Source organism: Equus przewalskii, chromosome 11, assembly GCF_037783145.1.
Source record: "Equus przewalskii isolate Varuska chromosome 11, EquPr2, whole genome shotgun sequence".
Lineage (NCBI taxonomy): Eukaryota > Metazoa > Chordata > Mammalia > Perissodactyla > Equidae > Equus > Equus przewalskii.
In genome coordinates this window covers 29,839,021-29,966,155 of record NC_091841.1, presented here as the reverse complement: position 1 = coordinate 29,966,155, position 127,135 = coordinate 29,839,021, and the positions used below count along the sequence as shown (strand labels likewise).

General features: G+C 55.1%; 3 protein-coding genes across 6 annotated transcripts; 2 read left to right on the top strand and 1 right to left on the bottom strand.

Annotated features, from left to right (window-relative positions):
* Positions 1–6,074: 6,074 nt before the first annotated feature.
* Positions 6,075–11,374, top strand: FGF19 (fibroblast growth factor 19). Its single transcript, XM_008509805.2, has 3 exons — positions 6,075–6,764; positions 7,007–7,110; positions 9,953–11,374. Exons 1-3 carry the CDS (start codon positions 6,524–6,526, stop codon positions 10,265–10,267), a joined length of 660 nt encoding a protein of 219 aa, XP_008508027.2. The 5' UTR covers positions 6,075–6,523; the 3' UTR covers positions 10,268–11,374.
* Positions 11,375–27,305: 15,931 nt separating this feature from the next.
* LTO1 (LTO1 maturation factor of ABCE1) lies at positions 27,306–35,692 on the top strand. 4 transcript variants are annotated; one of them, XR_011523975.1, is made up of 6 exons: positions 27,316–27,497; positions 28,828–28,933; positions 30,524–30,594; positions 32,501–32,773; positions 33,556–33,673; positions 33,974–35,692. XR_011523975.1 is itself a non-coding variant. In XM_070564366.1 (6 exons), exons 1-6 carry the CDS (start codon positions 27,448–27,450, stop codon positions 34,040–34,042), a joined length of 507 nt encoding a protein of 168 aa, XP_070420467.1. In that variant the 5' UTR covers positions 27,321–27,447; the 3' UTR covers positions 34,043–35,692. The 4 variants fall into 4 exon arrangements, 2 of the variants coding, with proteins under 2 accessions (XP_070420468.1, XP_070420467.1); XR_011523976.1 differs by having other exon boundaries at positions 27,321–27,497; positions 32,501–32,685; XM_070564366.1 differs by having other exon boundaries at positions 27,321–27,497; positions 32,501–32,593.
* Positions 35,693–44,489: 8,797 nt separating this feature from the next.
* On the bottom strand, positions 44,490–57,539 carry CCND1 (cyclin D1). Its single transcript, XM_070564370.1, has 5 exons — positions 56,838–57,539; positions 55,042–55,257; positions 54,309–54,468; positions 50,414–50,562; positions 44,490–47,772 (listed from the first exon to the last, which is right to left on the bottom strand). The coding sequence occupies exons 1-5, from the start codon at positions 57,033–57,035 to the stop codon at positions 47,608–47,610; spliced, it is 888 nt and encodes a 295-aa protein (XP_070420471.1). The 5' UTR covers positions 57,036–57,539; the 3' UTR covers positions 44,490–47,607.
* Positions 57,540–127,135: the final 69,596 nt, after the last annotated feature.

The following is a 127,135-nucleotide window of genomic DNA, read 5'->3' as shown; positions in this document are numbered from 1 at the left end:
ACGGCTGGCTCCCCTACCCATCAGCGGGTCTTTACGGCCAGCCAGCTCTGTGCCTGGTCTCTCATCTGTCAAATGGGTCAACGGCCGGCTCCTGGTGCTGCTGCAGGAATTCTGTGACGTGACGGCCTTGTTGACTGCAGACCCCTCTCCAGAGCTGAGGTCCTACCCTGAGCCGAGGCGGATGGACGGGATCTGACTCAGCGGGGAAGTCGCAGCCTTTACTGGCCCAGCACTGGTATGGTTTCTCTCTCTCCCATCGACTTCTCTCCAAGAGGATCCCAAGATTCTCAGGGTCGTGGTGAAGATGAGAGTAGGGATGGTGGCACCCGGAACTGCTCCCAGAAGTGTCATTATGGTCCAGGGGGCAGTCCCCGGGGAGAGCGTACTGCTGCAGACTTCTGGAGAAACTTCTAGTTTATGCTACTACCCTGCCCCCAGCCCAAACCGTTCTGCAACAGAGATGACGACCTCAACCCATGTGGGGCCTCCCTGCCCGCATCGCTGGATTCCCCAAGCGCAGCCCTCCACCTGGGCTGGGAGCCCTGCCTCTGGGGTACCACAGGGCAGGAAGAGGGTCCGATTCATGAGATCCGACCCATTGCAACAGCTCAGAAAGGGTTGGCAGATGGATGAACAATCAATATGGTGATGGAAACCAGGCAAAGGTGGAAGGAAGGATGGACAGAACGAGCAAGGAAAGGACAGATGTTTACACAGATGAGGCCAGTGAATTCAAGGCCACACCAACACCTTCCAGCTCCTGTAAATGGTCCTTGCAATATTTCCTGACCACCGACCGAGGCTTCACTCGCACAGCTGCAAACGGCACAGATACACTCCCCTCTCTGTGGAGACGCATCTGGGGAGGGGACCGATGGCAGAGCAAGAACCGCACCCAGAAATAACGGCCAGGTGGGACAGGAGCGAAGCCAGCTGAAGCGGGGCCGCACTCAGAAGCGGGGCCCTCTCGCTGTCTTGCTGGAATCAACCCACAGGGGCTCCGACGACCGCTCTGGGCAAACACCTGGGCAGGTGACGGGGCTGAGAAATCGGAAGTCAGGTCCCGGTCCTCATCGAGGTTCTGAATATGGGCGGGCCTCTTCACTTCCTGAAAGAGTCTGTTTGGGTTTTTCCTTCTTTCTTTTTTTTAAATATAGTGTAACGATTTAGGGTTTGATGCTTTGAGTCTGGAAGTGGGTTCAGATCTGCTTATTATTAGCTTTGTGACCCTGGGCAAGGGACAGATTCTGGGCCTCAGTTTCCCCATCTTTAAAATGGGTGCTGTGAAAGCTAGATGTGATAACGAAGTGCCTAGCGCACTTCTTGGCACGTCCGAGGGCTTCGTAAGTGTCAGCTGTCCCCACCACCACCATCATCGTCATCATCATCATCGGCGTCTACTATATAGCAGGCGCTCTGCACGTTGTGCTGGCTGGGCCGGTCTCAGGATTTCCTACAACTCCCGAGGGCAGAGAGAGAAAATGCACTGTGCAAAGTTTGTTGTGCTTGTTGTTTTGGAGGGAAAAAAACCCTCACTTTGTGTATCAAGTTTGAAGGGGCTCTTCCACCCCCACGGCAGGTCTGGGACCAGAGGAGGTCAGCAATCACAGGCCAGGGTTCCAGTACTTTCCAGTTTCGATATTTCGATTTTACGACTTTTTGTGACATCGTCATTAGCACCATGAATGTTTTCTCATGACGCTACTTTTTTCTTTCTTTAACCAGGTGACATGGACGGCGTTGCCATTTTCTTACGTGATGTCGCTACACTGACGGGTCAAGGTATTTTCCACTGGACACATTTGTGTTTTGATGATGGAGATCAGAGAAAGCAGAATTCACAGACAGAAATCAGCTTGATGGCCGCCTTGGCAGGAATTCATGTGTTCCGGGAAAAACGGCCAGCTCCTGTCATCAGGTATGGCAAGGAGCACGGCCACACCCAGGCTTCACGTGACAGGCGGAGCTCAGCCAGCGAGCGGGTCTCAGGCCCTGGGTGGGGGGTGGGGGGGATCTGAATTGGCAGCAAGAGGCTTCCAATCCCAGCCCCCGTGCCACATGAGCAGCGCCACTCCGCTCTGCTGGCGCTGAAGGACGCCGTAGAAGGATATTTAATGCCACGGGAAATATTTACAGCTAAGTTGGGGGAGAGGAAGATACAATTCAAATGCTTTTTTTTTTTCTTTTAAGATACGTACATACTTTTTAAAAGTCTGAGGAAGAAATTCACCCAAATAGAAACAGCGCCTCATAATGCAGTCGTGATACTCGAGGTTTTCGAAAACTGCCTTCCTGTGCTTTTCTGTATTTTTCCAAATTTTCAACCCTGAAAAGTACTACTTTTGTGATGAAAATGTTCAAAATCAACTCTGTAGAGGCATACTTTAAAACGAAATCACCCTCATTTTAAGGGCACCATTCAATGAGTGTTGACAAATGTCGTTGCCTTTTACTCAGGACCACAAACAAGGAGAAGAGCATCTCTGTCCGCCCAGAAAGCCTCCTCACAGCCCTTTCCAGGCGATCCCCACCCTCATCTCCCGCCTCAGGCAACCACCACCCACCAGCTTTTTGTCACCATAGATTAGATTTGCCTTTTTCCGAGAGCTGCCGTTCCATTTTAAAATAAATAATAAATGTGGCGAAGAGAGCCCGAGAGTAGCCTTTAAATAAATAACAATTGCTGCCCCATCTATTACACACCTACTTACACCAGGCGGTCTCTATATGAATATTGATGTCTTCATCGATCGATAGACATATCTTTTTTAATTCTCGCATTAACCCTTTCGGAGGTTAAAGGTATTCCTTTTACTGTTTTACAAGTGTGAAAACAGGCTCAGCAAAGCCTTCCTTTTCTGCTCTGACGCGGCCCCTGCCAATTTCTGGCCTGGCAGAGTGCCCTCTTTTTAAAATGATGATTCTAATAGGAGGAAAAAAATGGGTTTTGGTTGAAGCAGAACGCTTTGGGGGAAATGATGCATGTTCTCGCAGATTCGGGCAAAAATATGGGGTTCAGACTCCAGCTGTGCGGCCTGCCCCCCCATCCGAGTCCTCGCAGGCCTTTCTGCCCCAAGCTCAAAATTGCAGTTTTTATTTTCTGATGAAGATTTTTACCAACACCCAGAAGCTTCTGTAATTACAGAGTACTTGGCGACCACGGGGTGGGGGCGGGGGATCTGGGAGGGGCACAGGGGAGAGCCCACAGACCTAAAAAGGCACATTTGACATCGTAACGTAAATTTCTAACCATCCAGCAAAAAAGAAAAACGATTATCTTCATAATGCAAAGACCGGAGGGGAAGCTGAACAAGATTTTCTTAGCTGTTGGGACGGGGGTTCAGAAACAATGACAATCTCTTTATTTGCCACCGTCCGAAGGAGCAACCCGGACAAGCTTGGGATGGAGGAGGGCCACCACAGGAAAAGGGTTTAGGGCAATCAAAAAGACCCCAGCTATCATGAAATCCAGAAGAAAGTCACCTAGCCACACCCTTATGGTCCTCTGGGCCTGAGACCCCAGGGGCCCTATGAGGGTGAGGGGGGCAGCCGGGGTGACCTGCACCCTGCTTGCCCTGCCCGCTCCACTCAGTGAATGAAACCTCACCGGGGCGCGTCAGCTGGCTCAGCCACCTGCGTTAAACCGAATGCGACCTCTAAAATCAAACTGAGTGCAGCCCAGCACAGTGGGGGCTGCAGGGGTGGGGGCTGCGCCGAACCACCGCCTCCGAGGAGCCATCGCCTGCGGCCCCGGGAGAGCCTCACCGCTGACCGCAGCGCCCCCTGCTGGCCAGCGCCGCCGGTCCTCTGTCCCTCGGCTCCCTCCAACCACAGACCAGGGTGACCAGCAAACTGCCCAGGCTGGGTGCCCAGCCCACCTGGGTGCAAACCCTTGCCGGCTGTCTGGCCAACTCTGTAAGTCTCATTTCCTACCACGGAGCACGGATTAATCACCTGAACTCTCGGAGCATGGCTGTGACTATGAAATGCCTGGTACCCAGCCGACTCAGTGGATGGCCATCATTCTTCATCAACTACCTCCTGGGCACTTTATGTCCACTGCCCCATATGACACCGGGACAAGGCTACAAGCAGGCATGAGGAGGCAACAGGTCCAGCAGGTTGGTGGCCTGCCCTGGGAGTGCCTGGGCGTGGATCTGTACGGCAGAGGGTCTGACCTTGGAGCCAGAGCCCCTGCTAGGAGGCCACATGACCTCCCAAGATGCAGCATGACCTTGAATGACAAGCCCGATGGCCTAGGGTTCAAATTCCAGGTCCACCACTTACAGGCTGGGTCCTGCTTTTCTGGAGCCCCGTTTCCCATCTGTTGACTGATGGGGGTACGGAATACCATGGGGGTTCTGGTGGGAGTTAAGTGGGGAACACTCATAATGAGCTAAGAACGTGGCCTGGGCATAGGGAGCCGTGCCATTGGCACAGTCTTCCTGAGCTGCCTGACCACAGCGGCCACTCTCTTTTCCCAATAAGGCCCTAGGAGGGGCAGCAGAGGGGTAGCATGGAGTCAGAAGCTGTCACGTCCCCCCGTCCTCCAGCCCAACTCAGGGCATCACCCCCCCGGTGCAGCTATCCTCCTCGGCTCCTGGCATTTATCGAGAATCTTTAAAGCAAAAGCTGGAGGGGAGGGTAATTAAGTTTAATAGGAGCCGCTGTCGATTTAAAACCACAGGGGATAAGTAATTAGATTTAACAGAAGCCAAGGCTTTCTGAACCAAGACGCGCAGCGTGGGGGTCCCTGGTCTATAAAGCCTTTGAGATGATGTCTTTTTGTAAAGGCTTTCCTGGTGACATTTTCTGCACGCTCCATCATTAACGCCAGTCACTGACTGTGGCATGAACGTGGCCTTTGCTCATTGAAATTCATTAGGGCTGGCACTGCTTTCTCTCCCTGTGTCCCCACTGTTTGCCCTCCCATCGCCTTTTCGCTGAGCCAGTATGGCTTGTCCCCAAAACCAGCCCTCCTGGGGCCCAAACCCAGGAACTGGGGGGCGGGGGGGAGCGGTTGGAGGAATAATGAGAAAGAATCAGTGTTGAGCCAAAGTCCCCTAGAAGGACCCTTCCCTTTTCCACCAGGGCATTCTCTGCACGCTATTTCCTTTTTCCGAGCATTGTAGAGAAGGTCTCTGGCTTGCACGAACCGCTTCACTGAACGGCCCCCATTTCCCCACCTGATGCCTGCCCCCGACTCCAGCCTCGCCCATCTCTGCTCCTCTGCCCCCTCTACACCAGGGACCACCTCTGGACCCCGCCGCTCCGCACGCCATCCCCCCACCCCACCGCAGACTGCGCGCCCCGGCACCGGACAGCGCTCAGGGACCCAAGGACGAGACCAACGACAAAAGGCACCTCAAAAACAGAGGGGCCTCCCTGCGCCGCGCGCCCGGGCCTGCGCTGGGAAGTCAGAGCTCCCCAAACCGCAGCTTGCATGCCCACCCTGCCCCCGAAAGGCGCCTTGACAACGGCCGCCCTTCCAGGCTGCATCTCCGGGGAGCGCGGCGGGCCGGGGCCGAGGCAGAACCGGGAGGAGGCGCGGCCGGAGCCGCCAAGAGGCCGAAACCCGGGCTGAAGCGCCACCTAGCGCCGGCCCGCGCGCGCCGCCCCATTGTTCTTCCGAGGGCGGAGATCGGGCCCGGCCCCCGTCGGGGGCCAATTTACGGGGGTAAAAGGGGCGGGGCGGGCGGGGGACAGGGATCGCGAGACCATAAAGCTGGGAGAACTTGAGAGGTCCCTGAACTGCACGGCCATTCTCGTGGGCGGCTTTATGTCTGGGGATCTGAGGGTTGGGACCTTCTCGGGAGGCAGTGGCTGTGGGCTTTTAAGGGGAGAGGGCCCCAAAGCCGAGGCGACGCTTTTCCGGACAGGGGGCGACCGACGCACAGCTCAGTGCCCTCCCCCCCCCCAATCTCTGGTCCCGGAGTTCCAGCCCCCGCCTCCTCCGCCCCCCGCCCCCCCACCCCCCGCTAGCGCCCCGCCACCAGCGCGTTCCCTGGGGAGCCGTGGCCTGGGGGCGGGGCTCCGGTTGTCTATTTTATTGCTTTATAAAATCAAACTCGCCTAGCCAAGAGCGACCGGGCCGCCGGCCCCGCTACCGAGCCGCGGGGAGGAGCTCCCCCGAACCCTCCCGCTAATCGGGGCCTCCTCCTCCTCCCCCAGATCCGGGCAGCCTGGGCGGGGTCACCCGGGCGGGGCCCGGGGAGGGGGCTGGGGCTGGAGGCGGGGTGTGAGTGGGTGTGTGCGGGGGGCGGAAGGCTGATGCAATCTTGATAAGAAATGCTCCGGTGTCGCGGGCACCCACCCGCCGGATAAGACGCGCTATATAAGGCCGCCAGCCTCGAGCCGCCGCGCCGTCGGAGAGGGAGCGCTGCGCGCCCAGAGCGCACGGCTGGCTCGAGCGCCGCGGCCAACTTATCTCGGCACACTCGGCCTCGCAGCCCGTCCCAGCTGCCGCCCAGCCTCCCGCACCCCCGCCGGCCGAACTACGCGTCCTGAGCCCGAGGGAAGTGCCATGCGGAGCGCACCGAGCCAGTGCGCCGTGGCCTGCGCCCTAGTCCTGGCCGGCCTCTGGCTGGCCGCGGCCGGGCGCCCCCTAGCCTTGTCCGACGCTGGGCCGCACGTGCACTACGGCTGGGGCGAGCCGATCCGCCTGCGGCACCTGTACACCGCCGGCCCCCACGGCCTCTCCAGCTGCTTCCTGCGCATCCGCGCCGATGGCGCCGTGGACTGCGCGCGGGGCCAGAGCGCGCACAGTGAGTGTCCGTCGGGCCCCCCACCCGTCCCAGAGCCCCTTCTTCCTTTTACCTCCTTCGGCTCCCGCGGCTCCCCACTCACGGGAACCCCAGGTCTTGGCACCGCGGCGTTTCACTCCCTCCCCGGGCCCCTAAACAGCGCGAGGAGTAGGGGAGGGGGCACAGGCCCGTGCACCGACCGCACCCACGTGTTGTGGGCCCCGAGGGTCCTGGCTGCAGCTTTTTGTTTCCCTTCCTCCCAGGTTTGGTGGAGATCAGAGCAGTCGCTCTGCGCACCGTGGCCATCAAGGGCGTGCACAGCGTCCGGTACCTCTGCATGGGCGCCGACGGCAGGATGCAAGGGCTGGTAGGTGCCAGCAGCGGGCTGAACGCGCTGGGGCGCGGGACCTACAGCTGTCCCGGGGGCGGGGGCCTGCCGGGGAGAGGGCGCGCTGGATGGGATCCAGGGTTTCCTCGCTTCCCCCGCCGGGGCCCGCATGGAGCTCTAAGGAAAGCCCTTCAAGGGCTGGATTGAGCCCACGTCCGACTTTTTCCTACGGAAGTTTGTGGCCCCGGCCAGTAGCGGAGAAGGGGTGAGAACCGGCTTTGCATTTCCAGTTGAGCCAAAGGCCGGCCCAGTCGGACGGAGGAAACCCATGACTCCACTCTCTTTGATATGAAACAGGAAAACCCACCTCGGGCCTTTGCAGCCTTCGCCTGCGCGTGTGTGGTCCTCGCCTCCGTTTCCCTCCCCGCGGTATTAAAAAAAAAAAGAAAGAAAGAAAGAAAAAGGGTATATTCACAACTTGGATTTTTTTTAAGTCAATATTCAAGTAAACCAGAAAAAAAAAATCACATTTGGGATTGGGGAGTTTTTAAATTAATTTTTATCTGCCAGAAAAGCATGCAGACGCGCTAGAATATTCCGGTGGTGGCTTGTCCTGCTGTCGGGCTCACCTCACCTGTAGTGTGCATGCTTTTTGTTGGTGGGCCGGGGCCGGGGCGGGCTGGGAAAGCCCAGGTAACCACCGAGGTCTTGGGGGCAGGAAGTGAGCGCAGGCTGGGTCGCCTGGAACAAAGGGCTGGGAGTTCAAAGGGAGCCCGCGCCCCCGGGCGGGCAGAGGAGCTGTGTGAGGTCCGGGCCAGGCTCTGGGCTTCAATGCAGCCCCGCTGGGCCTAGGGCCCCCATAGTGGTGGGGGGGCGTGTGCAGCTCGCGCCTCGCGGATGCTCCCCACCCCCCAGAAGCTGAAGATGCCCGGCCTTCCCCCGCAGCGCCAGTCTTTTTAGTGTCTCCAAATTGTTTTGCGGCTCTGACGCCCATTTATTCCATTTATCCAGAGGGCCTGTTTCAGATTTGAGGGCGGAGTCCTGCGTGAAAGAACAAGAATGGAGGGAAGGGGGGTGGGCGGCTGGCTGAAAGCTGCCACCCACCCACCGCTGCAAACCCGCAGTTGCAATTTTGTCATTGTGACATTTTGGGGTGGGGGGGGGCCGCACGCTAATGGAGAAGGGCCCCAGGGGCTGATGGCTCTAACCCACCATTGTCCCAGTACCATTGGGGCGGGGCATCTCTTCGCTTGAATCCTGTTCTGCTGCTTGATCTCCGCCGCATGGCTTTGCAAGAATTGAGACTGTTCTTTTTTTTAAGGTATGCTTTTTTGGTGAGGAAGATTGGCCCTGAGCTGACATCTGTTGCCAATCCTCTTTTTTTTTTCCCCCCAAAGCCCCCCAGTACATAGTTTATCCCAGTTGTAGGTCCTTCTTGTCCTAATACGTGGGATGCCGCCCCAGCATGGCTTGATGAGGCGTGTGTAGGTCCGCACCCAGGATCCCAACCGGGGAACCCAGAGCCCCTGAAGCAGAGCCCCGAACTTAACCACTATGCCACCCAGGTGGCCCCAAGAATTATTTTTTTCAAACAGAAATTCCACAAGAAGCTCGAAATCATTTCATTGTCTGTATGGAGACGAGAATGAGATGCTAATTTCTCCCGCAGAGCACCGTTTGGTCTTCCTTCCCTTGTTTGTTCTGCCTTCCCTTGTTTGTTTATCGCTTTGTACCCTGCAGCTCCCCGTCTGGTGGCTTCATCCCCGGGCAAGAGCCCGGTTGTTGCTTCACTGGAGGCGTGCCTTATCAGCGCCTTATCAGCAGAGCGCTCACCCACCTGCAGTTCAGCGACCTTTGTAGGCTGGGGCAGAGGCGAGACTCAGTCCTCCCTGGGCTGTTTACCTCCCAGCCCTTGCGGTGGCGTCCACCTTAGGCTGTCTGTGTCCTCAAGGTAATGACATTCTAGCCTGGGACAGGACTTGCCCACTGGCACCCTCTCAGGCAGGAATGTTCTGGGACCAGGACTGGCTTTCCTCCTTGAGCGTGCATTTCCGGCCCCCCGCTGGGTGCAGGCTCCCGGCCCGGCCAGGCGAGGGAGGGGGCTGCATTTATCTCCAAGGTCCTGGCCAGCTGCCTGGAAGGCGCCCAGCGACTGAGTGAGGGAGCAGACGGAAAGGCCTCGGAATCGCTCACAGTCATGTCTAAACGGGGAGTCGATGCCGCAGTCTGGACCCCAGACTGGATTACGCCTAATTCTTAATTAATTAAAAGAAGGATCGTAAAAGGATAACATAGTGTAGCAGTGTTTCCCAAAGTGCCCTCGGAGAGCTAAGGACTATGGAAGGTGGGCAGTGACTTCTGGACCTCGAAGCGGGGGTAGGCACGGATGGGCATTTTATGGCTGTTATCACTTCGAACAGGCCTAAGTTTAGAGTGACATGATTTAGTGAAAACTACTAAGGATCCATGTAAAGCCTTTATAGATGTTGAGAATGTGCATGAAATGTGCATGTGAAATACACGTATATACCTGGAGTATTTGTGTCTGTACAAGAGTATAAAGCCTGAAGGTGCATAAAGTACAGCTATTCATATATATAAATTTATATATAAACTATATCTAGCGAGTATACATGTTTAATGTTATATATTTATATTGTATGTTAATATATATGCTCAAGGTGTATATTAATATAACAATACATGCTTTATATATAACATACGTGTATCGAGTTGTACTGTCTATACAAAGTATCTAAATACACGGTGCTTGACACGCCTTCGCACTCTGTAACCGTGCACCGTGCCCTGCGCACCGGTGTGAGGCGCACAGACCCCGGGCACGGGCGCTCACGCTCACGGCTGCCGCTTGTCTCCGCAGCCCCAGTACTCGGCCGAGGACTGCGCCTTCGAGGAGGAGATGCGGCCCGACGGCTACACCGTGTACCACTCCCGGAAGCACCACCTCCCGGTCTCCCTGAGCAGCGCCAAGCAGAGGCAGCTGCTGAAGGGCAAGGGGCTCCTGCCGCTGTCCCACTTCCTGCCCATGCTGCCCAGGGGCCCAGCGGAGCCCAGGGAGCTCCAGGACCACGTGGAGCCCGATGTGTTTTCTTCACCCCTGGAGACAGACAGCATGGACCCTTTCGGGATCGCCACCAAAGTGGGACTGGTGAAGAGCCCCAGCTTTCAGAAATAGCTGAGGCTCCGGCCTCCCCTGCTCCCGGGGGCCATGACCCCAGGCCTGTGGGGTTTGCAGAGTATGCTCTGGCCATGCATCTACCAGGACGATCCTGGGTCCATCCGTGTTCTATTTAGTTTTAGGAAGACACATTTAGAACTTGTGCACCATATAGAGTTTTACCTTGGCTGTGCCAGCTTCTAGCAGGTAGATTTGTATGATCACAAAATAGTAAGTCCTCCGCTCACCCACTCACCCACCCCAGTCCCCGACCCCGCAACCTTTGCCGTTCATTGCTGGACAAGTCACTGCGCTGCCCCTGTTCTGCTTGAATACCTCCAGTGATGGGGAACTCACTACCTTTGGGAAAGTCCTTATGCCAAGCTGAAATTCTCTGCAGTTCTCTCCTGTCGTTTTCAGCAGGGGCAGCCGGAAGGAAAGTGGTCGTTTTAAACTTACGTACCAGCCATAAGGCAATGCACCTACATCCACCCACCCCCTTCTGGCAGCCGGTGCCCAGGCTCAGGCTGGCTGCCCGACGGTGACTGGCCATGCTGCCACCCACTCAGAGGAACACGACGTGAAGGCAGCCAGCCCCTCCTAGCCATGGTGACTCAGTTTCCAGGGCATCGGATCTGCCCCGGTCACGTGGATCTCACGTGAGGCCGTTGCGATGGAAGCCCACCGGCCTGCACCCCATCCTGGGTCTGCCTCTCACGCTGTGGCTCGGCTTCCCCTCTCTGAAGCGCTGTGGGTGTTGATCTGAAAAAGCAGACGCTCTCTTCCAGCAGCGGCCTCCCGTTTCCCCAGCCCTTTGCCCCTGGCACCAAGTCATTCTGTGCATGGGGACCTGGCCGCCTCCCTGCTTAGGGAAACCCGCACGTTACAGTCAAAGGCGGGGGGAAGGAAGCTTTGAGAGCCCCGAATCTTGCCAGTGGCTCGTGGGCAGAGCCCAGGAGACGAGGCCTCCCCCAGCGCTTCCATTCCAACGTGCTATTTATGCGTAATTTATTTTGTTTGATATGTACATCGCTTTATTTTCTTACTTTATTTATACCCCCGAATTGTATTTATGTATACATGAGTTTTGTTTTCTACATTAAAGCGGCATTGTTTGTATCAATAGTTGTGTTCTGTTATCTGGCTGGAAGGTCTGAGCGGGAGGGCCGGTGGCCCGGCGGGCCGGGAAGGGGACGGTGGCGCTGTGCACAGGACACCCTCTCTGTTTTTTCCACATCCCACACTCTGCATTTTCTACCATAAGCTCTGTCCCCTGCAACAGCCCTCCAGGCCGACTGGGTGGTTAAACAGTAGGTTTAGGTTCAGGGGCTGGTGGAGGGGACTGGTTTGGACCCGGCTGAGCTTCCTCGAGCCGCCTCTGCTGGCAGACTAACTGGTTAGGGCGGCCACCACCTCAGGACTGTTTTCATCGCAGGCAACAGAGACCCTAAGCAGCAGTGGCCTGAATCCAGGTGCCTCCCCTTCTGCCTCCTGAGCTTGGGGCCACATGATCCTTTGTTAGGGGCGGGTGTTCTGAGCATTCTGGGATGTTAGCATCCCTGGCCTCTAGCAGCAACCAAAAACGCCTCCAGAAGTTAATGCATGTCCCTGGAGGGCAAAATCCCGCCAATGACCAGACAGGGTTTCTTTTTGTCCAGTCACAAGCCCAGAGGTGGCACGTTTGTTCATAGCCCAGCAATGCCCAGGTTGTATTCTCTTGATCGTCTCGGCGTCTCCATCAAGCTGTGGCTTCGTGGTCTCAGTGTGGCTGCTGTGCTCCATCCAGAGAGAAGGAATCCTCGCCACCCTGGCCTCTCATCTGGAAAGCCGAAGTTTCCGTAGAAGCTGCCAGCAGATTCCAGTGACATTCTATGAGCCAGGACTGGGCAGAGAGCCATCCCCAGCTCAAGGCGGGCTGGGAAAGCAAGTGGGAAGTGGGGCACGTGGACCCTCTGATCGCGTGGGGGCTCTCTTAGCAAGGAGGAAGCAGGGGAGACTAACAATGTGGACCTGCGTCCTAAAAGCAAGTACACATCCGTGTAACCGCCTGTGGAAATGGGCTTTAAAAGTCGTATTTCTGACTTAGTGGCTGCCAGGGGTGGGGATGGGGAAGGAGGGGTGGGTGTGACCATATGGGGGGTGGGTAGCACAGGGATGCCTTTGTGGCAGTGGGTCCATTGTGCAGCTTAGCTGCGGTGGCAGATGCCTTGAACCCGACACATGTGATACAGGCACAGAGCCCCACACGCACATGGGACTGACATCAATCCTCTGGTTTTTGTTTTTTTTTAAAGATTGGCACCTGAGCTAACATCTGTTGCCAATCTTGGGTTTTTTTTTTTCTTCTCCCCAAAGCTCCCCCCAACCCGCCCCGGTACACAGTTGTGTATTTTCAGTTGTGGATCCTTCTAGTTGTGGCATGTGGGACGCCGCCTCAGCGTGGCCTGATGAGCGGTGCCATGTCCGTGCCCAGGATTTAAACCAGTGAAATCCCGGGCCCCCGAGGCCACGGGGCCGCCCCCGATCCTCTGGTTTCAATATCGTGTGCCAGTGACTTAAGACGTAACCATCGGGGGAAGCTGGGCGAAGCACAAGATGTCTCTGTCCTGTCTTTGCAACATCTTGTGAATCTATAATGGTTTCAAAATGAAAAATAGAAAAAAAACAAAAACCGTTCTCTGACAGCGTAAAAACCACAAATGTCGGCTCCTCAAGCCGTCCAGGCTGCCAGCGTGGTGTGGCTGAGTGCAAAGGCGACAGACCGCCCGGGGGGCTCGGCAGATCCCCTCTTATTAGCTGTTTGTTCTGGAGCAAATCAGACACTCAATCTGAGCCACGATCGGATCACCTCCTCTGTGAAATGGGATGAGGAGAGAGACAATGACCGGAGCACAGGATGGACGGCGCCCGGTGTTCACTCACTCAGCAGGGAGTCACTGGGCTCTTCTGTCGGCTGTTACTATGACTAAATGATTGTTGATGTCCACAAAGGCCATTTCACCAGGCGCCTCCCACCCCCAGGCAAGGGTCCCTGCTCCCTAAACCATCATTTACACTAATGACAGGCCCAGGACACCCAGAGTTGACCCCCCCACCATTTGCCAGTCAAGATGCCACCTCCCTCTTTGATGCCCCCACCGTGTGACAATGCTAATTTGGGACCTGGGAGGGCAGCACGGGATGTCGCATGCTGATACAGCATCTTCTATCCCTTTTTCTACAGGTGAAGGAGTACAGGACCAGAGAAGGGAAGGCACTCATCCAAAGTTGCACAGCCGGGAGGGAGCATGGCGCAGGGGCTGTGGGGTCGACCTGGCAATGAATCCTACTGTGTCACCTTGAGAAAGTCACGTCACCCCTCCGAGCCTGCATTGTGGTGCAGACGGTGAGACTGACAATGTCTGCATTGTGGGACTGTTGGAAGAATCGAATGGAATTAAGTCTGCAGATGCCCGGGACGGACTGGGCTGCCATTAGTGAGACTAGAAAGCAGTTTACATTGGACCCTTTGTGCTCTGGAGACAAACACTTCAGAGGAAAATGAAGCACTTCTCTCTGAGTCCCCTCCCTGCAGTACACCTGACAATGACGAGTAAATGCACAACTCTGTAGACTAATTCATACCAAAGTGTTGATGGTTAATATATTTTTTCTCTAGGTCCCATTTTCACTTGACTGGGCAGCCAAAAAGTCGTGATGACTGTGTCTGTGGATGATGTGGACACTCTGGGAGAAGATGGGGTAGATTATTTTTCGAGGCTGAATCTTAGCACCCACCCCCCCACCCTGTCTCTGCTCCTCATAGGAAGGTGGCCTTGCCCTTTTGCTGCCTCTCCCTTCCCTGGCTTGGATGGTGCTGTCAAATTTAGCAAATAAAAACACAGCATGCCCAGGTGAATGTGGATTTCAGAGAAGCAGTGAATTTTTTTAGTGTAAGTATGTCCCATGCAATATTTGAGACATACTTATACTCAAAAACGATTCCCTGTTCACCTGGGATTCAGATTTAACTGGATGTTCTATATTTAATCCAGCAGCCCTAGCTTTCAGATTCCCGCCCCTGACATGGGGTTAAATAATGAGGGAGGCCCAGGGGCAGAATGTGGCTCAGTTGCACAAGGCTGTCCAGGAGTCAGAGCCCAGAGGCAGAATTCGACAGATGCCAGGGGCGGGGCGGCCTTAGGAGAATCCCGCCTTTCTTTGGGCCCTTTCTGGGGCTGTGAGGGGAGACCGCTTACATTCCTTCAGGGCTCTCTCGCCTGGGGGGTGGGTCACTTTACCGAAAGGCCAGGTGAGGTCCGGCTTTGGGCACGCTGAGTCTGGGCTGGGACAGCATGGGGCATCGGTGTCCCTCTGGCTCTCAGTTTTTAGGCATCTTCTCCCTTCGTGAGGACAAGATGGTCCCCAGCAGCTCCAGGCTCCCCTCCTCTCCTCGCACACGGATGACAGACAGCTCTCTCTCCCATCGCCAGCTCCAGCGAGAGCCCCAGAATCGGGTTTCCTGAATGAAACCTTATCACTCGCATGTTCATTCCCCCACCAGACCCCGAGGCAGAGCCCGGAGGCTCTGGCTGGCCGGCCCTGGGTCACCTCCTCCAGCCCGGGAAGGAGGCAGCCCTGAGCCCTCAGAGACTGCGGGGAGCAGTGGCTCCCCAGAGGAAAACCCAGAGGGGCGGTACTCCCTCTAAATGCCCATATTCACCAATTCACCATCCAGTGCCGGAGTGGGTGAGCTTGCCTCTTCCGGATCAGGAAATGCCACCTAGAAATGACTCCAAAAGACCTGAAAATATGAGGGGTGGGTGGGTGTAAGGCCACCCTGGACCCAGAAATTGGTTCCATCCAGTCACAGAGGGCAGAACAGCGGCCGCCCTGGGCCGACTCCTCTCCCCAACTACCAAGGTCACCAGAAAGGGGTCTCCATCAGGGGAACGAGGAGAAGAGGTCTGTCTTCTGCACCTGGGGGGAGGGGGTGGGGGTAGAGAGAGAGGGAGAGACAGACAGATAGAGGGGGAGAGAGAGAGAAGAAAGGAGAGAGAGAGAAGAGAGGAAAAAGAGGGAGACGGTGACAGGGACAGAGAGAGAGGGATAGACGAGGAAAAGAGACCGATCGATCTCCACCTTTTTTGTTAAGAATGAAGAGTGGCTGAGAGAATTTTCCCGTCATCGCCCCCGGGTATTTCCTAGAACAGAGGCTCTGCGACACTGAGGCAGCCTTGAACACCCTGAACCTGCTGTACGCCCGCCTGGGACACCCAAGCCGACTCGCCCAGTGCTGGCGGCCGGAGCGTGCGCAGCAGCTCAGCATCCCCGCTCCACAGGACCGCGCGGTCCCCTGCCCGGAGCCCCTTGGCAGCAGGCCCAGGGCGGGGCTCAGTGTCCCTCCCCAGGAGCTGCTTACAGGCTCAGTGATGGAGGGGAACCCGAGGGGAGGAGGGCGCCTTTTGGCCAGACGAATAGGGTTAACTTCATCTGGAGGGCCATGGTGGGCCAGGCGAGGTTTCTGAGCACAGGGGCGCTGCAGGTCCCGGACAGCTCCATCTGCCTTGGGATGCAGAACAGAATGAGGGGGACGTCATCTGGCGTCCAGGCCAGTGATCCCCCCCACTCCGCCAGGCCACGTGGGTAGGGGTGCAGTCTTCATGGCGGTGGGGGGCTCGCGGAGAACCGGGGAAAGCGGGGAGCCTGGTGAGGAGTCCTCACCGGCAGCAGATGCCCCTGGCCCTTTCTGGGCCTCCACTTTCCCACCTGTAAAATGGGGGTCAGACTTGGGTCCTTGCAATCCACGTGAGATACACGACCTTTTCAAAGGGTGTGTGTTTAATTCCACTAACAATGATGCATGAGTTATTCTTGCGGAGAAGCAAATTCTGTGGGCAAAGACGAAGTCCGTCTCTCCGCCCCTCCTAGCCCCTCCCGCCCCCTTCCAGGGGGTGTGTGTGCGCGCCGCTACATACATCGGGGCGCACGCAGAGTCCCCTCCCACTCTCTGCTCTCCCTGCCCTCAGCTCCCACCTCTCTCCCCATCCGGTCTCCCTCCTTCTATGCCAGCGCCTCTGACCTCCAACCTGACCACTCACCCTTAGGGACTTTAGTCCCCTCTGCCTGGAGTGATTGCGCCCCAAACTCCCCATGGCTGGCTCCCCGGTTTCAATCCAGCCCTTCCTGCCCATCCCAACTCAACTGGCCGCCCCGTCCTGCACAGAGTCCCCCAGATGGACGAGCTCTCGGCGCACATGGCCTGTCCGAGGCACACGGGATGCTGTGACATGTTTCCTCTCACCAACCACACTTCAGAAACATCCTTGAACACGTCTCCGGGCACATCCACAAGCATTGTTCTAGGGCGCCATATTGGTTTCCTAGAGTTGGCATAACAAATTGCCAGAAATTGGGGGGCTGAAAACAAGAGAAATCGATTCTTTCCCAGTTCTGGAAGCCAGAAGTCCAAAATCAAGGTGTGGGTGGAAACCCACTTCCCCCGGAGGCTCCAGGGGAGGGTCCTTCCTGCCTCTGCCAGCTGCTGGGGCTCCAGGCGTCCTGGGCGTGTGGCCGCAGCCCTCCAGCCTCTGCCTCCTCCTCACACACCAGCCCCTCGATGTCTCGCCTCTTCCATCTGGACTATAACATACATAACATCTGTCACTGGATTTAGGGCCCATGTGGGTAATCCAGGATAATCTCATCTCAGAATCCTTATATCTGCAAAGACACTTTGTCCAAGTAAGGTCACATTCACACGTTCTGGGGGTTAGAACTGGGACATAACTTTTTGGGGCCATCATTCAACTCATGGATAGATGGACAGACATGAGGGGAATTGCTGTCGGAAAGGGGACGCACATTTAGAGCCCCCTGCTTCGGGAAGCCCTGCCTTCCTGGGACACGGCAGGCTGGGGGCTTGGTTGGGGGGGGAACCTCCTTCCTTGTCGGCTGTCCTGCCCTGTGGCCCCTGGGTGCCGGGGGAACTGACTGATGCCTGGGTGTCATGGCGGAGCCCAGGCTCCCACTGAAGCCTGGACCCCAACACCAGCCCTGCATGGGGAGTCTGGGAGCTCGGAGGGCAGCAGAGTCCAGACCCAAGCAGGCTGGCGGGCAGTGTCCACATCCTGAGGGCTCTCTCTGGGGGACCTGGGATGCAGGGCTCCCGAATCCTGCTTCTCCCTTCGGAACCGGGGAACCTGTCAGCTGGCACAGATTTCCATCTCCTCATGCCGGATGTGAAGGCTCTGAGGCAGAAGCCACCTCATCAGGCCCGGCTTGCTGGGGGCCGGGTGGACAGAGCAGGGGCCAGCTGTAACCAAGGGAGGCCGTGCAGCCTGGGGTGGCCAGCCCAGGACGGCTCTGACATCTGCCCCTCAGAAGCGGTGCGGCCCCCCCAAAGGCTCAGGGTCCTCCCCTGAGTGATGCTGACAATGTCCATCTTCAGGTTACAAGTGATAACCTAAGAAAAGAGTCCTTATCATCAACATTATGGTCTGGGTGGGAAGATGGAAGTTTGGGAGAAGAATGTTCTAGCAGCCGTGGAAAGGCAGCAAGGAGCGGGAGGCGGGGCCCTGGCTGCAGGGCGGCCCGAGTGGGGCGCGAGCCGGGCCGAAGCGCAATGATGCCTCCCGGTGGCGAGGGCGCGGAGGGCCCCGCGCGCGTCTGGGCGCCGTCCCCTCGCCGCAACTTGACCCCCGCGGGGACCGGCTTCGGGGGAGGCGGGTCCGCAGAGACCCCCGGGCAAGGGCTGATCCCCCCACCCGCTCACTTGCACAGACGAGCCCCCCAGGGGGCGAAGGAACCTCGGAGACCGGACCCTGGGAGAGCGCGAAGGGAGAGGACGACGCCATCGCTTCTGCAACCTGACATTAAAAAATCAAGAATTTATGATATTTATTAACATGTTTATTTACATTTTTTTCCTGCGTGCCAGGTAATCCTCCTCTTCTCAGCCCTGCGAGGTGGGTACCAGGATTCCTCCCATTTTACAGATGACCAAACCGAGGCATGGGGGTGGGAGATTCTGCGCATGCCCGGTTGGTGAGCCCGCCTTTCAGACGCAAAGAAAAAGCCAGTTTCCTGGACCAGCACCACCCACGGAGCAGAGGAGGAAATGGAAAGCCGCTGAGGGGACTGCCCACCCTTTACTGCACCGACTTTGGCGCCGCAGACCCCACGCTGGGCGCGGCTGCTGCAGCCCCAGGCCTGCCCTCCGGATGTGGCCGTCTGGGTGGGGAGGGGAGTATGCAGGGTAGGAGGAGGGGATGGCGAAGCCCGCCCACCGCGCCGCTGCCTCGGGGAAGGGGCCCAGGCTGGAGTTTGGAAGGAGGGAGCGCCCCCGGGCTGCGGAGGAAGTGGGGATGCGGGGATGGCGCAGCGCTGCGGGCAGAGGAGAGGGGTCCTGGGGCCAGCGGGGGCTACAGCCCTGGGAAGGCGGATGCTGGAGGCCCGGAGCTGAGGGCCCTCTGAAGAAAAAGGGGGGTCAGCCATGTGGGGACCCTGCGGAGGCTCCGCAAAGGGGATCCTGAGTCCTGCACGTCCCCCTTCCCTCCATGGAGGGAAAACATGTAGGGAGGGACCAGAGCTGGGTCCTGCCTTCAGCCGCCGTGTGGTCCCAGCAGCACCGGCCCCTCACTGCGCGTTTCCAGGGTGGAAGGGCGCCTGGGCCTGGATCAGTTGCTGCGCGCTCTGTGGCTCCCCTCCCTCCGCTACAGATGCAGGAAACCGCCCGGAGCTCCGGAGGGCTGCGTCCTATTTTGGTAAAAGGACTTCGAGCTCTGATTAGAAACCCTTTACTGGTCCCCTTTCTATGAGGATGACCTCGCAGGCTGTGGTCAAACACCCATGGTGGCCTCTGGTCCCTTCTCCCTCCCTCCCGTGGCCCTGTGTTCTTTCACTTATCATTCAACAACCATTTATTGCACATTTATTCTGCTAGAACCTGTGCGAAGTAAACTGCGATTTTGGTCATCTGCAAATAGTCAAACGTTCATATTTTCTTTTAAACCTTTATTGACTTGGAAAATCCCCATTCTGGAGACACCGCTGCCCCCACCCGTAGTGAACTCTGCATCAGTGGGAAACAGCCCTTCCTGGGTTAGGCCCCGAGAGGGCAGGTGTACTGTTAGCGCAGCACAGCCTGGCCCGAGCTGCCCAATAAGTGGGGGATGCAGTGGAAAGTCAGTCTCCCCTCGGCGGTCCGGGCCCCTCCGCGGAGGCACTGTGATCAGATCTGTGTGCCGCTTTCCCCAAATACTCTCTGCCTCTCTGGAAGCGTGTGTGCCTCTCCTGAGGCCAGCCGAGGGTTCGGGAATTCTGGGGGGTTGCCACCTTCTCTCCTTCGTGCATCTGGAAGCATGGGCTCTACCCCTGTGGACCCCAGAGCAGAGTCAGGAAGATGAGCGATTGGGAGCTGAGGGGCTGGGGCCACACGGTCTGACCCAAATTTCAGAGCGTGTCCCAGAGGACACGGGCCTATCCCATTCAGCCCGCCGCCGGGGCGCTGCTGCCCTGGTGGTGGGTAGGGCAGAGGCACACCCCTGCTGGCTGGGGCCCTTCTGTAGGGGCAGGTGCTCCCAGGAGTCCTGCTCTCGTCACTGGTCATGGCACCAGGCCCCCACTCCCACTCCAGGTCTCCTGTGCCTTGGTTGTGGGGAGCTCCTGAGGAGGCAGGTAGAAAAGCGCCCTCCCAGGCAGGCTCCCAGAGCACCTCCTTTAGGGGAAGGAGCAGAGGGGAATCAGCCCGAAGGCCGGGGTGGCTCTCAGCCCTGGGATGCTCTGCCCCGCGCCCCAGCGGGTCAAACTTGGATTCAAAGCCGAAAAAATGCCTCTTTTCCCAATTGCGGTTTCATTTATTTATGATGAATATAGAAGGAGAGGAAGGTTTATTTCCTGGAAGTGAGCTGCCCTTTAGTGACTTCCTTTTAAGAATTTGAAGTTGAGCTTTTATTTTCTTAATTGTGAAAAGCATCATGCTAGAAAAAAAAGTCACAAAACCCAGAAACGTATAAAGGAGAAAATAAAGATTACTCACAGCGGCATCCATACCATCCCTCCAGAGACGAGTGCTCTAACCATGGAGGCTTAGTTAATCCACATTCCGACAGGGACCCTATCCTTGCAGACCTTTTCTTTTTGGTGAGGAAGATTGGCCCTGAGCTAACTTTTGTTGCCAATCTTCCTCCTCTTCCCACTCCCACCTCCCCAAAGCCCCAGTACATAGTTGTATATTCTGGTGGTAGGTCCTTCTGGGACGCTGCCACAGCATGGCTTGATGAGCGGTGTGTGGGTCCGTGCCCGAGATCCGAACCGATGAACCCTGGGCCGCCAAAGCGGAGCGCTTGAACTTAACCACTTCGCCACTGGCGGCCCCCTTGCAGACTATTTTTAAACATATATCAGGGGGCTGGCCCTGTGGCCGAGTGGTTAAGTTCGCGCGCTCCGCTGCAGGCGGCCCAGTGTTTCGTTGGTTCGAATCCTGGGCGCGGACATGGCACTGCTCATCAGACCACGCTGAGGCAGCGTCCCGCATGCCACAACTAGAAGGACCCACAACGAAGAATATACAACTATGTACTGGGGGGCTTTGGGGAGAAAAAGGGAAAAAACAAAATCTTTAAAAAAAAAAAAACATATATCAGAACCCTTTGCTTTGTTTGCAGGTTGCTTCTCAACCACCGTAGGAACAAATGCCATAGTTTGTTTTCAACCTGCTTTTTCAATCCTCGTGCAATGGATGCGTTCCAGGTTAACAGCTATAGATCGACGTGTCGCGTTTGGTTTGGTTAGTTTTGGAGGCTGCCTGGTATTTTGCTGGAGATATATAAACAAATTTTAAGTCACTTCCAAGAAGCGAACACTTTTCAACCCACCTTCCTTCTTTGTTTTCTGCCTTGGCTATAGTGACCCGGTTCTCTCTGAAGTGGTGCGAGGACACGTGAAACGTTTCTATCCTTTAAAGTGTGCTGTGTTTCTTAATATGGTGGCTTCCTGGGAATTGACTATATCATCTCGTTTATAGCTTTTGTTATAAATTCAAAGTTTAATAATAGTATTTTGAAACCACTGAATAAATATCCTCAAGGCAGCTTTCAGAGAAACTAAAGATTGAAGCTTAGAAAGCTCTGTACCTTTGGAAACCTTTTTAGACAGTTTTCGTTGTGCCTGTAGAAATTTATCGTTTCGTATTCCATTCAATTAAGTGGAGAAATTTCAGTTCATAAGATGTACACAAACAAACAACGCAATTGTTTTATGAAAAACTGCCAAAACAGGGGCCAGAGCGGTGGCGCAGTGGTTAAGTTCGCACATTCCACTTTGGTGGCCCGGGGTTCGCCGGTTTGGATCCCGGGTGCAGACATGGCACCGCTTGGCAAGCCATGCTGTGGCAGGCATCCCACATATAAAGTAGAGGAAGATGGGCACGGATGTTAGCTCAGGGCTAATCCTCCTCAAAAAAACCCCACAAAGGGCCAGCCCGGTGGCGCAGCGGTTAAGTGCGCACGGTCCGCTTCGGCGGCCCTGGTTTTGCCAGTTTGGATCCCGGATTCGGACATGGCACTGCGTGGCACACCATGCCGTGGCAGGTGTCCCACATATAAAGTGGAGGAAGGGGCCTGCCCGGTGGCTCAGCGGTTTAGTGCCCACGGTCTGCTTCGGCGGCCCGGGTTTCGCCGGTTCAGATCCCGGATTCAGACACAGCACCGGGTGGCACCCCATGCTGTGGTAGGCGTCCCACATATAAAGTAGAGGAAGACGGGCACGGATGCTAGCTCAGGGCCAGGATTCCTCAGCAAAAAAGAGGAGGATTGGTGGCAGATGTTAGCTCAGGGCTAATCTTCCTCAAAAAAACCCCACAAGGGGTCTGCCCGGTGGTGCAGCGGTTGAGTGCGCACTTTCTGCTTCGGCGGCCCGGGGTTCACTGGTTTGGATCCCGGGTGCGGACATGGCACTGCTTGGTAAACCATGCTGTGGCAGGTGTCCCACATATAAAGTGGAGGAAGGGGCCTGCCCAGTGGCTCACCGGTTTAGCGCCCACGGTCCGCTTCGGCGGCCCGGGTTTCGCCGTTCAGATCCCGGATTCGGACACGGCACCGCATGGCACACCATGCTGTGGTAGGCGTCCCACATATAAAGTAGAGGAAGATGGGCACGGATGTTAGCTCAGGGCCAGACTTCCTCAGCAAAAAAGAGGAGGGTTGGTGGCAGATGTTAGCTCAGGGCTAATCTTCCTCAAAAAAAACCCCACAAGGGGTCTGCCTGGTGGCGCAGCGGTTAAGTACGCACTTTCTGCTTCGGCGGCCCGGGGTTCACTGGTTTGGATCCTGGGTGCGGACATGGCACTGCTTGGTAAACCTTGCTGTGGCAGGCGTCCCACGTATAAAGTGGAGGAAGGGGCCTGCCCGGTGGCTCCGCGGTTTAGCGCCCACGGTCCGCTTCGGTGGCCCGGGTTTCGCCAGTTCGGATCCTGGATTTGGACACGGCACCGTGTGGCACACCATGCTGTGGTAGGCGTCCCACGTAGAAAGTAGAGGAAGATGGGCACGGATGTGAGCTCAGGGCCAGGCTTCCTCAGCAAAAAGAGGAGGATTGGTGGCAGATGTTGGCTCAGGACTAATCTTCCTCAAAAAAAAGAAAACAAACCCCACAAAAAACCTGACATAACAAAGGGAACGGCCACGTGACTTAGTGGTTAATTTCTGTGCATTCTGCTTCAGCAGCCTGGGGGTTGCAGGTTTGGAACCCGGGCGCGGACTTACCTTACACCACTTGTCAGCCATGCTGTGGCAGGCATCGCACATACATAGCAGAGGAAGATTGGCACAGATGATAGCTCAGGGCCAAAAAAAAAAAAAAAAAAAGAGGATGATTGGCAATGGATATTAGCTCAGGGCAAATCTTCCTCATCAAAAAAAAACAAAAACAAAAAAAACCCCTGACATAAGAAGGAGACATATTAATTCAAATTTTTCCTACCTACTTTTTATGATTTCATTTGCTAAAATGGACACTAAATTTGAAACTTATATAAGGACTTTGAAATAAAAAATGTTTGCACTTCAAAACTCTGCCATGTCTACTTTCAAGGCCCTATTCTTAAAGTCTAGTCCTTATTTGAAAAAGAAGCAATTTGCAAATACAATATTGAAAATCCAAGATGTCATAATCAGAGTTTTACCCTTTAATGTTAAGACAATCTGGGTTCAAAACAGCCCTTATGGAACAAATGGGGGGAAATCTCCTCAAAGCTTTATTTTCAAACTAATAGTTGGAATCAAGTGTTGATTTTTTTTTTTTAAAGATTGGCACCTGAGCTAATAACTCTTGCCAATCTTCTTCTTCTTTTTTTAATTCTTCTCCCCAAAGCCCCCCAGTACAGACTTGTAGATTCTAGTTGTGGGTCTCTCTGGTTGTGCGAGAGTGTTGACTTTTGTCGCACATATAATCTTTCAGTGCTTTGCACAATGTTTTAAAGTTTGAAATTAAAGACTTGTGCTCTTCTGGACAAGTTTTTATGTTCGTGGGTTTTGTCCCGTAATTGGTCTTTTTTCCATGCCCAAAGGTATAGCTTATTTAGCCGATAAAGTTTCTGGTCAAAGAATGTATTTTATATATGTAATAATACGACAAGAGTTCCCTTATTTGGGACGTGTCTGTAATATAATGTCAAGTGGGTGGGGGGGGGTGAAGATTTAAAATTGTACATATATTAACTTTTTCTTTTTGAGGAAGACTGGCCCTGAGCTAACATCCGTGCCCATCTTCCTCCACTTTATATGTGGGACGCCTGCCACAGCATGGAGTGTCAAGCGGTGCCATGTCCGCACCCGCGATCTGAACCAGCAAAGCCCGGGCCGCAGAAGTGGAACGTGCGCGCATAACTGCTGTGCCGCCGGGCCGGCCCCACTATTAACATTACTTTTACGTGAAAACTCAAAGTAAAAAAATGTAACAAAGATTGGTGGCCACAGTGGTGGGAGAGCAAATTTCTTCGCTTGCTTGTTTTTTCCTTTTTCCTACATTTCAAATGTTTTGCGATATCGTTTGCTTATTAAAACAAAAAAAGCTAAAAATGAAAAGACGTTTTAAGCACAAAATAATACAAAGTCTACTATTTCATCTTCCAAAAAATGTATGTTATTGGGCTTCTTAATGCTTATGAGTAACTCACGCTCATTGTGCAAACATGGAAAACTCAGAAAAAATAGAAGAGAGGAAATTTAAAAACGACTGCAATTCTGAAATCTAGATATAGTCCCCGTTAGGATTTTGGTGTACTTACTTTCATTCTTTTTAAAAGAATAATTGTTTAGTGTAATAGGATTTGGAGTATATGTAGAGTTTTCTTCTTTTTCCTTAAACGTTTTCCGTGATGTTACTCTTGTCTCGAATATTATTTTTTGTGATTGCTTAAGAGTCTTCAGCGTGAATATCCTATGATATATGTGTCATCATTCTACCCTCTCTCGTTGTAAGCTGCTTTCTCCTTCGGGCTTTTACGGATGATCCTGCATTGACTATCATCGTACAAAAAACTGTCACTTTTCTCTGATTATTTCCTTGAGATGAAGTCCCAGAAGTGAAACGACTAGGTCAAAGTGTAAAAACATTTAAAATGCCCTTTCTGTCTCTCCAAACTGCCTGACCAAAAGGTAGCTTTAATTTATGCATCTGTGGGCCATCGTAGGATCTTTTCATTCTAAAAGAGAAGTTTTTGGTTTTTTTTTTTTTTACTATTTTAAGATAAAAAATGCATGTCGTTCTTTCAATTAGCATTCTTTTGATTACTAGGAAGGCTGCTGCTCTTTTCTGTGAATTATGTATTCAAGACCTTGGCCTATTATTTTTTCTGTTAGGGTGCATTTATTTCTTATCCATTTTAATAAGTTCCTAATAAACCAGAAATATTGTTCCTTTAGTTATAATATTTATGACAAATCTATCCTGAGATCGTTCTTTGGCTTTTCATTTTGTTTATTACCATTGTTGGCATGCACGAGTTTGCGTTTTCACCTAGTGAAATATATTGGTTTTCCCTTTGCGATTTCTTCCAGGGCTTTTCCTGTGTTAAAAATGCATCTCCAGGGCCGGCCGGGTGGTGCAGCGGTTAAGTGCGCACGTTCCACTTCGGCGGCCCAGAGTTCACCAGTTCCGATCCCGGGTGCGGACATGGCACCACTTGGCAAGCCATGCTGTGGCAGGCGTCCCACGTATAAAGTAGAGGAAGATGGGCACGGATGTTAGCTCAGGGCCAGTCTTCCTCAAAAAAAAAAAAATGCATCTCCATACTCACCTGAATGTTCCACCTACATTATTAAACGCCCTTTTATTATGTCTTTAATTTGTCTGGAACTATTTTAACGAATGGTGTGAAATATAAATGGAATTTGACTTTTCCCAAACAGCCAATTCTTTCTTTATACTGATTGACTGGTATTGCTTTTCCCCATTAATTTGGGGTTCTTCTTTTTATCATGTGAGAAGGTTTTACATTTAGCAGAGTCCCCTTCTGGGCCATTCTACTGTCATGCATCCGTCTATTCTTGAACCAACATTTCACTATATTTTTATTGAAACTTCATCTTTTCAGATCAGTATGGCAAGTTCTCCGTATCATCCTCTTTTTCAAAAACATCTTAGTTATTCTTATCAATTTAGTCATCTAGATGACATTTAGGATTTTGAGACATAACCCCAGATCGCGTGGAATTTTATTGGTATCACATTGGTCCCCACCCAGGGCCACGGCAGAGCTGTAGTTTACTCTAAGTAGATCCTCCTTCAATCTTATTATTTCTAAGAAGTTTATTGTGACTGTCGTGCTGTGGATTTCCCTAGTCATCCCTGCTCTCGGGCCACTACTATAACTATTGTTAGAATAACAGAAAGTAAGTGATTTTTTTTTTGCTCTTTATCTTGTATGTAGCTACTTGCTTAGCTTTACCACCAATTCTGAGAGTGTCTTAAATACTTATTTTGGGGTTTCTGGACGGGCCAGAAACCTACAAACATGGATGCCTTGCTCTCTTCTTTTTGACAGTTACACTTCTGGCTGCTGTTTCATGCTTTATTGCGTTGGTTAGGCGTTGCAGAGAATGCTCGATGAGCATGTGATAAAGGCATTCTTGTCTGACTCCTGATTTTAACGGGAACGCTTCTGGTACTTCCCATCTATGTCCCACTGTCGCTGATGGTTGAAGGACCTTTTGAAAAACCATATTCAGAAAGTGTCTCTCATGGAAATGACAAAAGGCAGGACCCAAACCGGATGCTGTTTTTAAAAAAGGGGGTGATGCCTCCAGCTGGGGTGGGAGCGCCAGTTGTTCCTCATTACACACCCCACCCTTCCGCAGTCGTGGATTCTTGACTCTGCACGAATTATGAATTACGCTGCTTTTGCTTTTAAAAGCAACAGCAAGAATAAAAACACAAAAACTTTTATTTCCAGTTTTCAAATAACTCTAAAGTGTCCAGAACGGATGCCAACGTTTTCTGCCGCCTTTCGGAGCAGGTGGGAAGGCGACCAGGCTGTCCCCGTCACCTGCTCCTCTTTGGGATTCCCAGGGGTCGGCTCAGCCTCCCGGTCCTGGAACAGGGGCCCGCGGTCCCGGGACCGCCGCTAACGTGGATTTGGGGGCATCTGGGGCTGGGTTCTGAAGCCCAAGGTCGTCCTTGGAGGGTGGCCCCTGCAGTGGATCGGGGTCAGCGAGCGCGGGGACGGCCAGCCTGCCTGTCCTGTCTCCACCGGGCAATTGCCCTTTCTGGAGGTTTCTCCCCCCAAAACCCCACGGGCAGAGCCTCCTGATGCGTCGATTCTCTGCTAACTTTTCCAGTCTCTTCCCCGGTTCCTTCCCAGCCGCTTTTGGCAATCCGGTTTCCCCTGCTTGAATTTTAAGAAATGTAAATATGGGTCGCCCCCCTCCTCCCCGCGACCTCCAGGAGGAGGACGTCACCGCGGGGGCCGCTCGGCCCATTGCCGAGCCGCGAGGGGGTTGGGGGACCAGCCCAGCTCCGCGCATGCGCCCTGGCCCCGCCCGTCGGCGCCGGCTGGACCCTCTCGCCTGCCGTCGTTTCCCGGCCTGCCCCGCGCGGCCGGCCCCGGAAGTGGGCCTCGCCTCCTCGGGAGCCGTGCGTCTGTGCCTGAGCCCAGCAGGTTGGCCACGGCGGCGCAGGGTGGCGGAGCCCTAGGGGTCGGGGCTGGCCCTGCTGCCGCCATGGCCGGGAGTCAGGACATGTTCGACGCCATCGTGATGGCGGATGAGAGGTGAGTGGCGGGGCTGGGCCGGGACCCGGACCTCCGCCGGGTCGGGTCCGCGCTCGGCGGCTGGGCCGGGGCGGCGTCCCGTGGGCGTGGGCGTTGGGGGAGCGCCCTGTGGCGGCGGGCGCGTGTGGCGCCGAGATGCTCCTGCGTCTCCTTCACTCCTCGGTCCCTCCGGACCCGCCTCCCCCGTCCGGGGCTGCTCCGAGCATCTGCTCGGCTCGATGACTGCCTTTCTCCAGGTCCGCCCCGTCCTCGGATGGGACAGACCCTTGCCATCTGGGCGCTGCCCCTTTTCCTTGTTCCTGAGCAGTGGGACATACGGCAGCATTCAGGGACACGCTGATAAATGTGTCAGACGTCCTCCCTCCCTCCGGAGCCCCTGGGGAGTCCCTGGGGCTGTAACGGGGACGGGGGAGGAGCAGGGAGTTGCTTTGTGGCTGTCCTCCAGCGCCCGGCCCACTTGAGACCTCAGTAGATGTCAGTTAAGAAAGAGCGAGCGCTTAACCATCAGTCGCTGACATGTGTCTGGAGTTTCCTGTGAATCTGACATTGTGCTGAGCGTTGTAACCCCATCATCTAGTTTAGCCCCTCATGTCAAGTGGATCCTGTTCTTCACCCGGGCTCACAGTGGAGGAGGAAGGAAGGTCGCTCTCCGGGGTCACAGGGCCAATAAGCGGGAGCTGTACACTCTGCCTCCTTGGGGGCTCCGCACACTCCTTTCGTCTTAGGTGACTGCGGGTTAAGGTGATGCCGCGTCCGCTGTTGAGCCCTCGAAGTCAGAGCCTCGGTTGTACCGCAGGAACCACAGTCATTGTGCATTTGTGGTCATCTGCTGGCGTTCCCCTCTGCTGGTCTCCTGAGATGTGATGGCAGCCTTGTGTATATCGCACTTTTTTGAAGCAGTTGACCAAGTCGTGTGGCTTTACAGACTCCCAGAACTCTGACTCGCTAACAGACTAGACTCACCTAGGAGATTTGGAAAACTAGATTCCTCGGCCTTACTCCACGGTTACTGCCGGGGGCCGAGGCTCTTGAATTTGTACCTTTGAAATTTCCCGTTGGGTTTCCGGTATTCTGCCAGGTGTAGGAGTTGCTATTTTAGCCCACACTCCTCACTGTGAAAGAGGCAAATGGGACTTCAACAGCTACAGCGACTGGCCAGAGGAGAGACGTAGGAAGGGGTAGGAACCTAGGTTTTCTGATTCAGGTGGTGTGCTTCCTCCACTGTGCTGTGCCTTGTCTTGCTCGGTCTGGGTAATATGAGAGAGAAAAGATTTTCCAGGAAACGTACTTGTTCTCTTGTGTATTTGATCCTGCTTCTTCTCTGGCACAGGTTCCATGGGGAAGGGTATCAGGAAGGCTATGAAGAAGGCAGTACTTTGGGTATAATTGAAGGAAGACAGCACGGCACGTTACACGGAGCTAAAATTGGATCTGAGGTAAGCGGGAACCCCCATTTAGAAATGAATCCTTTTCATTTATAATTTATAGTTTACTTTGATGATCAGTGTGATGGAACCAGAACTCCAGGCCTCTTAAAATGGCAGTAGACTAGAGAGGATGCTGGTGGGGAGACATTGTTAGCACGGGATGGCCAGAGCACATTGCTGTAGAGACAGTGAAGTTCTTCTGGCCGGAGAATGAGAAGACAGGTCCTCAGTCACCTTGGTTTACATTGGCGCGTCATGGTGCTGCCTCGTGTCCTAGGCCAGCTGAATCCTCCTGCAAAGAATGGGGGCCCCGTGTCATGGGAGGACCTTCCATTTCCATTTCCATTGAAATCCTACAAAATTTAGAATTTTCCTTCTCTTCTGCCCTTCGTCCTAGATGGGCTCTTGCCTAGGGATAATGGGCCCTAAGTGGCCGAGTCTGAGGCAGTCATGACTGTATGAGATGCCTGTGGTTGCAAAGTGAATCACCACAAAACAGATGGGCCGAAGACAGCAAACATGCGGCTGCGGAGGATCGAGAGTCCAGGAGCAGCTGAGCTGGGTGCTTCTGGCCGGGGCCTCACGATGTGGGGTCGGGCCGTCAGCCAGGGCTGCAGTCATTTGAAGGCTCAACTGGGGCTGGAGGACCTGCTTCTAAGGGGGCTCCCGCACACGACTGTTGTTCTTGCCGTGTGGGCCTGTCCGCACGACTGCTTGAGTGTCGTTGTGACACCGGAGCCTGTGAGCCAAGACAGCAAGGCTGCAGTGACGTTCGTTGTCTGTTATGCCTGCCTCAGAAGTGTGCGCTGCCTCATCCTCTGTGTTCTTCTGGTTACACAGGCCATCCCGACACAGTTGGAGGGGACCCACAAGGGCATGGCTATTGGGTGGGGGCAGTGGGACCATCTTGGAGGCTGGCTATGCCATTGATGACTTGACCTCCAAACTTTTTTTTAGTGCTTTTTTTTTTTTTTTAAGATTTTATTTTTCCTTTTTCTCCCCAAAGCCCCCTGGTACATAGTTGTGTGTTTTTAGTTGTGGGTCCTTCTAGTTGTGGCATGGGGGATGCCGCCTCAGCATGGCTTGATGAGCGGTGCCACATCTGCGCCCAGGATCTGAACCGGTGAAACCCCGGGCTGCGGAAGTGGAGGGCGCGAACTTAACCACTCGGCCATGGGGTCGGCCCCCACCAGTGCTTTTTGATGAGGAAGATTGGTCCCGAGCTAACATCTGTTGCCAATCTTCCTTTTTTTTTTTCCTTCCCCAAAGCCCCGGTACATAGTTGTATATTGTAGCTGTAAGTCCTTCCAGTTCTTCTATATGGGACACCGCCTCAGCATGGCCTCATGAGTGGTGCTAGGTCTCTGCCCAGGATCTGAACTGGGGGTCCCTGGGCTGCCGCAGCAGAGTGCACTTAACCACCATGCCACCGGGCCGACCCTTGACCTAACTTCTGTAGCCTGATGCGCAACAGCGTCTTCCAGAACAGCAATATGAGAAGCGCCACGGCCCTTCCTCTTGTGTTGAGAGCGGCATGGTTACATCAAGTATAGCGTGTTCCTTGTTAATCTCCCTCTCAAACGTTTTGTACGTTCACAGATCGGGTGCTACCAAGGTTTTGCGTTTGCTTGGAGATGTCTCCTGCACACTTGTGCCGCTGAGAAGGACAGGTAACGTTTGAGACGTCTTCCTCTTTCAGTGTGTGGGCCAGGAGTTCTGGTTCCCTAGCTTACTGTGACCGTGGCCGGTTAACGTCTCAGCCACCCCGTCTGTAAAATGAGAACATCATCAGGCCAGACTCACACGCCGTTCTGAGATATACAGAAAATAGCTCAAAAGCGTGGGCACGTGTTTGCTGTTTGATGAGCACCGGTTGCTATTCCTTCTTGGGTTCTCGGGTCCCACTGCCTTTTCCCTGGAGGCCTTAGAGCGCCGAGTGGCGCTTAGATGCCCTGGCAGCAAAATAGTGTTGCAATTGGCTATATCTTCTTGTTCATCTTTTCCGTAAGCTTCTGATAAGCATAGTGCAATGGTGTTGGTATGACTGGGGCTCAGGAATGGTGACTCGCTTGTTGCCAGTTTCGTTGTGTGTCCAGCCAGGTCTGTTAATGAGCTAGTGCGTTTAATGTGTTTCATGCCTGTCTGGTGCTTGGCTGTTTGTATTGTTTGTAGCCCTTAGAAACCGTTCTTACCGTGTGCCACCTGCTGAAGCCCCCGTGACCCCGGTGCCCCCGTCTTCGTTCTTAAGCTGGAAATGAACCCTTAAGTACAAGGCGCACGTGGTCTGGCCGTCCTGCTGCTCGGGGGAGCCAGACTCCGCTTCAGCTGGTACTCTGCGTCATTCTGGTGCCTGGTGGCTTTGCCCAGCCTGGGAGGGTGTGAGGAGACAGGGCAGGTGGCGTTCCCCTGTGCCTGGGGCTTATTTGAAGTATTTTGAATGTCTAGAATTCGGGCCACCCCTGTATTCTGAGGTCAGGAGCAGGATGCTTGCCGCTGAGCGCGGGTGCCTGGCGGTTCTCTGTGCCCCGCCTGGTCTGTGGTACTGGCCACGTCTGCGTGTTAGCTGGGAGCTGACCGGACTCGTGCGTTAGCCAGGGGCCCCAGGGCATTGTGCTCTGAGGACTCCGAGGGAGTGGCAGGGTGGGCCGTGATCTGGTTGGAACAGCAGTTGGCAGCCTGTGGTGCCACTGGGTGGCAGTCAAAGCTGAGCTTGCTCTCCACTCCCGTCCACAGAAGGGCGCGGAGAGGCACCTCCTCGGAGCCTCCCTCGTTCCCGACACCGAAGTGCGCTGGCTCCTGGAGGAGTGTCGTACTGTTCGCGGAGGGTCCCACCCCGGGGCTGCCGGCCTCGCCCCAGAGCAGAGTTCCCTGACTTCTTAGAGCCGTGCCCCGCTGTCAGGTGGAGGGGGCGCCGTGGTGGTGGGCCCGGGGCTGGCGGAAGGCCCACAGCGGTGCCCGAGGAGCTCTCAAACAGCCTGAGCGCCTTGGTCTGGGGGTGGTGGTTGCAGCTTTTTGGGCGTTGTAAGTCAATACGGTTTTTAGAAATGGTAGAAGGCTGATAGAGGATCTTATGCTTCGTGTTCCAACTGAGGATGCTAAGGGAGAAACGCCTGCCCTCTGCCCGTCAGTCAGTAAAGCACGGGGCTTTCCCACCCGAGGGGCCGCGAGAGCAGTGTCTCCGGCGAAGGGTGGGCTTCGTTTACATGGGGACGGAGCTTTCTGAGAAGCTCCGAGGCCTCCTGCCCCGTCAGCAGCCTGGTGACACCTCACGCAGACCAGCGTTTGGCCCGGGCTCCGCTCTGGGCTCTGCGTTGTCGTCTGCGTTCCGTGGGCCGTGAGCGGGTCGCACCCTCCTGACATGCACTGGCTTTGATGGGGTGGCGGGCTGGGTGTGTGGCTTCGCTAAGCAGCGGGGAGAAGTCACGACTTGCCGAGGTGACGAGGGCCGGTGTCTTGGTTTCCTGTTAGAAGACGGCCGTCTCCCACAAGCTGGCATCTGCCCGCCGTCCCTGGGAGCTGGGTGCTCTGTTGCGTTCCTGAGCGCGCTTCGACCTTCACCGTTCTGTATTTCCTCAGAGAGGCAGCCATCGCAGCTCCGATGAACCGATTTGCCCTTGGCAGACTTCCTCGTGTGACGGAGGGCAGCAGGGACTGGCAGGGGCTCAGGAGGTCCGCGTGCCTTGTTGCCGTTGAGTCCTTCTCGGGATGCGTTCTTCAGAAGTCCCCGTCATCCACCGTGCTCCCGACCCTCAGACGACCATGTGAGGGCTGGGGGAGGGTGCTCATCTGGCCACTTGTGGTCCATTGTCCAGATGTGCTCATGTAGGACTCGTTTTGCCCCCCGCCCAGGTGAGAGCCCCGGCCCCCAGGATCCGCTGGAAGCCAGGCGACTCACGTTTCTTGAGCGCCTAGTCCCTGAGAGGTTCTGGGCTTCCATGGCTTACTATCCTCTCGAGAGCCTGTGAGGTCCACGTTAACCCCCCTTTTCCAGACGAGGCCGCCAAGGCTCAGGGAGTGAAGTGACCCAGCGCCTCGGAGCGTCGCTCTGCAGGCTGCCTTCCCGCGGAGCCGCCTCGCCTCCCAGCAGGGCTCTGTGTCTTCCCGGGGCGGGGGGGGGGGGGTGGTGGTGGGGGAGCTGAACTCCACCACCAGACGCTGCTGTCTGCCCTTTGTGGGGGCAGCGGGGGCCTGGCTGGTTTAGCTGCTGCTGAATTCCCAAAGGCTGTGAGCGTGAAGTTTCTCGATCCTGGAAAATCCCTGGATCCACAGCAGGCTCGGTCGTGCCCGGTGCCGTCCTTCTTGTCTGGCTCTGTCTGTTCCCACGGCTGTGACTGTGAGCAGCGCGGTCGGCGAGCTCGTTGCGGGCTGCCTGGGTGGCGCGGTCCACGGCCGGCCTGGAGGCGTGTCTGCAAGCTCCATGCGTGCTGGATGGCGGGCGGGGGGGTGTGGCGACAGCACGGTGCTCGGAGCCTGAATATCATCTGGTGTCACGAGAAAGTGAGTCGTGCGGCTCCTGGCCCCAGGCCTGCCGGCTTGCCCAGCGCCCTTACGTTAGTGATCGGCAGAGCTGCCACACAAGCCACGCCTGTTGTGTCCGAAGCACTCAGAGTCTTTATTTCTCTGTTTTACAGCAAAAAGATGAAGGTCTTAGAGTCGCTGATTGGCCTGATTGAGAAATTCCCCTACGACGACCCCACTTACGATAAGCTGCACGAGGACCTAGACAGGATTCGAGGGAAGTTTAAACAGGTTTGTCCCCCTGTGGCTCCTTGTGACGGGGTGCCTTTCCCACTTAGCTGGCGCGGCCCCGGGGGCTCGCTTTGCGACTCGTCTTGGGGCTGTGGGTGCATGCGAGTGGTCCGTAGGAGCAACCGTTTCTGTGTCTCGATGTAAGAAAACGGAAGGCGCTCTCGAGAAAAGCGCTAGACCCTCTCTGGGGCTGGTGGTGTAGACAGGAGAAGCCGCAGCTAGAGTGAGAGTTACGTTTTAGTTTGTGAGTAAAAATACACGCGATTTTAAAAACCACCTTTTTTTCTTTTGTGTTTTCAGCTTTGTTCATTACTAAACGTTCAGCCGGACTTTAAAATTAGTGTGGAAGGTTCTGGACTTTCATTTTGAGGATGACAGATGAACAAAGACGAAACATCAAGGAACAGATGTCCATATGTTAAGCATTTAAAAATGCAATTAAAGGCAAAACAATGATGGGGTATTCATTGTCCTGTAGGGAGGGTTCAAGTCTGGCCGGTGAAAGGACATCTTTCCCCAAGTTCTGCCTGTGTCCCCTCGGTGCCCTCACGGGGCCCTCCATGCCAGCCGGGCCTTTGTCGGGCCCTGCCCGCTCTGCAGGCTGAAGGCGTCCCTGGCAGAGCCCTCACGAGGCTGCTCACTCCTGGCGCAGAGTCCGTTGGCCTCAGCGCTCCCCCGCGGGGCGGGCCTGGCCGCTTCCGGACTGGGGTCGGCTCTGGTAGGGTTACCCGCCACGCCTGGACTCAGCGCTCAGAGGAAGTCTTGTGAAAAATGAGAGTGGTGGGATGGACATGGAACAAGTTAACCGAAAGCAGCGACGAGCACGGTGACAGTCAGTGAAGCTTAAGACGTGCCAGCTCTGTGTGACGTGCCTCCCGGGTTTCATTTAACCCCTTCAGTAGCCGGGGAGGGAGGTGCTATTCCTATTTGACAGATGAGGGGACCGAGACCCCCAGGGACTGTCCAGTCCAGGGACAGCGGGTGGCAGAGCTGGGTGCTCCCCCAGCGCCCGTCTCCACCGCCATCTTGTGCGCCCACTCTGGGATCCCTGCCTTCCGGTCCAGGCGGCATAGGTCGCCACTGTGCTCCCTGGAGTCTGGGGAGTCCACTGGCCAGTGACATGGGCATGTGGCTGAGAGGACGGGAGGCCAGCTGGTCCCAAGGAAGCCTGGACATGCTCTTCGCACTGTCTCTGGATGGGCGTGGGGCTTCACGGCATTAGAAACGGTCAAGGGGGAGCGTCTTAGACCAGAGGCTGACGTTAGGCCACCGTCGCGTGGGCATGGTCTCGGGAGCCTCACTGAGGGCTCTGCGTTCTCCGTTTGCGCTGAGTTCTCTGCTCTCCTGCCCCTGCTTGAACGGCCTGCGACGTGCATGTGAGGTCATTGGTGGAGCGGGGGTCTGTCCGTCTGTCCCTGAGCTGCGCGCCGCTCCGCCGCTTCACTCGTGACCGCACGTGTCCACGGCCTCGCGAGCGGGGCCCCGGGTGGCTGGCAGTCGGCGCACGCTGCTCCGTCTGAGGGAGCACGTCTGGAAGCGGCGACTGAGATTAACAAAGCGCTAGCCGTGAATCCAGCCTGGTTTTTAAAGTCATTTGAAAATGTCAGCACAAACTGTGCTTTACTGCACCAGCTGGCGGTCCCGAGAGCCACTGAGGAGACCGGAGGCTGGAGTCCCCGCAGGAGCCCCCAGGTGTGCCGAGGGAGAGAGCTGTCTGTGGTTGAGAGACAGACGTGGGCTTCTCCTAGCACACTGTTTCAGGTGTGCGTCCCACCCTGGGTGTCCTCGTCTGCAGCCCCTCATTCTCAGGGGGCCGTGTGCTGGCGCTCTGCCACAGACAGTGCCTGCGCTGCGGTGGCTCCAGGGGACCCGGAGGCCAACAGCGGCTCCCTGGGCCGGGGCACTGAGGGGCTTTCGTTGTTTTCCTTGGGGGTTTTTGTGTTTTCTGAGTTACCTGTTTTGATTATGTATTATTTTTATAATTGGAGAAAAAAATAAATAGCATATTTTCAAGCAAAAGGCTGTCTGGGACCATTTGTACTGTGGCACCCGGCCAACCCCTCCCCTCCTCTGGCCTTTGGGGTCTAGGCGCATGGGCAGGCCTGCATTGGCCAGCGCACAGCTTTCCGTTGCCTTTCTGCCCGAGTTTCATTGACACGTGGAGAACCGGTTCCTGTGGGAGAACGGTTGCCCGTGGTGTTCAGGAAAGGGGCCGTTCCTGCTGACCCGGCCCGGCCACCTGTCGGCACTTACTGCGAATCTTTCCTGCCACAAATTCGCTGGCCCTCTCCCCATCTCCACCTCTCCAGGGCAGGTGGCATGAGCGGCAGGGAACCGCTCTTCCTCTCCCATCACACGGGCCAAGCTGCCTCACTGATCTTCTGCAGGGTGCCTGGACCCTGGACTTGACCTCTGCCCGCCCAGCTCCTTCTTGGAGGCCTTGACCCAGTTTCTGGGACTCCTCCGTCGCCCCCAACAGACCACTTGGCTTATCATAGCCGCACGGCCCACCTCCGCAGTCACCCCAGCCCTCACAAGCCATGCCATCGGCCGCAGTTGGTTCAGGAATGAGCACGGCTCCCCTCTGGCCAACAAGTGGGTAGCGGAAGCCTTCTGGGGGCCGCTGGGAAAGGGCACGTCACTCCTGAGAGAGAGGATCTGTTTGGGAAGTTGTGCCCTGGGGACGTGGCACCTGGAATTGCTACAGGCAGCTTGCAGCTCAGCTCCGATGGAGCCACACCTGGGTGCAGCCGGGCGGAGAGCTGGAGAGGACCAGCCCTGGGACGTCGTGGGCATCTGGGCCGGCTGGCCCCTGAGCCGCTGTGCTTGCGGCCTTCGTGTTGGGTGAGCTGACGAGTGTCCTGGTGCTGCAGGGCCCGTGGGGCTGGGCTTCCACTGTTTGTGGCGAAGGTCCCCTGCCTGCCCTCTCCCCCCGCCCATCTGATCGCATTGTGTCCCCCTTGTTCTCTCAGATAGTAACCCTTAGATGGCCCAGACTGGCCTTGAGTGCCAGAGCTCTTTGGGTGGGCTTTCCTCCCTTCCTGGTGGGCTCAGTCGGCTTACTCCTTGCTTCCTGTCGGAAACTCCCAGCGTATTTCATGCCGCATATGCTGCTGGGGCTGCCACGACCGGTACCAGGAGCCGGGCGCTGTAAACCACAGACGTTGATGGTCTCCCGGTCCTTGGACGGCCGAGATCCGGGGGTTGCAGGGCTGGTTCCTCCTGAGGCCTCTCTCCTTGGCGTGTAGATGCCGTGTCCTTCCTGTGTCCTCACACGGTCGTCCCTCTGCGTGTCTGTGTCCTCGTCTCCTCTTATAAGGGCCCCAGTCACAGTGGATCAGGCCCACCCCACCCTAGTGACCCCATTTTACCTTGATCACCTCTTTGAAGACCCCATCTCCAAGTACGGTCACATTCTGAGGAGCTGGGGGTCAGGACTCCAACGTAGGAATTTGGGGGACACACTTCAGCCCATACCGGCCACCCTGGCTGGCTGCCTGGACAGGCTGTGAACTGGGGACTGGGAGAGAAGACCGCCTTTTCACTTACAAGTCGAAGTCACGTCATTTTATTTGTCTAGAGTGTTGGCAGTGGGAATAAACAGACTCAGTCGTCCACTGAAACTTGCCACTTGGGAACTGCACGCCCCAAGGCGGCCAGCGAGAGATGCCCAGTCCCAGGCCACGTCGCCATCCTGGAGGAAGGCCGCGTTGTGCTTTGACTTATTTCACAGTCACCCATCGTCGTCTCCACCCGGTGGTGAGGAAAGAATGCAGAGATGTGAAGGAAGGGACAGGAAGTCTCACTGAGTGGCTGCCGGTGGCCGCCTCTACCTTCCTCGTGTCCCCAAGCTGTCCCCTAAGCCTCTGAGAGGGGCTGCCACCCCACTTCTCAGATGGAGGCCTGGGCGCCCAGTCGAGTCGAGTGACACGCCAATGGTTGTGATAAGTGCTGCCCTCGGGCCTGATGGGCGCCGCGGGCCTCCAGGGCTTTGCCTGTTACTGTCAGCCGGGACGGAGCCCAGCTCTTCCGATCTCCGGGGGACCTGCTTCCGTGACCAGTCTTGCTTCCAGTGGCCTGAGGCAAAGACAGATGGATTTATGGAAAAGGGCCCTCGCTGGGTGCTGGCGGGGAGGCAGCGGACAAGTGGGCCCCAGTCCCCCAGCCCGCATTAGCACGGCTCACTGAGGGATGTCCGTGGCACTTGGGGAGGCAGCGATGGGGTGGGGGTGTCCAGCTCTGCCTGGGGAATAAAGGAATGAGAAGGTGGGCAGGGATGCCTTCCCGGAGGAGGTGACCTTCGCACTACTGGCTTTGTGAGCTTTCATTTGACCTCACCATGGAGAATTTCTCTTCACCCTACCTGAGAACACAGTGTAATTAACAGGCAAGGCCACCCGAATTTGCACAGTTGTTCCAGTCCTTAACGAACGACGCGAGGAACGGGTCTGCAACTCAGGACACTGAGGTCACCAAGCTAGGGTGATCGATCAGAGGAAAGTGGGTGCTGCGTTCAGTTCTCACAGGACACGAGTCCTACAGTTGAGGGACCGGGCCCTGAAAGGCTCGGTGGCGAGTCCACGACGTGACTCAGTGGCTGAGCCGGGGCTCTGCGGATGAATTCTCCGAGAAGGTGGGTCCCTCGTTGCTCGCGAACTTGGCCATCTCTCTCTCTTGTGGCTGGAGTGCTCCTCTCGCCGGGCACCGACACCCTGCTGCTCTGTCCCCAGCCGTGGCCACGTCTCCCTGGCGCCCTTTACCACATCAGCTGGGTCTTGGGGCGCCGGGCCTGAGGTTCTGTCTCCAGTGATACCGGGATGTGACCCTGTTTCCGTCCGCTCAGGAGTGGGGTGCACAGGGGAACCCGAGCGCCCGGTACCCGGCCCCTGGCCTGTCCACCAGGGGACGGCTGTGTCCGTCCTTTCTGCAAGGACTTGTTGGACATCTGCTGTCCCAGCGGGTGTGTGCCCCGAAAACAGTGGGGTGCTCGTCAACCTGCTCCGTAGCTTTGAGAGCTCAGACACGTCTGTTGTGGGTTGAATTGTGTCCCCCCAAAACGTAAGCTGAAGCCCGAGCCCCTGGTCCCTGTGACCGTGACCTTATTTGGAAGTAGGGTCCTCGCAGATGTCGCTCAGGTGTCAGTTCAGGTGGGCTGTACCAGGGTGGGCTAGGCCTTCCATCCACCATGACTGTGTCCTCATAAGAAGAGAAGGCAGCCCAGAGAGGGGAGGGCGCCGTGAAGACAGGCTCACAGAGTGAAGCTGGCCTTGCGAGGGCCGAGGCTGAGACGGGAGTGACGCAGCTACAAGCCGGGGGACGCGGGGAGCGCCAGCACCCAGTGGAGCTCGGAGAGGGCGGGCCCTGCCACCACCTTGCTGTCCATCTTCTAGCCTCCGGAGCTGGGAGAAGTGCCTGTTGTTTTCAGCCACCCTGGCTGTGGGCACTTGTTACGGCGGCCCCAGGACCCTCATACGAGGGCCTTTGCTTTGTCTGGGCTGTCGTTTGCCTGTCTGCAGAGGGTGGGCCCTGGACACACGAGTCCAGCCCCTTCCTGGCCTGACGTGTTGGGGGTGCTCCTTCAAGGGCCTTGCCTCAGCTCCCTGGTCTCGGCTGCTCTGAGGAGCAGCAGGTACCTACACCCCGGAAAGACACTCTTATCTCAAGGCGTGGGCGCCCCCTGGCCCCCTGCCCCGAGAGGCTGCTGCCTTCTGGGGGCTCTCCAGGCTCTGCACAAGGTCTGCCAGCGAAGCCTGGCTGGAACCTCTTCTCTGGTCTCTGCGCTTGCAGGGCCTCAGCCCCCATGTTTGTATCGCTAATGCATGTTAAATCTAGAAAGGAGAGAAAACATACATATGCTGTGGCAGTTAAGAATCTTTGAAAATCAAATGACAGGAAGCCCGTATCAAACTGTATCAAACAGTAAAGGTCTGTGATTGGCTCATGGAACAAAAGGGACTCACTTCAGGAGAGGCTTGATCCAGCTGCTTGTTCAGAGATCTGGTGCCTTCTCTCTGCTTCCTGCAGGACTGGCCTCATGCACAGGCTCCACCCCATGGCCTGCAGCCGCACAGGCTCACGTCTCAGCCACACTGTCCCCAGGAGTCCTGAGGAAGACTCCTGAAGCCCCAGAAAATGTCTCCCTGAGTCTGGTGGACTCTGTTGCAGTTCACATCCGCTCTTCCCGGGGTTGGCGGTGCTGTTAGGTTTGAGCCGGTCAGCCCCTGTCCTGGAGCCAGGGATGGGATCCGTTGCACCCAGGCTACAGAGCAGAGAACGGTGGTTCCCCCAGAGCAAAATCTGGGCGCCGTCAATACCAGGCGGGGGAGCTGGTGCTGGCACGAACACTGAGAACCATCCACTTCATGACCAAAGAGGGAACAAGGACGGCCTCAGTGCCACCACCTGGAGAATCTCGCTGGGCGTTCTGGGGCCTCCTTCCACACGTGGTTATGCGTGGCCTGGGGATGGTGCCTGAACTGGCGAGATGAGGCGAGGATGAGTTTACTGAGGGGTAACTGTGCCAGGCGCTAGGTGGTTCACACACACTGGCCATCTGGGCCGCGCAGCACCCAAAAGCATTCGCTGGGCAGAGGTCTCCTGAGCCCCGGTTCTGTGCTAGGCATTGTCACAGATACCGGGACACCCCGGAGAGCGGGCTGGAGAAGGCGCCTGCCCTCCCGCCCTCCCTCCCGAGCGTCCATTCTCGGAGACACTATTGTCCCCCATGACGGAAGGGTGGAGCCGCCGGCCTGAGTGTCAATCGCTGAGACCCCCCACCCCGGGGCTTCTGCTCCCCAACACGCGTGCCTAATGTGTGTACATACACGCGTGGGCTTTCTTTTTAAACCACAATGACAGATCACCTCAGCTGTCCGCTGCCAGCCCCTCTCCAGGCCAGCCCACCAGGACACAGCCCTGACCGCAGGGGCTGCTGGCTTGAAGCTTTGGCCATGGGTGGACCTGCTCTCGCCCCCTGGGCCTCCCCCCAGAGCAGGAGTACACGCACTGGCCGTTGGGTGAAAATGGTCACACGAAGGCTCGTGCATTTTCTGCAAGCCCCGTTGGGGACCCCTCATGCCTTTCTTCTCTGCGAGGCAGCAACGCCAACTCCCAGGAGTGTGGGCTCCACTCCAGACACAAACCAGGCCACCAGACCTGGCTCTGGCAGTCCCAGCTGTGTGATCCTGGCTCAGTTATTTCACCTCTCTGGCCCCCGGTTTACTCATCTACAGCAGGGGCCGGAAAACTCCCACCCTCAGCCCAAATCCAGCCTGTGGTCCGTTTTGGCGAATGAGGCTTGACCGGGCACAGCCACGATCGTTCCTTTACTTGTCCCTGGCTGCTTTCACTTAATGGCAGAGTCGAGGAGGTGGACGGGGACAGCGTGGCCCGCGAAGCCTGAGACACTCGGGCCCCTTGTGGAAAGTCCGCCCACCCTTGGCCTAAGGGATGGGACACTTAGACCTGCGGGAACCTCGCTCCCAGGGCCTGCCTGCTGGCCTGTCATCAACTCTGTTGGGCGGGTTCAAAATTCAGAGAGGAGCTGTCCGTTGACACTCAGCACCATGCCCAGTGCCCAGGCCGTGCTCTGTGAGCCCAAGCTCTTCTCCTCCTGTGGAGGGGAGGGAGGCCGCCCCCCGGCTCGAGGCCTGGGCTCCGGATTGGGAGTGAGGCTCCAGGCCAGACGGCTCTGCTCTTAAGGAGCCAGGCTCTCTCAGCTGCCAGAGCTGAGAACGAGGGTTCACGGGGCTCAGGGCCGCTGGGGCCCCTTCAGTGGAGGGCTTCGGATTTCTCTCCCCCGTCCTCCTTGTGTGCCCCCGTGAGTGGCGGTGACAATGCCCCCGGATGTGGGCCTCCAGGCTTGTGGCCCCGAGCTACCCGCCCACTGGCCGCCGCTATTGTCTGCTGGGCCAGCGGTGTGGCCGGGGCTGGGGGCCGGCGGCCCGGGGCTGGGGGACTGTGGGAACGGATTAGAGGCCCTGGGCTTGCTGCCCCTCTGCATAAACTCCTGATCAAAGACATTCCTGGGATGACAGAGCCCTGTGTGCGGGCGGGCGCCCCACGCCCCCCGCCGGCCCCCAGCACAGGCGCCCTCTGGGCCCCACCGCAGCGCCCACTGCTGGGATCGGCCTGGGCTGTGCCCAGTGTCCCCACCAAAGGCAGAGCCAGGCCACTTGGGCAGCGAGGCTCCCAGGAGGCCCTGGGTGGGACAGGCTCGAGGAGGAGCCTGGCCCTGCCACTGTGCCCACCTCTGCAGGGGTGGCTGCAGCACACCGGCTCTGGCCTCCACTTCTCCCTGCTGGCCCTTGGCGCACACCGCCGTGTCCTGCAGCCTCTGGGCCCTCCTCAGCATGACCGTGGGTGCGGCCTGGGCCCCTGGGGAGCCCCCTGCCCCCGACTCCGCACAGCATGGGGGCGGGTGGGGCTGTCCCTCTGCAGCTCACCAAGCAGCCTGTCGCTCAGCCCTGGGGACCAGCCTGCAGCCCCTTCCCTTCGGCTCCCGCTTCTCCACAGCTGCTGTTGGCCAGGCGGGGAACGGGACGAGAAGGATCAACGAGCCGTCTGTCCTCAAGGGCTTAGGGCCCCAAACAGGAAACACCCAGGGGTGACGATGCCAGGGCCTCCCTGAGCCCCCTGCCCGGGGCTGGGTGTGGACCGCCTGCGGAGGGTCTTCCGAGCCTGGAGGGAGAGCAGAGGGGAGGGCAGCTCAGGCGCAGGACCGGAGGCAGGCCGCAGTCTGCTGTGTCTGCAGTGCCCTGGGCAGAAAGTTCGGGGTTGGGGGCGTCTGAGGCTGGGGAGACAAGGGCCAGGTCCCAGGACCAGGAGCTGGAAGGAGCGAGAAGCCCCAGGAGGGTTTGGGCAGAGGCTGGGGGGCGCCTGGAACAGGGAGACAGGCTGGGAGGTGGGCAGGCCCCAGGGGAGTGGCGGGGCCGAGTGAGAGCAGGAGTTCAGCCTCCGAGAGGGGACAGAGGGACGCCGCTGGAAGGCTTTGTCCCGGAGGCCACGTGCACACACAGGCAGCTGGACCTCCAGCAAGGGACGGGGTCTCCACCCCATGAGGGGACACAGGTGCCCGAGGATGGTGTCACTGAGAGGAGGAGCCCCAGAGACCCCTCTCACGGGGGCTGCACAGGTGGGGAGACGGCGCCGGGAGGACTGGGGGTCCCTCTGTGCTTGGCCCAAACCCCGCGTACGGTTTTGCTTGTCCCATTCCAGCCCCGTCCCGCACCGCACTGCACAGGGCTCTGGCTCCCCGCGTCCGTGCCTCCCAATCTGCCCACCCGGTTAGCCTGCAGACCGGTCTCCCATCCTGAAGACATGAGAATCCACGGCATACCTCGCCCCCGTGGGCTCACGGCCCTGCCCCACATACGCAGAGTGGCTCTCTTCCCGCTTCCTTGGCAGATTCTTGCTCGAACCTGACATAGGCGGACTGTGACCCCTGCTCCCTGAAACCCTGCTCAAGAGAGCCCGAGGCCCTGGGGGTGTCAGAGCCACCACCAAGCCCCCCACTCTACGCATGTGGTCTGGGGAGACAGACCGTCGATGTCCCTGGGTCCCCAGGCTGAGCCACCATAATGGTGCAGACCTGGACTAGCCTTCAGGGCACCTCCTGCTCCGGCTACCCCTTGGTCCCCTGTGGTGCAGGACCCCCTTTTGGTGCACCCTGCAGGTCCCCGGGGCAGCCTGGCCTCAGCCCCCACACACCCGGTAGGGAGCTGCTGTGGGAAGGCAGCAATCCTGGCCCTTCCACACCCCACCGCCTCCCAGAAGCCCCGGTGCCCGTGGAGAACCAACGCAGCTGATCTCGGGGGGTCCCAGTGGAGCCCCCCGAGGAGGAACACCCTCCAGGACAGGGCTGGTACACAGCAGGCGCTTCTTAAAGGCCACAGTGAATTGACCCGAGAAGTAGTGACATCTTTGGCATGTGACCCAGGCTTCCTGTTGGCTCCCGGACACTCACCGAATTCTCTGACAGCCCAGGACCCATCAGGACCCTCGGGCTCTGGGGAGAGGCCCCGCAGAGCCAGGACCAGGGACCGCGGCCCTCCCATCGCACTCCTCGCTCTCCAACTCCCCAGGGTTGGAAAAAGGCCGGTCATGTGTTGCTGAAGCCCAGAGAGAGACGTCCCAGGTGTCCACTAGGCCTCCCAAGTCGCCAGGTCCACGCAATAGGCCCCTGCCCCATGGCCCAAGCACTCGCTTTGCTCTCCCCGAGCCTGGGGTGCCTCAGGACCATGATTCACCCAGAGCAAACAGCGGTTTGCACCAGAAGAGGGTTCCCGAATGCCGGCTTGCTTTCTTTCCGTCTGCAAATAACGTGGGAGGGTGAGCTGGCAGAACGTGGGCTGGAAGGCAGCTCTGACAAGCAGGTGCCGTCACATTGCTGGGGCCAGAAGCTGCTGTCCTCGGTGGCTGGAGCCACCTGCAAAGGCATCCCCAGACTTTCCTCAGGGTCCCACCCACCGCATGTCCCCCTGGTCTGGATTTCCTCCCGGCTGGGAGAGTGTCACGTACTCCTCCTCATCCCCAGCGGCTGTTTGGCAATGTTAGGAGACATTTCTGGTTGTCACCACTGGGGATGGTCCCATCATTGGGTGATTAGAGGCCCGGGATGCAGCTTCACACCCACAGTGTCCAGGACAGACCCCCATGACAGAGGAGGATCCGGCCCTGCCCGTCAGCGGTGCCCAGGCGGGACCCCCTGCCTGCCTGCCACCCCCAGCCCAGGCACAGCAGCTTGGGCCCCATCCCTCAGCTCCAGGCCCCACGCCCCTGGCTCCCTACCCGCCCCACAAAACAAGCAGGCAGGCACCAGGGTTTTACCAATTTTATTTCTAGACTTTTCACGTTTGTCTTTTGTCTTCTGCTGGAAACGTGCCGGTTACATGTCTGTGCTGGGAAATGCCGCGGCGTGCAACCAGAAACACACACAGACCCCAAGTGCCCGCCCACCAGAGACCCTCACAGACTTGCTGGTCACAGGACAGACTCCGCTGTGCTCCCGGACCTGTCACCGGCCTTTGGCCTTTCAGCACACAATGTCCACCCCCCCACTAGGACAGACCGACCCTCAAGGACCCCTGTTTGGTTCAGACACACAGATGCCGCAGCCGGAATGGTTGAGGTAAGCGGAAGCAGTGCTCCTGCAGGGCGGGGCGGGTCCTGGGCCTGCAGTGGCCTCGGCACAGGGGCTGCCCCCGCTGGCGCCGGGCCGCACATGGCACAAATCCTTTTGGTTCGTCAGCGTGCGAGGCGGCTCCTGGGCGCACAGCACCGCTAGCTTCATTGAGATCTGAAGTCTCGAAATGAGCATGAGGCTGTAATGAACAGAAGAGAACACGAGCACACAGAACAGAATCAACGCACCAGAAACTCGAACGAATTCAGAAGCTACTTCAGTCATCCCTGAATGACCGAGTCCCACAGCACAGCACCACGGTGGCACGTCAAGACATACTTGTTACAATAATAATAATAATTATTATAATGCAACTTTCATAGCTACACGCAAAGAACGATATAGCGGTAAAAACTACTATGATGGTAAGTCCCAGGACAGGTGGGGAGTCCAGCATAACAGGCGCAGGGCAAAGGAGACGGACACGGCCTGGTCCCCAGAGACGCCAGGGGGGCTGCGGGAAGGCCCCGGCAGCCCATCCCCACCAGGCCGGTTTTGGGATCTCGTCCGCGTGTCTGTTTGCCGAAGCAGGAGGCCACAGGTCAGACAGAGCCTGACTACCGGGTCCACACATGGCTAAGTGAAGCATGAGGTATTGTGAAACAAGAACCTTTTTGGAATAGAGCAGTAATCACATTTAGTCAAAACTGATCACATAAAAAAAAAAAAAAAAACTACCAAAAAAAAAAAAAAAAAGAGAGGCATCTGTCATACATTTTTCTATGAGAAAATTAAAATGAGAACATGGCAGTATATGACATTGTAAAAAAACAATAACTGATCCTCCAATAGCAGCAACACAATATGAAAGAGACAGAGAGAAGCGATGTCAGTCTGTTTCCAAACCGTGCCGGGAAGTCATCGGTGGCCGCGCATCAGAAAGCGGAGCCGCAGCCTGTCCCCTCGCCTGGTCCCGCCGCCTCCCCTCCCCTCCGCACCTCCTCCCTCACATCCTCCCCTTCAACACTCCCCACATCACAATTGCAAAAAGGAACGTAGCCAAGATGTGCAAAGTGTCTATCGGTGGCTAAAATTTTCTTCAAAGGAGAGGGCAGGGCATAAGAAACTCTGGGGAACTGAACTCATTTCAAGGCCCCTAATTTTCTGGGTTAACTCCCAGGGCCCTTAGATCGGACCACGCTGGGAAAACGCCCGACAGGCCGAATCAGCCAAATCAACGTGATTTTTGGGCTTTTTCTTGGGATTTTTTTTTTTTTCCTTTCCTAGAAAAGGATCTAACTTTTATAAACGGTACGAAACCTGCAACATAAAAGGCAGAAAGGGGTGTGTGTATGTGTGTGTGTGTGTGTTTAAATCAAGGGGGGGATTGCATTACTTTATAAATCATACTGGCCTTACGAACATCCTCTGCAATAAATATTCTTTTTAGCCTTAACTATAAATTATATACTTTAGTGTTTAAAAACCTTCCTAACCCTTATGCTACGAGCTCTCTACTTTAAGGCCCCTACTTGCAAACACCAGTTGGCACCAAAGGGTCCCAAACTTCAACTTCTCTACGGAAAAAGAAACACATCTTCCTGGCAGAGTGGGGCTACTTTCCTTCCTCCTCCTGACCGGACCCTGGCCTTCAGAACACGCCCCTTTCGCGAACACCACAGTGACATGCACTTGCCTTGCCATCCTGTCGGAACACAAGTCCGTGAATATTCCCAAACCATTCCATTGAGAAACCGCGCCCCAACCCCCCCCTCCCCGCCCCGACACACAGCCCGAACAGAGATCGTGCCTCGAACTACTGGACCAAAAGTGCTTTGAAATGGAATGGTTTTAGAATATCGAGAAGGAAAACCAACCAAAGGAGCTGTGAATTTCACCTGGACGGGAGCAGGCCGCCAGGTCTGTGGGGTGCCAAGCAAGCACCGCCTCAACAGGCAACTACAAAATTAGGAAGATTACAAAAATAGAATATATTAGGTCGCTACCGCGGTTTCCCTTCCCAGGAGCGGAGACGCCAGGAGTCCGGAGGGTTGGCCGTCCGGCGCCTGACAAACCACGCACGTGGCCGGTCCACAGGCAGAAAGGATTTAGCAGTTTTCGATGGTGAACTCTATGCTACTCTAACCGAGGTTACGCCAGCCACGGACAAGGTGGAGAGGTTACACGCCTACCTACGGGATAAAATAAACACACACAATGACATAAAGTGACTACATGCACGAGGAAGCGAGATACAGGATGCCGAGTCGCCTTAAAGCCTTGCTCCTCCGGAAAAGCACAAGGATACGTTTTCCTACCTAAGACGCTCTTCTACCTTAAAAATGCTTTGTTGACTTTCTTCTCTATTTTTTTTTAAAGGTTTTATGCTTTTTTTGTCTTAAACACAGAAAGAATTAAATCTGATCCTCCCCTGCAGACTCGTTCCTTGTGTTAATAGCTTGTCCTTACAACTCAGAGACACAAACACGTTAATATAAAAACTAGTTGATTATGGGGTACAAAATCCTCTATTTTTATAGCACAGCCCTCCTCCCTCCCGGCTTAGGGTTATGCAAATACTATTTTTTTTTTTTCCCCTCTCCTTTTTTTGTTTTTTTGTTTTTTTTTCTAAAGACAGTTTTTCGGGTACTTTTTTTTTTCTTTTGCTTAAGTCAGAGACGGAAGGGAGAAAGAGCAAAGGAGAAAACTGACACAGGGAGAAGGGGGCCTTCCCTCCTGGTCTCGACCGTCCGGAGAGGAGCGGTCCGTCAGGGCAGCACCTGGGGCCGGCCCCTGCTCGCCGCGGGCGCCCTCAAATGTTCACGTCCCGCACGTCGGTGGGCGTGCAGGCCAGGTCCACCTCCTCCTCCTCCTCCTCCTCCTCCGCGGCCTTGGGGTCCAGGTTCTGCTGCTGGGCCTGGCGCAGGCTGGACTCCAGCAGGGCCTCGATCTGCTCCTGGCAGGCCCGCAGGCAGTCCTGGGCAAGACAGACAGACAGACAGACGTCCTCAGAAGGGGCCTACGGTGAGGGGCCCACCCCCAGACCCCAGGACTTGGCTTCTCTAAGAGCCACGCTCATCGAAAACGCCGCCTCCCCCCGACCTGCGGAAGGAAGACGCTGTGGGAGCTGCTGACCCAAACCCTAGGATCAACGGGCTCGGGCCCCGTGTGGCCACCGGCTGCCCCCACACCAACCAGGCAGCGGTGACCCCACTCAGGACTGAAGGCCTTGCAGGCCACAGGGCTGCTGTCTGTCTGCTGTGGATGCAGACAGATGTGCCCGCCCCAGCCTGCCCCAGGCCCCTGGCTGGAATCTGTCCTCCACTGGGCTCAGGCCTTGGCCCTCAGGTCCCATCGGCCCCAGGGATGCCCTCGGGGAATTCAGCCATTTGATCCAGGAGCCTGCTCTCCGACTTAACCTCTGCTCCCCGGCCCTCCGGTGAACCCAGCCTTCCGTGATGAATGGGTGTCAAGAACGTTAGGCTGCGCATGACTGAGGATGAATGTTGGGTGGCCCGGGGGGACCCGGACTCTTCATCCCCCTCCGTCCTCTCTCCATGGGGCCTGCGTCCCGGGCGGCGCTGTGGCCTCGGCAGCCACCACCCGCATGGTCAGTGGGGAAGAGGGATTGGAGCCCGGGGCATCTCCTGGCCTCACTGGGAGCAGATCTCCCGGCAGCTCCAAGGGGCGCCTCGTGCCTTCATGGCCTCACGGCCCCCAGGGTCTGAATACAGAGGTTGGTCCAGGTGCGGGAGCCATCCATCTCCGCTCCCCGCATGCCATAAGGGGGCTTCCTTCCTACAACTAGACTCTGGTCCAGCCTGGGAGACAGACCGCATCCTCCCCAAGGCCCACGGCAGAGGTGCCGGTGAACTGCCAACCAGGTGGGGTGGGAGTCGGGCATCCTCTGCCCACAAGGAGAGGAGCAGGCCCCGGGGTCTGCACAGCTCCAAGCTCTGTGCCCTTTTCGGTATTCCTCACGGCAGATTAGGAAGGCAGGGGCGCTGCCGACAGCCCCGGGTTACAGATGAGGAAACCGAGGCCCAGGAAGTCTGGTGTGGCCACCTCAGGCTTCCATCCAAACGCCGAACACCTAACACAGCCTCAGTTCCACTCCTGAGGCCTCATGGTGCCCCCGCCTCGTAGTCGCTCTTGACAGGCAACTCTGAGGGGCGACGGTTTCCTCGCCCCTGCATGGTGGAGCAGAGGGTGCAGGGAGGGCCTCCCCTCGGTTGCCACCGCCCTCGTCTCCTCCTCCCAGCAGCCCACTCAGCCTGTCCCATCCTGTGAAAAGCCGACTGGCGACTGAAGGCCAGCTCCAGAGAGGAGCAGACGCGGTTCACACCCCGGGCCCGGGGCCACAGGTCTTCTGCGCCTGAGCTCTGCTGCTACGGTTGGAAGCAGACAAACCATCAGCTGGTTTCTCCGGCGTCTGCCCACCAGTTGTGAGCATTTTGTGTCAGATCGACTTAAAATGATCACTAGTCACATAAGGGGCGCTGTAGCGATCCCCTGCAATGGCCTGTGGCGTTCCTAGCTGAGGCAGAACTAGGGCTGGCCAGGCCCCCAGCAGCGGGGCGAGGATGCTCCAGCCCCGGCAGCCGCCTGAGCCTATGACGTGCGCACTGAGAGCCAGAAGGGAGGCCCCCTCCGCCTCCAGGGGCTGCCTGTCTCAGGGCGAGAAGGATTCCTTCTTGGGGGCGGGGGAACCACACAAACAGGCCCGGCAGCCCAGCGACTGGTGATGGGCAGAGGACAGGCAGGGGCCTCTCTCACACCCGAGCCTCCCTCCCTGCCGGTGAGGTGGCACCCAACTGGGCCCCCAGACGCTCCAGGGTGGAGCCCCCCAAGGCAGCCCGAGCCGGATCTGGACTGGGGTCAAGGCGGTCACTCGCTCCCACACCACACACCAACGGGGGCCGACGGCTGACCCGCCAACCCCGCTGGTCTAATTTGGCAAATGCCACAAACCCTTGTAATTGTCATCTGAATTCTTTAGGGAAAGAAAAGAAGTAGGAGTAAAACAATGGCGTTTTTAAGAAGAAAGACACAGTCGCCTGCGTTCTAACTGCAGGAGCCTCTCAAAGACGGCCGTAAAAAAACAAGGTGGCCTCTGCCGCCCATTGTCCCGGCCGAGACCTCACAGGAGCCCTTCTAAAGCAGCCATTTATGGGCCCTCCACAATGTCCCCAGACAAAGCTCGACTGGGCCCCAGCTCCACACCCCATTAGGGCACGGATCATTGACCCGGACGCCTTGTCCTCCCTCTTCCTGCACAGCTCCCCGGGAGGGATTTATGACCCTTGCCTGTCCTGGGAGCCCCGGGGACGACAGCAGCCTGTGAGGACCGCCCCGCCAGTCAGCAGGTTCCGAGGTGCTTCTCCCACAGAGCCCCGGAGAGGTGGGTGAAGCTGGCACCGTCAGCCTGTGACCAGGTCCTTTGCCCCTGAACGCAGGCACCTGCTCCGGTCCCCCACATGGCCGTGGCCCCAGCCCCGTCCCCTTCTGGGGTCTTGGCACCAGCCACTGCATTTCCCATCAGTGAACTACAGCTTCAGACCCCCAGGTTCTAGATGCTTCTAGTACCCAGTGGGGGAGCGGCACACGTGATCACTTACCGGGTCACACTTGATCACTTTGGAGAGGAACCGTGTGAGGCGGTGGTAGGACAGGAAGCTGTTGGTGCTCCCCAGGTGCAGGCCTTGCACCGCGGCCACCACGCTCCCGGCAGCCACCATGGAGGGCGGGTTGGAAATGAACTTCACGTCTGCCACAGAGAGAGAGGGGTAAGGGGCCATGAGCGGGGCACACGTCAAGGATCCAGGCACCCCCCCAGTGCCAGCCACCTGTCGGGGGGCCTGTCCAACGCACAGCCGGCCTGGGTATGTGGATTGCGAGGGGCCGGTCACTCCAGCCTTGTCATCGCCCGGGCATGTACTGGCAGAGCAGGAGCTGGGCTTGGGGCTCGGCAGCGGGGAGCTTGGGGGTTCGCTTACAAACAGCCACAGAGCAAACCCAAAACAGCCCCCGGAGGAGACAGCAGAGGCCGCTGGGGAGGGGCCCAGGCGGCTCTCCTGTCCTTTCAGCCTTGTGAGCCCTGTGAACGTGTGGCTTATTCACAAAACCAAATGAAATAAAAGATGATGCAAGCCCCCGGGGTGGCAGGAGAGACGCGGCCTCTCCATTGCCCTGAGTGCCTGCACTGCCAGCCCGGGGCCTCACCTGCACAGGGGCCCAGGCCGCCCCCAGGGGCAAAGCCAACCCCCCCAGATTCTTTGAGGCGCCTACATCCACATGGGAGGATGAACCCAGGGCGGCCCACTGGCCTGCGGGAGCTCCCTGTGGTCAGATGCTCATCTCCGCCTTATCTTCCTCCAAGCATGCCACGGGGGTGTGGCGGGACTCCATGACTTCACCCGCCAGTCTGCAGGCCACTCCGTCCCCAAACTACAGGAAAACTGCACGGGAGGGTGGGACGGGCCCCCACCGCGGGCCAGCTGGAGCTCCCCGATGGGGGGACGGCTGCATTTCCTCCTGAGGGATACCCGCAGGCTTGCCGCACACTCATAAGATTAAGGACATCTAAGTGGCAATGTGGTACCCAGGCTGTCTTTTTGTTGCACCCAAGGAGAAACTGCGGGTGGAGAAGGCCACAAATTTCAGCATCTTAATCAGAGGCCCCTGAGCCCAGGGCCGGGCGCCTGTGGGGCCAAGTGTGGCATCTGTCAGCCCCCGTCGCTTCCTCTTGGGCCATTGAGCACCCAGGAACAGGGGGGCTCCGGCGAGCTGAATGGGAGGGGACTGAGCACAAAGGGAGTGGGGGCCCCAGGGGCTGGGGCGCATCCCCACAGCCCATCGGAGACTTCATCCTGAGAGAATAAACAACTTCGGCCTTGTTAAAGGGAGCGGGCGCCGTCGAGGGGGGCTGGGAAGAAAGGCAGCCACCCTGAAGGGGCGACAAAGCCAGCTTCTGGGCACTGTGACGGCTCAAAAGAGAAATCCCTAACGAGGCGCGCCACCTCGTCCCCCTCTAAATGGGAGCCATTCCACCCCGTCTGAGAGCCCACAGCCATGAATGGAGGGCTTTTCATTGAGGCCAATCAGGCCGGCACACAGAAGCCGGGCGGCCCGGCAACAGGCTCTGACCGGCTGGCCCTCGAGACCCGTCTACATGGGAGGGAACAATCGGGGCAGGCTGCTTCGGAAGCCCGTCTCCCCGCTGAAGTGTGTGTATGCCTGTGTGTGTGCGTGTGTGTGTGTGTGGCTGGGGGCTTATGTTTAGATAAGGAGCAGTCCAGACTTCCACGTGGACGCTCCAAGGGTTGTCCCCATTCGCTGCCTGCTGGTAAGGAGCCCAGGGGGCCAAGGCGAGCGTGGTCATCGGAGCCATGTGGCCCTGCTGACCCCTGCTCAGGCCCACTCATTAAGCTCAATTACGTGCCAGCTTCAAACGGCAGTGGCAATTCCCCCACCTGGCCGCTGCAGCACAGGATAAGGCTCCAGTGTACACGGCCGCACACGTGCTCAAGGCAAAGCAAGACCCGGCGCTGGGCGTGGGTGCCGTGCGCGCAGGCTCAGGGAGAGCGCAGCACCCCCCCCCCCCCGCCCCCCTTAAATGGGCCCCTGACCACGTGGAGGGCAAAGACATCTTCCTGGGCTTCCGCCTGCAACTCTACCTCTCAAAAACGTCTGGTTTTGAGCTGCAATTATGCCACGCTCATCTCGAGAGAAATCCCCTTGGGACCAAGGGTACAGCTGAACCTCAGTTATGTTCCAACGGTGCAGGCATGGATCAGGACCCGTGGGGGGAGGTCGCTCCCCTCCTCTGGCCTGCCTGTCCCCCACGGGGCCCCACCCTGCAGTTCACGCATGTGAGAAGCTGGGTCACCCCCAGCCATCCCTCCACCTTCCCGGCAGGTGTGCCCTGAGGTATCTGAGCCCGGGCCACACCCCAAAAGCCAGGGGGGTTTGCTGTGCCCGGCGTGGTCCCGCACCCCAACCACAGCAGCTCGAGAGCCAGCACCCCAGCCCACAGGCAGCCCCAGCCCCAGGATCGCCTCCTCACTGCTGGCACCCCGCTTCCCAAGGTTCCTGGGAGAGGGGGAGCTCCGGGCTGCCCCAGCCGTCCTGGGGGAGTGTGTGCGAGAACGGCTCCTCGCATTATCTCCAGCAAACTTTGCCGTTTCTCTGAACCACTTTCAGCTCCATAAAAGGCCGCCTGGACGTCTCTGGAGGCCTCTCTCCTCGGAGGCGCCCCAGACAGAGAACGCCTCCCTGTCCGCTTACAGAGATGGCCCCCGGAGGCCGAGGGGACGGTGGCGGGAGGCTCCCCACCCCACCGAGGGCCAGCCCTGTGGGGCACAAACGCCTGGGGAGGGCGCCCCCATCCCTCAGATCCATCCAGCCCAACGATGTCCTGCATCTGCATCTGCCCTCCACGGCACGCTCGGAAGGACCCGGAGGAGGGTAGGCAGGCCAGCAAATCTTCTTGGCTCTCGCCTCACCCAGAAATGCCAGCCGCCAGAGCGCCCGGGCCTCAGGAGGGTGCAGTAAGATGCCAGGTCAGGGGGCTCTGCCCCTGGTGGGGACGGGGGGAAAGACATCGATCTCCCCCTTTGAGGCAATGTGGCCCTCAGGTCATCCAGGGTGAGCCCCAAACAGATGTAACAGCTGACGCCTGTCCAGGGGTGGAGGCGGCCCATAGCACATTTGGGTGGGATGGGGGCATGGAGCCCTGGTCAGGGTCTCCCGTTCGCCTGGGCCCAGCTCATGTGATCAGGGGAAAGGAAAGAAGAGGTCACAGTGGGTCAGGGGCAGGGCTGGGGGGAGGGGGGCCGTGCAACATGGTTGGGCTGTGTGTGTCTGTGTGTCCCCGCGTGCACTGCGTTCTGAGAGGCCGGCTGCCCCGAGGCTTGGGGCCAAGGCAGAGCCAGGGAGGGACCTCTAGGGACCAGCCAGAAGCGTGCTCAGGGGAGGGAGGGCTGGCCCCCTGCTGCCAACCACAGCAGCCCAACCCGAGGCTGCTCCACAGCCCCTCCCAGGACTCGGCTGAGCTGCGCGGACGGCGCCCCCGGCGGGGCCCCCGGGCTGCCGAGCTCCTCTGCCGCCCCCGCGCGCAGGCTCCGGCCGCCCCGGAGCACGTGGTGCAGGCCCCGCGCCGACCTCCCCGGCCCCGTGGGCGCCCCAGCAAGCGGCCAGCGTGGAGAGGCCAGCAGGGGGCGCCCGCAGCTCAGGCTCCTCCAGGACGCGGGGAAGGGCTGCGGGGGGCGGGGCAGAGGAGAGGCAGGCCGGGTGGCACAGACTGGCCCCAGCCTGGCCGGCCGCCCACCCCTCCATCTAGCACAAACAGACCCAGCCCTGGGCCCAGCAGAACCGGGAAAGAGGAGCGCTTCGGAGGGCAGAAGGGGCCCGGGGAGCATCTGCTCAGATGGGGAAACCGAAGCAGAGGACAGGAAGTTCCGTGGGGGCGGGGGGGCACCCAGGGAAGCCGGGGCAGCGCACGAGCCGCCCTACCTGTGGCACAGAGGGCGACGAAGGTCTGAGCGTGCTTGCGGATGACCTGCTTGTTGTCCTCGGCCACCGGCATTTTGGAGAGGAAGTGCTCGATGAAATCGTGCGGGGTCATGGCCGCCAGGTTCCACTTGAGCTTGTTCACCAGGAGCAGCTCCATTTGCTGCGGATATGGGGTGGACAAGCGTAAAGAGGCGCGCAGGGCGGCTCCTGGAGGCGGGGGTAGGGTGGGGGGAGAGTGGCACAGGGGCCTGGAGAGAAGGGACGGCGGATGTCGGGTTCTAGAAGTGGGGGACAGCACGCAATCCCAGGTGGAAAAAAGAGAAGATGCTGTTGGAAAACGCTCCTGCTCACAAGTTAAGCCCCGACTGTTCCCAAGTGGAGACAGAAAAAAAAAAAAGACCTCCCACGCCCGGAACGCACTGCAGGGTCGGTACCGCGCCGCCGCCGCTAGAGGACGCGCGCCGCCCACTTTTCAGCCGCGTCCCGGGCGCAGACGCGGTGGGAGTCCGAGCGACAGTGCGAGGTGGGGCAATGGGGACCGGGGGCGCTGGGGGTCCCACCGCCGTCTCCAGGGGGCCCCAGGCAGGGTGGCCACCCGCACTCAGGGATCGGGGTCTGTCAGCAGCCGGCCGGGTCCCCCTACCTCTGCACCTCCCCCACCCCCGGGGTCCCGCGGCTCGTGGGGCGTCGGGGGGTCCCGCGGCTGCTGGGGCATCGGGGGTCCCGCAGTTACCAGCAGCTCGTCGGGCCGGATGGAGTTGTCCGTGTAAATGCACAACTTCTCGGCCGTCAGGGGGATGGTCTCCTTCATCTTCGAGGCCACGAACATGCAGGTGGCCCCCAGCAGCTGCAGGCGGCTCTTTTTCACGGGCTCCAGCGACAGGAAGCGGTCCAGGTAGTTCATGGCCAGCGGGAAGACTTCCTCCTCGCACTTCTGCTCCTCGCAGACCTGCGGGGGCACCGGGGCCGTGACCGCCGCCGCCGCCGCGCGCGCGCGCGCGCCGGGCCCCCTCCGGCAGCGACCCTGCGCCCCCCCCACCTCGCGCGCGCCCCGGGCCGCGGGGTCCCCGAGCGCGCCGAGGGTCGGGGCAGGGGGCTGCAGACGCTTCCGGGGACGCGCCCCCTCCTTCGCATGTCCCCAATACCCACCCACCCCGAAACTGAAAGGGAAAGTCCCCGCGAGGCTGGCACGGCGGGGGCGGGAGCGGGCACGGCTGGGCTGTGTGCGCCGCGCGCGGGCTGCCCACCCCGGGACCCCGGCCCGCGTGGGGGCTCCGGGGCCCGCCTGGCCAGGAGTCGGCAAGATACGGGGTGTGGGGCCGCGGGGCAGACCGCGGGGCCGGGCGCCGCGCTCCCTGCGCTGCGAGACACAAAGGTGGCGTCCCAGGCCGCCGCGCCGCATTTCCCCAGACGTCATCTTTTCAAAAAATATTTAAAAATATAAAAAAATTATCTGGGCACATAAAAAACCCATGAAAATGACCCTCGGACGGCCCTTTACCCAGTCCGGGGGTCTGGAACTCGTTGCAGGCTCCGGGAAGAGCCCCAGGAATTCAAACTCGGGGCCCCCCCCTCCCCTTGGGCGCGGGCGCCGCTTCTCTCTCGCAAGGGCACCACGCCGCACTTTGAAAAATTATTTTAAAATACTTGCGGGGCCCCCAGGCACCCACTGAAAGCCTGAAAACGTGACCCTGGCCCCCGGCTCGCTCCACACAGGTCCCCCAAGTGGAGACCCCTGCAGACAAGGGTCAATCCCTAGCGTCTTGGGGGCCACGCGACCTTGCAGCCCGGCGTGCTCTCTGGCCCAGGCTGGCGGTGCAGGGCGCCCCGGGACTCGCTGCTTGAACAAAGGGGCCCCACTTCCCGAGCGGGGTCCCCCCAAAACTGTCCGCGCTCCGGCCCCGCGCCCCTCCCGCCGGCTCCCGGCGGCCGCACGGCCCCTCGCGGCGGCCCCAGCGCCTCGCCGGCCGCTCCCCACCCCCACCCTGCCCCCAATTATTAATAAACACTTTTGCTTTGCAATAAAAGAACAAAGATGGCGCATAATACTGGCACGAGCGGCCCTTGCATACGTGTCCATGGATATTAATTTAAAAATCAAATCTATGCCCCCTCCCCCTGGAGCTGGCGGCTCAGCGGCCGCGCGGCCGGGAGAGAAGGCACAGCGGGGATCGCGCGCAGGCGGGGGCTGCGCGGTGGCGGCCCCAGAGGGGGCTCTAAGGGGCGCCCAGCCTGCTGGCCCGTACCCTCGAGCCAAATGGGGTGCCCCTGGCACTGGCTTTCCCCGAAGGGACCCCTCCCCGACCGCTCCCCGCCCCCCCCAGGAAAGAAAATTTCTAATGCCCCCCCCATCGTCGTTCAAAAAATACCCACGATATCTATGTATTTTGAAAATACGATTCCTAGCAACAGCCCGGCAAACCTCAAAGTTGGGGCGGGAGAGAAGGGAGGGAGATGAGTGGCAAAGAAATGTGGGTTTAAGCAACAAGTTGCAGGAAAGTCTTAAGAGAACCGCCCGAAGGCCCGCACCTCCAGCATCCAGGTGGCCACGATCTTCCTCATGGACGGGAGGATCTCCTTCTGCACACACTTGAAGTAGGACACCGAGGGCGCGCAGGTCTCCTCCGCCTTGAGCATGGCCCGCAGCACCCGGTCGTTGAGGAGGTTGGCATCGGGGTATGCCCGGCGGATGGTCTCCACCTCGCAGCACAGAAGCTGGTGTGCCATGGCTGGGGCTCTGCTGGGTGGCCTTGGGGCGGCGGTGGGCCCGGGGCTCGGTCTGGGCTCGGCTCTAGCTGCTGCTGCCCCGCGCTCCCTCGAGCTCTTCTGCCCCTCGCCGGAGCGCGCGGCCGCTGCTGCTCGCTGCTACTGCGCCGACAGCCCTCTGGAGGCTCCAGAACTTTGCAACTTCCAACAAAACTCCCCTGTAGTCCGTGTGACGTTACTGTTGTTAAGCAGAGATCAAAGCCGGGCAGAGAATGGGAGCGGGGGTGGGGGGGCGGGGGCGGGAGCAGGGGGAGGGGGCGCGGGCGCCGAGCGCGGGGAGCGGCGAGGGGCAGAGCCCAAAAGGCATCCCGGAGGCGCCGCGCCTGCCCCGCGGCGGAGTTGCCCCCGAAGCCCGGTTTTCATAGAAATGCAAATCGCCCCAAGGCTGCTTGTCTCCCCGCTGGGGAACAGGGGTGCAGGGGGGGCCCCGTCCTCCCCGACTGGGTCCCCTGGGATTTTGGGAGTGGGGTGGAGGTGCGTCTGCAGAGGGGCACGACTAGGAGGGCGGGCAGGCCACACGCAAGATGGGGGAGACCGCATGGAGGGGGGACTCTGGGGTTCGGCGACACCCTATATCCGAGCCGGGAGAATGGGCGCATTTCCGACAATGCCACGAGGGCACCCACGGGCGGAGAGGCCGCCCAGGAATCTCAGCCTTTACATCTTCTTTCATTTTCATTAACACGTGTAAATTTCAGGAACCATTAACATTCAGGGACGCGGGGCACATCCCACACTCCTCGCGGAGCCTTCATTCCGGCGCACGGGGGGTCGTTGCAAATGCCCAGGGGGGAACCCTAAACGTTTAAAGGGATTTCAACCTAGCATGCGCTCGCTCAAAAAATAAAATAAAATAAAATAAAATAAATGCCCGAAAATTCCAGCAGCAGCCCAAGATGGTGGCCAGCATTTCCTTCATCCTGTCTTCCTCGCCGGGGGGTTCTGCGGGCTGTTCTCCCACCTTAGCCAGTCCATTCTTGCGGGGGGTCTCCAAATCACCCCCCCCCCCACCACGTCCCGCCAATTTAACAGCTGGAAAAACACCACCGAATGCATGACTGCAAAACAGTGGTCTCTGTCCTGTCTCCTTTTAAAATTAAAGAATAAGTTAAATCGCTGGAAATATTAGTCGCCTCTCTGCCAGGGAGAAGACCACCGGAAGCTTCTTAATTGGTTTTATTAGGGGTGTGGACATCTCATCACCTTTGGTATATGCCCTGGGGCTGCATTCATGAGCTTGAAGGGGACGGCAGGAGCTGGCAAAAATTAGAACAATTATTAAGTTAAAGAAATGGGTGTATTGATCTGATGATTTTTAACAAAATGTATATATGTTCGTGGTTTTATAAGAGGGTCCCCAATAGTATCGCAAACTTCAATGACATACAAAAGAACACATAAAGGTTTTTTTTTTTAATTAAAGATTGTCTCTTTGGGGCTTTTTTTTTAATAAAAACACATTTTACCCAGTCTTCAAGTTCTTTTTTTTTTTTTTTACAGTTTTTACACTATCTGCCCCAAATTAAGCAAACTGTTCATTTACTTCCCTCTGAATATAGTTTTGTGTCATCAAACTACCGTATCTCCTAACAGTGAAGACGCAAAGAAAACGGATAAAAGGGCCCCCTCCCCTTCGCAAGGGCGCACGCAGCAAGATAAGACTCTCCGCCCTTTCGGGGCCGATTGTTCCCGCGCCCCCTCCCCCGCCGGGAATTAGGGTTACTAATATTCCGGGTCCGGGAGGGTAATTACCCCCGGCTCATGCCTCGGAAGCGGTGGGTGGCCCGAGCAGGGAGCGCCCACCGCCGTGTCCCCCTCCCCGGGCACCCACTCTCGCGTTGGCCGGGGGCACGGCGGAGCCTCGGAGCATCAGCCCGCGCACGAGGGCGGCCGGGCGGCTTTTTCATTCATAAAATCCCGACCGGGCGGCCGCCCCGATGATTTATGGGGCCGCGCGCTATCGCCTGGCGGCTCCTGTCCCGGGGGGCGAGGGGGCCCGAGCCCCGCGTGCGCCCTGGCCTGGCCCGAGGCGGGCGGGCGACAGCGAGGGGCAGCGGGGCATAAAGAGGCTCGCCCACTCCGCCAAAAGGGGCTCCCGGTCCAGGAGGGAGCTCCCCCCAACCCGGGCGCAGGACGGAGGAAACTGGAATTAGCATGAGCCAATGGGGGCGCGGCGCTGTTACTAGGCGGACCGGGCAGATCTCGACGAGGAACTTCGTTGATTTCCCCGCTCAGGGACAGGCGCAAAAGTGCAAGCCCAGCCGGCGAGCGTGAAGAGCCGTCCAGGAACCCGCGGGGGAGGCGCTGGAATTTGGGGCCCGGCAGGGAGCGCCAGCCGCCCAGCCCCCCACCCCGGGGAGCCCAGATCTGCGTGCCCCGGAGTCCCCCGATGCGGCCGACAGTCCCGGGCCCTCGAGGGTGACTGCTTCCAGGAGACGAAATAAAATTTTTAATTTTTTTCCAAGAGAAAAGCAACTTTTAAAAACTTTCCTGTTGCAGTTTTAATTTGGCGCTGCCTTTAAAAAACCCCACCACGATGCAGGAACTGCGAATTCTGGGCTCATTTAAAGTGCTCTGCGCTTATTTCTTGGTGACCATTTGGAGACAAAAGGCTAGTGGCACAATCGGGAGGGAAACCACTTTGGTTGGAAAGAAAATCCAAAAGTAACTTGTCACCTTCCCGTTTTCCTCGCCCCCTGGCCCCCCACCGGGGTGACCGCGGCCGGGTCGGATCGTCGGCCCGGAGAGGGCGAATTCCGCGGCAGGAGCGTTTGCCACCGTCCCTGGCTGTGGGAACCTTCATTCAAGGCGGGGGAAGGGGAGCGCGTTCATTCAGGAACCGGCGCGCCGCGGCGCCGACTCCCGGACGCAGCGCGGCTGCGCGCTGCCCCGCGAGGGGCTTTGGGGAGGGGGTGCAGGCCTCAGAGGAGACCTTCCACCAGCATTGACCTCTAACACCCGCCGTCCCTCGAGAGGACCCGGGCGGCGGGCGGGCGGGCGGGCGCACCCAGGTGGGGTCACCTGCAGCCGCATACCTGGCGGCGACTTGAAAGGAGTTGGCTCCCGCTCCACGAGCTTTTCTTTGTTAAGCCCTTAAGCAGCCATGGAAAACGCTTCCGAATGTGGGCCGCGGGGTTCCGGGGCGCTTGGGTTCCCCTTCCCCCACACTTCTTGCTTTGGGGGCGCGCATGGAGGTTCACGTGCAGCGGTGGCTCCGCCTGGGCTGCGCGGTGCCGATCCCCCGCGCCCCAAAGCTGCGGGACGCCCTGGGGCGAACTCTGGCCCCGGCGCCCACCCGCGACAGCCACACGCTGGGAAGAGGGGCAGCCGCACCTCCCACCGCCCCAAGCCACGGACGTGCGTTTCCGCCTCTGATCAGTTAATTTCAGCCACACACAGACTGTCCCCCTTTCGCGTGCCTCAGTCCCGGGTGGGCAGGCTGCGAGGACGGGACACCCCTCCCCCAGCTCTGAAGGCCGTGGGCGAGGTGTGTGCCGGAGTTAAAAAGCAAACCCCAAGGAGTGGGGAAAGGGGGCGGGTTGACTCCCAGCGCCTCTGGGATCCAAGGGAAAAGGTGAACGCTTGGGGGCGAAAGGTTCTAATTCCTTGACCTCCGCCCTCAAAACGCATCGCCTGGGGCCCTGAGCAATAGGAAACCCCAAAGTCCACCAGGAATTTCCTGGCCTCTTGGCTCAGGCCCCCGGCCCGTCTCTGACCAAGTGTCACGGAGTGGGCGCCCAGATTGAAAAGATAACCACCTCCGACCGAGGCAAAGAAATCGGGCGGTAGGTGGGGGTAATGACCCAGGAGGCCTTGCCCCTCCCGCTTCTCCCGTGGCCAAGCGGGGCCGCGGCCTGCACGAGGCTCAGCAGACTCCCGCTCCGGACGAGGGCGCAGGGCGCGGTTGCGGAGACTAGCGGGGCCTCGGAAACCTGCGGCGGCGGCTCTCGGGAGCCGGACCTCCCCGGAGGAGGACCCGCGCTAAGATCCTCGTCGGCTCCGCGGCGCCCCCCGCCCCGCCCGGGAAGAGCTCCACGCCCCATCCCTCGCCTCCAGGATTTGTCACTCGCCCCCAATCCCTGCCCTTTCCTGGAGACTGTCTGCGGGGAGGACCCACGTGCTCGTGCTTCTTTGTGCCCCTGAAACGCCCGAAAGCGTTTCCATCCTTCGCCTTGGCCCTGCGGGTGGGTGGAGGGACGGCCGGGGTCTTTATTATGGGGAACCTCTGAGTTCTGGAGCTCGGACGCTTGCCAGGAGGGGAGGGGGAAGGGAAACATTTTTTCCAGGTGCGAGGAGAGGGGCTGCCTCCTTAACGCCCTGCACCCCTCTCCTTGGGTCCCTCGGCCTCGCGCCGTCGGGGCTGGTGGCAGGACACGGGTGTGGACCCACCGAGGAGTTCTGGGCGCGCAGGGTCCGAGGGGCCGATGGGCGGCGCTCCATCCCCAAGCCACGCCCGGGTGCTTGTGCGGGGCTCAACCTGCCCCTGCGAGCCCGGGGCTGGGGTGCGGCCCGCGGGGGCGGGAGCGCGCGCCGCGGGAGCCCGGGCCTTGGCTCCGGAGCAGCGCGGGGCCGCGCCGCACATTCCGCGCATTCCCGCCGGGCCTCGGTTCCGCCGCCACGTGGTTGCTCTGCGCGCCGCGTGTACCGTAAGGCTTGGAGAAGGCGCGCACCCGCGGTTCCAGAGCGCGTGCAGACCTCCCAGGGCGCAGAACGCGGACCGCGCGTGGTCCAGCCGCTGCGCCCGACCTGTGCGCTCCAGGGACATAGATGGGGGTTGCTTTTTTGCGGAAAACGGAGAGTTGTACTGCTGGCGTAATACTGTAGTGATTATTGTAAAGAGGGCAGGAAGGGTGCTTAGGCCCCGCTGGTATCCGTAATAGGGGGGCTGTCCATCTGAGGAACGTGACTGAACCCGACCGGTGACCGTTCTGCCTTCGCAGCAGTGACAGAGCGCAGAAGAAGAGCCGCAGCATCTGATAACTTTCTTCTCCTTTTCTTTAAGATTCGACATCAGTTGGAAGCACAGTCCAGTGTACTGTGCGACTGGCAAACAGAATCGTGGAGGGGCTTAGTACAAAGGAAAAAGGCTGTAAACTGCCTATAACTTTTTTTTTTTAAGGCCCGATGGTCCTTTTTCTGAGAATCAGTTCCAGATAAAGGATTTAGCACATCATTGCATCCTGAGCAGCTGACATTAACCAACAGGGTGCCCGCCTCTGCTCATGGCACCCAGTGGGCCTCTGCACCCCTGGCTAGGCTGTGGTCCCCCAGGCTTGGGTGGGTCAGAGGACTTCTGAAAACCCTCTTGACACTGCCACCTCTCTGAGTCCCGTCTGGACAGAGGGCTTTCCTGCAGTCACATGGAGAGGGGAGAAAAGTCTGCTGGAAACACACCCCCAGCCGCCATCAGCACCAGTCCCCCTGGTCCAGGGGACGTCTGCCCCTCTGCTCTGAACCCAGTCTCCCACAGGTCTGGAGAAAAAGCATTCCCTGGTACCCATCCTCACCTCCTCACTTCTCCTGCAAGGTATCCCCCCTCCAGACGCCCGCCACCGTGCAAAACTAGTCGCTGTCATGCGCTTAACTTTCAAAACAGTCCCCAGCGTAGAAACGTATTTAGCGGGTGGGGAAACTGAGGCACGCATCACTCCATTGGCCACCGTGATGGCCTGACTATCAGAGTCCACACTCTGACGTATCACGATCCTCCTCCCTTGGTGTCGTGAACACTGTCAGAACAAACTCAGGGTCCTTCCAAGCTGATAAGGGTCATCTACCTTTTCAAGAAATTCACGCAAAACCAAGCCACTTCCTTTTCAAGATGCCAGGAAGTTTGCAAATGTATTTGTGTGACTGCACGAGCATGTCACCCATACCTTTATCTGCCAGCTGCTGTGTGACCTTGGGCAAATCTGTCCCCATCTTTCACATGGGGTATCACTGTGCCCCTCGCGGGGCCGTGGAGATTAATTAAGGTGATTCCTGTGAAGTAGTGAGCAGAGGCCCTGGCATGTGTCAAGGCCTGTGAAATTTATCCGTTCATGTATTTGTTTTCGTGCAGCATGAAGGCCGGGCGCTGCATGCTGTATGTGGAATTAATTAAACAGCTCAGTTTATATTCAGAAAGAGGATTTGAAAAATGACTTTATAGTCTATAAACTTGCTTTTAATTGCTGACTTCTCCTGAGCTGTCTGTGGACATGAGATTTCAATCCTAGAACATAATTTTCAATAAAAAATGTTAAGTGCATAAACCTTGCCTTCTTCCTTCTCACCCTGCAAAAGGAGTAAAAAAGTTGATTTCAAAAGGAAGCACTTTAATGAAAGGCACAAGAGTCAACACGAGGGTGAGGGACGGAAGTGAAGGCAGGGTTTCTGCTGGGTGGAAGATGGCCAGGAGCCAGAGGCCCTACCCGGTCTCTGGGTGGAGGGGCCCGGTGCTTGTCGCCTGGTGGCGTAGAAGGAGCCGCTCTCTGCTCGAGAGGAAGAGGAGGCAGTCCCAGGTGACACTGGCCAAAGGTGTGGGTCAGTGGCACGGCTGGAAGCAAAGAGGCACAGGCAGTCGGGAAGCAAAGAGGCACGGGCAGTCGGGAAGCCGCACGTCCAGGACACAGCCTGCCCTCAGGGTCTTGCTGCAGTGAAGGGAGGGGAGGGCTGGGGAGAAGCTGGTTCAAACATTTAACTACACTTGGCGCCTCTCCGGGAGAGAGGGCTCCAGAACGGTGCCGGTCTGGAGGGCACCCCCTCTGCCCTCAGGACTCTGGGCATCCCTTCTCCATTGCCCCTTTGGACCAAGTGGTCTGGTCACCTTCAAACCCAAAGACGGAGCTGGGAGCACCAGCTGGAAAGCTTTCTGGCAAAATGCAACGTTAGTGCTGGCAGCTGGGCCAACAGGCTAACACTCCGACGGGGCGGGTGAGCCCAGTGGTCATCCCTGTGACGTGAGCCTCAGCCCGTCTGTGACCTCGGGGAGTCGGGTGGTGTATGAGTTTCCCAGGGCTCCCGTAACAAAAGGAGCTCAACCCGGGGCGCTTAAGACAACAGAAACGGATTGTCTCCTGGTTCTGGAGGCCGGAGTCCCACATCAAGGTGTCACAGGGCTGTGCCCCTTCTGCAGGCTTTATGGAGCACCCTTCTCTGCCTCTTCTGGCTTCTGGGGGCTCCGGTGTCCCTGGGCTTATGGCAGCATCTGTCATCTGGTGTCTGCCTCCATCTTCCCATGGCCTTCTCTGCTAGGACATGGTTCGACTCAGGCCTTGTTAGATGGCTCCGGGCCGGGGGACAGCACCAAATGTGACTGGGTTATTGTCTCTGACCTCCGGGGCCTTCCTCCTGCAGACCTTAGAAATAATGCATCGGGACATTTTTTTAAATGAGAGTTCACGGCCCAATCAGCAGGTGGCTTCTGCAGGTGACCGCTGTCCCGGCCTCGCTCACGCCTTTGCAGGGGTAGACGGAAGTCATGAGTATAAGTGCAATTAGAATTCTGAGGAAGCGTAAAGAGCAAGGTGTCACCCTAGAATGAGGAGGGGTGGAAACTGAACCGGCAAACAGGGAGGAGAGAATGTTCTAGATGTTTGGACAGCAGGAGCGAAAACTCTGAAGGGAGGAAGGGCTGGGTAGGCACTTGGCTGAGAAGCAGAGTCTCTGAACTCCTTCCACGTTTTTCACCGGCAGGAAAGCAGTGTGCGGGGAGCATGGCCTCCGGGACCAAGAGATTCTTGTCCCAGCTCCGCCACCTTCCATCGTGTGGCCGGGCACACGGCGGGTGCTGCAAAGACCCACAATACAGCCCACGCTCTGAAAACCGCAGGCACGAAATGGAGCCCCTTCATTAAGTCGTAACCAACTGGTCTCCCGGTTTTTTGACATCAGAGGCTTACGGAACTGCCAACGAGACCAACGGGAGATCAGTGGGCGGTCATGCTGAGCTGAGAGCCTTCCAGCCAGAGCGGGAATTGCTGGCTCGTCCTGGGCGACTGTGCTGTTTCCTGGGCGCTTTCTGAGCGACTGGAAACGGTAGGTCTCGCGGTCTCCTCCGTAGCTTCCCGGGTCGGGATGACAACCGCAGAAGGGAGCCAGCGAGGGTCAGGACGGGCGGAGAGCAGGGTGGGGGCCCAGGGTGAGCTCAGAGCGGCTCTCTGGGAAGACAGACGAATCTGGGCTGTTCCAGAAGGAGCCCTGGGAAGGCTCTCCCCACCCTCTCGGGCCTCACCCACTTCTTGCTCCTTGCCTTGGGTTCCTGGCTGATGTGGCCAAGCTCGGAAATCCACCCACCAGCGAATTCCCATGCAGGTTTCTAGGTAATAGAAAGAAGCTGGTTGGAAAGAAGAGATGAAAGATAAGGATGGTATGGAGGAGGAAGGTGGGACTGCACGCAGGGCAGGAGGGGGAGAAGGGAGGGAGTCAAAGGCCAGGAGGGTGGGCAGGTGGGGAGGGCGCGAGCAGGAAGGAAAGTCATGTGCCCCCCTGGGAAGCAGCACCTCTTCATGCAACCAGGCTGCTCCCAGGGCGAAGAGGATGACGAGGATAACTTGGGAGCTGCTCACCAGGCTCTCCCACCCGCACAGCATCTGCACAGGTAGCATCTAATTCATCTTCACGGCAACCTCCGAGGACAGTCGCTCGTCCCCATTCCACAGGTGAAAAAAAATCGAGGCTCACAGGGTCATTCATCTCTGGCAGAGCTGGCATGCCTTCTGGCTCTGTCTCACTCTAAAACCTGGGGGAAAAGGTGAACAAGGGAGCACCTGGAAATTGCGAGGTTCACCTTTTTGTTTTCAACAGCTTTATGGAGATATAATTTACACACCACAAAGTTCACCCATTTAAAGTGTCAATGGTTTGGGCCGGCCCGGTGGCGCAGTGGTTAAGTTCGCACGTTCCGCTTCTCGGCGGCCCGGGGTTCGCCCGTTCGGAACCCGGGTGCGGACATGGCACCGCTTGGCAAAAGCCATACTGTGGTAGGCGTCCCACATATAAAGTAGAGGAAGATGGGCACGATGTTAGCTCAGGGCCAGTCTTCCTCAGCAAAAAGAGGAGGACTGGGAGTAGTTAGCTAAGGGCTAATCTTCCTCAAAAAAAAAAAAGTGTCAATGGTTTGCAGTATATTCACAGAGCTATGCAACCATCACCAAAATCTAAATTTAGAACATGTTTGTCATCCTCGAAAGAAACCCCGACCCATTAGCAGTCACTTTTACTCTATTCTTTCCACTCAGCTCCAGGAAACCAGTTATTTCCCGTCTGTATGGATTGACCTATTTTTGGACACTTCATGTAAGTGAAATCCTATGATATGTGGCCTTTTGTGTCTGGCTTCTTTCATTTAGCATCACCTTTTCAAGCTTCATCCATGTTGTAGCACATCTCGATGCTCCGTTCCTTTTCATGGCTGAATAATATTCCACTGTATGGATGTACCACATTCTATTTATTCATCTGGGTCGCTTCCATATTTTGGCTTTAGAATGACACTGCTAGGAGCATTCGTGGGCACATTTTTGTGTGGACGTGTTTTCATTTCTCTTGTGTAGCTGGGTTCATCTTTAGTACATGCTCAGGCTGAGGGTAGATCCTGGGGGTTTAGCTCTCTGGGACCCAGGAGAGACCTGGACATGTCTAAGTGCCTCTTCAGCCACTGTGCACTGCCTGCCTTGCCCTCCTTTTCTCTTCTTCCTCTTGTCCTCTTTCTCTTTCATCTTCTCGCCTGCTCCATCCACAGGGAGGTCATAAAGTCTGGATCATAAGCAGTTATGTGTAAGGAATGTTTTTTGCCTTGACCCTAAGGAACTCGATGAGACCGACACATTGCCCTAATTAGGTCAATGCACTGTGCAGAGCGAGGTGAGGGTGGGGCCTTCCCAGCAACCCTGGCACAGCCAGCGGGGGTGCGTCAGCTCTGACTTTCACCCAAATAAACCTGCACCTTTAGCATCCCAGAAGCAATCTGGGGGTTCGGCCTGTAAACAGAGAAGATAATCTCAGATCTGCTCCAGACTTTTTCCCCTCCCTCCCGCGTCTCTGCGCCTGGGCCTGCAGCTGACTCACCCTGGAGCGGGGCGCTGATCACGGCACGCCCTCTCTGGTTAGGGAGTCGGGGGTGCCGGCCCTGTGGCCCCCTGATTTGTCTTCTCAGCCCAAGCTGCCCCAGAGCAGGCGATGATGAGCTGAACTGCGAGCCAGTGGTGGACAGGAGCAGAGGAGGTAGAAAATTCCTTCTGGTGTAGGACTGGCGTGGCGTCTAGGTTCAGGGGCAGAAATGGCTGAGATCACAGGACTTTTGGGGTCATAGGAAAGATTTTTTTTCCTTCCTGCTATATTCCCTTACGTGCTTTCAATGTAGCGTGTTCTCTTATGAGCAAATATTATTTTATATTGAGAAAAAAGAATCCAACAAGAAACAACTCCGAAGATATCCGGGTGCTTTCCAGGCCCCCAGACCCCCCTGGCTGTCCTTGGAACACCTGTGCCAGGCCCCCTGGGGCTCGTCAAGCCGTAGCCGTATGGGGTTCTCTCCGTCAGGGAGGAGCAGCCTGGCCCCAGCCCCAGCGACCAGCTCAGGAGGATCCTAAATTCTCACGAGACCTCCCTTCCAGCAGACGAAGGAGGGGAGGTTGGTGTTTTAGGTAGAGCTGAAGTGGTCCCGGGGCAGACGCTGCTTGTACATGCAAAGCCAGGCCTTCGCATCACTGGGTGGGGACACTCAGGAGCAGAGGAGGTCCCCTGAGACACAGAGCATGGGCTAAAAGCAGGAGGAAGCGCAAAGAGGAAGCGACAGAAGCAGACTGACACGCACATGCTCCCTCCTCTGCGGCCAGCGGGGCTGGTGCTCAGTGAGAACAGTGGGGGCGGCTGTCTTTTCCTTAATAGGGTCTTTGACCACGTGCTCTCTGAGAATTCGTGTGGTCCTTGGGAGAAGCACTTGTGCTTGATCCAGCAGCTACCTGCTGTCTACCGGGACAAATAAAGACACCTAGAAGGAGGTTAGGCTTAGAAAGTCTCCTATGCCTGGACTCCTGGAGAGGTGTTGTGTGGACAGAATCACATGAGGAGAGACCCCGCTTGGGGGAAGGTTGTGTGGCAGATACCACTCAGTGTCCTCTCATGTCCATTCCCCTTATTTTTAACTGGGCACCTACTACTCAGCTAAAGACTACATTTCCCAGCCTCCCTTGCAGCTGAGGCCGGCCATGTGACTAAGTCCTAGCCAATAGGCTCTGAGTGGAAGTGATGAGTCAAACTTCTGGATTGAGACATTGAAAGGCAAAGGCATAGGGCAAGGTTGCGGGATACAGGGTTGCTATACAAAAGGCAATCACGCTTACGTATGTGCCAGCAACGCAGAATTTTGAAATTCAAAACAATATTGTTTACATTAGCACCCCCCCAACCCCCAAAAATGAAATGCTTAGATATAAATCTAACAAAATATGTACAGGCATCCTTCCGAGATATGGCAGGTTTGGTTCCAGACTACCATGGTCAAGCGAATATTGAAGTAAAGTGAGTCACTGGAATTTTTGGGTTTCCCGGTGCGTATAAAAGTTGTGTTTACACTATACTGTAGTCTATTAAGCGTGCGATAGCATTATGTCTATAAAAACAGTGTGCACACCTTAATTAAAAAGTATATTATTGCTAAAAAGTGCTAACCATCATCTGAGGCTTCAGCGAGTCCTTTTGCTGGTGGGAGGTCTTGTAAAAAAAACTCAGTATGTGAGAAGTGCCATAAAAGGAGATTTTCCTGTACGAGATCTATGTGAGAAGAACCACAAAACTCTGATGGACAAAAATCCAAAAGGGACAAAATCAATGGAGAGATGGTCCACGTTCATGGATAGGAGGACTCAATATTGTCACGATGTCGGTTCTTCCCAACTTGATCTGTCGGGTTCAAAGCAATCCCCATCAAAACCCCAGCAAGTTATTTTGTGCCTACGGACGAGCCGGTTCTAAAGTTTCTATGGAGAGGCAGGAGACCAGAAAAGCCAACGCAGTAAGAAAGGAGAAGGGCAAAGATGGAGGACTGACACTGCCCAACTTCGAGACTCAGCATAAAGCTGCAGAGTAGAGACGCTATTGTGGATAAGGTGTTGGCTGCTACTATAATCGTCGCCCAGCTTGGACCTTGGACTGTGACACTGGTCTGTATGTCACTGCTTCCGTTTCCCACCCATCCTGCGTGCCACCCCTGAGGATTCTGTCTCATGGTCGCGTTCCATGCTCAGGGACCTCGGTGGCTCCCTAAGGCCCCCTGAAGACATTCTACAATCACTAGACGTTCCAAGACCCTCTTTGCTCAAGTCAGCTTCTCCTTCCTTATCTCCCCCGCCTCTCTAGAAACCCCCCACACCCACCACTCCCCTACTTCTGCCCTTGGCCTTCAGGCGCCTCCAGCTGCAGGTGCCTCTCACACGGCCCAGGACACACACCTTGCTTTGCGTAAGTCTGTGACCACCCCGTGCCCTCCCACCACCATCCTGGCCTCCCCAGGAGCTCCGGAAGGAAGCGATCCCAGGCTGGCCCCCCCCAGGAAAGACTTCTCTTTGGAAATCCTTGGAGTTTGGAAAACTCTCCCTGAGTTTTGCCGCAGAGGAGGGACGTAGGGCTGTAGGGGGTCTGTCAGCCAAGGCGGCTCTTCGGAAATCATGAAAACACAGAGAGAGGTCGTGGCCTTCGAGCTCCTCACGGTCAGAGCCCCCAGGCTGACGCATGAGGGCTGCACGGCAGCCAAACTCGCCGGGGGACCTTGCGAGATGGCGGTTGTGCCGCGTCTTCAGCTGGGGGCATTTTGTTGTTGTTGCTGTTCTGTTTGTCGTGGAACGCTGACTTGCAGTGCCCAAAACCTCCTCAAAAGAATAGGAACAGGAAAATTAGAGGGAGACGGCCGGGGAACTTTGCAAAATTGGAAAAATGAGTGTGCTCCCCGGTGCGGAGCACGTTGGCCCGTCCCCTTGGCCCTGATTAAGGGGAATTGGTGTCTGTGGGGGCGTGCAGCAAGAGGCCTCTGATTGGGAGACGATTTTGTGGCTTTGGCCTGTAATTTGGATTCGGGGGATCACGCACAGTTAATGTGATAAACTTGCAAACCTCCGCTGGTGACCAGAAGTGGAGGACGGCCCCCACAGGCAGCCATCAAAGCCGGCCCGGCAAAAGCTCGACCCCTGAGGCCGGGGACAGGCCAGGAGCCCTTTGACGGCTGGTTTTGGAATTTGGAAATGCAAGTGATTGCTCTTGTTTACCACCTAGTTCTCAGCGCACTCTGCTATCCAGTTCCACTTCTGCAAGACGTCGGTGAGATTATTCATGTCCTGGACGATGGACTTTTCGATGCGGATGGGAACCACATTCACCCTGTCCCGGGGCCTTCACACTGTAGGGGCTTTGCGCAGATGTGTGGGACCAAGGAGCGGAGGCACGAATGGAACGAGGGGTTGAAAGACATGATTTTGCCTTGAAGAGGGGTGGCCTGCAGGCCATTCCAGGTCGAGGGTTTGCCCCAAGAGATCTTCCTGATGCCCAGGGTCATTTGATTGTCGCCAGGAACACACAGGTTCCTTTTGCCTAGTGACCCCTTCTGTATATTTCTCTTGCTTTCTTAATGCCCAAGATCAGGCTACTGAGAAGACAAACTCTAAGTGTGTGTGTGTGTTTTAAATGTTGTGGGAAAATTGGGAGGGATGGGGCGGAAGTGGTTGGACGGGATGGGGCGGAGATGGAGCGAGGGATGAGGGTGGGGTGGGAGACGGAGCGGACTGGGGGCTTCAACACCCACGGCGTGGCGTCCCACCCTCCCCCTGTCCCAGCGGGGTTCCCCTGGACCCGCATTTGTCACCACCGCCCTTGCGGACGTGTGCTATACGTTGCGTCCATATAATCTTTGATGCCCTGGTTTTATATTTATCTTTCTTTGGTTCGACTCCCCACCACGTGACCACAGTGGGGTGAATCCCGCCTTTCCCTGCACCTGGCGGGGAGGAGATGGGAAACTTTCCAACAAGAATGCTTGCTGGGAAACCGGAGGCAAACAGAATAAGACCTGAATGAGCCTGCACAGGGCTCATTTCTGATGCCAGCTCGAAATGAGATCTAATCGGGGGTCAGTTAGCGAGCAGACACCGCGATGGGGACCCCGGCTTCTGCTTCTTCCCCTTTCTAAAGGTTAACGAAGATACTGCAGACGGCCAGCACCCGGCGTCCTTGCTGGTCTGCCTCCAGCAGGCATGTGACTCTTGATAACATCTCTGGACTCGATGATAATGGGGTCCAGTCGGTTTTCCCAATGAGCCCTGAGCAATGGCAACTGGGGAAGCAGGACTCTAGCGATGAGCCACGGGGCTCTATTTCTGTTCGGCTTTGCTCAGTGACTTCCAGAAGACGTGAGAAGAGCCTGCCCATCCACCTGACAGACAAGAGGGAATTTATGCTCAAAGGATTCTTATTAAATACAGCGGAATTGGGTAAAATTTCCAATACTGGGGTAAACTCAGGTTGTTCCAAAATTTTCACTTTTACAGATAACGTTCTTGTGCAAAATGCTTCTCTTATTCTGAATCTGATTTCCAGCAGCCTGGTGCTCTCTGAGATGTTAATAAAGTTACCATGAGAAGATTCTGAGGTCAAATTAATTGGGTAAATGCTACACGCTCTTCGAGAGTCACAGTGTACATTTGCATGTAAAGGTACTGATAAGTCCTGCAGCACAGAGATACACTGGTTTGTGAACAGAACACCCTTTTTGTGTCGTATCTATTGGCATCCTTTGTCAGGGTTCCAGACATTTTACCTGGGGAACACTGCCTCAGAACATATTTTCCAAAGTGATATAAAAGAATATAAATAGTTTGTCTTTTTTTCTCACTAAGACAAAAAGGGCTAGTGAAAAAACTTTGCATTTTTCCATGTGACAATTTGTTGTCTGAATTTTCTGGTGTCTAAGTTGTGTCTTCCTCTTCGTCTCTGATCCCTTATGAAGTTGAAACTGGGTATTGATCTTGTATCTTTTATAGCAATACTTTATGGACGTGGAGAGTTAACTCTGTATTTGTGTTTATCGCATATTTTCCCAATGCTGTCGCTCTTTTTACAAATTTTATCATGCACGCGCTTACGTGAGAGGTTTAATTTTTGTTTATTTATTTACTCAAACTCCTCCAGCTTGTCTCCAAAGAGATGTTTCTGTTTCTTGAGGTAGAATTTGTTTCTTTGACATGGATAGGAAAACATGCTCTTCTGTTTTCTTCTAGCTTGTTAAAAAGAATCTGACAAAACCCACAGGCGTCTTCTTATGATACGAGTAGTACAAGTTTATCATGGAAAATAAAAATAAGGGGGAAAAAGCACCTGCAATTTCACTACCCAGATAGCATTGGTAACGTCTTCTGTCCATCTTTTCACACTTTTCTCGGTGTTTATATACAAGTTAAAGACTTTTTTTAACTTTAATTAAAATTAATTAAATTAATTAATTAATTAATTAAATTAATTAAAATTTAAAGTGTGCACCCCCATGCATACGTGTGTATGTAGACATATACACACGTGTGCATGCACACACATGCACAGGTGCACACATGCATGGACACACACACTTTTCTCCCTCTATGGTTCTTCTCTCTTCACCAGGAATTTTGGAATTTCACAATCAATTTATTGAATTCTGGGGCTGGCCCCGTGGCCTGGTGGTTAAGGTCATGCGCTCCGCTTTGGCGGCCCAGGGTTTCGCTTGTTCGGATCCTGGCCACGGACATGGCACCGCTCGTCAGGCCATGCTGAGGCCGCGTCCCACATACCACAACCAGAGGAACCCACAGCTAGAGTCTACAACTTTGTACCGGGGGGATTTGGGGAGAAGAAGAAGGAAAAAAAAGAAAAAGAAGAAGGTTGGCAACAGATGTTAGTAGCTCAGGTGCCAATCTTTAAAAAAAAAATTATCACATTCTGAAACATACCAATAAAAAGCCCTTCGGCCTTTACTAAATTGGATGGTGTGTAGGAAAACCAGCTCTCGAGAGAGAGACAAACCCTGATTGGTGGCTTTTGCTGGTTTCTGTGGTGTGAATACTCCCTCCGTGCCTGATTCCCAGCTCTCTGTCAGTTAACAAATGGCCTACAAGGTTTTTGAATATTTAACACTCGGCTCTTGCCCTCGACTGGGACGGCTCCCCATCCTCCTGTTTCTTCTTCCTAACGGGAGCCGGCTAACGTTCTGTTTCCTGTCTGCCTTTATTTCTCCTTTTAGCGTCTTATTATGGCCTCTGAGGAAGTGTTTTGCGTCCCCGAGTAAACGAATACTCAATTATTTGATTTTTTAACTGCTATTGAAATCTTTTATTTTACACGCATTTTCTAGCTGCGTGACATTCGTATAAGACACAGTTGATAAAACATTTTTTTTTGTTATGCACCCTATCTTCCAGAATTAATTGACTCCTCCTTTTGGTTGGTTTCCTAGGTTTATAATGATGACTAAAACAAAACTGATATTTTAATGTTTTCTATTCCTACATTAATATGTTATTTCTTTTTCTTACTAGATAGTTTTCACCAATATTTCTAGTTTTCTATTAAAATAGGAGCGGTCACTGGACAGGACCCATTGCGAGATGATTCTGATTTTTCACGCTAATGACTTATTACCTGAGAGCTATTGGCTTTTGGTTTTAAATCCACAATCTTTATTACATGTAGAATGAAACCTGTAATATGAGTTTTTAGATAGTGCAATTTTTCAAATGCCTCCTTGATGTCTATTGAGATAATTAAATGAGCTTTTACCATGTCTCATGCTAATATGTTAAATCACTTTCCTGCTTTATTGACACCAACTTATTCTTGAGATTAACCCTGCTTGGTTGCTGTAGACACTTTTTTTATTTTGAGGAAGATTAGCCCTGAGCTAACATCTGCTGCCAATCCTCCTCTTTTTTGCTGAGGAAGACTGGCCCTGAGCTAACATCCATGCCCATCTTCCTCTACTTTATATGTGGGATGCCTACCACAGCATGGCATGCCAAGCAGTGCCATGTCCGCACCCGGGATCCGAACCGGTGAACCCTGGGCTGCCAAGAAGCGGAACGTGCACACTTAGCTGCTGTGCCACTGGGCTGGCCCTGACACTTTTTTTTTTAAGTGCTGACAGTCTCTGCTTGTATTTGGAATTTCAAAAATAAACATTTTGTTTAGGAATAATCTTTGAGAGCACAGAGAGTTCCCCTATAGTCCTCAGGCCATTTCCTCTATTGCTAACGTCACACACAACCAGGCACGTTGGTCAAAGCTGAGAAGCTGACACCGGCACATTACGGTTCGTTAAGCTCCAGGCTTCAGTGGATTTTGCTGGTTTCCTTATGTGTTTGGATTTCTGAGTCTCTGTCGACGATTGAGGCTTGCCTATGTTTTCACTGTTCTTTTCAGTTTGACTCAAAACTCTGTTGTGTCATACCTCTATACTGCACCCCACTTTTATATATTTTTGTAACCGTTTATTGAATGTGAGCCTTATTTAGTCCCTGAAGGAGATGAATTTTCCATGCTTCGGGCAGGTGGGTAAATACACGTGGAAGGTTAACGGATTGTGATGATGATCTGTGTTCTTGCTGTTCTAGAAGAATCCAAAGGAATATGAGCTATCTTTCCCTTCCCTACCTCTTCTCCCAGCGGGCGAGCAAATCCTTGAGATGGGGAGGCCGGGGCTTCTCGCACCCCCCAGGGGTGGGTTAATTCACTCTGGTTTCAGGAATGGTTGGAATGGCTCAAGGGCCGGGAGAGGCCCAGGGTTTGCGTCATGGGCCAGAGCTGCAGGCTGCTGGTGCTGGTAGGCAAGGCGGGACTTCATTTAAAGGGGAGGCATTCCCAGAGTGGGAAAGATCCTTGCCCTCTTCCCGCACGGCGCCCAGAATAGTGGGAACTCCTCTGAGAGTGTGGGCCCTGAATGCCGGGCTCAGGGATTGAGAAGAGTGAGTTTGGGGGCGGGGGGGCTCAGCAAAGCATCCCTGTGACCGCACTTGGCGTGGCAGGATGCAGCTCTGCCTTCAAATGGCCAGCGAGGGCAGCTCAGAGCCGATCCAGATGGCCCCGAGACCAGGGGCCTCTCTCCCATGCCGGAATCATGTAAACCTCCCAAACTCTTGTGTGACACGCGTAATGCTAACTTACACGTCCCCAGATGGTCCTTGAATCTTGTCTTTCTTCTGTTGATGCCCATTCCCTCGGCAACTCGTCCAGGCTCAGGGATGTAAATGCCGTCTCGCTGCCGACCACTCTCAGGTGGATCAGTCCAGCCTGGACCCCTCCCGGGATCCCCACGGTCATTTATGGGGCCGCTATTTGACATCTGCCCTCCGGTCACCCAGTCCACCTTCCAGACTTAACATTTCCGGGGCATTTCAAATGTGTCCACGGCTCCGGACCCCACTTCTCCCCGCACCTCCTCACCTGCTGCATTCCCGTCTCTGCGGATGGAAGCTCCCTTCCTCCAGCGGCTCAAGCCCCAAAGCTTACCGTCATCCCTGACTCAAGGTTTCCCCTCCCACCGCACATCCAGTCCCTCAGCAAGGCCTTCCAGCCTTACCTTCCAAATACGTCTAGGCTCCGACGACACTTCAGCATCCCCCTGTTCATTTTCTTGTCTGAGCTGCCGTCATCTCTCACCTGGATTGTCTCCAGGCCCCTCTAGCCGGGTCCCCTTTTCCAAAGGACAACAGTGATATCTGTGAAAACAAAATCATCACCAGCCTCAGTGGCTGGAAACAATGAAGGCGTCTTCCTTGTTCCTCCTGGCACCCGCTGGGAGTCAGCAAGGGGCTTGGCTCACGGTGGTCCCTCAGGGACCCAGGCACCGGCCGTCTCAGACGATGCAGGTCACTGTGCCAGAGGGGCACAGGCCTGGCTAAGTGTGCTCTAGCTCTGAAAGTGTCCCTTCAGAAGGACGTCACCTTTGCTGACATTTCACTGCCTTCCAGTGGGGACACGGTGCAATCCTGTGATGTATCTGGAAGGTGGCAGAGCTGCAACATTCGTGGCTGGCCCAGTGCCCCCTGCAGCCCCACCGAACAGTTCCCCATTTCACTCAGAGAAAACCCAAAGTCCTTTCAGTGCCCCCCAGGTCCTGCACCATCTCACATCTCCCCACTTCGCCTCCCCGCTCTCTCTGCCCTGCTCGCCTACAGTTTCTCCCTGCTCTCTCTGCCGCAGCCCCATGGGCCTGTTTGCTGGTCCTCTGACACATGAGACATGCCTCTGCCTCAGGGCCTTTGCACTGGCTGTTCCCCCCAGCTGTCTGCTCTCTTGTGGACTTTAACTCTTCAAAGGTGATGTCCTCAGCGTGGCCTTCCCTGCCCCACTATGTGATGCTGCCTCGCGCCCCCCACCCGGCCCCGCTGCCTTCTTGTCTCTTCCGTATGTATTGCTTTTTCACAGGCTCTGCAATTCACTTGTTTATGGTCTGCATTGTCTAGACTCTTCCACACGGATGTGGGACCCCCGAAGCAGGGCCTGGGCTGGTTGGGGCCACCTCACCCACTCTGCATCCCCCAACAGCGCCCGGCTTCTCCCGGAACCGTGGCCGGCTCGCCGAAGCCACTCGCCGCTTATTTGTTGAATGGACGAAGGCACCGAGCACTCAGGATGCATCAGGTATTTTAATAAGTGTTACAGTTTACCTGCATTTCTAAGAAGGACCCCCCCTCCTTGAATATTACTCCTGAGACTGAATTTCTTGCATCTGTAGGTTCAAAGGTAGATTGAATTCGCTTGAATTAAAGAATAAAGAATGTGTGACCCAGAAAGGGTTGCAGGGGAGCAGCTGGGTGCTTCTAAGAGTGTCGGCGGGGAGAGTCAGGAGACAGGGAGGGAAAAGCCGGGCGGGGCCGAGGAGAGGGCCCCCCCGGGCTGGGCCCCTGCCTCTCGGCTTCATTTAGTGGCTGGTCCTCAGGACGGATGGAGATTTTAAAGTTCAAGAGCTGAGCGGTCAGATGGACAGATTTGCTAGAAGGATAAACGTAGTGGGGACCGTGTGGAGGACGGGCGTGACTTGAGGCAGGAGGGTCAGTTCGGGGCCCTCTCCGGCCGGCGCTCAGAGGTCAGCAGCCGCCCAGTGACTCTGCACTCAGAGATGCATTTTAGACCTTGGCGATGTCTCCACTTTGCCTGCTGAAGGCACCGGGAGGGCATAAACCCCGTTAATGTCAATGTTCTTTGGGACAAGAATGGCTGGCGTGGAAACTGGGCCTGTCTGGGTTTTTTGCATCCTATGGTGCCTGTAAGGAGGGAAGACAAGACAGTCCGTGGGTCACAGTGGCAGGACTCTGCCCACACCCACGGACTTCTGTTGGGACCATCGCTCATCAAGGACAGAAGAAGGGGTGAAGGCCCTGCCTCCCGTGGGGCCGCCCCCAGGGAGGGCAGGCCGGGAGGGGTGACACCAGCACACGGGCCAACATCCCGGGGAGACTGATGGCAACCACTTTCCAGCTTCCTTGGCCTGCTCCCCTTAAAACCAAGTGGACCAAGTTTCAGTGTGGCCACCCCGCAGCAGAAGCTGAGAGGACCCACTGGCCGGGGCTGAGGGGGCTCTCATCGCATTGAGCGTTCAGCATATGGTTTTTGGGGGTGACACAGACATTCAGTCCACAGCTCTCCTCTCAGTCTCAAACAGCTCATTGCTACAAATGGGTTTTTCCTCACTCCATGTCCTCATTTTGGGGTTAAGGGTAGGGGGCAGATGTGGAGATGGGCCACTGAGCCCATCATGAGGGCTAACCGTGTGAGGTCCTCCAGCAGAGTTCTGGATCCCTCGGGAATTTGGTTATCGGTAAATAACTTCTGCAGCCCCGAATTAAGGACCCTTAGGGTCGAATCGCGGGAGCCGTCCTTTGGGATCTGAGCTTGTCCCTCTGTAAACTGGGTGATGGAGGTTCCCCAAATGCGGGGAAAAATTGTGGTTCGGGAACTGAAAATAATGTGGTTAACAGTAATTTAGAAGGCTTTTCACTGAGCAAGGTTTAAAACAAGAAAAAAAGAAAGAAAGAAGAAACAGCTCGTAAAAATTTGTTTTAAAAACCTCCACGGAAGCCGGGCTTTCAGAAGCGACCGTCGTTTCTAACTTAATTCAGTAAAATTTTTATTAACTTAATTAGTTTTTTCCCCCCTCTCTTGTTTTTGCACTCAATAAAAACATCTAAACAACTTTTTCAAACTCCCAAATCGAGCCTTTTATCTTCACGGGGCAAATTCCACCTGCCAATTTGCAAATGGGCTTGTTTTGGTCAACAGACCGCAGCATTCTCTCCTCAGCAAAGTTTCCATTTGCAGCGGGGCCAGGCCAGCAGCAGGCCCTCAACCCTGACCTCCGGAAGAGGCGCAGTCACAACTCAAACTTGCGTTGCTTTTTTTTAATTGGTTGAGGGTGCGTGTAGGGGGAGAGGGGAGCACAGACGCAGCATGCTTCTTTTGGGTCGTATCTTATAGCTTTTACAGCTTTGAAGCTTTCAAGGTATGGAGACCTTACCTGAGAATGGCAGGTCCATTCTTGGGGATCCCGCTCCGCCCGGGCCTGTGAGCTCAGAGGGGCCGGTATGTGTCTGCTGCCCCCTCTCGCCTTGCTCAGGGCCCCGTCTGATGCCCCTGCCCCTCTCCCGTCTCTTCTATGCCCTCTGCTAACTGCCCCCAGCGATCTGGGTCAGGCACTCACCTGAGAGCTGCCGAGCATCTTTCTGCATCCTGCGGTGGGCTGGGTTGGGTACCACCTCCTTTTCCTCACCTGGAGCTTCCAACCAGATGGAGACTCGACTCGTATACAGCCCGTCACAAACAAGGAGCAATGATCAGAGATGGAGGAGGGGGTGCTTAGGTTTCGGGGCATGGGGAGGTCCCCTCAAGTGCAGGTAAGAGCTCCCCAGGGGGAAGCAGAAGGGTGACTTTATGGAGTGGGGAGGCCAGAGTGGAGAAGGTTGGATGCCAGCAGGGGAGCTTGGGGTTTATTTCCAGGATGCCGAGGGGATGCTCATGCCCATGGAGGGCAGGATGTCCTTTTGGGGATGGGGAGGGATTCTGACTCTGCGAGAGAGTGCCAGGCTCCCAGCCCGGGTTGGCCGCCTCTCGAGTCCACCTGGGAGATGGTACCCCCTCAAACGGTAAACTGAGAAGCCCCTTAAGGAGGTGGGTGTCTCATTCATTCTGTGTCCTTCTCTGGGGGCAAATGTCCTTTGCGTGTCAAGCTGGACTCTGTTAGCCACTGTCAATTAAAAGGACCGCACATCCCAACACGCCATTCTCATGATGCTAAAGGAAGTCAAAGCTGTGTCCTCTGGACGCATCTTTCTGCTTCGGGGTGTCTGTCTGGCTGATAAAGGAGTTCGTTCTGAGTGCCAAAGCCTGTGGAACGCTGACGCTGGTTTTGGCACCACAGCCTGCTAATTATGATGGCAGCCAGACATCTATTTCCCAACGCATGAAGAGCGACATGGTCCTTCGGGGTCAGGGCTTCCTAACCCGGGGTCCGTGAACTCAGAGGGGAAAAAATTTATATTTTCACCAATCGTCCACTGCAATTGGGCATTTTGAAGGGACAAAAGAAGCTGCAGTGGCAGTGGCAGAGTGAGTGGCTTTGCCACCGGTGGAAATCACAGATGTTTTCAAACCACATCATGGTTGGTGCAGAAATCTTGAAATCTTGTTTTCATTGATCTACCTTTCAAAATCATGGAAGTTTCCAGACCTGCTGCTGTGTTTATTTTGTATGTCGGTAAAGCAGGGCAGTTTCTATATCACAAATTTATTTTTTTTAAAAATGTTTGGTTAACTGATTTTGGGGCCATTTGTTTCCTTTGTAATCCTATCCATTTTATGTTTTGCATTGATAAGTATTATTCTGAGAAGAGGTCCCCGGACTTTAATAGTCTGCCCCAAAGTCCACATCCCAGGAAAGGCTCAGAGCTCCCCACCCTTGGTCATCTTTTCGTTCCTGAGGAAACTCAGCCCTGAAATCAGAAGCGTTCCAGAAGATTCCATGTGGGTGTGATCTGTGGAGGACGTGGTCACTGGACTGAACACAAAATTGAAAAACCTCACAGAGAAATTGTGGAGGGCCCACGCATCCAGGGACATGCCCCAGGCCATCTGCTCACGGCCGACGGGACAGGCTCCCCCGGGCTTCCTCAGCTCTGTGCCTCGTCCACTCCAGTACCCCATCCTCTCCTGCCCGTCAAATTTTTCATATCCTTCAAAGCCCTGCTGGGCCTCGCCTCCTCCAGGAAGCCTGCCTGGACCCACGGAGACCATGGCAACCTACCCTCACTGCCCGGGCCCACGATCCTATGCAGACATGACGCCAAAAACCCTCATCTCTTAACCAGGGCTCCTGAGATGTCATTTTTGGTTCTGTCAGAGCCTCATTGCATCCCCACACAGCTGCGAGCCCTGGAGGAAGGCGCCCTGCTTGGGGTCCTAGGGCCAACCCCTCTGCCGGCAGGGCGCAGGAGCGCCTCGGTGATGTGTTCATAAAATGACTGCCCATCGTCAGGCCGTGCAGAGCCCAAGGCCCCTGGCCCAGTCCTGAGCCTCCTGACTCGGGGTGCTTGGGGTGCTCTGCGAGTGCGGGAGAGACGGAAACAGCTGTCCTGCAAACACTGGAGAGTGGACTGTGTTCAGCTCCCAGCAGCTCTGCCATCTTCTCCCCTGTTTGGGGGTGTTGCCTTGCCCCCCAGCCTTGCTCAGCATCCTCGAGCCTGTCACGTTGGGGTTTCAATCTGAGTGTGAAGTGCCACGTCCCGCTGTGAACCGAATCCGGGGACCAAGCCCTGAGTCCCCACTCCTGAGCCCCCCAGACCCCTGCAGCCCCCTAGACCCCCTGAGGCCCCCCAGACCCCCGTGCCTTTCCATCCATGAACCAAACCTTCAGCCAAGGGGTTCCCTGGCCAAACCGGGCTTTTCTCGGCCCACAGCCACATCCTCTGGTGGTCAGCGTTCCTCCTGGGCCAGCATGGAGCAGAAATGAGGTGGGGGGCTGGGATCTGAAGAGCTGGCTTTGAACCCAAACCCTACCCCTTTGGAGCTGTGCTGGGCCATCTCTCTGAGCCCCGCTTCTCCAGCAGCGGCAGTGGCCTCAGGCCGGCGACCCTGCAGGCTCTGAGCCCCGAGGGCCGGACTTAGCACCGGTGCACGGGTCTCACCCCATTCTCCTCTCCCGTGAGGGCTCCCCAGCCGGGCTGGCGGCCTGGGACCACCAGGAGCCTACCTCCAGGAAGGGACCCGGGACCCTGGCTTCGTGAGGGAGATGTGACACGGAGCCAAGCAGAGTGGCTCTGCTCCCGGAGGGGGGCCGTGCAGCCGACTCCTCACTCTCTGTTCCCTTCTGGGACGGTGGGCCGAGAACTCACAGCTCCCCTCCTGTCTCAGAGGTCCGAATATTTTTCTCATCAAAATGTTCATTTTCAGCAAATCGTACCGTCAAAGAGGAAAATCCCACAGGAAGCCGAAGATGAAGAAGTCAACGAAAAGCTGTGTTGACGCTCGAGACAGACACTGCCTGGAACGGCGGCCTCCCTGCCTTGGAGGCCGGAGTGCGGATCTGGGGCGCTCGTGTGGGATCTCAGACCCAGATGGATCCACGCACTTAACAGGCGTTTTCCCTCAAACCACCTTGAACCTCACTGACCCCACCTGAAGAATAAAGGGGGCCCGTTCGGGCTGGTGGTCCCGGATTCTCAGAACAAAATTGGGGGCATGGTTCAGCGGGCAGTGCAAGAGTTCTGGAATTAGGTTGACTCCAGCGTGAATTTCAGAACTTCCAGTGGATTCCAGCATGTTTTTAGATCTCAGGGTTTTTCCTAAAATACGGGCAGCATGTTGTCGGACAATGTTAATTTCCCCCCTTTGCTTAAGCAGAAAGTCAAGTGCACGGTGCGTTGGAGGGCTGGCCGGGTGTGGACTCCCGTCGTGAAATCAATGGCCACATGGCCATGTGGGCTCCGAGTGCTTGGTCATCCCTCAGGGGCAGGGCGCTGAGGCAGAGAGGAGAAGGGTGCTGACCCCAAACTCCTTCACCTCATTCTGCCCCTAAACTTTGGTCCCTGACTTTAAAATCCAGGCAACTCCCTTAGTTCATCGCTTGGTGGTTAAGATATGACCGCTGTCCCTGTTTGTCCTTTTAGCCAGCGGAGGTTCATTGATTGAAGGGGCTGGACTGGGCACCCTCCCTTGCCCTCGCTCGCTGGTGCTCACTTGTCAATCAAGTCCTTGCAGGTGAGCCCGTGTTTCCAGCTTTGCTAAGAGCATCCGGCTAAGGTGCTTCCTGTGAGAGCAGCCCCCGAGAGAAGAGCCCCAGGGTGGGGTTTTGGTGTTGGACCACTCAGCAGTCGGATGGCAACGAGGACCCCACTCCCGGAGGTAACCCAGACACTCATGATCCCGGAACACAACTGCCACGGCTGTCACCTGTGGTACCCGGCACGAGGTGCACAAGGAGAGCAAGGCACGGGTCTGTGCGGGCTGTGGCCCTTGAGTCGTGTGGAGTACCCTGCCTTTCGTTCAATGGCCCCGGCAGCCCTGGAAAAGGAAGTGACAGGCTAAGAGGGGCCAACAGTCCACTCAGGTCACGCCATGGAAGCCGGAGGTCCCCTGGTGGCACTGAGGGACGTCCACCTCTTGTAGGGCAGATGGTATTGAAGACGAGCCCCAGGGTCTGACGTGAGAGAGGCAGGGCTGCAAAGGAGACGGGATGCACGGCCCTGAGAGACACGCTTGGTCTGGGCCTGAGAGTGTCCTGAGAAGAAGAGAGTAGGATGCGGAGAGGCAGGATTGGGCATGGAGGTGGGGGGCCTGCAAACTCCTGCACCCCCAGATTCCCCAGAGCCCTCTGCATCAGCAGAAGGAGTCTCCCAACCCCGACAGAGGAGTGAGGGCGTCTTTGCCGAGAGATGCCACAAGGCCTCCGTCAAGGACTCGACACGCGTCCTTCCTAACATGTAACCCCAGCGCCCCTCGATATGTCTACACTGAGGCCAGTAAGGCTGGAGCCAGCAGTGTCAGCCCTCAGCCCGGCCTGGGTGGAGCGGGACAGTCCCTCCTCTGGGAGGAAAGGGCTGTGGAGTGAGGAGGGCGGGAGCTGGTCCCTGGGCGCCGACGGGAACTGGGGAAATAGACATGGTGGTGGATCTGGCTCAGTTCACACCCAGACCCCATTAATTCATTAATTAGTTAACTAATTAATTAAAAGGGAAGTTGAGTCCCCTTGAGGAAGGAACCTGTAATGTCACTGCCAGTTTGTGTAGTAAGTCTTTCCCTGATTGTTCCCCGAAGTGAGCTGTGGCTGTCTGCCAGGGTCCCCATGCCCTGAGGGAGGGGAGTGCACAGACCTTCCAGGATTGTTGGATGTGGGGTCTGATACCGGGAGACCTGGAACTCCGTCATTGTCCGCTGGTTACAGTAGGGCCTGTGGGAGCCAGGCCAGAAGTGGGGTTCCTGCCCACGTCCATCTCACGGTGGATCCAAGGACTCGCCCTGCGGTCATTTTCCTGGTCCCTTATCGTGTAAGTGGGGTAGTTATCCTTCAGAGCTGGCAGGACCCTGGCTTTGACCCCCAGACTTGTGGAAAAAGAGCCATTCCCGGGAAGAGCCAAGTGGAAGCCCATGAAACCGCCCCCTCCCGGCTAAGACAGTAAGTCAGAAGCAATACCAAGACCAGGAGGAAGAGATTTAGGACCACAAGAAACTTCAGGAGACGGGGGTGCTGCCTTGTCACATGCCTGTTCAACTCACCTGTCTGGCCCCTGCAAAAACCAGGCGGATCATGGGGCTGGCCCAGTGGCGCAGCGGTTAAGTTCGCACGTTCCACTTCGGAGGCCTGGGGTTCGCCAGTTGGGATCCCGGGTGTGGACCTACCCACTGCTTGTCAGGCCATGCTGTGGCAGCATCCCACGTATAAAGTAGAGGAAGATGGGCACGGATGTTAGCTCAGGGCCAGTCTTCCTCAGCAAAAAAGAGGAGGATTAGTGGCAGATGTTAGCTCAGGGCTAATCTTCCTCAAAACAAAAAACCCAAACCAGGCAGATCCTGGTGCATGATGCTGTTGTAAATTTAACCGCTAGTCTAGCTGCCATGCCGGGTGTGGTGCATTAACCGGAGCATATTGACAAGCCACTGCCATTGGATGTGGCTGTTTACCCACTTATTTACCACTTCCAACGCTCTTCATTCCTTCCTGTGGATTCTTGGTTCCAACTGGTATAACTTCAGCCTGGAAAACATCCTTGTAGGATAGATCTGCTGGTGACAGATTTTCTCAGGTGTTATTGATCAAAAAACGTCTTTGTGTCAACTCTCTTGTGTTTGAAGGATATTGTCCCTGGATGTAGTATATCCAGATATATCAGGTATATTATTCTGAGTCGATGCATCTTTTCTCTCAACCCTTTGGTATCCCTTTCCACTATTTTCTGATCTCGATAGTTTCTGATGAGACATTGGCCCTTGTTGGTAGGTTTGTTCCCCTGTGTGTGCTGTGCTTTTTTCCCCAGCTGCTGTCAAAATTTTATCTTATCTTTAGTTTTCAGTAGTTTTACTATGATTTGCACACGTGTGGTTATTGATTCTTTTGGTTTTGTTTTGTAATTATCTTGTTTGGAGTTCACTGGGTTTCTTGGATCTGGAAGCTGTTTTTCCCCCCCATTATATGAAAATCATCAACATTGGGACATTTTTCACTCTAGTTCTTCAAATTTTTTCTTCCTCATTTTCGCTCTCTTTTCCTTCTGGAACTGCAATTACACATGCTCCCGGCCATTTGGTTTTGTTCCTTCGGTCTGTGACAGGTCTGTTAATTCTCTTTTAATTTCTTTTGATCATTTCCTTTTTTAGATTGGTTAGTTTCTACTGCTCTGTCTTCAGATCATTTCTTCTGTCATTTCTAATCTTCTTTTAAGTAAATCCACTTACTTTTTTCCTTTGCTGTGCTGGTTTGGAGTTCTAGAATTTCCATTCACTTCTCTTTTCAAGTTCTGATTTCCCTGTGGAGACTCCCCATCCATTCACTCATTGGGACCATATTTTTCTTTCAGTCCTTGAACATATTTATTGTAACAGCTTTAAAAGTCTAGATCTACTAAGTCCTACACTGGGCCATCCCAGGGTCAGTTTCGACTGACTGTTTTTTTTCTTGAGTATGAGTCACGTTTTCCTGATGCTTTGCATGTCTAGGATCTTTTTCTGTTATGTGAAGCTGCAGATTGCATACGACGTGGCATGTGACACATTATAGAGTTTGGGGATTCTGATATTTACCTCTGAACGTTGCTGGTCTTTGTTCCAGTGGGCAGATGGATTCCTGACTGAGAACTTGAACTTGAATAGACTTGGATCTGGTATTTCCCAAGCCCCTTGAAGGTGTCTTGACTCATCCTCAAATTCTCCCTTCCAGCCACATCAAAGGCCCTTGTTGAGACTTGGTTTAAGTCTCTGTTGGAGAGAGTGTAGACTAGACCTCACTCTAGGGTATGGTCTTCTGAGGCATGACTTTTCTGATGTCTCTTAAGTGAAACCTCTCCTTTCCCGCTGGCCTGGACCTCCAATATGTCTCAGCACCATTTCGCCTCTCAACCCCAAAGCAGCTGCTCTCAGCTAGTCCTTGCATCATCTCTCCCTGCCTCCACACAGCCCCACCCTGGGTCAAAGACTTGCAGGTTAACACTGCACAAATGTCTGAGGCGCCCCTGCCTGGCACAGCTCCCACCTCTCCGGTGCCCTGCCCCCGGATTCAAGTTGCTTTGGCAGTCTCTCCAGCTCGAGAGGATTGCCAGACCCTGCTCTGCTCCAGCCCCTCGCACCAGAGTCAGGAATTTTCCCTCGGCAGAGGGCCAGGGAGAGCAGTGGGCTCACCACATGAGTGCCCCCTCTCTCGGGCTCACAGGCTCGGCTGCCTGTCGTCCAATGCCAGACACCATTGCTTCATACTTTCCCCCCAATTTTCGAGTTGTTTATGGCGAGAAGGTTGCTCTGCTACTTATTTCTCCCTCTTGGAGCCAGAAACGGAAGTTGGATGAGATGTATCTGTTGATAGAGTGAAAGTGTTCTCCTCCAGCCCCTTGAGTGAGGAGGATGAAAAGCAATCTGTCATTATCTGGGAAGGACAGCAGGACGCATTCACCGTCTTGGGCCAGATCTGGGTTAATGCCCCCGTTCTCCAAAGAAGTCGCCTCACAGGGGACCACAGCTGTCTTGATGTTCTGCAGATCGTGCTGGTATGTAAGACTGGTGACATGTGCTAACTGGACGTGGTGAGCAGGGAGAGGCAGGTCCCTGAGCAGCCCCACTAAGGCACGTGACGCTCAGAAAGTGGGCGACGAACTCACGAAAATGTGAGAGCGTGCGTATCCGTGAAGGGATGACGGACCTGGGGTCTGGGACACGCTGGGACAGCCCCTCTGAGGCAAGAGCGATTTGTGACCCATCCTCACCGTCTTCCTGCTTAGCTCAATGTCTTTGGATTTTGGGGGCGACATAGATCTCACTGGGAAATCCTGTTTTAACCCGTTTATTGGGTGGTTTGAAAGGCTTTCTGTTTCAAGAGGGACCCAGGGGAAGAGAGGGCTCTGTGGCAGGTTGAGACTGCCCTGGGGACCTGTGATTCAACAGGCATGATGGTGTTGAAGGTCCCCAGAGGTGGAGGGTGCAGAAAGCCACTTTAAGAGCGTCTCAACACGGACCTGTGGAGCTCTGGAGCAAAATGTGCTTTTTACAACGGGAACTACTTGCCATTTGAAAAAGAGCTCAGGGCACGCTGTTAGACTCCAGCAGAGGTCAAACGCCTGGCCGTGGGATACCAAGTGACTATGCAATTGGAGCTGTCCCGGTATGTGGGAGGTGGGGTGTAAGCAGGTCTGGAAGGAATGAGTACGTGACATGAACGGATTCCTAGACTCTCAGGTGGCCTGCCTCCAGTGCACCTTTCCTCTCCCTCAACTCACATCTAGCATCTGAGAAGGACGTGCTCTGCAGACAACTGATGGAAGAGGAAAGAACTCACACCCGGCTCACAGCAGGGCGGGCGTGATGCATTGGTGCTGGCTGACCACCGACTTCTTTTACGTTTTGTCCCTGCTGAGGAGTAGCCCTGAAAGAGAGCGGGGTGATGACATCTTCGGGCTGCGCCCCTGGTCGTCCACTTTGCGTGGAAAGAGAAGTGCCCTGGAGCGAGACTATACGGGGACTCCTGGACGTGGACAAACGGCTTGCCTGACTGGACAGGGGCCTGGAAGGAACAAAATTAGAAGATTAGGGGCAGGATAGTCTGGAGGAAAGGCGTGGAGATGGATCTGTGGGAGTGGGCAAGAAGTGTGTGGATCTTTAGTGCCCACCAGAGGGCCTGTCCCATAGAGCAAGCTCTCAGTGACCAGAGCGGTGGCACGACTTGTCCCGGGGGATGACAGCCAGTCTCTCTCCAGCCACTCCAACATTAGTGCCGGGTGCCCACCCTTTCAGCAGCAGAGACAAACGATGAATAAGGCCCCCTCCCTTAGTGGTAAGCTGATTCCATTGGATCCCATCTAATGTGGTGGGGACAGCAGTTTGTCACTTGGAGTTGACACTGCTCTGGATACGGGTTTGCCTTCTCTGCTCACAGCGTTCTGCCGGCATCCACCAAAGGGCTTCCAGACTCTTTCACCAAGGTGTTACCGGATGGGTTGGAGCAAGAACTCACGTCACGGCCAGGGAGAGTCAACGCCGAGCACACCATCCTGAGATCTACTGGTCTGATGATGTACTTCTACCAGCCAGAAGCAGGTAGCCTGAAAGCATGCTGGGGTATCCTGTTTAAGACTCAGCTAAGGGGACAACACCCGGCAGAATCGGGGACCCTGTCTTCCTTCCATTCAACCTGTGTGGTGAATGTGCCCAACCAACGGCCATTACATGGTGCTGTGTCCTCAAAAGTTGGGACGCATGGATTCAAGAGCAGAAGGTGGAAGCAGGAGTGACACCTTTGGTCACCATACCCACCTGCCAACATTGCTCGCGGTGTACACTGCATGTGCCTCTTGCTTCCTGCCTCCGGGCTTCTCTGAGGACCACTGTGTTCTGGGCACTCGCGAACCAGGATCTGGAAGTACTAGGAAGTCAAGATTTTGTGGGCGGACTCTCTGTCCAGCGGAGGGTGGGAGCTGACAGACAGAGGTGGGACGAATGCATCGCCTTCTCCAGATGGAGGTCCCGGCATGCATTTCACGCAGCTCCTTCGGGAGCCCCTTGGGTCGAGCCACCAGCGACCGTAGCAATGGGAGATCCAATAACACATCTTTGTGTGGCTCTCTCTCCTTTCCAGCGGTGATCACACTGCCCCCAGGTCACAATCCTCCCTGAGGGACTCGAACTGGAGCCTTCCTTTCAGGCTCTGCTGTCTGGGGACCCCGAGTTGAAAGAGACGGCGTGCGCTCCACAGGACTGGGGGCTGAACGTTCCTCTAACAACTTCTTGAGCTCTCGCCGTGTGCCAGGTGATATCTGAGGGCGAGGGACACGGCAATGCATTAGACCGACAGCCCCCACCCGGCGGACACTGCACTCCAGAGCGGAGAGAGAATAACGTGTAGCTGAATGAAAAGTCGTGCAAAGGAATAGTGCTGGGTAAGAGATGGGGGGGCGGGGGGCGTCTGTGTAGAGCTCTAAATGAAGCCAAGGAGGGAGCCAAGTGACCATCGGGGGTAAAGTGTCCAGGACAGAGGGGACAACAAGAGGCCACACTGGGCAGAAGAAGGTCCCTTTCATTCCAGCCCAATCAGTATTGAGAAATAAAAAATATTCCACTTCACCTAACACTCTTGAGAAAGTGGCTTAGCAGGATTGCGCAGCAACTTCAGGTCCTGGAAAGCCTGGGAGCTCCAGGCCACTCATGAACCTCCATCCGTTGTCCTTACCCAAGGGACACAATCCAGGCCGGAAAACCACGTTTCAAAGATGGCAAATCCGAAGGCAAAACAAAACTGCATGCATCCTGAATGTCTTTATCAGAGACCAAATTGAGTTAAAATCGGTGAGGTCTTTCTACTTAATTACAAAAGAATAAGGAAAAGACAATGAACCCCAAGACCTCTCCGTGGTTATTCACTAAGAAAGACCATTGTGATTTGGAACAATCTAAGCCAGGGTGGTGGGTACCACGCTCATCCCAGAGCCATACAGTGACGCTGGAGAAATGAACAAGGATGGGCAGGAGGCAGCAAAGATACATTTTCCTTCCTGGAAACTATGTTGCTATGGAATGTGTTCAGGCCTAATGACTATTGTTGTGGGACACGCTAAGTGACCCACAGAAATCAAAAGGGTTCAAAAACAGGTGTGGCGGAGAGAGGCCCATCCCCGGCACGCCCATTGCTGGAAGGGACAGAGTTCAGATAGTGCCCACAGCATCTTTTTGCGTTTGTGGTCTATTTTCATCTGAGGATCTCAAAACGTTTTTAAGCATTCATTAAACTTCACAAGGATCCGACGCAGTGGGTATAATTAGACCCATTTCTTAGCTGGGTCATCTGAGGCCCATTAAGATGAACCGACTTCTTAGAACCCTTGATTCCGACTTTCCTGTGTTCGGCTCCAGCTTGCCTGCTTTGTTTTAATGTCTCCAAATCAGAGAGGGACATGAACATTTAAACAAGTCTACTCTGACACCCGTTACTTAACGAATTCTTGGGCAAACCCTCCGTGGGTCTCCGTGACCACGGCGCTATCATGTTCTTTCATCACAACCAATTAACCAAGGTATTTTTTTACATGCCTTTATGAAAAGTCGTGGGATGGAAATATCAGAAAGCAGGAGGCTGGTCCCAAGGAGCAGCATGCCAGTGGCCCTTTCCCATGGCCTGGAACGGACTCCCTCCCGGGCATACAGGAACCGTAGGTACGCTGCTCATTTCTCATCATTCTGTCAGCGGCCTAGAAAACGTCTTTTCATCTTAAGTTACATAAGTATCCAGCACATAAGACTGTTATTACAAAGGCAACCACACAGGGGGGAAAAAAGGCTTCATTTATTCTGAATATCTGCCCTAAACACTTTTGATGTCTTTTAAGGGGCTCCTAAATACTAAAGAGAAATATGCACAAAAGTCCTTTTAAAAATGCAACCTGGCCGTGGCTGGTGTTGGGTCTGGCGAGCTGTCTATTGTCCGTCAGGCGAGAGCAGGCGATCATAATCCATCCTATGATATTTGCATTCGTATTCCCTTCTGCCCGACAGGCAGCTTATGCAAAGCAGCTCTGTGTTCCTACGAGGGGAGGCGGGGGTGGGGAGCGAGCCCTGGACATTTTCTTCCCCATCTCCGCTCCCGACAATGGAGAACATTGCAGTAAACACGGCCGTACTCGGGATGTTTTCTCCCCCCTTTGGTCGGGAAAGCAAATGGGTGGTTTCTCCGACAGCGAGATTTATAGGTAACGGGAGGAAGTCTGTGCTGAGAGTCAATCGTCTGTTTATCACGTTCCCCGTACAATCAAGGGCCTCTTTCCCCGAGGTGCCCCACCGCACTCCATCCTTCCACATTCTTTCCTCTTGACTGACTCTCAAAAGATCCATTTCAACGAGGAAGAAAACCCCCAGCATCTTGGATGACGGTTGCTGATTCTGACACGTAGATGCCTCGTTTGTTCGGCAGCAAACCCTGGCTCAGCGCTGGGGTCGGACCGACCGCCGGCCTCCGGGGTGAGCGGCCTCGTGGCCGCCCCACTCCTACAGGGGGGGTCTCCGGGAAAGCCAGCCTTGTAGGTTAGGAGCTCCCCGGGGGAACCGAGACAGGTCCGGGTGCTGGGTTTCCCTGCCATCTTTTCGGTGAGGTGTGTTCAGTCGGTGACTTCCCGGGAAGCCTTCAGCCCCACGGAAAGAAAGTCAAGTCCCAGTCTGCGTCCTCAGGGCCATCTGGACAGAGCCGGTGCTGGAGGCCCGGCCCTGATCCCGCTCTGCGCTATGCCAGCTTGCGATAGCATCTGGGTTGTCACTGAATGGGGTCGGCCGGGGAAGAGGTAGGTGGCCCTCCTGGGGAGCGGAGGAATTCAATCCAGGCCCGTCTTCAGCTCGACACACATTGATGGAGAATTTACTTGGTCCTGTGTGGAATGCAACAATGCATGAATTAAACCCAAAATCTCCCGTGGGAGGGGCCAGGAATGTATGTGACTAACATAAGGCAAGCGAGGATGATATATATATATATATTGAGAGAGGCACAAGAATGTTCCAGATAAATGATTCATTCTGTCTCCGAGAAGCGGGGACGACGTTGCAGCTGGATTCCGAAGGACAAACGCATGTCAGTGAGAGGATGAGTCTGCTCAGGCTGCGCTCACAAAGCCCCACAGCCTGGGGGCTTACACACCTATTGTCTCACAGCTCTAGAGACTAGAAGTCTGAGACCAAGCGGTCAGCAGGTGGTTCCCCCGAGGCCTCTCTCCTTGGTGTGCAGACGCCGTCTCCTCCCCGTGTCCTCACGTGATCGGCCCTCTGTGTGTGTCTGTGTCCTTGTGTCCTCTTCTTACAAGGACCCCGGTCCTGTGGGATTAGGGCCCACCCTTGTGACCTCATTTTATCTTAATCACCTCTTTAAAGGCCCCATCTCCAAATACAGTCACATTCTGAGGTGCTGGGGTTCGGACTCCAACACCATTCAGCCCATAACAAGGGAGAAAGAAGGAGGTCTTTCCACTGAGGAGACAGAGGCAGCCAAGCCAGAGATACAAAAAGGGTGGGGGCTTAAGCTGGGTTTCCAGGATGCAGAGCCTGAGGCAAGGGTTTGGGTCCAGGTGATTCATTGAGGGAGGGCTCTTAAGAGAAAGGGAGCGAAGGAGGCAGGATGAGGCAGGGGGAAAAGCTCAGCAAAGTCGTGGTCTTAGCCAGAAACTGGCCTCAGGCTGGTCCTGCAGGGGGGCTCTGGAGTGTGGTCATACCACAGACTCAGTCCCACCTTGAGACCACCTTGTGGTGCTTCCAGGAAGGTGGCCATGGCATGGTGTTCTGGGCTGGTGGCTCCCATGTGGTTGAGGGAGGTCTCTAGATGAGGAGGTGGCTTTGAGTCCTTAGCATCCAATGTTAGAAGCCAGGGGTGCTCACGGTGGCCAAGCCAACAAGGGTCTCCCCAAAGCTGCTCAGAGGCACAGTGCGCTTGGTTATGAGAAGTGGCCGCTCTGATGGGTTGACCACAGGGCCCTGAGTGGCCGAGTGGGGGGTGACTGCCACGCCGGGACTCTGGACTCGAGCTGTGGGAGGGAGCTTCCTTGTGACCTGTGTCAGCCAACCTGCGTGCCGTGTCCGTTTCATGAACGCGCGATCCATGTGCACCGGCGGAAGCAGGAACGGTTAGCAGCAGGCCTCGCCCCGCTGCCCCTGGGCAGCGGCCTGGCCCGTGGCAGGGACCCTGCAAGACGGCTTAAGAGAAAACATGTGTGCACCAGTGGTGGCCCAGCCTCCACGTCCGGAGAGCTGCTTCCGCCCCCACTTTTTGGGCTCTTATCAAAAAGAGGTGATTTAAATCTGATGAATAAATCAAGATGGATTGAATAAATAAACGGATCTGTGCATCTCTGCAGAGGAGCCGGCTGCCCAGCAGAGAGGAAGGTGAGCCCGCCCCCCAGCCAATTCTGAGCAAGAAGGGGGTACAGGTTCCCTCTTCCTAAGAGGCACAGAGAGGGGGACATTCTGGAGTATAGACTCTGGGGGGTTTTCAGAGTGAGGGAGAGTGGTAAATATCAGTTGGGTTTCCTTTCCCTGGTTTGTTGATGGTAGTCCTGTCTACACCCGCATGGCCGGCTCCATCCGTTGTTGGGTTGATGGGAGCCTTCCCAGTTTCATTATCGTCATCACCAAGTGCTGGAGAATAATCACGGGCTTGAATTTCCCAAGCCCATAGGAATTTCGCTGGGTCTGAATTTGGCACGACCACAGGCGGTGAGCGGTTGACACAAGAGCCGTGTAGGAAACACGCGCTCCTTCATGACATCGTTGATCGCTTCATGCGACATGCACCCGGCTGCGAGCCCACACGCCAGCACTCCTTCCCGCCGTGGACACTGGCCTGGGTCGCTCTTTAGGACACCAAATGTCTGGTTGGTGAAAGAGAAAAACTAGGACCACCAACTTGTCATCCCACTGAATCCATCCAGGGCTCCGAGGATGGAGGGTGGGTGGGGGCGCTGACCCGGTGCCTATTTCGAGTCTGTTTCCTTGATGGAGAAGCACCCCAGAGAAGCCCCCATGCCCGCCCCGTGGGCAGCTTGGGGGGTGGGTTTCACATTTTGCTCATATCAGACCGTTCCTTTCGGAGACAGAGCACAATAAAAAGAGACACTAATCCTACGAAGGGGTAGACCCCCTCATGTTAGCCAGAAAGAGGACTTTTTAGAAACTATGTATTCAATTCCTTATAGAAACAGGTTTTCCTTTTCCTTTCCCCCCACGACCCTGACGTACCAGGTGGGTGATGAGTATGTCTGCAGATCTAAGGCGGAACTCAGTTTCCTGCTGAGCCCGGGTTCGCCAGCCCTCGGGGGCCAAGACTCAGGAGGGACTGCCGAATGGCAAACATTCTGGTCTCTTAATTTCATAAAACTATGATGTTTATTTTTAAAACCGAAGGGCATAGAGACAGACAAAGAAAGAAAGGGAGAAATGCTAATTTAAGTCGAGCTGACTATTTTTTTTTTTTTTTTTTCACTGACTTTGAGGCTCGACAGAAGTCTGGAAAAGATAAAGCGACAAGTTCAAATGTATAGGGCTTATTTTTCATTCGCATCAAAGCAAACCAAACACTGAGAAGCTCTATACGCAGAGCTAACGTGCTCAATTGATCCTTTTACCCCCACCCCCCCCGCCGACCGACTGCTGGGGGACGTGGATTCCTCAGCCTCTTAAATAACGCTCGGAACAGCGGGCCAATTGTGCCGCGGGGCCAGCGCTGCCCCAGGTAGCCGATAACTTCCTGTGTTGAAATGATGACTTGGAGATTTCATCGTGATATCCTGCCCACCAGGAAATATCGTCTTACCGATCTGCCATTTCTTCAAGTAATCGGTGAGAAGGCCATTAACGTCGATGTCTTAATTAAGCTAAGCATTAGCCAAGGAATTATAGGCATCCGAGGGCTTAGCCGGCCTGTGGGATCCCGTTTCACGAGGCAGAGCTATGCGGAGGTCTGGGACCTGGAGGCGGGTGTCCGTGGCTGCTAACGGCATCGGCACCAGGACCGGCCACACGGCTGCCCCGGGCTGTCTCTGGACGCTGCTGCTCAGAAACCGGCGGGCTGGGCGAGGTGAGCTGGAAGCTGGAATCCTCTTTGCGTCTCCAGCCCCTTTAATCCGTTTCTTTGGGTTCCATCAGCCGTTCCTTGACGCTGTGCGTAGACGCATGGAACCGGGCCGCGGGCTGGGCGCTGCGCATGTGGTACCTGGCACTGATGCGGTGCTTCTGTCATGGAACCTACATGGGAGGGAAACTGAGGCCAAGCGGGGGCAGCCAGAACCCTGGAGAGCTGAGGAGCGATGTGTGTGGGACCTAAGGCGGTTCTGCTTCCCAGCCACCTGGCGACCCTTCCACCCCCCCAAGGCCGCCTGGAACGCCTGGAAGTTCCACCCGGAAGAGGCCTCGCCGCCGCCTCTGGCTTCTAGGCTTTTGTCTACCGCTCTGTTGTCAGCTTCCAACTCTGGAAAATGGGACTCATTCTCAGGTGCCCAAGGGGAACGAGCCAGGGTGTCGGTACCAGATGGCTAGAAAATGTAACTTTGGGGTATCGCGAACAGCACTAAGCCAGAGGTCTGAGACCCGGGTCTTGAGCCCGGCCCCACCATATCTGAATCGTCCACACTGTGGGTTGGTGGCATCTTTGTGGAGAGTGTGAGGACCAAGACGAAGGGATAGGAAAGCTTCCTGAACACCAGAATCCCTGGACACACGTAAATGGTGACGATGATTCAGGCAGGAGCAGGTACCCTCGTCTCTAGGGCTGCCGTAGCAAAATACTGTAGACAGGGCGGCTTTAATAACATAAACTTATTTTCTCACAGTTCTGGAGCCTGGAAGTCCGAGATGAAGTTTCTGGTGGGGTCCAGTCTCTGGCAAAGTCTTACTTTCTGGCTTGTAGACGGCTGCCTTCTCGCTGAGTCCTCGCGTAGAAGAGGGAGAGGGAGAGACAGCTCTTGTCTTCTTCTTCTTCTTTGCTGAGGAAGATTGCCCCTGAGCTAACATCTGTGCCCATCTTCCTCTATTTTACATGTGGGACGCCTACCACAGCATGGCTTGATGAGTGGTGCGTAGGTTCGCACCCAGGATCCAAACTCTGAGCCGTGGAAGCAGAGTGCATGAACTTATCCATTATGCCACTGGCCAGCCCCTCGCTTCCTCTTCTTATAAGGACCGACTTCCAAGATGGCGCACTCACCCGGCTGTTGGCGCGAGGCCCTGGCTCCTCACCGCCTGGACCTCTCCACAGGCTGCTTGAGTGTCCTCACAGTATGGTGGCATCGCACCTTCCTCCAGAGCAAGTGGTCCAAGAGACGATGGCAGAAGTGACAATGCCTTTCGATACCAGCCTCAGAAGTCATGCACCAGCATTTCCCCCATATCCTAATCAGCGTGGGAGGGACCTGCAAAAGGCATGGATACCAAGTGACCAGGAGACCCCTGGGGCCATCTCAGAGGCTGGCTGCCACTCTGCCTTCCTCTTCTCTCGGGGAACAGGAGACCAACTCCTTGGTCCTTTCTCTCCTAAGGGAGAACGCAGCAGCCTTTCTGAGAAAGACCATAACTGAACCCGGGGTGGGATGGCCCCAGGGCCACGTCACGACTGCAGATCCTGGAGGACTCTGGCTCCCAGGCCTGGAGTCTGGATGTCGTCCTCGCCCTCTGGGCAGAGGGGCTCTGTGCCACTATCATGCCTTCTGAGTCTGGTGCAGAGGGTCGTCACCTGCTCTGACCAGGGGGGTGCAGGTGCCCCACTTTCGTGGTCTCTAATACCTTCCCTGCCCCCTCTGTGAGGTCTGGCTGAACCAGAGGGACAAATGTCACCTGTGAACACCTGACTGACCGGCCAGTGTCTCTCCGGGGGGGTGGGGATGACTAACCACCCATCCAGAGCCTCCCAGGCTCAAGGTCCGGGTGGCTGGCTGGAGCCTGGTCCTCGAGTCCAGTGCAGGAGCTGGGAGGGCTGTGCTGCTGGGGACACAGTCCCACTTTCAGAAGCTCCTGGCCAGGTAGTTAACTATTGCAACTGTGGGACTCACGTGACCTGAGTAGGGGGAAGTGGCTCTGCATCCCTGGTCTCGTCCCTGGGGAGGTGTGCTTCCTCCGATCCAGCAGGGACTTGGAGAGCGTGTGCAGGTCACGGCAGACGCTCACACCTGGGACGCCTGGACTCCCGCCCGGTCCTTGGTAGTCGCAATAGCTCGTGGCCATTCCCTTGATCTAAAGAAAACTATGGCTGCACCAGCAACAGCAGGAATAACAGTCATCGAAAGGCCTGGCATGAACTTGTCAGCTGCTCAACGTGGCAGCCCCATCGCGTCTGCTTGGAGCCACCGTAAGACGAGAGGAAGAATTTCACGTGGGTCCCTCTTCCCGAAGTGCGTGGAGCCGTGGAGAGGTCCGCGCACGGGGAGCCAGCTGTTCTCCGAAGGGTCTGCACCTCGTACCTGACTCCCCCGGGGGCCGACGTGTCTCCTGGCCCAGAGAGGAGGGACGAGCAGGGTCCATCTCCCTTATCCTGTGTTCTGGGTGGGATTGTTTCCCGCCCAGAAAATGCTGGAATCCTTAACCCCCAGCACCTGTGAATGTGACCTTATTCAGGAATAAGGTCTTTGTGGACAAGCAAGTTAAGATGAAATCACTGGGGTGGGCCCGGATCCGGTGAGACTGGGGGCCTTATAAGAAGAGGAGATGAGGACACAGACGCTCACAGAGGGACGACCACGTGAGGACACAGGGAGGAGACGGCGTCTACACAGCAAGGAGAGAGGCCTCAGGGGGAACCAGCCCTGCCCACACCTGGGTCTCAGACCGGGAGAAATAAATATTGTTGTTTAGACCATGGGGGCTTGTCCTTGTCACAGCAGCCCGAGCAGATCGATACGTCCCCTGAGCAGTCTTCGTCCTGCGTGTGAAGGCTGGCAGCGTCCCTGCAGGCTGGAGCTGCCTTTTGGGGGAAGGCTGGCCCTGGGGACAGAGGACGGGGTGGCCAGCCTGCCCGTGCAGAGAAGACACGATGCTGCTGGCCCCCACGCTCCCCACTACCAGGGCTGGGGGGGTGGCGCGAGGCCCCCACCCGTCTCCTTCCTGGCCAGGCTCTCCATGTGCCTTTGGTTTCCATGCAAGAAAACCCAGACCGGGCGAAGCCGGGGGTCGCACACGGGAGACTGTGGCCGGGCCGGGCTGCCCAAACGCGAATCTGAGGCAGCAGCAGAAATAGGGGTGACAGTGGGCAGGCCCACAGGTATCGTTTCCTCCCTCCTTATATCATCCCCAGGAGGACCAATTTCAGGCACAACCTGACAGGTCTCCACTGCCCTCGGCTTCCTGCTGCAGCGGCTCCAGAGACAAGGGAGCCGAATGCTCGACCACCGGCCAGAGCCAGGGCCGGCCCCCGCCTCTCGGGACAGCGTGTCAAAGCAGAGAGCGCTGGAGAGGGCCCGGCTGCCATGCAGGGTCATTCACCCTGGGGTCCTGAGTCGGGGAGTCACTAGGCAGGGTGGGCTCATGGCCATCCGACGGCTCTGTGCCCCCACCTCCCAGTCTGCCTCCCCAGAGCCAGTGCCTCCGGGACAGGACACATTAGGGTCCGCTTTTTGTTGCTCAAGACAAGAACCTCTGATGAAACTGGTGGAGACCTGGGTCAGCAGTCCCTAGGGGCCCCAGGTGGTGACCACAACGTGCCCTGTCCTACAGCCGGCGGGTCCCTGGGGCTGGCAGGAGAGCACGAGGGTGACTCAGGTGGAAGGGAGCACATGTGGCTCCGATGGCTGGGGCCTCGCAGGTGCTGGTCACTCCTTCACCGGCCACTGAGTCCCGAGCGTGGAGGTGCTGGCCCGGGGCTGGGTGCAGGGTCTGGGGACGAGAAAGACCCTTGCTGTCCCTCATGAGCTCTCAGAGTGGCAGGAGGGGGTGCCGGACTTGTGGGTGCAAGTGGGGGTTGTCCCAGGGGAGACAATCTTCTAGAGGGACAGGGAGACGGTGGTGGGCATGGCCAAGGTGAGACCCAAAGTGGAACTTGCTGTTGCCCAAGTCGTGCCATCTTCCAGAAAGAAGCAACTGTGTGTGTGTGCTTGTGCATGTGTGAGTGCACGCGTGTGTGAGTGTATAGGTGTGTATGTATGTGTTTGCATGTGTATAAGTGTGCGTGTGTGCAAGTGAGTGTATAAGTGTGCACCTATGTGTATGTGCATGTGTGAGTGTGTAAGTGCATGTGAGTGTAAGTGTGCATTATGCATGTGCATGTGTAAGTGTGCATGTGTGTGTGTGCATGTGCGAGTGTGTGTATGCATGTACGCATGTTCGTGCACCTGTGTCAGAGAGGCTTCTAGAACAAGTATGCTAACTTGTGCCCTGCAGGAGGCGGAGGAGAAGCTTGGGCCTGGGTGAGGGAGGGGCAAGGGCGCTCCAGGTAGAAGACAGTGCGTGAGCAAAAGTGTGGAGGCAGGAAACGGGGCCTGTGGCCACAGCGTCTCGTGATCTCCCCTGAGGCGTGGGTGCTTCACAGGATAAAGGAAGTTGGGACAGAAACGTCCAGTTGACAAAGATCCGATGAAGGGAAAAACCTTGACTTCTGCTGATGGCAGAAACGTCTGGAATCCATCACACATCTTCTTGGTGGCTGGACAGTCATCAGTACAGGTTTTGATGACAACGGTCCCTGGTGAACATGTGGGGTTGGCGGGCCCCCACTAAGCTCTGCGCACATTCTCCTCTTCGTCCCTTGACAATCACCCACCATGGGCGACACCCTCCTTTTGATGACTCCCCAAGGTTTGGAATCGGGAGAGCCCTTGGTCCTCAGGCTTGTCCTGGTGACCGCTTCCCCGTGCTGTCCTTGGATGGGCTCCAAGGAGGGCCAATGGCTTGGAGACCCCGTCCCTGCCTTTGCGAGCCTACAGGCGGTTGGGAGGACAAAGGGTTGGAAGTCCGGACAAGGAGAAGAAGCTTAGAGTGGGTGCCCGATGACCCCCGAGGGCCAGGGGAGGCATGTAGGTCTGGAGGGGGGACCCCAGCAGCAAGGAGGTGGCTCCCCATTGGCCTCCACTGTCTGCAGCACCCTCAGTCTTGATAGGTGACGAGAGGGAAAATCGTTTGGCCAAATTTAGCCCTTTCCTCGATTTTGAGCGTTCTGACAATGAAACAGAACGGGATGCAGAGGGTGGGGGTTGGGGGAGGGTTGTGTGAGTTCATTTAGAGCTGCCAGAACGTGATTCAAAGCAAAGATGGCTTAAATGGGTCTATAAAAAGAACCCCAAAATCCCCTTAGACAGACAAAAGAGCATTTGGATGATTTCAGAAGACACGAATCTGGAACATACGGATTACGTTTCTCTCAAAATACTCTAGCATCGACATGGTGCAAAGAAGGAAGAGAGCTGTGAAGAACACGACTGCTTTTGGAGGATTTTTCAGGGGGAAAAATGGGGCTGGTTAAAGTACCCCCAAACAGGTCCTTTTTTGTTTTCCTGTGTCTGGGTGACAAGATGGTAGCTTGGAGGAGCCTTTTCCTTTTCTTTCCTTCTGCTCACGGATGCGAATGACATCCCTCTTCAGGACCAGTCCTGGCCCCTCCGTCCAGGAAGCCCCCTCCTCGGCTTGGCTGTGTCGTTTCATCGTGGACCAGCAGCCTGTTCCTCTCCCAGAGGCATTTGCGATCCGTGAGGGTGGGAGGCGGTCGGGGACATGCCATGCAGACAGGGGATGTTGGGGGAAGCTGGGCTGTCAAGAGCAGGGTACCAAGGGGTGCGCTGATGAAGCCAGCAGGTCAAGGGGCCAGAAGGGACCCCAAGCAATTGCCAGGTGTGAAGCTTCTGCCCAGACAGAAGATGTCAAAGCTGGGGGTGAAGAATTCACAAGGCAAGAGGCAAAGAGAAGGGGCAGGAGATGGGCAGTGGCCAGGGCAGGGCCAGCAGCAGCCTATGGGGTCAGATCAGTAGCAGCTTCCTATGAGCTGCAGGGGGAACACTCGTGGGAAAGCCTGCTGGGTTTAGTAAGGAAGATACTCCCCACCAGCCAGATACTCCCCACCAGCAGATACTCCTCACCAGTGAGATACTCTCCACCACCAAGTTACTACCTATCAGCCAGACACTCCTCACCAGCCAGATACTCCCCACCAGCAAGATACTCTCCACCAGAAAGATACGCCCCACCAACAAGATACTCTCCACCAGAAAGATACTCCCCACCACCCAGATACTCCTCACCAGCGAGATACTCCCCACTAGCAAGATGCTCACCGGACTCATTTTCTGTGGCCGCCATAACAAAGTTCCACAGCCTAGGTGACTTAGACACTAGAAATGTATTTTTCTCATAGTCCTGGAAGCTGGATGTCCAAGATCCAGGTATGGGCAGGGCTGGTTCATCCTGAGGCCTCTCTCCTTGGTGTATTGACGCCGTCTTCTCCCTGTGTCCTCACATGGTCGTCCGTCTGTGTGTCCGTGTCCTCATCTCCTCCTCTTATAAGGATCCCGGTCACACCGGATTAGGGCCACTCTAATGAACTCATTTTACCTTAATCTCCTCTTTAAAGAGCCAATCTCCAAAAACAGTCACATTCTGGGGTGCTGGGGGTCAGCACCTTGAAACACGAATTTTAGCAGAGGGTGGGGACACACACAATTCACCCCATAATACTTCCCATCAGTGTAATTTGCCGTGTCCCCTCCGACAACTTCTAACTTTTCTTCTAGTTCTAAAATTCTAAGAGCCTGTCACCATCTTAGGACAATCAATCTTTTAATTAAAAATGTATCTCATAGAGGAGATGAAATTCTAACTTTACTGTATGAGGAGGTGGTGGGGAGACAGTGTAAGTGAGCTCCATCTTCATCTGTCGGAGCGGGAAACAGCATCTGAATGTGACCAAGCGAGGCACGCCCGGGGCTTCCCACTCACCCCGTTGTAGGCTGTTTGCATTCATGCAGTAGATTTTATGTCCTTGAGATCTTTTCATCCTTTCTATACTTTTGTTCATGATGAAAGACTTTCCCCATTGTGTGGTTAGAGAAGAATCCTTGCACGTTTTCTTCTAGCACTTTATGACGGTTTCCTTTTTCTTTTCTCATTTGAGTCTGGGATCCAATGGCAGTTTATCCCGGTGTGTGCGGGGCGCTGTCCGGTGGTGCCAACACCACGTGCTGGCCATCCTCTCCCGATGATTCGAGGTGCCCTCCCTTTCCTGTACTGAAGTCCGTGTGTCCTCTGAGTCTGTCTGGACCCGCTGGACGGTGTCTTCAATCGGTCTGTCTATTTCCGGTCCCGCCTCGTTTCAATGATTGACGCTTTATAGTATATTTTACTGTCTGCCAGGATAATCCTGCTCTTTATTCTCCTTCTTTTTCAGGACTTCCCTGGCTATCTTATTGATTTTCCCACACGAATTTTAGCATTGCCTTGTCTAGTCAAGGAAAAAAGAGTTGTATTTTCATGGGCATCCAGTTAACTTTATCAATGAACTCGGGATAATTGGCCTCTAGAACTTGGCTTGTCTTTCCAATCGTCTTCTGTTCTTGCACAGTTTTTAAAGTATTTTTCATAGAGATCTTACAAAATTCTTGTTATGCATTCCTAGTATTTTATCTTTTTAAAAAATTAACTGAGAATCAAGTTATTTTTCCTCCCACTATAGCTTCTGTTTTTATGTGTGTGCGTGTATGAAAACTATCGACTTTCAGATATAATCTCCTCTTTGGCTCATTTATTTTATTGCTTATCATAGCCTTTCAATGGCTTGTTTGGGGTTTTCTAGGAATAAAAGCACAGCATTTGCCCATAGTAAGATGTCGTCTCTTTCTTTTCAATTTTTATCCTTTTAATTTCTTTTCTAATTGTGTTTGCCGATAATTCTGGAACAGTTAGATAATAGTGGTGACCATGCTTGTTGCTGACTTCACTGGGGTGGCTGTGTTTCCCTTTCAAGCACGAAGCTGGCTGAGATGGACGTATTTTGTCATATTAGGGACGTTTCCAGCTATTCGTATTTTAGTGAGCGCCTTATCAGAAATTTTGTCAAATGCTTTGCCAGCTACGGAGACAATCATTTGATTTTCCCTCCGGGTCAATTACTATGATCAATTACATTAACATGTTTCCTAGTATTGTACCAGGCTTGGTCTTAATGTTGCTTTCTTTTATTGTGCTTCTAAATTCTGTTGGTTTATATTTTATTTTGGATTTTCCCTGTGACCTTTTTAAGGCATATTTATCTAAAGTGCTCATCAAGTTTTGGTGTCAATGTTAAAATTGCTTTCTGGAGGTAACTTGAAAATTTTCTTTCTTGTTCTCTCCTCGACAGCACTGGAACGAAAGTTTTAGGAGTGTTTCCTTGTGACAGCCTATGGGCTTGGTCCTTTCATGGTGGGGAAAATTTATAAAATTTGCTTTAAAAAAGAATGCCATTGTGAATATCCTTTGACATCTATCTTTGCACACTTATGTACATTTTTAGGTTCGATTAATTCCTAGACGTGTAATTGCTCTCGAGGAGTATCCAGTTTAAGGTTTGGTCAATAGATCCACAGAGTCCTCACGTCTTCTACGAAGGCTGGACCCATTTATGCTCCCACCAACAATCAGTGACACCAGGTTCTGCCAACCTCTTTTGTCTTTGCCAATTTGGTAGAAAAAACCAAAGCTCTTATATTATTTCAATTTTCGTGGCTTTAACTAATAGTGAGGCTGGGCATCTTTTCGTATTTTTAATGGTAATTGGATTTCTTTTTCTGTGACTTGCCTGTCCATATCTTTTCTGCATTTTTCCAATCGGCTTTCCCTCTTTTTCTCATTGATTTTTTTTTTTAAAAGATTTTATTTTTTCCTTTTTCTCCCCAAAGCCCCCCGGTACATAGTTGTGTATTCTTCATTGTGGGTCCTTCTAGCTGTGGCATGTGGGACGCTGCCTCAGCGTGGTTTGATGAGCAGTGCCATGTCCGCGCCCAGGATTCGAACCAACGAAACACTGGGCCGCCTGCAGCGGAGAGCGCGAACTTAACCACTCGGCCACGGGGCCAGCCCCTCTCATTGATTTTTAAGAGCTCTTTATATATTAGGGATCCTTAGCCACCCCATGGGGTGTGTTGTCCTAGGTCAGCCACGAGTCTTCCTGGTGAGTGGGCTTGGTTATAAGAATTATGTAGTGGCTCTATGGTATCGACATTCACTCTACTGGGCAGAGGCCAAAGTGGGGTGATTCAGCCTTGGGTCATGCAGAGAACTGGGACTTGTCACTTGAACATCCAAAAATGAACTTGGGGAACTTGACTCAATTCTTCTGTGTCCAGTTCCAACAAGCTCTGACAGGACTGGAAAAAAACCCCAAAAAAACAAAAAACACCGGCAGCTGGAGAACTCCCATTGATCGGAAACATACCACAGATACACGTAATTCTGGTCACCAAAATTCATTTCCTGAGCAGAGTCAGAGGAAGCACGGGTCTGTCCCCGGGTCATTATTCTAAGAAGGGAAAGGAGCCATTTGCAAGTTTTAAAAGTCAAAATTCGGCCAGGTTTTCTATCACTTGATTGTGTTTACCAATGCTCTCTAGATTTCTGGAAGAAGGCATCAATACATGATTAAGATGCAAAAGAAGTTTCATGATGTTCCCTGCTGGCTCGCACCCCAGGGTGTGGCCAGGAATCCCGACGGGTGCCAGCTCCCAGCTGATAGCCGAGGGGTGGGGGCGGACGGCGAGCCATCTGATGTGGGATCCGCCATAAACAGTTTGGTGTGGTTTGCAAACAGCTTTTAAAACAAAGGAAACCATCAGGCCCCCACAGTTCCAGACCCATCTCTTTGGAAGTCAAGCATCAGTCCCGGTCCACGTGTCCCAGCTGGAAGGAGCATGAGGATGAGTCAAGGGGACGAGTGATAAATGTCAGGTGACACGATGCGGGGGGAGCATAGCTCTGCTCCCAAGACAGGCATTCCTTTAGGCTTCGGACATTGACCTGGGTCAGGCACCATCTGTGGCTCCCGGGGGACAAAGGCCTGGAGGACAACAGCGATGGACAAAAAGCAAAGGTTCATTTTGTCACGGGCTCAGCAGGGAAGCATGTCACAGTCACTCTCGTTCCGTGTGAAGAACAAGGCAGGCGCTGTGAACCCTGATCCCTAGATGAGGAAAGTAGGCATAAAACCTCAAGGGACCTCCCCAGGGCTGTGTGTCCGGGAAGTCGGAGCCCAGAGCTCTGTTCTGTGCCACACCGCCTACAAGGACGGCCAGTCACCAGGCACCTCCTCCCCAGTCTCAGCGCGGTGACGCCGGTGGAGAACATGAAACTACTTAGGACAACTGCCGTGATGGTCCGGAGGTGGACCACTGAGCCTGCCTGGGGGAATCAGGGAAAACCGCGGGTCCTGAAGGATGAGCTGGATTTTGCCAGGCAGAGGAGGAGGAGAGTGGCTGGAGGATGGGCCAGGCTGCGGAAGGAGCAGAGCCGATGAAAGGCCACGGTATCCAGGAGCGGTGGGGAGGGCAAAGGGGATAAGGAAGCTGAGTGCAGGGGAGAGCCGGGAAGGACTGTGGGGTGGGGGACCATCCCTGAAGGAGCTCTCACAGCTACCCCATAGAGTTTGGCCTCGGGGACCCAACAGTGGGAAACACTGCAGTTTCTTCAGCAGGGAGTGGCTTGATGAGATTCACGTTTCGGAAAGCCCAAGGTGACAGCAGCCAGGAGGGGAGGCCAGGGGACTCTCCATGTTCCCCGTACAACTCACCTCCTAGGGTCCCTTTTGCAAAAGTCTGGGCTGGGTGGAGTTATTGGCTCAAGGTGACCTGCTGACTAGCCCAAAGGTGTACATGTCTGCTGAAGAATATGGCTCAGAGGCAGAATTGTCACCGCGGGTGTAGACGTGCATGCTGACACTGGCCCTAATGTGCGCTGATAACAAATGTCGGCTGCCAGGGAGCTGCGCGGCCCAGCGTCTCTCAACAGAGAATGCTACCAGGCGTCTCATCTGTCTAACGCCATTGGACATTTGCTATGTGGCCTTCAGATGTCATGATTATTGGGGTGTTTGCTGGGCACATGGCCCTGATTGCTGCCGGGGCAGTGTGATCAGCGTTAGACTAAGGGGGCAAATGCTGTCACACGTGGCCGGATAAAGCCCTCTGTCGTAAGCTTCTGTAATGGTTCCTCTCTGCCTCATTTGCCATCATCATTTTATGTTTCCATGTTTATGTTAAAAATTCAAGACTCTCAACGCGCCACTCAGAAGAGCCAAACTTCACATGAGACGTGAGGACGTGAGCTGGTGGGATGTGAATCTGCTAACTGTTATGGGTAATAACCAGAGATAATTCTCTTCCAAGGTCTAATAAAATACCCCCAAAGACACTGAAAACACGAAAAGGTGTGATGCCACAGAACGCAAGGAGAAGTGGCCTAATGTCAAAACCGGGGAAGAACTGGAAAAAACCCAGCCTGGCAGAGCAGAGAGTGGTGCACTGGGTGAAGACCCACCAAAGAAACGGGGGGTCAGGCTGGGAGTTAGCACTTCATCTGCTTTCCTGTTAGGGGTTCTGAGGAAAGGAATCCAAAAAGCACGATCGATTGGTCCAGGCATCGAAAAACATGGTGCCTGGGCGAAGCTTGAGATCTAAAAAAGTAAGCAAACAAACCCACAAAAAAGAACAAACTCACCAACATGGAGCAAGACAGGAGAAATGGGACGGTACCCAGAAGGTAAAGCATCCTGAAAATAATCTACAATGGAATCCTGAAAAATAAAGAAAGCCAAGGAACCGATCAGCATTGACAAAGTGGCAAAAGAGAAGGAAATGGCTATATTTCAGATTGCACCCCAGAAAGTCCCCATATTTGTAAGTCCCAGATTGCTGACGAGAGGCAATTCCATAGGATTTGGTTCGCTTTATATTCTCTATGCCAAGACAGAAGCATAATGAATGACAAGAAACACGTGCACACAGTCATAGGAGAGAGGACAGAAATAAGACTGAATATCTTATCACAATAAACGTAAATGAAATAGATTCTCTTATTAAGAAGACTCTAAAATTGGATGAAATAATTCACATACATGCCATTTCTGGGCGATGCACCTCAAAATAGTTTTCCAAAGGTGAAAAGTAAATGTATAGGTGAATACATACTAAATAAGTGCAAATAAAAAGAAAACAGGGGTCACAGTAATAATACTGCCTAAGGAAAATTCAATAGCAAAAGCATAAGCAAAATAGAGAAGGTAATCTTATTTTGGTAAAATAGTGCAATTCACAAGGAAGGCATAATGGCTTCGGCCTTTTGGTGATAGAGAACTGTGCCTGAAAATATATAAAGCAAAAGTTGTTAGAAACATAAGGAGAAATAGAAACTCACCAAGGGCTGCGTCTCTTTTCCATATTCTGAATCCCCTGAAAGTTCCTCGTAAGCCGGAGGCCAGTTGGGCAGCCGAACCGGAGCTGACCTGCTGTGAGGTTGTGCACAGTCTTATCTCACTCCGTGTGAATATTTGTGGATTTCTCTGAAGAAATATGATCGGAGCCAGTCTCTCAGGGGTTTGCATAAAATACAATCTGTTATCTTTCTAACAACTTAGAAATTCTAAATTCTGAATCAACGCCTCCTCTAGTAGATTTGGATCTATAGCAAGTAAACCTAGGAGACAGGCAAAAAATAGAGCATACAATGTAATTATAGTTAATAAATGTTTTCAGATATGTGTGTGTATTTGTATATTATATGCAAATTTTTTACCTTTCTGATAGAGAATGAACATTTTCTGGCTCTATGTCACATGTACATAAATCACATGCTAGGATGACAAAGCAATAAAACCAGAAATTTATAACGCAACCATGCGGTTTTGAAAAACACGCTTCTCAATTACGTGAAAGCAGAAGTAACTGAAATTACTGGCAGGTTGACGTTCATGGGATGCGGTCAAGGTGGCGTTTAGAGACAGGTTAAATGCTTTCATTATGAAGGTAGAAAGAGAAGGACAAATAAGAATGAGATTGGAGTGTGGCCAGAGACGGGGATAATCCACACAATTGCAGAGAAGTCTGTGTCAGACTCAGCGCTCATAAATCACTCCTGTTTCCGGGTGCCCAGGACGTGCCTGCTATGGCTGGGAAAACGCCAGTGGCCCAAGGCTGAATGGAGAAGGGGTTGACAACCTGAAAAGACAAACACCCATAGGAGAAACTGAAAAGTTATCCAAGAAATGTCCCCAAAAAGGTTGAGTTCCATCAAACCCTCGAGTCATCGGTCATCCTGACACAATTTAGAACCACTCTGACTCTTAAAAATAAGGATGAAACTCTCCCTTTTTGCACAAAACAAAGCTACGGACAGACCCAAGTTCTAAATGCAGATTCATAAACTCACAAACGAAGATTACAAGTAAAGAAATGGCAAATCAAGTCCAATCAACTTTTTAAAAAGAAAATGGCATGAGCAAGCAGGTTTTATTCAAAGAAGGAAGTAGGGCTCAGTGTTGGAAAATCTACTAACATAATTCTCCACATTAATGGGTCAAAAGGAGAAAAAAAAATCTCTATATTTATCCGGATAGTGTCCAGCAGCCACCTTTATACTCAATGACTGAGCATTAGACGCATTTCCATTCAAGGCGGGGACAGGCCAGAACTCTCCATTATTGATGCTATTGCTCAATATTGTTCCGAAAGTGCCTACAGGGGTGTAGTTTTGGTAAGGAGAAGACAAAATATACTTACTTTATATAATATGATTGTCTATCTACAAATCCCGAGATAGTCACAAAAAACGAATGTAGGAGAATTCAGGAGGTGGCTGGTTAGAAGCTAATTATACAAAAGTCAATAGCTTTCTTATATACCATGGAGATCCAAGCAGAAAATACAATAGCAATTAAAGGCCTTACTCATAGTAGCAGCCTAATTTATGAAATCTCTAGTAATAAATTAAACAAGGAATGTGCAGAAAGAACACTATAAAAGAAGAAAACGATGAAACTTCGCTGAGGAAAATCAAAGAAGATTTGGGCAACAGAGAGACCACAGCTAATGGATAGAGTACCAATGACTTTAAAGATGGCAGTTCTTTCCCCAAATAATCTACATATTTAGCACAATTCAAATAAAATTCCACTAAGATATTTAGAAGAAGCTGACAGAGAGAAGTTAAAAGTCATCCAGAAGAACAAATGTTCAAGAAAAAATTAACGAAAGCTCTGTACAGACTTAGAAAGAGTGCACGATACAGCATGGGAACAGACGTAAATTAGAGGAATGAAATAGAAAATTCAACAGGCCCAAAACGTGTAGAAGATAGCTTGTATTTCAAATCAATAGAAAGCGTATGGAAAAAGTATAAACTCAGATCCATATTCATACTCTACACTAACATAAATTCCAGACGACTGAAAATAATTAAATGAAAAAGCAAAGCAAAGAAAACCCAAACCAGGAAAGCTGTGCAGGAAAACGTAGGTGAGAAAGTCAAGTCATCTCGGAGGGAGACAGCCTTGCCTGATTGACCGTATAAAGATGGTTAAAATATAAAGATGGTTAAAACTGTATGTGGCCCGTGACGGAGACGTGTGCAGGTGATTTTCCTGTCATCTCAGTTCCCATGCTTCACCGTGTAGATCTGTTCTAGTGTAGTCTGTGGTTATCTTTCATCGTCGTGGGCCGTTGAAGAGAACATATTTGTGTAGTATGTAACTGTTATTACTGCCGCCCCTGCGGACCAGACCATGGGCCTCAGGAAGGCAAGGGGGAAGAGAGTGGCCCTCTGGGCTCTCCCCACTGGCACGGTGTCTGAGACGTAGTGCGTGCTCAAAAAAGAATTAAGTTATGAAGTTAAAAAACGCTAATATATATAGCTTAATCACGAGTAATCACAATGAACGATACAGAATTAAGTTAATAAAGCAGTATATGCACTATGATTATTATTTTCCTTTATATTCTCTAATTGTTCTAGAGTGAACACATATTGGTTTTGTTCAGAAGAAAGTTTGTTTTTTATTTTTTAATTTTTTGAGGAAGATTAGCCCTGAACTAACCACTGCCAATCTTCTTCTTTTTGCTGAGGAAGACTGGCCCTCAGCTAACATCCGTGCCCATCTTCCTCTGCTTTATACGTGGGATGCCTACCACAGCATGGCTTTTGCCAAGTGGTGCCATGTCCACACCGGGGATCCGAACCGGCGAACCCCGGGCCACTGAAGCAGAACCTGTGAACTTAAGCGCTGCGCCACCGGGCCAGCCCCACTTTGTTTTTTAAAAATTGGCTAAAAATATAAACCATTAGACAGTGGAGCCACCAATTCCTGGAAAATATATGTCCGCGGCAATCTATCCCCTAGACACACTGCGACTCCTTTTCCATTTATCCTTATCGGTGGCCAAGCACAGCCTCAGCGAGCTGCGCTCTTGTCCGCGCGCTGTCAGCAGCATCTGTCCAGCCTGGTGTGCATATCACGTGGTCAGATGCCTCCCAGACCAGGAGCGACTCAGGAACTCAGTCAGCAGAGCATCAAACCCCGTCTGTCGTGTTGACCCTTGCGACAGCGGGTTGGTCCCACCATGGCCTGTGCTGCTCCGCTTCCCTGGTGGGGCTGGAATTGTTTCTGGAGGGTCAATTTGCTTTTCCCACCTTCCTCCTCACCAGTAACACGGCCGTTGAGACTGTCTGCTTCACTTTCTCTTTGCAACAACCAGAAAACAGCGAGATGACAGCCGACCCAGCTGTTCACGGATGAGGGGAGTTACTGTGCATTATCTTCTTAAAGGAGACACACGTCCCTTTCCAGAGGGGTCGTGAACCCAAATACAGTGAATTCTGCAGTCCTGTTAGCAATGACCAACGGCTTTCACAACTTGTCATTTTTAGGAGTGCTACTCATCCTAAATTCTCTACTTAGACCAAAAAAAAAAGGAAAAAAAAATCTTTAAAAATTTACGAAAACAAAAGACATTTTGTAACAAAGTTTTATGCTGTTTCGCTGTAGGTGCCTCTCTGAAACCCAGCAACCCCAAACGGTCCAGCCAACTTGATCCAAGCATCTCTAAACGAACGTCTGTTTTTAACGGAAAGAAAAATGAAGCGAGTTGTCTGTAATTAAGTGAAGCAATGGAATATTCCAAGGGGACATTTCGCTATGTCCCTGTCTCATCTGTATGCCCCCAAATTTACATTCAAGTTGTCCAGAAGTCTTTGCCATCTGGCGTCATCCCCCAAGATGGCTGTAGCAAGGGACCACAACTTTGGGGACCTGATCCATCGGAAATGTATCCTGTCAATTCTGGAGACGGGAAGTCTGAAATCAAGGTGTCGCAGGTCTGTGCTCTTGGGGACGCCCTAGGGGAGCCTCCTTCTTTGCCTCTTCCAGCTTCGGGGGCCTCCAGGTGCACCTTGGCTTGTGGCCGCATCACGCCAACATCTGTCTCTGTCCTCATGTGGCCTCCTCCCCTGCGTGCCTCTGTTTTCTCTTCTTATAAGGACCCCTGTCATTGGATTAGGGCCCACCCTACTCCACTATGACATCATGTTAACTCGTTACCTCTGCAAAGACCCTGTCTCCAAACAAGGTCCCGTTCACAGGTCCCGGGAATTGGGACCTGAGCGTGTCTTTATGGGGGGTCGCAGTTCAACCTGCCACCCCATCCAAACGGCGGATGACTCACTTGCTTACTTTTCTCGCGTCTAGTAAGTTGGGTTGCTATTGTGCGATGGAGCATAGGTGTTTCCTGCAGCCACAGCCTTCTTTTGGACAGGTCATCATCAAAGAAACGGTCTTGCAGAGTCTCCAGCAGCCTCGAGATTTCCTGACTCTGTGAACATCCAAGTGGGAGCCGTGGGCCCAGGAGAAAGTGGTTTAAAGGAGCCATGGGCCCCCTTCCCTTCACTGTCAGTGAGTAGGAACGCCCGGGAGGCCGGGTGGGGCCGGTCTGCTCTTCGTTTAAGGATGGCCCGACAGCCTGTCCCCAGGAGGTCCAGAGGTTGCGCTGGGGTTCGGGCCAGGACTGAGAGCACACGTTATTAACAGGATGCTTGTGGCTTAGGATGTCTGAGAGCTGGCTCTGAGTTGCCCGAGCCAGGTTCCGAGCTGCTTCAGGGGGTGGCCATTCTATAGAAGACCCACAAAAGGACCCACGTGGGACACAAGTGAGGTTAAAATCCAGGGATGAAGAGGGCAATCCTCGATGCTTCCACAGGGCGTCGTACACCCTGGGTGAATTTAACACGACATTCACGTGAATAGAAAATATGCTTAGAATTATCGTTAGAATGTCGTTAGAATCCACATGATCACAATATATCAAATATTACTAACTATAACATAATGTGATTCCTTTTTTAAACAAGTCCCTCAATTTATTCAACCAAATCAGTCTTGGCAGTTTCCTCCTCTCTCCCACAAGACAGTTGTTGCCCCACAGCCTTGACGATGCCCAATAGACGGTCGTGGGCCCCCATTTCCCCAAGAGAGGATGAAAACAGAGTTGCTTTCGGTTAGCTTGACTGTGTGAACTTATGGACGGAATCGTAAAACATCTGCTTGTTTAATTCATTGATCTAGTTGCATACGCAAAAAAAACACACATCCTTGTATTTAAAATGACATATTACATAAAATGTCTTGAGGCAGAAGTGTTGCTTTTTTTTAGTCTCACATTTTACGGCATAATTTTATTGTAACTCCTCCCACGTTTTCCAGAATGTGTCCCCCCGTCCCCTGTCTGGGCCGTATGGCACCGGTTGGCTCCTTCAAGGAGTCATTCACACAAAAGTAGGACAGCGGCTTTGTTGTCCCTGTCCAGGTCTGTAAAGAGACCCAGGGAGAATTCTGAATCTGTGCACTGTGCTCTTGCCTTCTCTTGACAATACATTTTACAGGCATGGAAAGTCACCGAGATTGAGGTCGTTTCTGCTACTGCGCCTCTTTCAAACAGGAAAGAGAGAGTTTGCATCCAATAAAAAGTCCCAAATGAGTGTGTCTCATGGAGATAGAAGTTTCTTTCTCTTCCTCATAAAAGAAGTCTGGAGGTAAGCAGTTCATGGCTACTATGGGGCTTCACCAGAAACCCTGTTCCTTCTTTGTTCTGTCTGCTCTCCCAACCTACTGCACGGTTTTCACCCTCAAAGACACCTCGTGGCCTAACGTGGCTGCTAGAGCTCAGCCATCCTATCCAAGTTCCAGGCAGGGGGGAAGGAAAGGCGGAGGGCAGAGAGAGCACATCTTCCAGCTGAGTCAGCTCCCTGTAAGGAATGTCCCTGGAATCCCACCCAACACTTCTTAGTAACTCTGACTAAAGAATTAGGAAATAATAGATCCCAGGAAGGCAACTGATATCTTGCCCAAGTATCTTCTTCAGACTGTGCTTCTTTGCTGGAAAAAATAATAATTGAACCTCACCAAAGAAGATATACAGATGGCAAGTAAACGTGTGAAAAGATGCTCCGTGTCATTATGTCATCAGGGACGTGCAAATTAGAACGACAACGAGACACCCTTGCACACCTCTTAGAATGGCCCAAATCCCAAACACTGACGACACCAGATGCTGCTGTGGGTATGAAACCACAGGAACTCGCAGTCATTGCTGGTGGGAACTCAAGATGATACGGCCCCTGTGGACAGTTGGGCAGTTTCTTACAAAACGAAACATATTTTTATCATATGATCCAGTAACGGTGATCTCTGGTATTTCTCCAAAGGAGCTGAAAACTTAACGTCTATGCAAAACCCTGCACACGTATACGTCTAGGAGCTTTACCCATAATTGCCCGAACTTAGAGGCAAGCGACATGCCCTTCAGTAGGATAAACAAACTGTGGTCCATGCAGACAATGCGGTATTATTCAGCTCGAAAATGAAGGAGCTCTCAAGTCATGAAAAGACGCAGAGGAAACATAAACGCGTGTTACCAAGGGAAAGAGGCCAATCTGAAAAGGCCTCCTACTGCAGGATTCCAACGCTATGGCCTTCTGGAAAAAGTAAAACTACAGAGACAGTCAAGAGATCAGTGGTTGCCAGAGATCAGTGAGGAGGGCGGGGTGCACCGACCGAGTGTGGAGGACAGAGAGGCACTGAGGACCCAGGATGGGACTGTAATGGTGGATACAGGTCGTTGCATGTTTCTTCAAGCACATGGAATGCACACGCCACGAGGGAGCCCCAAGGTCCACCGTGGTCTCTGCTTAATCACGATGGGTCCGTCTTGACTCATCTGCGGTGACACATGAACCCACACTAACGTAGGACGTCGATCATCCGGGAGACTGGAGCCGGGATGCGGGCGTCCGTGAGAGCTCGCTGTACTGGCCGCTCAAGTTCTCTGTGAACCTAAAACTGCTCCGATCATACCGTCTGTTAATCATGGAATAAAATGTGGAGAGAGAGGCCGTCCGTGCGGGAGATTTGGGGGGGACTGCCATATCAAGTGGCGTCTTCTCTGACGGCGGATTCTGGGGAAATGACTTGGCCTCGCACGTCGGGGCACAGGGTCGTGGGGAATGTTCCGAGGTGGCGGCTGCTCTGAGGACAGAGTGAAGGAGGCTGGCAACTCTCAGGGAGGGGAGGGCACCAGGCTGGGTGGGCACGCTGCTTTTGATCAAAGACGACGTGTGATAATAAAGTCGCAGGAATGACTGTCTCGAGTGGCTAAACCTTCTAGGGGGGAAGTGCCCACCTGCTCTGAGCCCGGGAGACCTTGGGGGGGGGCCCTGGGGGAGCTCTCAGCAGAGAAGTGTTAGCCAACTGGACGCAGAGTGGTGTCACTCCTGCAGCTCCGCCCTTACTCTCGGCTGCATCTTCTGAGACTCTGTGACTGTCCCACCAACCCGGAGGAAGGGGCTGGGGTCTTTGCCAGCCCAGATTGGACCCAGGCTGCTCCGTGCTCAGCCGCTCTCCCACTGAGTTCCTCTTGGGATCCACTGCCAGCCGGCCGGGTGGGCAGCCAGTCCTGCCAGGAGACAGGGTCAGGGGACCCGGACCAGCCACAGTGCTGCCCGAAGACCCCGGGTGAGAGCCCCGCTCAGCCTGGTGTCTGAAACGTCCTCGCTCTGCAGCTTGCGGATGAGGAGAACTCCTTGCTGCAGCCTGTGAAGGCGAAAGAGAGCGATGAAGGACCGGGTGGGGGCGCAGAGCCTGGGGCTGGAGGCTGTGTGTAGCTGGAAGGGGCCCTGGAGCTGTCTTCCCATCCCCTCCTGTCCTGACGGGGACACTGAGGCCGGGGTGTTTGGTGACTTGCCAGGGTCACCCATAGGGGAGAGGTGGGAGGAATCCTGTGTTCACATGCCAGCAATCTATCTACCCCCTGAATACCTGAAACCCAGGACGTGAGTGACCCCCTGGCCACGTGAGTCGGCATCTCCTGCCCGCTGATGCTGGGCGTTCTCATAACTTCCTTCTGGCCCGAGAACCCTGGGGGCGGGGCCGCAGTCTGTCCCACGTACTCGGAGACCTTGGGGCAGTGAGGGAAATGTCCGTGGGGAAGGGCCAGGCTGGAGGAGCGCCTCAACGCTCATCAGTGTGGAAAGAGAGACAGACAGAGACACACACACTGAGACAGAGACAGACAGATTTACAGAAGAGTGAGCTCTGAGAGCTTCAGAAAACCCCTTCCCCGCCACGCTGTGGACCTCCACGCCACACCTCCGATGTCCACCACCTCCAGCCCGCAGGGGACATAGACACATGCAGAGTCTGCCCCTGACCTCAAACGGCTCTCCATCTGGCTGAGGTCGTGTAAAGACACATAGAGGAATGAGGATACACTAATTCCCACCTCGTGGAAATGCCCAGAAGATGACAGCAAAGGGGCGGGGGTGGGGGAGGAAGGCTGCAGGCTAGTGAAGAAGCCCTGAGTTCTTGCCCCTCCGTCTGGGGCTCTGGGCCTGGCCTCTCCGGGCCTCGGTGGCCTCAGAGGGGAGACATGGGGCTGTTGGCCTGGGGGGGCGGCGAGATGCGGATGGAGAAGGCTGACTCACGCAGGGACCGAGGGATGAGCACAAACAGGTGACCTGGGGAAGAGAGGAAGACAAGCTTCAGCTGGGCAGAGGGAGGTGACAGCAGGAACGAGGATGCCCGTGAGTGACTGGGGGATGGCTGGCCCCTGAGCCTCATGTGCCCGCCCAAACCCTGGAGGCCTAGGGTGACAGAGAGGAACCTGGCCAAGGGTCCCATGCCCCCTGCGGACAGAGCTGGCCCGCCAGCCCCAGAGATCCACTGCCTCCCCGTCTCTGGGCTCCACTCGGCTCAGGGGACCTGCTGTGCTCAGCTGGGAAACCCCAGATAAAACTTCCCGACAGGCTTTCCTCGCCCAGCCTTTGAATTTCCAAGATATCTCGCTCTTTCCAGAGCAGCAAGTCCAGTGTGTACGTTCTCCCCAGAGCTTCTCATTGATCACCCGCCGGGGGCTGTTGGGGGGCCCGTCCCCGTGAACTCGGCCACCGGAATACCCCCGATCCGGACAGGGGAGGCTGCGTTCCAAAGGCGACGGGAAAGGAGTGGATGATTTTTTTTCCTTTCCCCGACGGGGCTGGCTCGCCCCGGTGACGCGAGCTGATATACGGCCTGGCAAAGACAGAATATAGAGGGAGAAAAGACACCGAGCCAACCGCTGCTGGAGGTCGGAGCCTTTGCACGGAACAGCTTCACAGCCTAAACCAGACGACAGCATCGCCTTTGCCATAGAGGCCCCACCTGGTGGGAGGGCGTGGGGAGCTCCGTGGACCCCTGTCCCCTGGTCTCTGTGTTCTGTAGAATTAAGCAGTCTTTCTGCACAAGAGGGTAGAGGCCACACGGGCCTCGGGGATGGGCCCTGCCTTGGAACTGGAGGACGAGAAGAATGAGAGAAAGACCAAAGCTGAGTTCCGATGTTTGGGTTCCTCCCGGATCCTGGGTCACCCCACGAAAGCCACGAGGGGGACGGATGTCCACTTCCATTAGGACCATTAGGCTGAAGAGCATTTGCACAATCGACGTGCTCACGTCCTTCCCTGGTTCTTTGCTGGCCTGGAGCTGAAACTCAGACTCCAAAGGCCCTTCAGGATCTGGTTTTCCAGTCTCACCCCTGCCCTCCCCCCAGCTCTGAACTCCAGCTCCAGCAAATTCCGGGTCCCTAAATAGGCAAGGGCTCCTTGCGTTCTCTCGTCTCTGCTTACGCCAGGTTCTCTTTTGAATTCCACTGCTCCCCTTCATGACTGGATTGAGTCCTAATTTCAAAGAATCCCCTCAGCTGTTGCCTCGTCCAGGAAGCCCTTCCTGATTCACCTTGGGCACCACCGGGGTAGCCCTCAGTGCTGCCATGGCATTCCAGTGGGAAGTCTCCCCAGTAGGACTTCCCACATTGTCTGCGATTGTCCTTGCTTCATGGTCTGATGGCAGTGGAGCAGAGAGTGGGGCACCTTGAGCCCGGCCCCAGTGAGCTAAGCAGTTTTTGAAGTGGTTCATGGCTCAGAGGCTCTTGGGGGTCACTGGCATGGGGATGGACACCTTTTCCTGTGGCCCCTGCCCCAGGCCACGTGCATGTGCACATACATGCTTGTACGCATAAGTGTACATCACACACACACGCGCCCCGCTCAGGTCTCCATTGCAAGGAGGGGCACTCACCCGCCAGTTCCTGCAAGTCTTGGCTGCAGGTGGCTCATGGCTGCCCCTCTGGCTGATGCCACTGGGAGCTGCCTTGTCCAGAAGTTATGCTCCCTCCCACCGAGGGGCAGCCCACACCAGTGACTGACGGATGGGGGGTCCAAAAGTCAGGCCCCACCTCAGAAGAGACACCTGGGCAGCGTGGTTTGTGCTGAGCACCCTGTGCACCAGGCCAGGGCTAGACTCTGGCTGAGACCACGTCTTTGGTCAACCCCTGCTTCCCTCCTGCCTCACGGGCGTCTCCTCAATAAACTGCCTGCGAAAATTCTTGCCTCAGGCTCCGCATCCAGAGAACCAGCCTCGCCCAGGCCACGTGCATCTTGTTCTGCCTTAGAGGCCAAAGGATGGGCACACCCACGGTGCTTCCACCAGCCCACCGCCAGCCCCCCATCCGGCTGGCCCATCAGGATCTGCAGCCTGTTTGAGAAGCAGCCAGACTATGGCATTAAAAAGAGGGTGGTTGTGCAAGTTGGAAACTTGGAAATCTAAATGCCCATCAACTCATAAATGGATGGACAATACGTGGTCCCTCCGTACAAGGGAGCACTACTCAGCAACAAGAAGGAAAAAGCGACAGACGGGCGTAACAACTCTGACGAACCTTGGAAACAATGTAACAAGTGAAAGAAGCCAGTCCCAAGAGACCATGGAGGATGTGATTCCGCTCATATGAAATCCAGAAAAGATAGATCTATGGAGACAGAAAGCAGATTAGCGGGCTGCTTGGGGGCTGCCGGGAGTAGCGGGGCAGGGGTGGGGGGTGGTTGCGAAGAGAATTACAGGAAACGGACATGAGGAATCTTGTCGGGATGAGGGAGATGTTCTGAAGCTGATTAACGGTGATGGTTGCACAACTTGGTGAATTTACTAGAACATCATTGAATTGCACCCTTGAAATCGGTGAATTATCTACTATGTACAATATACCCCAATAAAGTCGTTTCCACCTTTCCCCGTGGATGCAGGACTTTCTGGATGTGAATCTTTAGACAGGACCACCACCATCCCTGCATTTTTATTTTCTGCAGTAACGGGCAGGTAAAATCCTGGGCATCGCATATGTGGTTTGCAAGAACATTACGTGGTTTTAGGAATTAATTCTGCGAAACCAAAAGCCCTCGTTATTTGTTGCTTCTTTGGCTTAGCCCCGTGGCCAACACTCTAGACACAACCGAGGAGCTGTCCCCATCACCACCGAGGACAGACCCTTGTGGGAATGCGTTTTTTTTTTTTTTTAAAAAAAAGATGATTGCACTCAGAAATTACCAGACTGTATTTTTCTAGAGCAGAGTTCCTCAGACCGCCTGCATCAAAATTATGTGAAAAGCTTGTTGCCAAGGCAGACTCCTGGCTCCCCGCCCAGACCTCCGGGATGCCCTGGGAATCTGCATTTTCGCCGCTGCCTGGGGATTCTTGGGTCCAGTGAAGTCTGAGTGGGCTGAGTACAGGGATGGAAGTCCTGGGTTCCAGAAAGCCGCGGCTCAGCTTTGCAAAATAGGCCTGGCCATGGCTGTTGCGGGCTGGCTGCAGGAACGACCCTCAACTCGCCAAGTCGCTACTGCGTGGAAAACGTTTTCTGTGTCCCCCGCCCGTGTGAGTGGTCCAAAGTTGACAGTTTGCAGCGACCGACAGATGCTATTTCAGAGGATGCAGGTGGAAAAACCCAGAGGAGAAACCTGTTGCTGGAGGGAACGGAGCAGAGGCTGCCTGCACAGCGGGTGGGGCTTGCACGCTGCAGGCTGGGGGTCCGGGGGAGGATGGGAAACCACCGTCCCAGCGGCAGGACCACGCACAGACGGACCCGACGGCCGAATCCAGGCATCTCAGGAGTGTTGCTCTGTGGATCATCCTCACTAGCATCGAGATACCAGCTCGGCTGGTTTGAAACTGAAAACTACTCGTTCTCCTGCTCTCTGGCCTGTGGGTGTGAAGATAAGCGTTCCCGTGGGGTTTGACCAATGCTTTGACATCAATAGCAGCATGCGAATTCTCTCAGTCGCCTGAGGCTCTGGGCTTGGAGAGATGGTCCCAGGAGCTCCTGCCTCCAGAGGGTGCAGTGAGAGGGACAGTGAGACCCCAGTGAGGGAGGGAAACCCGCAGGCCCCCAGGGTCATCCTGGGAGCGCGTGAGCCACGGGCGAGGTCTCCTCCCAGCACGAAAGGCTATTTTGGAGGTGGGAATGGGGACAGGGGCCTGCTCTTTCCCCAGGAATGAGAGAATGCGAAGAGGTGGCCCTCATAAGAGGCAGACACCCCAAGGTTAAAGGGTAGCTTTTTAAGTGAGAGCCAGAAGGACAATGCCGTCATCTCGGGCCACCGAGTCCCCTAGTCCTGGCTGATTGTCCTGAGAGATTGGCCAGACGAGATTAGGGGGACGTGGGGAGAGCCGGAATTCTCGGGCATCCTCAGCTGCTCTCCAAAGTCGGCAGGAAGCCCCCTGCCCCAGGCTTCCTCTCTGACAGCAGGTGGGAGGCGGGGCCCTGCCGAGGCCTGGCCCTCACCTGCCCTGCGGCACACCGGCTCTGTCGTGGGAGTGACAGATGTGGCTCCCCGGGGCCCACTTGTTCTGGGGTCCCTCCAGGAGGCAGGGGGCAAGCCCAGAGCCCACCACCCAGGAGAGCTGGAACAGACTCTGGGACGCCAGAGCCATGGGGCAGGGCCTTCCAGCCTGCCTCCAATGGGGCCCGGAGCGCTAACCGAGGAGGGAGAGCAGGAACGCCACGCACACGCCAACCCTGGGGCAGAGGGCACGGGACATGTGCTTCCTGCCACCTGATCCCATAGGCCAAGGCGGATGAAAGGCCATCGGTGAGGCAACCCCCAGCCGGGCTCTGGACAGCCTGTGGCCAGCACGGGCCATGCTTCAAAGTTACATGGAAAGCTCGTTGCAGGTGCAAGTTTCTGCACGGGGTGCTAGTCAGATGGTGGGGGACCCTGCTGCTGTAACAAGTGACGCAAATGAGGGGGCTGAACCCAACAGAAATCGATTCTCTCCCAGTTCTAGAGGCCAGAGACCAAAATCAAAGAGTCACAGGGCCACGCGCCCTCTGACGGTTCCAGGGGAGCGTCCTTCCTGCCTCCTCCAGCTTCTGGGCTTGCCGGAAGTCCTTGGTGATCCTTGGCTTGTGGCTGCATCGCTGCCATCTCTGCCTCTGTCCTCACGTGGCTGTCGTCCCTCTGTGTGTGTCTGTGTGTCTGTCCACGTTTCCCTCTCCTTACAGGGACTCCAGTCATTGGAGTTAGGGTCCACCCTAAGCCCGTGTGACTTCTTCTTGGTTCCATCTGCCAAGACCCTATTTCATGTAAGGTCACAGCCACGGGCTCCAGGGATCATGACTTCAACAGAACACAGTTCCATCCACACCCGTCGGGTGGGCTCATCTAGGGGTTGCAGACAAGGAAAGCAAGTCGCAGAAAGGCTGAGCATAGCTGTATGTCCCTCAGCTGGCCACCTGCCTGGCTGGTGCCTGGGCCGCCCTGCACGCGGCCTCCCGCTTTGCCTGTGAGCCACTCTGGCGGGTTCTCTGTTGAAACCGGAAAGCTTTAGCCTGTAGCACCAGGTGCTGCAGAGATGCTGGAATCAGAGGCTCCAGCTTTCCAGAAGCTTCTAGAACTTGAAATGAGCAGCATGGCTTATCTATATGTTAAGCTTTTAGCCAGCCTAGTGTCCAAACCCCATAGTTCTTGTCCTCTGTCTTTGCATCAGAAAGTCTCACTGAACGAGGGGTCTCCTGGGGGAATGTGCCCAGCCTGCCCCAAGCACTGTGGGAACTCCAGAGGGGCTGGGGGGGGGGGTCCCTACCTCCAAGCAGCTTGTGACCATCCTTGAAGACAAGACAGACGCACAACACAGCATCACCCAGCACCAATGTTGTGCTGTTGGCTACAGACACTGTCAGAGTTCATCACAGAAGGTCCAGGGAGCCTACGTGGTCAGGAGGAAGGGCCTGAGGGGAGCCGTAGTGGACAGTAGGCCCAAGAGAAAGGATGTTGGGGGGCGAAGGTGGAGGGACGGGGGTCCCAGCAGGGTCCCAGACGGGGAGGCCGGTGGGGGTTCGTGTTCGGTGGAACATGGACAGGAGAGGACCCCGTAACTCAGTGTGCCTCTCACTTCGGGTTCTGCTCTGTTCACAGTTCTCTTTTTCGTTGTCTGTCTCCCTCACTAGACTGAGTCCTTTGTGGACGCTGAGTGTGTCTGAATAGTCTTTCCATGTGCAGGAACCAACGTGGGGCCCAGTGCCACGAACCCACTCATTTCTCTCGGGCAATAAGGGCCAAACCAGGAGAGGATGTTTAGGGCTTGCAGGAGCCCCACGGCGTCATCGAGGATCAGACACTTCTTACTCATTCATTCATTCATTCCGCACATATTTCTTGAGTTCTCACCACGTGCTGGGCACGGACAGGGTTTGGCAAGGATTGCACGCGGGGCATGAGAGAAAGAGAGAAGTTGCAGACAACCCCAGGGCATTTCGCCCGAGCCACGGGGAGAGTGCGGATGGCACTGTCTGCTGAGTTGGCGGCGACCGTGGGGAGGGCAGATCTGCAGGGAGATAGGAAGCTCAGTCTCAGTCTTCACCTTTGAGAGGTCCGTCCGCGGGCCACGCAGGGGCGACGCTGCCCAGGCAGGTGTGCAGGGCGGGCTGGGATGGAGGCAGAGAGTGGGAACCCTTGGCTTCTGGAGTGAGCGCCCCCGTCGGGCTACAGGATGACAACTCTCCCTCCATCTCAGGTCCTGACTCCAGGCGAGAAGAAGGAAGAGGTGATCAAGGCCGAGGGGCACCAGGGCGTATCTTTTGTCCACGCTTTCCCAGAAATCCCAGCCAATGGCGTCCACCTTGCTGCTTTGGTTGCAAGCGGTTCCCGCGGCCACACCTGGGGGCAGGAGGGTTGGGAGGATGAGCCTTTGCACCTGCTCTCTCGGGAACAGGCGGGAAAAGGGGCCGTGAAAGGTCTTGGAGAGGCAGCCAGCGCACAGGCCTGCCTTTTGGAAGGGGGGCGCAGAAGGACGCGGGAGCACAGCGCGGAGAGCCTGGAGGAAGCGCGGTGTGTGGTGTAAGGGCCTGAGTGAAACATTAAAGGCAAGTGGATCCTCTCATGCTGAGACCTCAGAAATGAGGACGATGACATCTCTGTGGTCGGGGGAGGCTTGCCAGCATCCCTGACTCCACTCACCAGATGCCACCAGCTCCCCCACTCCAATCCAGGTGTGACAACTGAAGATGTCTCCAGATCTTGCCAAATGTCCCCTGGGAGGCAAAACTGCCCCTGAAGAATCAGAAGGAATTATTAACTAAGTTTCGTATAACTAAAAAAGTAATTCATGAAGCGTCTCCCCTATGTCCATCTTCAATCCTCTCCTCATGGTGGAGAAGTGGGTGCAGCTGCACCATCCATCACCAGATGTCCCCGAAATATTCTTCCAAGAAAACACACACACACACATCTATGGAGCGTATTGTATGTGCACACACACGTCTATCCATCTATAGTGTGTGAATGCAATCTCTTTTCCTCTGTCAGAGTCTCTTGTTTTTTCTCAGCCAATGTGCAGACCCCTCTGCCATTGGGCACCGCCCACCATGCTGGAAAGCTTTGGCAGTGGGACTCGAGCCCACCGTTCTAAGCTGAGTGTGTCAGCGGTGGGCCTTGTTCATGCTGCTGGGCTTCTCTTTCTGTGGTGTATTTGTGACGTGGTGACCGATTGGGACCCATGATGGCCGAGTAGAGGTGGGTACGTGACGGGGTTGGATCTGCCACGAGGACTCACGGCCATCTCTGGGGCTGCGGGCTGTGCTCCAAGTGTGTTGAAGGCCCTTGAGGAGGGGGAGGAAGAAACACAAGTTGCAGGACCCACAGACAGACAGGGACAGGCGGACACACTTGTCACCTCCAAGGACAACACAGACCCCCTGTAGAAGCCTCAGGCCAGGGAGACGGGGGCACGGGAGCCGGGAGCAACTCTGCCTGGGCCACAGCTTGGGGTCCACGGTCCACCCGACTCCAGGGTGTGAGTCCTTTTCTTGGTGGGCCACTCATGTGGCCACTTTCCTTCTTGTTTTTAAAAAACTCACATCAGTCAAAGCGTCTGATTCATCAAATTACGTGCCTGTGTGCGCTGGATCAGCCATAAAACGAAACATTTTACAAAATCCATCAAAATCAAATTGATGCCCAAGAAGTCCCTATTTGTCTCAAAAGACAAGAAAAAAAAATTGAGCAGAATGACACAGCTGTCTGCCATCCCAGTGCTCCGAGCGGGGTGACGTTGACATGATGTGAGGACCAGTATTTCTTTCCAAAAGTGGGATAATTCTATATGCACTGTTTTGCAAGCTGCATTAAAAAAAAAAATTAATAGGCTTTATTTTTTAGAACATTTAAAAATTTACAAAAAATCAAGCAGATTGTACAGAGTTCCCATATACCCACCTCCCTGCCCCCCAGCTCCCCAGATTATAAACGTCTTGCATGGGGTGGTACCTCTGTCACAGTTAAGGAACCAATACTGATACGTTATCATTAACTAGAGTCTGTAGGTTACCTCGGGGCTCCCTCTTGGTGCTGTGCATTCTGTGGGTGTGGACAAATGCGTGATGTCATGTGTCCATCATTACCGACCCTACAGAATAGTTTCACTGTCCTAAAGACCTGCTCTGCTCCGCCTTTCCTCTCTCCCTCCGCAGGCTCCACCCGCTGGCAGCCACTGATGTTTTTACCGTCTCCACAGTTTTGCCTTTTCCAGAACATCATAGCGTTGGAATCACACGTTCACTTAAAAACATACTGTGAATCTTTCCACGTCAAACGTCTGTCCATCTGATGGATTTAAATGGATTCCTAGATTTTCTTTGAGTGGATACATTGCAGCATATCTAATATATTTAAGAGGTTTTGTTGTTTTCTATTTTAAAGTCATTTGACGGTGATCTTGTACATCATACGTGTTTGCACACTTGTTCCCTGGGATAAATTCCTAGAAGGGGAAATTCTGGGTCAAAGGGAAGCTGTGCACATTTTGAAGGCTTGGGACAGACGGCCAAGTAGCCTACGAAACGACCGGGCCAGTTGACCCTCGCAGACACCGGCCCGCGTCTGCTCCTGTGCGGGTCTGTGTTGTGTGGGGTGCGTATTTTTGTGTCCACAGAGAGTGTATTAGCTTCCTGTGGCTGCTGTAACAAATACCACCGAATCAGTGGCTTAGCACAGCAGCTTATTCTAGCACAGTCCTGGAGGCCCCAAGTCCAGTGTGGGCGGGGCTGGCTCCCTCGGGATGCTCCAGGGCAGAATCTGGACCAGGCCTCTTCCCGAGCTTCCGGTGGCGGTCCCAATCCTTGACGTTCCTTGGCTGGTAGAGACATCCCTTCCTTCTTGGTGGCCCCCATCTTCCCAGGCCCCTCCCTTGTCTCTGTGTTTCTCCTCTTCTTACATGGACCCGTATCATTAGATTGAGGGCCCGTCCTGTTAATCCAGGATGATCTTATCTCAAGATGCTTCGCTTAATTTCATCTGCAAAGACTCTTTCTCCGAATGAGGTCACGTCCACAGGGTCAGGGGTTAGGACGTGGAGGTACCATTTGGAGGGCCACCATCCAAATCACTGGAGGTGTTCGTGCAGAGAAGGAAGCGGAGGCTTCGATGGGATAACAAGAGACTTTCCCAGAGCCGTGAGGCCGGACCCCACCCTCCAGGCTCTGGATATTTGGCAAATAAGGGTGCCTTCTTCCTCCAGCCACATGTCGCCTTGCTGCAAACTACCGATGGGGATCAGGAGACCAGTGTGAGCAGCTCCATCTCCCGAGACCCCTCCAAAATGAAGCTCAGAGTTTCTTCTTCTTATATTCTTATTACCATGTTTACAAAGATCTGTGATCCCAAACCAGCCCTTCAGATGACTGAGTTGGGCTTGTCCAGATGGTCACCAAACGCAAATTACCACGGATCCTGATGGTCACTTCCGACCACGGGCTGGCAGTGTGGCCTGCTGGATCAGCATGTGGGCTCTGCGTGGCCTAGGGAAAGGGGCTTATTATCTTCTTGGAGCCTCAGTTTCTTCACCTGTAAAATAGGGACAATAATCTACGTGCCTCCAGTGCCGCTGAGGAAATGTAACGATACAACGTGGGTCGTGTTCTCAGCCCGGTGTCTTGCACGCGCAGAGTAAGGGTTCAATAAACACCGGCTTCTGATGAAGGTGATATTTCCTGCAGTTTCTAGCTCATTTTGTCCTCTTAGACTGTTTTTCGAGCACCGGTGGCCGATCCCTTCTTCTCCGGCCCTCCGGCCAGGGCAGGGCGTGTCATTTGTCCAAACCTGCAGCCCAGAGTCTGCTCTGAATGCCAGGCCCCGTTCTGGACGCTTTCTAACTTCATTTTCATTTCCAATCCTCCTGCCAGTGTGGGTGGTGTGCCCACAGGTGGACGTTAAGCATGATATCGCTCTGGCCTTCCTCTTCCGGCTACTCCGGGAGCCACTGGGCACCGTGGAGGGCGTGGCTTCTCGATGCCCTTGGCTCACCCCCGCTTTCTTTCCCGTTGTCACTGAGCTCGTTGTCAGCAGAGGTTTCATCCTTTGGAGGAATAACGTGGTCAGGCTCACGTATCCCAAGACTTTTGATGTCCTGAGTCCTCTCTTTGTCCCAGATAACCAAGTCAGTGAGTAGACAGCTCTCCGAAGGGACACACTGGAGGTCTGGGGACATTCCCCGTGGAGCAAACTCCTCTTGGCTCAGAGCGGGTATTACAAGAGGCCCTGAATGGACGGAGGTGGCCACTGTCTTGGGTCATGATCCATGAAGGCAGAGCATCCTGTGAGGACACAGACCCTCCCTGGGCCTGACCTGACCCCACGGGCGTGTGACAGTGAAAGGCGAGGGGACCAGAGGGAGGACAGCACTGATAAAGGGCACCCTGCCTGCAGCCCTGCCGCACACACAGGAAGCATCCGGGGCTGCCTTTTTTGGAATGGTGTCTCCAGCATCCTCAGGCTCTAGGTGGGGCCTCCCAAAGAGCTCCCAAGGACGCGGCCAGCCCCCAGTGAAGGCACTGTCAAGGTGACCTCGTGGGAGAAGAAACATCTGGACATTTTGGGAAACTGGAGCCAAAGGAGAGGAAAAATCAAAAGGAAACAGAGCCAGACATGGTTACCACGTGACCCAGCAATTCCACTCCTCGGTATGTACCCAAAGATCTGGAAACAGGTGTCCCCGTGCAGACCTGTTCATGCCTGCTTACACAGCGTTACTCACAACAGGCCAAAATGGTGGAAACAACCCAAATGTCCATCCCCGGATGAACAGATAGACAGATTGTGGTCTGTCCATACAATGGAATATTATTCAGCCATAAAAAGGGGTGAAGCTCTGACACACATTACAACGTGGATGCACCTCAGAAACATGATGCTCGGAGAAAGAAGCCAGACTCGGAACACCACCTATTGCATGAGTCCAGTGAGACGAAACGCCCAGAACTGGCAAATCCTGGAGACGGGAAGTGGATGTGTGGTTGCTGGGGGCTGGAGGAGGGGGATGACGCTTAGGGGGAGCATAGGGCAGGTCCCTAAGAACAGGGACAGTAGTGGGGGGACCCTATTGAGTGGGGCGTGGCTTTAAGGGGACCCAGCAGAGCCTGCCCGGCCCATCTCAGACGCTGGTCCCATTGGACCCCAACCCTGGGTGACTCGGGCTGCTTGTGTGCCTTCATTTCTCCTTTGTGCGTCCGTGTGGCCCTCCAAAAAAGGCCTGCAGCCCCTTCCCGCTCAGGTTGATAATTTTTGACCAGACATCTCAGCAGGCTTAAAAATGAGCCTATAGATGTGCCAACGACCTACCGACTCTGCCGGCCTTCCATACTTCATTAAGGCGCTCGAGGACTGGACTGTCTTTTTTTGTTCGGTTTTTCATATAAATGGGCACGTTCCTGATTGCCCTCCTCACTCCCTGAGTAGTGGATTTTCCTTCCCAGGGACTCAGGCTGATCGGAGAGGGACGCGGGAGGGAGGGAGAGCCCCGAGCTGGCTCGGCCGGGGTCCGGGATGTGGGGGGATGCGTGAGGGGCGGAGACACCATTTTTTAGAAATTCGCGCTCTTTTTGCGACACCACCTACGTCGCTTTAGAAAACCTTTCCTCTTGTCGCGTGATTTGAAGACGAAAGCATCCTCAAACTTAGATGGTAGGACAGACAGACCGACAGATGTCTTGGTAGAAGAGGCTGTGGGGAGGCGGAGGCAG

Excerpts from the sequence above, each read along its gene's own strand:
- LTO1 (XM_070564366.1), top strand. The coding sequence starts at position 27,448 with ATGGCCGGGAGTCAGGACATGTTCGACGCCATCGTGATGGCGGATGAG. Across the intron at positions 27,498-28,827 it reads ATCGTGATGGCGGATGAGAG|GTTCCATGGGGAAGGGTATC; the intron begins GTGAGTGGCGGG and ends TCTCTGGCACAG. Across the intron at positions 30,595-32,500 it reads TGTGCCGCTGAGAAGGACAG|AGAGGCAGCCATCGCAGCTC; the intron begins GTAACGTTTGAG and ends GTATTTCCTCAG.
- FGF19 (XM_008509805.2), top strand. The coding sequence starts at position 6,524 with ATGCGGAGCGCACCGAGCCAGTGCGCCGTGGCCTGCGCCCTAGTCCTG. Across the intron at positions 6,765-7,006 it reads GCGGGGCCAGAGCGCGCACA|GTTTGGTGGAGATCAGAGCA; the intron begins GTGAGTGTCCGT and ends CCTTCCTCCCAG. Across the intron at positions 7,111-9,952 it reads ACGGCAGGATGCAAGGGCTG|CCCCAGTACTCGGCCGAGGA; the intron begins GTAGGTGCCAGC and ends TTGTCTCCGCAG.
- CCND1 (XM_070564370.1), bottom strand. The coding sequence starts at position 57,035 with ATGGCACACCAGCTTCTGTGCTGCGAGGTGGAGACCATCCGCCGGGCA. Across the intron at positions 55,258-56,837 it reads TGGCCACCTGGATGCTGGAG|GTCTGCGAGGAGCAGAAGTG; the intron begins GTGCGGGCCTTC and ends GTGCCCCCGCAG. Across the intron at positions 54,469-55,041 it reads TCCGGCCCGACGAGCTGCTG|CAAATGGAGCTGCTCCTGGT; the intron begins GTAACTGCGGGA and ends CCATATCCGCAG.